This window comes from Puccinia triticina, chromosome 13A (genome assembly GCF_026914185.1).
Source record: "Puccinia triticina chromosome 13A, complete sequence".
Taxonomy (NCBI): Eukaryota; Fungi; Basidiomycota; class Pucciniomycetes; order Pucciniales; family Pucciniaceae; genus Puccinia; species Puccinia triticina.
This window is the reverse complement of record NC_070570.1, coordinates 1,574,182-1,718,360: the sequence shown is the minus strand read 5'-3', so window position 1 is coordinate 1,718,360 and position 144,179 is coordinate 1,574,182. Positions and strand designations below refer to the sequence as shown.

At 46.2% G+C, this 144,179-nt stretch overlaps 11 protein-coding genes across 11 annotated transcripts in view; 5 read left to right on the top strand and 6 right to left on the bottom strand.

The window, feature by feature from the left end:
- Positions 1-29,656: 29,656 nt before the first annotated feature.
- On the bottom strand, positions 29,657-31,805 carry PtA15_13A162 (uncharacterized protein; the record flags this gene model as incomplete). Its single annotated transcript, XM_053162332.1, has 3 exons — positions 29,657-29,720; positions 30,058-30,395; positions 31,524-31,805. 3 exons carry the CDS (start codon positions 31,803-31,805, stop codon positions 29,657-29,659), a joined length of 684 nt encoding a protein of 227 aa, XP_053026318.1.
- Positions 31,806-31,884: 79 nt separating this feature from the next.
- On the bottom strand, positions 31,885-32,564 carry PtA15_13A161 (uncharacterized protein; the record flags this gene model as incomplete). The annotated part of the gene is made up of 2 exons (XM_053162331.1): positions 31,885-32,091; positions 32,160-32,564. 2 exons carry the CDS (start codon positions 32,562-32,564, stop codon positions 31,885-31,887), a joined length of 612 nt encoding a protein of 203 aa, XP_053026317.1.
- Positions 32,565-42,187: 9,623 nt separating this feature from the next.
- On the top strand, positions 42,188-50,139 carry PtA15_13A160 (uncharacterized protein; the record flags this gene model as incomplete). The annotated part of the gene is made up of 10 exons (XM_053162330.1): positions 42,188-42,535; positions 42,596-42,673; positions 42,741-42,931; positions 43,013-43,076; positions 43,132-43,262; positions 43,334-43,414; positions 43,478-46,502; positions 46,573-46,721; positions 46,794-49,854; positions 50,059-50,139. The coding sequence occupies 10 exons, from the start codon at positions 42,188-42,190 to the stop codon at positions 50,137-50,139; spliced, it is 7,209 nt and encodes a 2,402-aa protein (XP_053026316.1).
- Positions 50,140-67,235: 17,096 nt separating this feature from the next.
- On the top strand, positions 67,236-68,269 carry PtA15_13A159 (uncharacterized protein; the record flags this gene model as incomplete). The annotated part of the gene is made up of 5 exons (XM_053162328.1): positions 67,236-67,412; positions 67,506-67,737; positions 67,813-67,920; positions 68,072-68,168; positions 68,242-68,269. 5 exons carry the CDS (start codon positions 67,236-67,238, stop codon positions 68,267-68,269), a joined length of 642 nt encoding a protein of 213 aa, XP_053026315.1.
- A 739-nt stretch (positions 68,270-69,008) lies between these two features.
- PtA15_13A158 (uncharacterized protein) lies at positions 69,009-70,983 on the bottom strand (the record flags this gene model as incomplete). Its single annotated transcript, XM_053162327.1, has 7 exons — positions 69,009-69,178; positions 69,265-69,390; positions 69,521-69,656; positions 69,743-69,829; positions 69,924-70,044; positions 70,117-70,202; positions 70,288-70,983. The coding sequence occupies 7 exons, from the start codon at positions 70,981-70,983 to the stop codon at positions 69,009-69,011; spliced, it is 1,422 nt and encodes a 473-aa protein (XP_053026314.1).
- An 8,281-nt stretch (positions 70,984-79,264) lies between these two features.
- Positions 79,265-80,044, bottom strand: PtA15_13A157 (uncharacterized protein; the record flags this gene model as incomplete). Its single annotated transcript, XM_053162326.1, has 1 exon — positions 79,265-80,044. One exon carries the CDS (start codon positions 80,042-80,044, stop codon positions 79,265-79,267), a length of 780 nt encoding a protein of 259 aa, XP_053026313.1.
- A 1,763-nt stretch (positions 80,045-81,807) lies between these two features.
- On the top strand, positions 81,808-88,427 carry PtA15_13A156 (uncharacterized protein; the record flags this gene model as incomplete). Its single annotated transcript, XM_053162325.1, has 9 exons — positions 81,808-81,892; positions 81,977-82,095; positions 82,164-85,107; positions 85,186-85,337; positions 85,442-87,142; positions 87,221-87,544; positions 87,639-87,743; positions 87,843-88,083; positions 88,186-88,427. The coding sequence occupies 9 exons, from the start codon at positions 81,808-81,810 to the stop codon at positions 88,425-88,427; spliced, it is 5,913 nt and encodes a 1,970-aa protein (XP_053026312.1).
- An 8,189-nt stretch (positions 88,428-96,616) lies between these two features.
- PtA15_13A155 (uncharacterized protein) lies at positions 96,617-97,621 on the bottom strand (the record flags this gene model as incomplete). Its single annotated transcript, XM_053162324.1, has 1 exon — positions 96,617-97,621. One exon carries the CDS (start codon positions 97,619-97,621, stop codon positions 96,617-96,619), a length of 1,005 nt encoding a protein of 334 aa, XP_053026311.1.
- A 5,767-nt stretch (positions 97,622-103,388) lies between these two features.
- PtA15_13A154 (uncharacterized protein) lies at positions 103,389-104,567 on the top strand (the record flags this gene model as incomplete). The annotated part of the gene is made up of 4 exons (XM_053162323.1): positions 103,389-103,657; positions 103,716-104,199; positions 104,282-104,443; positions 104,526-104,567. The coding sequence occupies 4 exons, from the start codon at positions 103,389-103,391 to the stop codon at positions 104,565-104,567; spliced, it is 957 nt and encodes a 318-aa protein (XP_053026310.1).
- Positions 104,568-134,406: 29,839 nt separating this feature from the next.
- Positions 134,407-138,429, bottom strand: PtA15_13A153 (uncharacterized protein; the record flags this gene model as incomplete). Its single annotated transcript, XM_053162322.1, has 10 exons — positions 134,407-134,526; positions 134,686-134,880; positions 134,996-135,448; positions 135,536-135,804; positions 135,871-135,994; positions 136,065-136,655; positions 136,742-136,886; positions 136,978-137,708; positions 137,803-138,303; positions 138,391-138,429. 10 exons carry the CDS (start codon positions 138,427-138,429, stop codon positions 134,407-134,409), a joined length of 3,168 nt encoding a protein of 1,055 aa, XP_053026309.1.
- Positions 138,430-143,664: 5,235 nt separating this feature from the next.
- PtA15_13A152 (uncharacterized protein) overlaps positions 143,665-144,179 on the top strand; it is a gene marked incomplete at both ends in the record, with an annotated part of 748 nt that continues 233 nt past the window's right edge. Inside the window, 2 exons of the mRNA XM_053162321.1 lie at positions 143,665-144,093; positions 144,173-144,179. The exon at positions 144,173-144,179 is cut by the window's right edge and continues 233 nt beyond it. Coding sequence (XP_053026308.1) covers positions 143,665-144,093; positions 144,173-144,179 — 436 coding nt within the window. The remainder of the gene's footprint in view (positions 144,094-144,172) is intronic.

The window sequence follows — 144,179 nt, the reverse complement described above, 5'->3', positions numbered from 1 at the left end:
CATCTCCTTAGGCTTAGATAACGTGGCCAGAAAACTCTCCATCATCCGCCAATAGCCCTCCTGAAACCCAGTATACTCTCCTTGAGCACCAGACGCGCCGACGTATCGAGGATGAATGAGAGGTGCGTCTTCATCGAACTCAGCATCTGGGATGGACTCATCGTCCTCCATCGGTCGTCGAGACAGCCCGTCCGGCATGGTAAAAGATTTACCCGGACGGTGAACGATGTCGAAGGAAAAAAGCTGAATAAAAGCCACCCAGCGCGTCATCGGGGCGTTGGGTAAGCTGGGGGAGTTAATCATCTGGATCAAAGAGATCGCGTCGACTTGGAGCTCAAAATGCTGCCCCCAAAGAACGGTCTGCAGCTTCTTGAGTATCCGCGCTACACCACACAATTCGAGCTTTGGCTGAGAGTAACGCGACTCGACATCCGAAAACAAAAGAGACTCGTAGAGAGCGGGGCGATCAAGGCCATTTGAATCTTGCTGGGTGAGAACTGCACCCGCCGCGTGGAAGCTGGAATCCACCGCCAGTTTGATCTTGCCTGCATCCGGGCCGTATTCGATTTTGACCAGCACAATGTCCTTGCCTACAATCAACTTGAGCTTTTCAAACGCCGCGTCGCACTCCGCCGACCAAATCCAATCCACGTCCTTCCGCGTAAGGCGTCGCAGCGGAAGACATATTTCCGAAAGTGCCGGAATAAAAATGCGAACGTAGACCACAACCCCCAGGAAACCTCGAATTTCCGTTGCGTTAGCCGGAGTTGGCCAAGAGAGAATTTTATTAACTTTAGTCTTCGCCATTCTCCGGCCCTCCTTGCATACTACATGGCCCACGATCTCGAGAGCCGGCACGCAAGCTGCCAATTTAGCCGCAGAAACCGTGAGTCCGCTTTCTTCGATTCGAAAAAGAATCCGTTCAAGGGTTGTCGCGTACTCCCAAATGAAACGCCGAATACCAGAGTGCCAAGTGAGAACTTCATTGTCGTAGTCGGACGCTGGCCCCTTGATGCCGCCGTCGTCGATGAAAATACCAGCATGATCAGGGATCTCCTCTTGGAGGATCCACATCATCTGAGCCTGGTACACGGCCACAGAATTCGTGGCTCCTTGAGGGAGGCGAGTGAGCTGAAAACGCCCCAACGGAGTATCGAAAGTGGTTAAAGGACGAGAGATAGGGTCGAGCGCGCGCTCATCATATCCTCCCATTATGTCTCCCAAACCGTAACAAGCACGGCCGGCGAAGGATTCGACGAAGTCTTCTGTAGCAGGGGGAACTCCGGCATCTTTAATAGTCACCTTGTTTAGCGGCTGAAGGTCGTGAACTATACGCAGTTTACCGTTACTCTTAAGCACGCAGAAGACCGGAGATGAGTAGCTTGAGGTAGACTGCTCGTACAAGCCCGTAGTAACCCGCTCACGGACACGGCTGATGAATTCGTCTAACATAGCGGCCGGGATTGGTATCTTTTTCTTCTGCCACGGCTCGTGTTCGACAATGGGAATGATGTAGGGTAACCCGTATGAATCCTTCAAGAGGCCACGCTCTGACTCGTCAAAGGCTATGGCTAGATTACGTTCGGCTAAGACATTCTTGATAACATTCAACTCATCAGGCCATAGCCACCCGTCCGGTCCGAAATTCACGACTTCAAGCCGGTCTGCAGTGACGCGTCCGCGCGGTACGAAAGAGCCGGCTAGAGAACGCGGGAGGGGCCGATAAGGATCGCGTGATAGAGGAGGTCGACGCAAAGGAGGATTTAGACCTTGAGGCATGGCCTGATTGACCGGCTTAACCTTCCTCGAAACCGGCTTATACTTCGCCGCAAACGTGAGGAACTTGCCCCGCGACCACGCATCCACCAGCGCAAGTTGCTCTTGGAACTTCAAACCGCACTCCATCAGTGTCCACGTGCGGTGTTTGGCGCGATCTTCGAAGGGTGCCTTGTCTGAAAACGAAAAACAAGGCGAATGTCCTTTGCTCACGACTGTGGCACGCGGTAGGGTACAACAACTTGGTATAGCATCACGCTCCGGAGGTGCACTTTGGTTGGAACTTACTTTCAGTCCAAAGTCCCTCCACGGTGCCCCAAATTCCACTTCACCTCCCTCGCAAAATAAAGAAAATCGTAGATTCACCTCATTGCGGAGGATCTTTAGTTTTTCCTTGTTGCGGAGGCTCGGGAGTTTAGACTCATCGCGGAGTCTAGTTTTACCCTCATTGCGGAGGACGCCATAGGACGTATCTAGTTTATTCTCTTCGCAGAGAGGGGATTGAGACGCTAGTTTATTCTCGTCGCGGAGACGGGATTGAGACGCTAGTTTATTCTCGTCGCGGAGACGAGTTTGAGAAGATGGGAAGTCGCCTAAAACGGGAGATAGAGGCGAACAACCGGCGAGGCTCACAGATGTGGCATGTAATGCTAATGACGACGTAGTAGAACCCTGGGAGGTGCATAACTGGGAGGAACTTACTTCCTGTCTCCCAAACCTCCGCGAATTTCCCATATCCTCCATTCCACCCTGCTCCAATAAACCATCGCCGAAAGAAAACGCGCCAAGAGCCGCGCCAGAGAAAGAAAAAAGACCGTGAGAAAGAACGCCAATAGAGCCGGAAAAAAGAAGTGACCTGAGATCTGAAGATATGTTTTTGAGAGGTTTAGTGTTTTCTTCATGTTTTTTCGATTTGATATTTTGATTATTGGACGAGAAAATGGAACAAAGCCGGTGAATCTCTTGATGATGAGTTGATCCAGCGGCGCGTGGGCGAGATCCTAGATTAACACGGCCACTTGACAGATCAACTTTACTCATAAAAAATGACGCCCTTCGACAGGGTCGTCGCGCGCCGTGTTTGAGCGCGTCAGGATCGCCTTCTTCCCATTGCTAGGGAATTCGCGCTCCCACCGTCCCGAATCCGTCGCGCAGAGGGAAACCTCTATCCTCCTCCCATTTGAGTCCGGGAGCAAGATCCTCTCGCCTACTTCTGCCGAAAAGTTGAGAGTGGCGTCGAAATCCATGAGAAAGGGCCGCCCCAAGATCATGGGCCCGGCCATTCGAGTGATCCAGAAGTGACACGTGCCCACGATGGATTTGCCAATGCGGAGCGGAACGTCCTCAGCGACACCAACCAGTTCACAGGCTTGATTGCCAATTCCGTAGACTGCTGAACTAAAGTTGACGCGCGGGCTAATATTGAACTTGTTAGCCATCGCATCCGAGATAAGGTTAAGCTGGGATCCAGAATCCACCAAAGGAGATGCATTACTCTCCTCGTCTCCCACCAAGCACGGCAAATAGCCCAACGGGCACGAGTAGAGCCGCGGCTCAAATCCGTTCGCCTTGAAATCCACGCCCTCAGCCAGAGTACCCGAAGAGACCTTCAGCTCCTCCGCTCCAACCTCTACGCGCTTGCGCGATACCCATCGCTTCATGCCTTCAGCGACAGACGGTGCCACCGCTAAAAGCTCCGAAACCGACAAATCCGGAACCTTGAGACCGGAGATCTTCTTGAGCACGCCTTCGACGGCGTTTGGATGATCCTTGGAGATACCGCGCTCGAAGCGCACCTTGGGCGCAGCGCTAGCAGGCTTGGCTGGCTGCTCGGAAGAAGACTGCTCGGGAGAAGAAGGGCCCGCGGTCGGAGAAGCAGGAACCCTCTCAAACAATTCAGCTTCCATATCTGAGTCATCTACTTCAGAATTGGGAGCACGCGCCGTAGACTTTTTAACCGGCTTCCGCACGGCTGAAGGAGGAACCGCAGGCGCCTTGTAAGGATTTGGAGCCTCGTGCTTCTTTCGCGCAGGATCCGCCTCGTAGGATCCAGAAAAAGACTGCGAAGTGACAGCCGGGGGGTACCAGGGATCGAGGGAGCCACACGTAGCGCGGAATTCCGGCGTGACTACGCTAGCGGTAGGGGGAGGTTGGAAAGAGGCGACCACATGACGAATGGGCCGCGAGGAATCGAAAGGGATAAGTGCCCCGTTGGGCAAGAAGAAATTGTTGCCCTTCTGCTCGACCAGATTGGCTTCTTTGTCTTTCTTGAGCTCGAAACAGCGTCCGGTACCGTGCCCTTCACGGTGACAGTAGTAGCAAACCAAAGGACCGCGCTCCGCCGGCGGTACCTTGCCAGAGGACTGAGGAGGCTGAGCACCGTATTTCTTCTCCAAGCGCTGCTCAAAAGATTGCAGCATCCGGGAGATGTCGTCGATGGTAGCGGGTGGCTTCTCTGACGCGGCGGGAGCTTTAGGGCGACGATCTTGCTCAATCTTCCGCATGACGTCGTTGGCCTGCTGAAAAGGACCTGCGGGAACAGGTGAAGAAGTCCTTGCGTCTTCAAAAGTCAAAGCCGTTTGGCCTTTCATCACCTCCGCGACCGCGGTCTTCAAGATCTCGAAAGCGGGAAGCTTAAATCGGTTATCAAGGGTAGTGATCATAGTGTTAGCCTTGATCAGGTGATCTCTAACGCGCTCCTGAACTCCACTTGACAGCGATCGATAATAGAGAGTCCGAATTTCCTCCACTGAGTCAATATGGGCTTTGCGAAGAAGATAGGATTGTATCGGCTCCCAGACGCGCCGAAAGTCTTGATAATCCACCACAGACGAGACCCCACCCTTAGCAATCCACGATTGAGCCAAGGCCTCTAAATTCGGCAAGGTGAAACGCGCCGTGTCGACCTGGCCCCAGTACGCGAGCATGGCAGCCTTGAGCGAAGTCCAATTCGGCGGGTCGTACCCGTCAAGAGTCTCCAACACGTCCTTGACCTCAACCTTGCGCACAAAGAAACGCACTTGCTGCGCCATATCAAACTCTGACGCGCCGTCCAAGTCCGCGGCCAGCTGGTAATCCGCTAGAAACCGCTCGACATGCGTACCGTCGAAACCCAAGCCTTTGTCCTGAGGCTTGATCTTCACGCGCCTTGCGCCTTCTACTGGGTCGGCCATCGCAAGCGAGGAAAAGAAACCTGATTGGAAAAGAGTATGCGAAAAATTCGAGTGGCTCACAGCGGTGGCTAAAGTAATGCTTTGACTTGTGTAGCAGACGCCCTGGAGGTGCACAAACTGGGAGGACTTACTTCTAAGCTCCTATGCCTCCGCCGCTGAACACTAAAAAAAAGAAAGAAAGAAAGAAAAGAAAGAAGAAAGAGGACCGCCAAGCGTCTCGAGACCGTGAAAAATCGGCGAGACTGTAAATCTTGAGGTCGCTGGTTCGATCCCGGCTCGGGGGACCAAATGTGGAACTCCGTCCGTGCCAGGCGGCGGCAGTTGTTGGAGGGGAAAAGGTTGGGAAATGCCCTCCGGGGATTGGTCGCGGGAAGAAGGGGGGATCTGTAAGCGATGAGGTAGGGGGGTGTTTGATTTACGACGGCGATTGAGCGCGCGTCGGCGGGGTTGTGAGTTGAGAGGAGAAAGGAAAAAAAAAAAAGGAAACCGGGAAGGATGATGAAAGTTTGGGATGTCGCGGTCGTCGAAGTGCGCCGGAAGGCGGGGTCAGGAAGAATGAGGATCGACAAGAAAAAACGCCACGTGCGTGATGAAAGAGTATCCCGATCGTTGGGATGGATAAGGCTCAGAAGGCGCTCCGAGTGCGCTGATAAGGTGATCCGTAAAAATTTTGATAGGAAGATTATGGTTCAGGGTCTTCCCGTGCCGTCCCATTGTCTAAGTTCGAACAGAACTTAGACTCCGGGCGCAGCACGCAGCGGGACCTTCATCATACACCCACGCGCGCAACAAACACAAAAGAGAGGAAACAGACAAAAGGAAACAAAACACAAAACCAAACCAACCCAGCACATAGCACAACCATCCAACACGCGCATATGAGAAATGAAACAACAACTGAGAGCGAAAAAAAATAAAAATAAAAGAAAGCAAGAAAACAAAAGAAAAGATCCAAAAGCAATTGTAGAAAGGGAACCAGCGCGCCAAAGATCCGGAAAGATTGAGTCCTGAAACGGGTTACATCCGGGAAAATTGATCCTCCACGCGTCTTGATGTCTCCCGCGCGCCGTCGCGAGTTCTAAAGTTGACCCCGCGTGTACAAGATTGAACACCACACCGGTCATCGAGGTGAGTCACATCCCTCGATGACCGGTCAGACCGGTCATCAAGGGGAATAACACCTCCTCTGGATGACCGGTGTGTACCAGTCATCAAGGGGAGGTGCTACTCTCAATGACCGGTCATCAAGAGGAGGTGCTGCTCCCCTCGGTGACCGGCACAGACCGGTCATTGAAGGGACTCACACCTCTCAATGCTCCCGATGACCGGTCGGTCATCGAGAGGGCTCACACTGCTCACACCACTCGATGACCGGTCAGACCGGTCATCGAGGGTAATAACACTTGATGACCGGTGATGACCGGTCATCGAGGTGAGTCACATCTCTCAATGACCGGTCTGTGCCGGTCATCGAGGGGAGTAACATCTCCTCTCAATGACCGGTCTGTGCCGGTCATCGAGGGGAGTAACATCTCCTCTCAATGACCGGTCAGACCAACCGGTCATCGAGAGTAGCACCTCCCCTCGATGACTGGTACACACCGGTCATCGAGAGGTTTTATTACCCTGGATGACCGGTCTGACCGGTCATCAAGAAATGCAACTCACCTCGATGACCGGTGATGACCGATCATCGAGAGGTGTGAGTCCTCTCGATGACCGGTCTGTGCCGGTTATCGGGAGGTGTGACTGATGACCGGTCCGCGCCGGTCATCAAGAGGTGTGACTGATGACCGGTCCGCGCCGGTCATCGAGAGGTATGAGTCCTCTGGATGACCGGTCGTGTGAGTCCCCTCAATGACCGGTCCAGACCAGTCATTGAGAGGTGTGATTGCTGTGGGCACTCCAAAAAAAAGGAGACTGGAGTGCACCCCAATGCACTCCATTTGGTATTTGCTAGCTGGAGTGCAAAGCCAAAATCCTTCACTGAAAAGGTGGAGTGCTTGGGCTTGCACTCCATTTTTTTTGGAGTGCATCTAGCTGCACTCCCCTATTTTGGTCAATTTTGGAGTACCCAGTTGTGTACTCCAAGAAACATGGAGTGCCCATCTGGGGACTCCATGTTTTGGGAGTACAAAATCAAGGCACTCCAACTTTTTTGGAGTGCTGGCCCCCCAAAGCCAAAAATGTGGAGTGCATGAAGTAAAAGTTTGGAGTGCATTTAGGCTGACCCTTTATTTCAAATGGAACAAATTCAAACTGTTGCATGAGAGGATATTAATGGTGAAGGATTGTTTAGATTCTTTGCATAAGTCCTGGAAGTAGATCTTGACCATGAACTCTGTGGTTTTCAAACTCATTTTCTGTGTCATATATGTCCAGCTGTAAGAATTTGGGGAATTCCTGTGAAAGTGGAAGCAAACTTCCAATGTTATGGTGAATTGTACCCTTCACCTTGAATGTATGGATACCTTCACCTTGATTGTTGAGTGCATCTCTGGTTGAGGCATCGACTCCAAAAGATTTAAATTTGAAGTTGCTATTTATCAAGCGGATGGATAGAATGAGTTGATTTCCCTCAGGTATATTGGGTTGATATGTAATTTTGAAGATCTGAAGTAATTCAGGGTGGGGGTGGTTTTTATAAAGTGATCCTGCCTTGGTGGCAGCAAAGTTAGGTTGCTTATCCTGTGAAGATTATGGCTTGACACTTCACACAACATCTCACTGCCCTCAAAGTTTCTGGCCTGAACCCAGGAGGCTCAGTCCAACACCATGCATTTGGTCTGTTTACATGATTCTTGGAATATTTCCGAAGGAATGGTTACCTGTGAAATCATGTTCAACCAAATTTCCAGCAGGAGGATCATTTGAAAATCCTGCTCTTGAGATAAACTTGAATCAATTTGTTCCTGAATAAGGCTTAAATCAATTTCAGGTGGGTCATTCCAGTTTGCGGGTATTTGCACAGGGGATAGATTTGAAGAATATTCATAAGTTTGAAATGGACTCTGCATATTTCTTGGTGAAGCACTCTGGGAGTTGAGCAAGTTAAAAATAGACAACCTGGAGGTGTGGTTGCCATGATTGTTATTTCCATGCTGGGATGGAGATTTGTGTGAGTTGTGTTCAGATTGGTTTTGTGGTTGAGGATTGAAATTGTAAGAAGATTCATGATTTAGATGATACTGTGTTTAGATTGGTTTTGTGTTTGACAATTGAAATTGTCAGGAGATTCATGATTTTGATGATACTGTGTATGCGGGGGTCTGTTGTCAATGTTGATGGAAATTTGGGGATGAAGGCCACTCATGATTTGGATTATTTGATTGTTGAGTATGAGGAAAATCTTGAGGCTGATAAATAGAATGTTGGTGCTCCTGCCACAGAGAAAAAGAACATGGGAATGTGAATATTGCTGGTAATGATGGGAGGGCAAGAATTGATGATAATGGGATTGTTGAGAATGAAGAGAGTGTGAAAGTTGATGATGATGGGATTGTCAAGCATATATGATGAGGGGAATTATGTAGGTGTTATGATTGATGAATTCATGCAGATCAATTATCAGTTTAACATTGCTTGAATGGAAATGGTGTCTTTAAAAGTCCGTTTGAGCAATCTGCTTGAACGGGCTGGATTATTGATGTGTGATAAGAGTCCATTCAAGCAATATGGTTGAGCGGACTCGGTGAAATTTGATCACCAAGTCCGCTTGATGAGTCTGCTTGAACAGACTTGACAACATGACTCTGGAGTCTACTTCAATGGATTCACTGGTCTGTTCAAGCAGAAGAGCAAACTCTCTTACCAAATCCTTTCAGAGAGTCGCACCAGGAGTCCGTTCAAGCGGAGTCAATTCAGAGGGAACGGACTCTGCACTACTCTGCATTGAAGGGACGCGGTTAATACAAAAAAGTATCAACACTGGCGTTACTTGCATACCAACGCCGGTGTTACTCGCATGACAGGTATTTGTACTGGTTTGTTTGGCCCCCAGAGGCCATTTCTTTAGTTATATGTAGATAATATTATACACACAGGTACACACTTACATGGACATCAGTAAATATGAAGAATGAGCAGGATGTATGACTTGCAAATAGAAAAAAAATCATGCTTCAAGTAAACATCAAGTGCATTGAAGAAAAAATTAAGACAACAAAACCTCCAAAAATAAATATCATGTTAATAATAAAATAGCAGGTTTGTTTTCCTCATTGGGAAGTGTGATATTAATTTTTCTAAGTAGGGCCATCCTTGTCATGGAATCCCTCTTCATTCTTGATGAAAACCCACTGATCTTCCTCCTTCAACTTATTTGATCAACTCAGGTTTGCCAGAAAGAATCTTGGCCAATCCGTTAGTTGATTTGCCCTTGTTGACGCCTGGACTGCCAATGTTTTTTCCTTGGAAGGATTTCTGTTTGGTATCAATGATATGTTTCATGATGTTGGATAACGTGATCATCTCAACCAGTGCAGCAGTGGGACTCAAAAGAAATGGAACAACTGAGAGTTATATTCCAGTCAGATTCTTGCAACTACAATTGATAACAAACAACAATTGTAAAGCTATCCAAATCTTTACCTGAGAGCAGTCAAAGACTGTGCTATAACTGGGAGTAAAGATTCTGGTTCTGAGCTTATAGATCATGTGAAGAGTGAGAAAGAATGAGAGATAGAGGATGATCAATATTTTAGAATATTGATGCAAGAAAAGCATTAGTGTATCAGCTCATTTTTGACCTGGTAGTATGGCTGAAGAGAAACCTGCCGGGTTTGCTCTCTTTAATTCTGCCTTGGAGCAAGTCCAACAATACCTTGGGACAGAGTTTTTCAGCAAGGTTTCTCCTAGTATTTTGTTTCTTATTCTTCCTAAACCTAGCGCCTTGACCTTATTGGTTCTTGCTTCTTTCATCACAGCTAGATTCAGCCGCGCAAGCTTTTGCCGCGGGTCTAGCTGGTCTGGATTTAACTGTGCAAGCTTTTGCTGCGGACTGAGCAAGTGTGACACTTGTAAGCTGGGGTCTTTGGTTTAGGTCTGGGTCTGGGGGTCTAGACTGTGTAAAGGGCTTACCTTTTGTCACAGCTGGATTTAACCATGCAGGCTTTTGCCGCAGGTCTGGGTGGTCTGGATTTAACCACGCAAGTTTTTGCTTTCATCACAGCTGGATTTAACCGCGCAGAATTTTGCCGCGGGTCTGGGTGGCTTGAATTTGACTGCACAAGCTTTTGCTACAGGTCTAGGTGGTCTAGGTCTTTTTTGGTCTGTATTCCTACTGGACCTTCTGTATGATTTAGATCACACCGTTTTTCATCAGAATCACCCAGTATGTATATGAGAACTTCTAATTTGGTGAAAAGGTGTAGGATGATTTCCCTGGGCATGGTGCATCCGGGCTGGGCCTATACTCAAAAAAGAGCCCAAAGAGGGTGAAATCCGCGTCTGGATTGTTGACCGCCTCTTGGACTGGGCTTGAGACATTGATGAGCCATGTGAGGCGGTGGAGGGAAGGTGGACGGGCATCACTCCCACACTTGTCTTGAGATGGTGGAGCGGAAGACAGGCTTGGAAGGGTGGTGGAGCACCTAGTTGAGCCTGGGGAGAAGAAGCAAGAAATGATTATGAGAAAGGCATCAGATTGCAAAGGTTCAGCCCCAACGCAACACTTGGAAGGTTATTCCAAGTTACTCCAGCTCGATGTTGCTGACTCTGGCTGTAATGGAAATTTCAAATATCTTTTGAAGCATATTTGAAGCTGAGGTGATTTTTTGGGGGGTTGCTCCTTTGACGTTTCAAAATCTTGAAAGTGCGTTTGTGGTTCAACTTACACATGTCCTATGGTGTGTTTAGTACATTCAATTGGTTTACCAAAGTGGTGCTCATAGCGGTCAGGATGAGCAACAGGACTGAAGAGGGAGAGCCAGTTGAGGAAGCATTCGAATAGGCTGACAAAGAAGGAAGGGATGGGCAAGATACTATTGTGCACATAGTTGGGCTGGAGGGATGAACTGATGGCAAAAAAAGTGTCAGGGGATGGCTCATCTGCATCAGATGGCCAGCCCTTGAAGGAGGAGACTTGGCTGAGGGGCTTGGCTTGGAAGCTTAAGCAAGCCAAGCCGACCGGGTTGGCGGCTAGCTGAGTGGTGAGGAGCGAGGCAGCATAAAACCAGGACACAATTGTGACACTAACATACATAAAGATTTTTAGAATTTATGATAAACACATGATAAATCCAAATATATCATTCCTGTGAAAAGCCCCTTTTTTCTGCAAAGTATTTGATATTGCTTTGCAAGGCAGTTTGAAATGTGTTCTCAAATAGTTTCAAGAGTCAAGCAATGGTGAAAGGCTGCGCTGCGCTACCAAAAGCAACCATTTTAGCGCAGCGCAGCGGGTGCCCACTACATACCCGCCCCAAAAAGCTGTAGCGCAGCCTTTAAACGCTGCGCTACGGCTAAATGTAGCTCACTTGCGCTATTTTCCCAGGTGAAAAAGCGCAAGCGCAGTAGGAAAAGCTGCGCTTTTGAGCTAATATAGCGCAGTGCAGCTGAAAAAAGCTTTTTGGCACTAAAGTTGCGCTACATGAGCTTTTCTTCTATGAAAGCGCAATAGCGCAGCAGCTCTGATTTGTTTTGCTGCGGGCAGCATAGCCCACATTTGAGGTCTTGGATATGATGGATCCCAAGACCTGCTGTGCGCTGCAAGAGACTCCGGAGAGGGTGGCCGCTGGCTTTGCAAATACCCTGCTGTGGTTTGGTCCCTCAAGTTCTACTTCTCTCCCCTTCCTCAGTCTGCCACCCCCATCATCTGTAACCCCAAATTTGGTGAGGCCACAAACATGGCAAATCAAGAACATCAAAATAGATTATTGGGATGAATAGCTTTTTTAATATCTCCCCCATTATATGTCCCCCCTCTACAAATTTCTACCTCTTTCTCCATACTACCAAATCAACCATTAAAATAGAATAAAAAAGCTACTTCCTCCCTTCCCCCCAAAAAAAGCACAGCGTTGTGAGAACTCCTTTGGGACGGGTGGCAGTTCTGTGAGGGGGAGATAACAAATATGATATTTGCAGTTAAGCAATATTTATGTTACGGGTGGTTTGAAGGACCTGCCCCTCTATTGTACTACACAAGGATTCTGACAACAAAATTTATTTATTGTTGTGGCAAAACCTTGATAGAGATCACTATGTGTAGTAGTCTCTATCAGACTTAGATCAAACAATGCAGATGATGTGCAATGACACAAGCTATTTAAGAACCTGATTATGATCACAGGTGTTGGGTGAGTGGATTTTTGAGATCACACTGTTAAATGAATGAGTGACTGGTTGGTTGATGGCTGCTATTCAAATGCTGAATTCAAATGAGGGGGTAGGAAGGGCTCCTTATATAGTCTATCTAAAAGGCGGCTGACTTGTGGTTCTAGCCCTAAGTCTAATTGAACATGTATACAAATGTGACCAACTTGTGGTTCTAGCCCTAACTCTAATTGAACATGCACAAAAAATATGACCCAGTTGTGTTTGGCTCTAATACCATAGTATGTACTACCAATGTACTACTATACCATGTACTTATTTTGGATGAAAACCATTTAACCAAAATAACTTTTGACTGAGTGGAGCTATCCTAGTGGTTCAAGTGAGTGACTAGGGGTTAAATGAATTGCAGAATCTAATTATCCAAGTTTATTAAATTCACAAAAACATGGCAAAAAAGATCTAAGTTTTGGCGTGCAGCCACATGATGGCCACTGTTGAAGAGATTACCCCCAAACACTATGTGCCATGGGTAGACCCTCCAGCTTGTGACAGTGCAACAAGAAAAAAAGGTCCAGAATTTTTTTAAATCAAGCAGGGGCCTATCCAAGCAAAGTAGGGGGCCTGCAAGGAGGGGCCAGGACAAAACCGGAACCCCTGGGGGGACAACTGACACCAGCCCCCCCTCCTTAAATACTCAAGCTCGCCCCATCCATAGCTGGTGGTGAGTCAACCTCTCAAAGACTCTAGCCGCATCCAGCGCCATGGCCGCTGTATCCTTGCCAACGCCACGCCACCCAGTCCACCCCAACCAAAACCAAAACAACTGTTGATACACGATGCCCTCTTTGGATTGGATGGCCAGCCAACAGTAGTCAACACATGACGGTGAGACAATGAGAAGGTCAAAAGTTGACGGCTGGGTTCTGTTATGTCACTTTTGCCAAAAAACAACCATCAGTTTCAGCCGTTGATTTTGCAAAGAAAGGCACATTGATCTTTTCAGTCTTGCTTGACGGGTCCATTCAAGCCTTCCAATTGATCTGTGCCCGCATCTTTAAGACGTCCCACCCAGTCAAATTCAAGGCACTTGCTGTCAACCCCTCTGCCGAGTTTGTTGTTGGCGGCGGCGTTGCCAAAGGATTTGAGATTTATGTCTTGTCGGTTCAAACGGTCAGGATATTCAACATCTTAACCGGCCACAATGTCCAACATCCGCCTTAGCGTTCTTTCCACTTGGAGATAAGTTGGTCTGTTTCATCTTGGACATGCGGATCTGGGAGACGTATGGAAGGAAGAACGGGGTCAAGCCACTCCAGTTGGTGTCAGACATATTGACAGTCGTGTTTTGTCCCAACGGTGCGGAGGTAGCAGTCTTGACATCAAATGGTCAAGTCGCCTTTGTCACACTGTTGATGGATTGCAACTCCTGGCTGGAGGCAATATCAAATATGTTTGCCTGTATGATTATTGAGATGCCTTGCTACTCAAAGCTTGGATGGAACCAAAGAATTCCTGGACAATTGGAGGCTCCTACAATCTGGGATATCGGTCAACAAGATCAATGATCCTGCTGAACTGTCTGACTCAGATGATGTCCTGAATAAAATACAAGCAAGAGGTTCGGACAAAATCAGTGAAGTTTTTGCCCACTGGAAGGTCGGGGGGAGCCGCTTTGACAGATGGACTGCTACATACTCTATTCTTTAGACGAAACAATCCACTTTGATCCCTTTGAGCTATCGCTCAAGATCACACATTGCTCCAGCAAACTGTTAAGAAATCAGAATATCTCAAATGCATTCCAAAAGGTGTACATGTAACTCTTGTGATGGCGTTCAGGCCTGTTCAGGCAACAAAGAGTACATCAGCAAGTTCTACTACCAATCAATCCCGCTCAAAGAAATCAAGGTCATCGCCACACAACTCCTACCAACTTCTGTTTCCAAGCTGCTCAAGTCCATCTCCAAAGCCATGGTTGACGGCTCGTCTAATCATCTCCAGTTCAACCTTACTTGGATCAACACTATACTTCTCATGGATGATACCTCAAGAACCATTCCAACAAGGTCGCGCCAACAATGCGCTCTGTCCAAGATGCCCTCCTCAACTCCTATTCTTCCGTATCTAAAATGTAAGTCATATCCTCTCCAGAGACCAAAGGGGTTATCAGGAAGAGAGACATAGATTGCAATGGCTTGTACTAACTTCTTGTTTATGGCCATGGACTTTTTGCTACATAGATTAAACTGAAATACTTATATGCACCGTTACTTGATCAACCAAAGTGTCCTCCAAGTAATCATCTTACGCTTGGCTCAGATCCTGATGGTGATGGTGATGTGCAAATGTCTTGATCCATTTTTTGTTTGTTTGTTGGTCCCACTCATGCTCCCAAAAAGTCATCTTTTTTTGTCTTTTCTTGGGATCCTTTTCCAAGATTGAGTTGTCACATCCTTCATTTACTTTCTGTCTTTTACATGGGGTCTTGATCTCACTCAATTTTCACTTTTGGTCACCTTTGGTTCATTTGTTTTTCCTCTCACAAAAATTAAATCACATGACTAAGACATTCAGCAGTTATTCAAACCCTCAGAGAAATTGTCATGCTTGGAATCAATTGTGGTATTCAAGTGGGTAGTTAGACAATTATTAGCCTGAAAGTCACCAAGATCCCAGGGGGTGGAGGCCAATTATATCCAATCATGTGGTTTTTTCATGGGGACTTGTGGATGCAAGTCAATCACCCCATTGCTGCTATTAATGTTGGCTCAGCTGATTGTTGTTTCTCCCTTTTCTGTAAATGTAATATATCTTTTTTTGGATACTTGATCTTTAGCTCTTGGGTGAATGGTTGATACCCTGAGGTTTGGGGAGGATTGCCTTCAGTTTCAGCCAGCTAGATGGATTGTTGAGAATGGAAATATCAAGCAGTTCACCCTTCAATGTCAGCTTCCTCCATCTCCTTTATGCATTCTGTATAAGTTTGAAATTAAACATTTTCTCATACATTGTGAACCTTGACAGGGTGGCCAAATTGATTGGATATGAACCTTGCGATCTTTCAATGTGACTTGCTGATTGTGAGAGTTTTTCATAAATTTTGAATTGCATTTTCCCCAAACTGGTAGACAATGAATCCACAAATCAATCAAGCAATCAGTATCTAATTCTAGGTCTGTATGCTGAAAATTGTGGGTGATAAAATGTGCTACAACAGGTCAAGAAATTAACCATCATCCAATTTTATTAAAAGTGCACTGTGTGGGCTACTGGTAGGGCCACCTTTGAGTATACATACATGCACTTTAGGAAGAGTCAAGCAAAACAGGCAAGGAGAGCCTTGAGGTTTCTTCCCAGATAACACTTGCTTCTCCAGCACCAATCTCACCCCTGAACTTCTTCATGTTGCTGCCACACACAGAAGTCACTCCCTTGCCAAACCTTCATATTGGCCGTCACAGGCCCCAGCCTGCTCTTGTCAATAGCTCTTCACAGCCTACAATGGCCTTTTTGATCTAACAAGCTATCTCCCCCACTGCTACCATCTATCAAGTTGAAGCATAAAGAGTTTAATTCAAGTTTCTCTTATGTTCCCCTCCTTTCCTTCTTGAAATGAAATCCCTAGCAAAAAGCTCATCCTTTCTTCATTTTTGAATTGTTCTCTGTTATCATGATTCTTATTCCATCAATAAATATCTTATCTTCCAAGAAGCATGGAGGATCCTTACAATTCCAGGGCCACTTTCATCATGATGGCGGCCCTCTGACACTCCTACTCATAGATGAAGCATTGTTTCTTGATTTGATCTATTACAAAGTCTATGTAAAATGTGAAACAGTCTTGAGATTTCTTAGTCTAATCATGGCACTTGATACATCCAGCAGCATGATTGGCCAGATGGGGAAGAATGTGTACCTCAAAAGCTTCAGGAGTGCAGCTGGGTTGGACAAATTTGGCACTGGGCACCTCACAGACATTCAGAACTTGAATTCAAGCAAAAAATGTGAGCTCTGGATGTAAGTTTGATGGGAATGTGCAGAGTGAGGCGCGGCAGAGGGAGGTGGACAAGGCTAAAGAAGATGGTGTCATTCCATGCGTTTTTCCCCAGGCCTGTGTTGAGATATTGGTTTCAGTTGTGTTTTCTCTTCTCTTTCTATGCTTTACACATTTCACCCAGGTTTCACAGATCATTTCACATGCATGTAGTATACCTGAGCTCAGCGGGCGTGGAAGGATTTCTCCCTCATCCTTCCACCACCATTGCCCACTCGACCCGCCTCGTGCCCGCTGGTCTCAGGTATAGTAGCTCTCTCTTTCTTTCTTGTTGTCCTTCTTTGTTCTTCTGCTTCTCTAGTCTGATGTGAAATTATTACTCATCCTTCCACCACCATTGCCCACTCAACCCGCCTCGTGCCCACTGGTCTCAGCCTTTGTTTAGCTTATCAGCCTGGTGGGTTTTGAGTTGAAGCTGGGGATCAGACCCAGGGTCAGGGTGCAGACAATGAGAAGCAAGGGAAGCACAGGCGGAGATGGATTTTGGTCCGGGTATCCTGGAGGGATGGGACAAGTGGGCAGAGCAGGATTATTTTGCTACCTGACAGCTATTGGGGCCTTGCGGGGTTACTGGGCGGGTGAATTGGTAGACCGTCAATCCACCTGGCCTGAAACAATAGCCTTATTGGATTCCATTTTGATGGGGGCAAGGCTTGGTTGGTATAATTGGGAGCTGCGCTGTGATTGGTGCTTTTTTGCAGCGGTGGCGGAGGAGTAAAAGGTGTTAGTGTATGGTTAGGAAATCAGAAAGCCCCAACCAAGCCACCTCATGTAAATTCTGGTGATTCTGGGTTTCAGGCTCACAACAGGTGCCAGGTGCCAGTACAGGTTATGGGATTTTGGGCTAAACAACAGGCAAGTATTTGGTACAATTACTCTCCATACACCTGTGTCCTGCGGTTTATCTTATTTACACCAAATTTTCACTGTTGGATTACCCATAACTAGGGAAGTTGCAGCTCCCAATAGGACCTTGTTTAGATACGTAAAACATAAGGAGGATTTTTTGGGAGAGGCCCAGCAGGGCTTGGATACTTTTTACAAGAGGAAAATTGACCTAAATATTTGTTTTTTCTCTCCAGGCAAACCAAAAAAAATCCAAATCACATTAGGAAAATCTTTAAGAAAAGAAAATGGATAAGTATCTGGTGATTTACATATTTTGAAAAAAAATGTCCCCCGGATAAATGCTACATAAGATGGCTTGGTAGGGGCTCTTGAGGGTCCTGTGTGGTTTTGCCTGAATCAAGGTTTGAAATGTATGGTGTTAGGGTCATTTGGCATGGTGGTGGTGGTGGGCAAGTGGCTTGATACATACCAAGTGGTTGCCTGGTGATTCAAGTTGTGGCTTCCAGTTGAGTAGACTTGGATGGTACAACAAGTTTGGTGATGCAGACCAAGTCAAATACATATAAAGATTGAACCTTATATGTAGCCAAATTCTTTGTTCTTCTGCCAATCCTCTGCGCTTCACCTCCTGCTAGATCAATGTTTTGCTCACGCCCCTCTGCTGTTGCATTGGTGCAGCTTGGGGGGTTATATAAATATTTTTTGGCCCCCCATAGCATAAGTCCCTTGCAGCACGCTGGGGGACATCTACCTACTTTATTTTAACCCCACTAGAAGGAGAGGGATGGTGGGCCCAGTTGCATTGGATCTTGTTTTTGTGGTCTTGGTTTTTGAGTTGGATTTTTTTTTTCTTTCATTATTGTGTTGGTTTCCCTGTTTGAGCTTGTTGGAAAGGGGAAACCCTGGTATTTTTTTTTTTTCAAGTTGGTGAATTTTAGTGGGAACCCTTGATCTTTGATTCTGTTATTCCCAGTAATGGGTGCTTCAAAGATTTTTCACAGTCAAGCTACTTCTTGATTTGAATGTTTATGGGGAGTCAGAAGCAATTTTGGAAAAGCCCCAGATGTGTCGTGAGTAACCAGAGGTCTGATATGAGCAACGGTGGGCCAGCTACGCTAACCGTAGCGTTAGCGTGGCGTAGCGTAGCGGAATTCCGCTAACTTTTAGCGTAGCGTTAGCGGAATTGCGCCTTTCTGCGCTAACGCTACGCGCAAAGGGTGCGCAGCTAATTTAGCTGTTAGCGTAGCGTTAGCGCAGATGCGCGCAATTGCGCTAACGCTACACACGCAGGGCGCAAAAGAGCGCGCGCTACGGTGCGCCACAGTGCTTTTAGCTGAAAAAAAGGCCTTTTTTCCGCTAAAAGCGCTGTATCGCAGCGTAGCGTAGCGTAGTGACTGTAGCGGCGCGCTAACACTAACATACAATTGGCGCGCTGTTAGCGCCGCTGAAACGTAGCGCAGCGTAGCGGCGCTAACAGCGCGCTAACGCTACTCAAAATGAGCGGGCGCTTTTTGCCGCTACGCTAACGCTAAGTGGCCCTGTAGCGTAGTGTAGCGTAGCGGCCCACTGTTGTTATGAGAATCATCAGTGTGGGATTTGGACACCACAGTTGTGTTGGTAGAAACCATCTATTTTCTGCCATGTTTGCTTTGAATTTTCTGGGTGTGCTTTGTACACCTTGTAGAAGATATAATACTTGCATGTGTGATCCTGGTCAAGTACCATTTTGACATTGTATTGTATTGTAAGGTGCTAATATTACCTTGATCTACAGGGTTCTGGAAGAGGGATTCAACACAGGGTGGAGAAACTGAACCATTAACTTGCAGCGGCAAAGCCGCCTTGGCCTCTAGTGCAATAATAAATCCAAGAATATATCTCCTTCTCATGTATTCAACCATCACTTATTTGATACTTGAAACAGATTTGGCACACCACAGCGTGCTGTTTAAAAGCTACTTCCTCCCCTCCCCCAAAAAAAGCGCAAAAAAGCGCTATAAAATAGCGTAGCGCGCTATTTATAGCGGCAGCGTAGCGCTTTTGCACTATTTTATGGCTACAAATAGCGGCTAAAAAACAGAAAAGCTACAAGCTTGCGCCAAAAAGCGCAAGGGTAGCCCAAGAACGCTATGAAACAGCGCAGCGCATCCGGGCCAAAAAGCGCTGCGCTATGCGCTACGCTGCGCTATCTGCAGCGCAGCGCTTTCACCATTGAGTCAAGTTTGGGCTGGTTTTCAATCAAATTCAACCCTTTTTCAGCATTCCTTCAGCTCAATTGAGCATCATCTCAACATGAATTCATCATGAATTCAGTGTGTTTTGAGTTCAATGTCCCAGGATATATCTAACAGGGTTCTTGAACAATATTGTGTGATGGCACTTGCGTGCAAGTGCCAAGAAAACTCCCATGGTGGTTTCTTTTGATCAAGTCAATCATGAAAAGATTCAGCGGGTTAAGGTCTGCTCTCAGCTTGTGCATGCGGTCAAAGCTACAGGTGCAAAGAATCTTGCATACAGTGCTCAGAGCACTCAACGCAGTCGCAAAACAAGCAAAGAAAATCAAAGATAATGATTATTCCAACCTCTAAGGCTTTTGAGTTGAATTGTCTATTCAGTTTCCAAGTCTTCAAGACGCTTTCCATATAGCTTATGACTCTGGGTACTTGAATTATGCTTTGGAATACCACTACAAATATCAGTCAGATCTACCACTCTATTCCATTGATATTAAAGACCATGAGTATATATCTTATGTCTATCAGATGGTCTCCTCTGCAAGCAATCTTTTAAATGTTAGAGTCAAGCTTTACCGCATCATCAAGCTTACCAATCTTCAAAAGAGAGCTCTAGTGGACGTAGCAAACGCCTTTGGATGGAACGTTGGCAAGAGGCATGGAACCAAATGGAATGAACCTAACCCTTGGTGGAAACAAGATGGTAAATAAATTTACTCATCTTATTGAGGTGGCAAACATGTTGAAATTACATTACTTTCATAGTCAAGAGGGAAAAACTTGACATAGAGCTCAATCCATATAGTGTGTGGCAAAATCATTGAGGTGTGATTCCTTGTCCAGAATGTATTAAATCCAAAGTCAAGATACCTCAACCCAAGCTTGGCAATAAGTATCCTCCGGGATCTTTAGTTCAAAAGGGTGGGGTTGGCTACTTGCAATTGATATGCAACTTCTGCAAGTTTGAAATGCCCACTAGCGAGGCAGTGTTATTGATGGAGATGCTCATGGCCACATGTGAGAAATGACTTATATATACACTATTGGAAGTTAAAAACACTAACATATGTCCTCTTAGCCTCTGATGAAAAGGCAAAGGAACAAGGGATAAAGTTGGAAGAAAAGGCAAGAGGAAATGATGCAAAGCCTGAGGGAATACACCAAAGTGGTTAGCAATGTCAGCGGTGGGCAGATACGTTCTCCAAATGGATAGCTCTGAGGGCAATGTAACCTTTACAGTTAAGTTATCTGCTAGTTACAGATATCTAATTTGGAGTTATGAAATCTCCTGCAGGAAATGGGCTCCATTTTATCTAGTTACGTTCCCTGGTTATTTGGAACAAAACCAGTTACGTTACATTTTTTCCCAGATTTGGGTAACTTTGGTGTAAATTTCTGGTAAAGGCCCTGATTTGTCGTTGTTTTTATCAATATGAGCAAGATGTTTGCTTGAGTTGACACTAAACAACCACATATACTCAGTATGCTGCCAGGAAGCCATATTAAAAGTTGTTCAGAGTGAGGGTTGAACCCACAACTTCAAACATCACTAACCTCATAGAGGCAAGCCTTGACCAATAACACCGCCAGCAAACGGGTGACGTAAACCAGATTTCGTTGCGCTGACGTAATCCAAATTCAAATTCAAACTTGCGCCCCGGCTGGGTTGTCACCTGTCATGGATTTTGTCACCTCCGACAGGTCACCCCTGGATTTCGTCACCGGCCTCTCAAATCCCAAACCTCAGCTCCCATTTCTACAACCTCAACACAACACCGCGGCACAAATCACCACAACCACGGCGGCATGGCTCTCCAGGTATGTACATGTCCTGCGTGCATTTGACAAACCATCACATTGTCCAATGGCGAAACAACTCGCGGCTGTTATGTCCACTCATCTACCCGTCAAAGGCATTGGGCACAAGCAACTACCTCTCTGGATGCCCTTCCTGAATTGAAGACAGCACTTCCATCCGTCTCGCCTCCACCTGAATCTTCACCAACCAGTGACTCAGAATCCAAGCAAGCCAAAATAATCATAGAACCTGAATGCATCAGTGAGTCTTCCAATTTTTTCATTGCCATTAGTCTTTTCTGTGCTGGCAAAATCAACCCCTGTCACTCTTTGACAGGATATGTTTATTTTTTTATTGCGTGGCTTGGCGTGATATGTGGTGTAAGTCAAAGCAACTGTTGAATTGCACGAGATTGGATAATCTTCATTATCAGGATCTTTCAAACATTACCTCATGACCAGAACAGATATCAGAAGAGCTTCAAAGACGTGCGGTCAATGACAAAACATCTTGGTTTAGATCCTGAACTCAAGCGGACTCTCTGCTGCCCTAAGTGCTTTAGCCTTTTCAAACCTGAAGATGCACCAACCAACGGCCTTTATCGCAAATCAAAGAAAGAAAAGGTTTGCAATGAAAGTCTTTTCAAGGCCAATTTTGATAAGCTCTTACCTGACTACCAGCCCATCTCACGTGCCAAGCAACCTTCTTCACCTATTTTCAAGCCATTCACTCCCCGCTTGACATACCACACTCAGCAGTTTGATTCTTGGCTGAAGTGGTTCTTGAATGTCCCTGGCATCAAAAATGAGATCTCCTCCTGGCAACAGATGTTGCAATGAACTGGGACAGCAGAACACAGCGCAGATGAGTTCGTGGAAGGATAAGTTCATTGCATCATGATAAAAACAAGAGAAAGAAAGCAAGAAGAAAGAGAGAGAGAGAAGAAAAGAAAAGGCTCACCTGGGACAGCAGAACACAGCGCAGATGAGTTTGTGGAAGGATGAGGAAAAGCCTTCCACGTCTGCTGCCCAGGTGACTAGACTACACTACATGACATGTCACAGAATGTGAGAGAGAGAAATGACAGGTTGGAAGCAGAAAGGAAAACAAGACTACAACACTACACCTCAACACCCCCCCTTGCTGAGAACCTGGAAGAAGACAAACAAAAAAAGGAAGGAAAGGAAGAAAGAAAGAGAAAAAAAAACTAGACTACCCCAAAGCACGTACGATGTTCCTCCAGAAGAACCCGGTTGAGAGGTTTGGTTAACATGTCCGCAAGCATGTCTTTTGTCGAGACATGAAGTACGGTGATCTTCCCGCGTTTCACACATTCACGCGAGAAATGAAACCGAGCATCAATGTGCTTGGTGCGCGCGTGATGTTCAGGATTCTTTGCAAGCGCTTCTGCTCCGGCATTGTCAACATGAAGCGGAATGGCAGAACACGGGCCGAGCTTGAGTTCTGTCAGAATATACCGCAGCCATAGTCCTTCTTTACACGAGTCGGACATGGCTTTATACTCCGCCTCGGTGCTGGAGAGTGACACCGTGGCTTGCTTCCGGGATTTCCAGGAGATAGCGCCGTCGCCAAGACGGAAAGTATATCCAGATGTTGATCTTCTGTCGTGGCGGTCTTCAGCCCAATCCGAATCCAAGAAACCGGAACAGGTCAGGGAACCGCCGAGTCGCAGACGGAGATCTTTGGTGGAGATCAGATAGTAGAGAACCCGAATAGCGGCTTGCCAGTGAGCTTCGGAGGGATCTCGCAGAAACTGAGAGAGTCTGTTGACCGCAAAAGATACATCCGGACGCGTGCATTGAGATGCCCAGAGAAGAGCACCAATCAGCTGGGGATAAGGCCCGGAGGACGGCTTCTCGTCCGCTTTGCGTGGTACTAGATCTTTGAAAACTGAATCGGTAGGGGTACGGACTGAGACCGGGGATCCCACTAGAAATCGTTTCTGCATGTCGGTGATATAGTGTGATTGAGATAGGTAAACTGCCTTGTTGTCGAGATCGCGGTCAATCTTCATTGACAAGAAGTGGTGGAGTTCCTTGTCCGCTCCTATCTTGAAACGTTTACCCAGTGCAGTAATGAGTGGATCTACAAATGATGGTTCTCCCACAATTGCCAGATCGTCAACATGGACCGTGACCGCACCGACTAGATTACCGTTCTTGATGGTGAAGTACAAAGTAGGATCATACCAAGACTGATTCAAACCGGCTTGAAGGAGCCCGTCGTGTAACTCCTTGTTCCACTCGCGCGGGGATTGCTTCAGGCCGTAGATCGAGCGGTGGACTTCGCAGACCCAGTCTGGGTGCTCCGGGTCCTCAAATCCTGGAGGTTGTTCCATATAGACTGGTTCCTCGAGGCGACCGTTAAGGAAGGCAGTTTTGAAGTCGACTTGCCTGCCCTTCCATTTCTTGATCGCCAACAAACTCAGAATCAGGCGGAGAGTTTCTTGTCGGAGAGTGGGCGCGAAAACCTCGTCGTAGTCTACTCCACGGACTTGGGTGTATCCCATCGCAACTAATCTGGCCTTTAGCTTCTGGATTGACTGGTCGGGCCGGCGTTTAATCTTAAAGACCCACTTAGACTTTATAATCTTTCGCTTGGTCGGACGCGGGACCAAAAGCCAGGTGTCCACACCGAGAAGAGAGATGTATTCCTCATCGGCGGCCTTGAGCCACTTAGCCTTGTTGGGAGACCGGAGCAATTGCTTCCAAGTTTTCGGGGTATCCACCTCATCCGCAGCGGCCGCGGACTTTGACCAGGTACCGTAACGATCAGGTGCACGCCGTTGACGGCCGGAACGTCTTGCGGGGGGCGAAGTGTTCCGCGGAGCAACGACCGGAGGCGGACGAGTGGGATCAGAGGGACCGGAGGGTGTGGAACCCTCCTTAGGGGAAGGAGGCGGTGGCGCAGGAGCAGCCGGGAGAGGAGGTGAGGGGGGAGCAGGAGAAGGAGCAGGGGAGCATGGAGAGGAAGGCGGGGCCAAAGGAACCGATGGGGGGGATGACGGCGGAGGAGATTGCTGGGCAGGCACCGCATGAATTGACGCTGTCAGGCGACGATCAAACCTCGGTTGTAGAGGGATGTCGAGGGGTGGTAGATTCTCGCCAACGGGATCAGGCCCCAGGATAGACTGGGGAGGCTCCCGGCGTGGTTCAGCGTGAGGCAATGGATCGGCAGGAGGGGCAGGATCTCGATGATATGGTTGGACAGGAGACAGGGGTCGCTGCGGCCACGGCAGCTCCACCGTTACGGGGCGCGGCTCACTCCTAAGTTCAGCGCCATAGGGAAAGGTAGCATCGTCAAAGAGTACGTCACGAGTTTTGATGACAGACTTCCGTTCCAAGTCCCAAACCCGATAGCCGTTTCCATCACCGAGATAGGACAGGAGCATTGCTGACCGACCTTTCTTGTCGAGCTTTTTCCTGTTTGCCTCCGGCACCTTATACCAAACCAAACATCCAAAGGGGTGCAGAGCCGACAACTTGACCAATGGCTTACGAAGGGCTTCGTTTGGCGGCTTGAAACCAGCCGGAGTGTAACATGGAAACGAATTCAAGGAAAAAGAGATGTGACGGAGGGCGTCGGCCCAGAAGGATTTAGGTAAGCCAGCGCTCAGAAGTGAGCATCGAACTAAATTCCCAATGGTGCGATTAGTCCGCTCGGCTACACCGTTCAACTCGGGGGAGTGCGGAGGCCCGGGTTTGTGAGAAATTCCAGATTGGTCCAGATACGTAGAAAACTCAGCAGACATGTATTCACCGCCATTGTCTGAACGTAGCGCTAGGATTTTGTGTGATCCGTCACGTTCAAAGTGGGCGCGGAAAATTTTGAAGCAGGAAAACACGTCTGACTTTGATTTCATGGGAAAGAGGGAAACAAATTTTGAAAAATCATCGATGAAGGTCACAAAGTACTTGTACCCTTCCCTGGAATGAACCTCGAACGACCCGACGTCTGAGTGTATGAGTTTACCAGGCGTATCTGAGCGGTAGGCGGAACGAGACTTGAAGGATGATTGGTGCATCTTGGATTGTACACATACAGGGCATTGCTGAACGTCGATCTCGTTCATGGTTGATGGCTTGACATTCAGGATCTTCAGAAGGCGCTTTAGAGGCCGAAGGCCTATATGAGAGAGACGCTGATGGTACCCCAGGAGAGAGGTGTCAACAAATGTTAAGGAACGAGTGGAGGCGGTGAAGGATGTCACCTCATCGGAAGGCAGATAGTACAGATTCCCTTTCCTGTAACCCTCTCCGACGGTGTTTCCGAGCACCTCAACAGAGCCGGAGTTGAAGATGTCGCAGCGGTGTTTGTTGAAAACGCAGGTTAGACCGGCATCGCACATGGCTGCGATCGATAGCAGTGGCTCGTGAAGGTCGGGGACTACAAGGGTGGGGACGGAGACTGGTGTGTCGAGTGGGAGCTGAGCAATTCCGCGGTGGGAAGCAGCGACCAGAGAGTGGTCGGCCAAACGGACGGATGTGTTGTCCGGTTTCATCTGAGATACACCCGCAATGTATGGTGTCATGCAGTTTGAGCACCCGGAGTCTAAGTTCGCATCGCGCGGACCTGATGTTTTGGCGGCGTTTGCGATAGTGTCGACTTGGGTAACAGCATTGCTGGCACTGGTCAGATGGCGGGAGTGCGTGTCATCGTCCGATCCAGAATAGTCGTAGTTGTCTTCATCATCACCACCACCCAATTCAACGACAGAAGTCTTCCCCGCTTTCGCATGCGGTCTGCCGCCCGAACGGCCACCTCGTCTGTTGCCAAAGCGGCGATGCCTGTCGTTGGAGCGGGCGGAGTCAGATTGACTACCCTGCTTATGGTCAGCCAAGACACGAGCCGCACTCTCGCAGGAGGAGAGTTCGTGGCCGTTCACGTTACAGAACGTGCAGAACAAAGCAGCGTTGTAGGGAGGACGGGACTTGCGGTCGGTCGAGATGTTCGTCCGAGCCACGGACTCGATCATTTGAGTTTCCTCGACTCGAGTTTGGCGGCGGAGGGATTCTTGGCGGAGAGCGGCGACGATCTTCGTTGGTGGAACTTGACTTTCATTCATGAAAGAGGACACACAGGGGTGCCAGTCGACCGGGATTGAGCTGAAGAGCGAGGTTGCGTGGATGTCATCAGGAGTGAGCGGTTTTTCCGGGGTGACGACTGCGTTCAGACGCTCGGCGTAGGAATGGAGCTGATTGATGTGGGCTTCCATGTCGTCGCCCGTCATTCGGGCGGTGATGAGCTTGCGAAGCCAGTACATGCGTCCACCAGACGTTGTGTCTTGATGGGCATCTTTGAGGGCTTGTCACATACCTCTGGCATCCTTGGCAAAAGTGCGGATGTAACGCAGATTGATCGACTCGACGGTGCGGGAGATGACGGAGCATACTGCCAGGTTGTCTTGTTCAAAAGTTGCTCGTGGAGGATTCCTATCATTGGGATTCGGCGGTTTGATGACATAGGAAACACCGGTGACTCTAAAATGGATTTCGAGGACGAGCGCCCAGTCCAGATAGTTGGAGGCGGGTCCTGGTGCTTTGAGGGCTTCGACGCCCGAGATTTTCAGCGCTGGATGGCTGACAAGCTCCATGTGTGGTGGAGCGGGTTTTGGTGGTTGATCGCTAGTCGACATTCAAAAGAATGGAGCGAAGAGGTTGATCCTTCGAGGAGTTTTACGAACTGATTCTCTGGTATTTAACGTGCTAGAGCTGGAGGCCAATGGGTCTCATAACCTGTTGCAATGAACTGGGACAGCAGAACACAGCGCAGATGAGTTCGTGGAAGGATAAGTTCATTGCATCATGAGAAAAACAAGAGAAAGAAAGCAAGAAGAAAGAGAGAGAGAGAAGAAAAGAAAAGGCTCACCTGGGACAGCAGAACACAGCGCAGATGAGTTCGTGGAAGGATGAGGAAAAGCCTTCCACGTCTGCAGCCCAGGTGACTAGACTACACTACATGACATGTCACAGAATATGAGAGAGAGAAATGACAGGTTGGAAGCAGAAAGGAAAACAAGACTACAACACTACACCTCAACAACAGAAATTCAAATCAACCACAGACAAAAAAATTGTTGATATTCAACAGTCTAAAGCTTGGCGCGGTTTTCAACTCAGGAACAACCGGGTTCCATCTAGCAATGAGCTTTGACTTACTTTCTCCGTATTCATTGATTGGTTTAATCCATTTGGTAATAAGCTTGCCAGATGGCATGCTTCAATGGGTGTCATAGCTCTTACTTTTCTTGATCTTTTGCCACACAGTCAACATAAATACAACAACATATTCATTGCGGGTATGATTCCTGCCCCCAAAGAACCTGACATGACCACAATTTCCCATATTATGGCCCCCCTTGTCAACAAATTGCTTCTACTCAACACTGGCATTTTTGTCAAAACTCCTCAGTTTCCCAAGGGTCACAGACTATTGGTACATCTTGGTGTCTTAGTTGGTGATATAGTTGCTACACACAAGATTGCTGGCTTTGCTTCTCATGCAGCTGCTCTATTTTGCTTGTGGTGCAAGTGTCAAAAGAAGGACATGTTGGATATGCAGTTTGGTCGACCGCGAAATCGGCGAGATACATGATTGCAAGCCATCTGATGGAGAGATAGCAACACCCTTTCTGAAAAAAAGAAGTTGCTAACAAAGTACAGTACTCGCTGGTCTGAACTGAACCACTTACCTTACTGGGATCCTGTCCAAAATGTGGCATTAGGTGTCATGCACAATTGGTACAAGGGTGTCTTGCAGCATCATTGGCGTATCCACTGGGCATTCAAACCAGAACCAACCAAACATATTACTCATGACGACCAGCTCAATGATTGGGAAGATGATCACTCAACCAACTCCAAAACCAGCCTTCATTTTCACAACAACGCACTCACACATATTTGAAAAGCTTTCCCTGATATTTTTGTTCCTGGCGGTGTAACTCCAGTCCCTCATAACTTGGGAGATCCAAAGCACAGAAAACTGAAAGCAAGTGAATGGCATTTGCTTTTTTCAACTTACCTACCTCTCAGCCTCATTAATTTTCTTGTTGACAACCCGGCAAAGTGTGTGACTGGCAACAACCAAAATATGTTGCTCAACTTTTCATTGCTTGTTATCTGTACCAACATTGTTTCCTTGAAGTCAACCACCAATGCCAATTCAAGAAAATTTGAGGAGGCTTATTTGCTCTACACTGAAACATCTAAGCTTGTGTTTAATTCTCCAAAGATTGTCCCGAACCATCACTATGCACTTCACCTCCCCAAACAAATGAGGTGGTGGGGGCCTCTTGGTAATGTGTCCGAGTTTGCTGGCAAAAGGGTCAACGGCATGCTCCAAAAAATGAAGACTAATGGGATAGTTGGTGAGTTAATGCAATATCAAATTGATTAGAAGGAACCAACTCACATTTTTTATCATCAGGCCAAATTGAAGGTACCGTCTTGCGTGAATTCTGTCAAACCCAAAGGCTCAACTCCCAAGCTCAAAATTGGTCATTTGAATTCAATGACCGCAAGTCCAAATCAGAAACTGCGAGATTGGTCAAAGTTCATCCTGAACTGTATGCGGGCATGCTTCAAAAGCTCCAATTCAAAGATTCCACATTGCGACATTATCAAGACCTGCCTCATCCTGATGGCTCTTGTGTCCTGACTCCATATGCAAACAAATGTGACGCATTCAAAAGCAAAAGCGGCCTGTATATCAGTAAGACTAAACAAAACCGACTTGTAGCATATCAGAAGGACGGTTCCACTGGATATGGATGGATTACTCACATCTACAGCTTGCCCAATTCAAATGGTAGAATCCTAATGGCGGTCAAAGTACTTCGGGACGCCTGCATGGGGGATGTGATTGATATTAGTGAGAATTTTATCAAAATGCTCAACAACTTGCAGCTGAAAGTTGTGAAAGAAGATTCTTCCCGTGAACTCTTGGACCCGGGTGAATTGTTAGCTGTCTGTGCTTATAGAAGCCTGCTGGCTTGGAGTTTTAGGTACCATCTTCCTTTGATTGTCTTGAGACAAATGCCACACAATATTTCTCCCCTGTTGTTCCCATTGTCTCCAGGATAAACCTCTTTGGCCCTTTTTTTCAATTTGATATTATTTCCTTCATCATACTTTAACATGGGAAGTGCAACTGTCACGGGCTGGCCTGGCCAAGCCGGATGCGGTCCTGGAAAAGATGGGCAAGCGAGAGTCTTTTGTCCGCCGGTGTTGCTCCCCCAACGCCCCCCCCCCCAAGCAATCATCTGGGCACTTGTGGTGAGCCGGGTCAGCTGCTCACTGGCATCCAATTGACTATCCGTCTCAAAATATCCATCACAATTGGCTGGCCTTCCCGCCATTGTTGTGCTGGGCCGGCTAAGCTCAAATAGGCTGGATTGTCCTAATGAGCTTGTCACCACACTTGCAATGAGGAGGCTTACTATCTCTGTTTTTTCTCTCAACCCAGCCAGTTTCTATTTTTTGGCCTTCAATGCGTGTTTGAGGAATGCTTGGATGTTGAAAGATTTATTGATTTCCCTGAAAAAAAAAGGAACAAGATTGATCCAAAAAAAAAGGGAATGAATCTCTCATACATCCATCAAAGTGAGAAAAAATTCAGACGAAAGGGCAAGAACACATATTGAGATGGGAAGGACCAAGCAAGAGGCAATAGACTTGACAATGAGTAAGGAAGCACGGAGACGATTGAGTGAGAGAAAATAATACATTGAGATGTAGATTGGGTGAGAAGAAAGGACACAAGGTGACATTGAAACAATTTTTTTTCTGTTTTATGTTTTTATACTTTTTAGTGCATTTAGTTGTGTTTGTTTTGGGAGACATCAAAAAAAACGGAAGTGTTTGATCAAAAGACACCGCTGGTCCGAGATCTTTGTCCTCATCAAGCAACATGGCATTGTAACAAACTTCCCGCGCAAGCTCTTCTTCATTGTCCTTGCCCTGGTGTTCTCCGGGATGGGTATTGGTAGTGTCCATCAAGTCATCAACAAAAGCACGATCTTCTTTGTTCTCCTTGGGTTCTTCTTCTTCTTCACTTGACGAGTTTGCCAAATCAATTTCTTCTCCTTTGAAGCTGGAATTGTCATTGTCATTGTCATTGCCATTGGTTTGTTTATTGTCCTCATCATGGTTTTCAATCTCATGAGTGAGATCGTAAGGCTTGGTGAGGGTATCAAAGAACTGGTGAGTGAACTTTCTGTAGAGACTGTAAAATGAAGATGTGTCTGGTGAGAGTTGAACTCACGACCTCAGCTATGCTGAGACACATACTAGAGTGCTGCCTTTACCAACTAGGCTACAGACGCTTGTGACTGCCAGCTGGGTGGTTGGTTGGTAGTGCTCATGGGTCGATCCAACAGCCCTCCATACTGTGGTGATACATCATGGTAGCAGACTAACAGAAAACTCAACACCCCCCCTTGCTACATGATGGGAAGTGGGGATTGACCCCAAGAGAGAGTGGGAATGAGACCCAGAAAAGATGATCAGTGTAGGGATTGAACCCGTGATCTAGATGTAGGCTTATAGGGGTTTGTGTGGTCTTACAATTAAGCATTCACAACTTCATCAAGTCTCTATTGTAAGCGAGTAGCGCTCAGGTAGCTCTGGGCTCATAACCTGTAGAGACTGTAAAATGAAGATGTGTCTGGTGAGAGTCAAACTCACAACCTCAGCTATGCTGAGACACATACTAGAGTGCTGCCTTTACCAACTAGGCTACAGACGCTTGTGACTGCCAGCTGGGTGGTTGGTTGGTAGTGCTCATGGGTCAATCCAACAGCCCTCCATACTGTGGTGATACATCATGGTAGCAGACTAACAGACAACTCAACACTTTCTGTCGGAAAGCTTCTCGAAAGGGACTGTTACCCCCATAAGCAATTGAGAGGCATCAGGCAGAAACGCCACCTCATGAGTGTTGGCGATATCCATCCGTTGTTGACGCAAGAGTTCATTGAACCACTTGGGGTTGTAGAAGTTGAGTGGTTGGCCTTTGGGTGGCTTAGTGAAAATGGATGGGTGGGGATTGGACGGAACTACCCGCTTGCGTCGCTGCACACGCTTACTGTCTAGCTCATTGGATCTCATGATGGCGGAATCAAGTGTCTGACCAACACCGCAATGTCTTGATGATATACACTCTGTTTTGCGGACATTCATTGTCGCTATGGCAGTTGAGATTGGATATGACCTTCTGGTATTGTTTCGGAAGTTGCTGTGCAAGAGCAAACTTCAATCGAGTGTCTCGCAGCTGCACAGAGGAAATGCAATCATCAACAACAGAAACTGAGTACAAAAAGAGACTTTGAAATTACTCACTTGTTCTCTTGCCTTTGATATCACTTTCCGCTCTTTGTCCATTTGGAACTTTCCATCCTTGTTTTTCTCTTGGTTATACCAATTAGCTTGCAGATAGTGCACAAAGTGGGTGTAGGCCGGAATGAGGAGCCCAAGATCCACCGCGTACTTCTTCTGGATGTTCATGTAGGCGAATGCACCACCCACGGCGGCCTGGCGGAAAGATTTCAGGGCTACTTGTCTGCAAGCTTTGTTGTACAGAGAATCTGGCAAATCTTCAAGGTCTGGCGCCCAGACATGCATTCCGAGGCAGGCAAGAAGAGACTGAGTGTAGCTGACAGCAAATTCATCCACGTTTACCAAACCCTTTCAGACCTTTCTTTCACCCGGCCTGGAGCTTCTTGAGTGTAGACACATTGGTGGTGGGGATAATGGAAGCGCCATTCTCATCCTCGGCGGCCTTCTCAATCTGCTTGGCGTTGGAAAAGTGGGAGTTGAATTCCCTCAAAGTGTCTGGGTGAGGAGGGCCTGGGATCGCCTTTTGCTCAAGCAAGTTCCAGATGAGCTTCAAGTGGACGTATAAAGCATCCTAGAACAAAAATAAAGTGAGTACACGGACAGGTGTGTTGTGAAGGAGAATGCTGGGGAAACACGTACTCTGGTGGATGTGAAAGACTCAGGCATGGCCCGCGAGACCATTTGAAAAGGGCAAACTCTTGGCGAACTGCTTTTGGGAGTGACGACACGCTTTGGTTGGCTGCCAGAGGGAGTTCTGTGAGAGGCGGGCTGATTTGACTTAGTTGGTGTGCGAGATTTTGGACTCTTCCTGGCGCTAGTACTGGCTATGGGATTAGCAACTGGAGGCTGGTCTGGTTGGGCTTTCTTCTTCCCTTTGTTGATTTTTGGAGACGGTTTGCTGGAAGTTTCTGCTTCTTTGAGCTCCACCTTCTCCATAAGTTTGGAGATGGCTTCATCCCGAGATGCGAGTTGGGTTTCTAACTGTTGAGCTTGCTGCTGGAGCGCGGCTGTGATTATAATTTGAATGTCTGACGTAGAAGCCATTGCAATGGTTCAAAGAATAAGCGAAGGTGGCTGGGAACTGAAGGTGCAGATGCAAGCTGGCGTCTGGCACACCGTGAAAAATGGTCCTTATATTTATATGCAAGAAATAAGCCCTGTAGTATGAACATGCGTGCGGTCATCTGTTGTCTCAAACTTGGTTGGTGCGTATATGCTGTGTCAATCAAAGGAGCAGACAGGAGCAGACAGGAGCAGACCCGGTCTTCAAGGCGGGTCATTCAGGTACGTCATACATATCCAAACCTTGTGTGGGGGTTTGTTGGTTTGAGGTGGTTCAAGCTGGTTCAAGCTGGTTCAAGGCTTGATTCCTGTCAACACATATTTATGTAAAAGCCTAAAAGGAAAAGCGAGCTGGGTGACCCTAAACAAGGAAGATTTGAACAGGCCAGCATGAATGCAGAATGCTTGGCCGAGTTTAGCAAGAAGCAGGAGCCAAAAGGTTCATCAGCTGACAAAATCCGGGGGTGACCTGTCGGAGGTGACAAAATCCATGACAGGTGACAACCCAGCCGGTGTGGTGAGCGCAATCAACGCGCACAGAGTGCAAAATAGCCAAAAACTTAAAATTTTTAACATAAACAGGTGTAAATATACTTTATATCACTTTCACAAAGATGTTACATAGTTTTCTCATAAATTTAAGCGCTTTAAAAAGGTATTTTCTGGCTATAAATATAAGAAACACTCAATATATGTAATCCTTCTGAAATAGCCACTTATATATACAAAAGTAGTATAGAAAGAGATTTACAGTAATTTTCTTTACACTTCAATCTAGTATTCACTTCTAAGAATTGTTTAACATCTCTGAGCAGTATTCCAGACTAAAAATCATTCATATATAGAAAAGCCAAGGCTCATGTGAAACTACAATTTCATTACATAGTTGTAAATCTTCTAAGATTAAAAGCTAGTCTGACATTGGTTCTTTTGTCTATAAAAGAAGGCCAATATGGATACTCTTTCTCCTCATGCTTGCATTAGATAGTAATATTATAAATTACTAGCATTCATCACACTGATAATTTGAAATTGATAATTTAACTGATAAATCAAAGATAAATTGAAATTGAACCCCCTTGAAAACTTGTAATCCTCAATTCTCTTTGAGCTGCGCCATAAGAGCTCATTGATTAAAAGGTATTCAGAAGTAGCAACACCAAGAAAGTTAAGAAAGTGCCACATCTTTATTTTTCTTCGTGTTACATTCTCCCATGGTTATTCCAGAAGGCAGCTCTTCAAGCATTTTATTCCCTTCCAAGCTCATCTCCCCGCCGTGAGAAGCTCCACACCGGGGCGCAAGTTTGAATTTGAATTTGGATTACGTCAGCGCGACAAAATCTGGTTTACGTCACCCGTTTGCTGGCGGTGTAAGCTAAAGACATGATACCAGCTTGCTCTTTTTTCAATAATCTCAACACACTTTACAAAAAGCCCCATATCAAAAAAGTTGTGTTACCAAAAACATAAAAAAATCAGGTTGAAAAAAAGGTTACTTTACTATACTTTACTGCACAAATTTGGTACGTTACCAAAATGGCCAATTTGGATAATCAAAAAGATGTTAAGTTATCCAATTTCACTGCCGTAACGTAAAGTAATGTATCTGCCCACCGCTGGTGATATGACACACAATTTGAAACAAGGGATGATTGATAAAAATATATATGTGAATTAACTACAGGTTTAGATAATGTTGAATGCAAGGCAAAGGAACAAAGCACCAAGCCGGGAATCAAGAAAGATGATGTAAAGCCAGCAGGAATTGGGAAATACGGTTAGTGGTTCTTCCTTTTAATTATTAAAACATGAAACAAGGGATAAGTAATAAGAATATACATGTGAATTAACTACAAGTTTAGATAATGTTGAATGCAAGGCAAAGGAAAAAAGCACAAAGTCAGACATGAAAAAAGAGGGAATCAAGAAAGATGATGTAAAGCCAGCAAGAATTGTCAAATATGGTTAGTGGTTCTTCTTTTTAATTATTAAGTCAAGTGTTGATTTGAACATGTGTGACTTTAGATGAGGGAAAGATTTTTGGATTGGCAGAAGAATTGCTTCTTTGGGCAAGGGTGAAATAAAGTCTCAAGAGAATTCCTTGTTCCTTGTATCAACAAGGCTCAATGGCTCAAACCGGCAGAAAGAAGCAAATTTGGTTTGAGTGCAAATCTTGTGCAACCAAGCTTGGGGCTTCTCCTGGAGGGCATTGGCAGAGTAAACTCTTGGTTCAACGGGACTCTCTTGATGATTGGAAGCTGGAATAACATGTTCAATTTGAAACAGACAAAGTAAGACCTTGAATTAATGGCTTGACCTTTAGGTGTGCATGTAAAACACAATGACAATTGTTCTATTTCAGCCAATTGATAAGGAAGATCCATTCAAAGCATTCAAAGCTAAGCCAACAAAGTCTGACATAAAGTCAAATGATGTGAATCCTGTAAAAACTAAGGTGAATTTATTGATCATATGGCATGGGGTGACCAAAAGAGAGAGCTAACTTGACTTGACTTTTGTAGACTCTGAAATCCAATACCAAGTCATCTGTGAACAAGCTGAAAGAGGATAGACCACTTAAACATGAGCCAGTGCCTAAGGTAATAATGGTTGGTTTAGATGCAAGTTGAAACATTTAACCGATTTCCTTTGGATGTGTTTTTTCAGAGTTTGAAATCACCCTCAATTGAGCTCTTGAGTGCCACCTCAAATACTTTGATATGATCCAAAGCATGGCCCATATCCTTCAGGTGCAGACTTCTGGTCTTGGGCTCAAGTTGGACTGAATAACTTGTTGGATCGCAGAGAATATCAGTTGAAGGATCTTCCAAAAACGATAAACCCTTATCTGGTTCGGCCAAATGGCCTACTTTGGAATTGGAAAATTTGCAGTAATTTTATATTGTAGCCAAGCCAAGCTGATTAACATGTTGATTTTAGGTGATGATACTTGTCAGTTCTGTGCAATGTCATTTTGGCATCACAGTAATCAAAAGCAGTGGGTTGGAAATAAGAAAACAATACTTAAAGAGTTGCAAGATAATTTCCATAATTATGCTCCTTTCCATTCAGATCTTTCTTGATATCTTGCACAACTACAATCTAATCCCAAAGAGTGGGGATGTGAAGTTACCATTAAAGCTATGTGTAATTGTTATGGTGTGGCTGTTTTAGTTGTCAATTGTTCTCAATCAGGTAGCTCTTCTATTATATATGAACCAGATCCAGACCACCAACCAAACCATAAGATGTATTGTTACACTATTACAATACACAATTAACATTTTGAAATAGTTTACAACAATACAGCTTGATGATTGTTCCTTTTGTTATTTTATGTTGTCACTTTACATACATGCTCATGTTTCTTGTTCTTTACATTTTACCTTTGTCATGTAAGGCTAGTTAGCCAATTTTTCTTGGGTTCATACTTCAGGGCTAGTCTTACAAAAAACAACTTGGTGGGTACTGCTGGTACCCGTCAAAAAGACCCAGGCACTGCTGCCGCTGGTGCCAAGCAAAGAGCTGAAACAACTTCAGGGCACAACAGAGTCTGTTGTGGAACCAAGAGGCCTTTTGGCAAGTGGAACTGCGCCACAGCATGCAAGGGATCCCAAAAAGGATAGGACCCACCATGAAAGCCCCATCAAGCTTTTACCCAGTGAGAAGTTCTCACTTTGATGGGGGTGGCCTGGTGTGGCCTCCACAGTTCCTCCTCCCATAGCCCTTTTCAGGACCTCTTGCATGGTGTGGCCCAGTTTCACTTTCCACAGGGCCTCTTGGAACCACAGCAGTATTCTGTTGCACTCTGGAGCTACTCCCCTGGCTTCTTTGCCTGTGGGAGGGTCAAAGCCTTCAAATAAAGAAAAACTACGAGTGAAAGAAAGGCTTTGTCACATTTTGCTCGGTGGGCCACCAGGCAATCACATGCTTGGCATGTATTGAAAGTCAGGGAGTGCTGACTACCCTTTCATCCCAAATATGATCAAGATGAAGTCCAAGCCATCTACACCAAGCATGTAACTGGTCCTAGCCAAAACCACCACACATAGCATGGGAAAAGGCCACTCTTCCCAGGGCCAGTTACATGCTTGGTGTAGACACCTTGGACCTGATCTTGATCATACTTTGGATAAAACAGAAGCCAATACTCCCTGTTGTTGAAGGCAAAGGCCACTGCCACCATTTGGTCAGATGCACTCCACACCCTCACAGTTCCAAAGACTGTAGTCTAACATAAAGAACTCTAAATAAGTCCAATGTAACAGGACACCCAGTTGCATCAAGTGTTTTCTTGAAAGAACTTGTATTGGGAGGCTCAACTCTACTGTAGTACTGTGCAGCTTTAAATCTGTTTATATGTAGCACTGGCTGAGGGTGCCCAGTTGTGGTGCCCCATAGAGTATGCAGGAGTCAGGATCCAGGCTGGCTGGGGTGGGTGAGTGTCCAGCTGAACTGATTAGCCCAGGTCTGGGAACATGTTGGTGACATGTGTCTGCTGTGCAAAACCTTGATTGTGAGCTCCGGCCCCTCCGCCGGTGGTCTCACTGGGGCCCGAGGCAGGCCGTCTCCGCCAGCCAGACCCTGGGCGCTGCATTGAAGATCCGGGCGCCGGCTTGCGCAGCCTGTATCTGTGCTCGAGTCCGCTGATCAGCCGATCAGTGCTGATTAGAGTTCTGCTTATGTGATCACTCCGCCAGCCATCGCTCCGTGTTAGAGTTGGATATACACTTAGGTGAAAACTGGGTTCTATCTTCTATGTACTTCATCATATGTACATAGTTCATAACCTAGTCGGTGACAGGTATCAACCTTAACTGTCACCGACGCGCACCTACAGTTCCGGTCCTCGCGTGCCCGGGATCCTCTCTCTTTCCTCACCGAGATTGGAGACCCGGGATCGACACGCGAGAGCTGACCCACCGCCGGACTGTATCGTGCAGGTTAGTCAGCTTAGTTAGCAATGCAAAACCGAGATTGGAGACCCGGGATCGACACGCAAGAGCTGACCCACCGCCGGACTGTATCGTGCAGTTTCCATGCCTTTTATAGGTTAAAAGCCGGCTCATCTGAGGTTCGCGTTGTCTAAGGAAAAAGTTTCTCAATCTTCGGGAGGTCGAAGAACAATATCAGGTTCAACATAAGGAAAATATCAGGAATAAAATAAATTAGGTTCTTACAAGGATAACTCACCTGGAAAACCACACACCGACCGTTATGGCAGCAAGTCAAAATGATGTGCTTGCCGATCTGCAACGTCAAATGGCAGACATGACTGCGGAGCTGAACCGCCTCAAAGCAGCCCAACCTCAAGAAGAAGATGCCGTTGCGGCCGCCGTTTGAGCTCAGGAGCATCGCCAAGGAGCTATACTTGCGAGTTTCCTAAAGTCGCCCCTCAAACTCCACAAAGAGGTGAACCCGGACCACGTCGTACTCTCGTTCAACTCGGCGAACTGGGCGCAATGGGAAGAATCGATTGATGGGACCCTTCAGTATGCGTTCTCGTTGACTGAGTCGATGATAAAGAAGTCTAACAACTTCACCGACCTGGCTACCGAGTACAACCATGCGATTTCGAGTCTCATGCGGAACACCATTGAGAAATCCTTGCTTGGTATCATCAAGGCGGCGGGACACAAAACCGCGAAGGCAATCTTTGAAGCTTTGAAATTGAAGTGTGAGAGATTGGACCGCCGACACAAGATCGATCTATTGACTACTCTGTTGGAACTGGCGAATGATGAGGGTTTGGCGAACGAAGTCACCGTGTCGACTTGGGCGAAAGTCAATACCGAACTAGAGCAATCGAAAATCACTGTTGATGAGCTCGTTGGTATCCTGTTGCAGATGACGTACAAGCCAGCAGCTGGGACCGAACTGACCAAATTTGAGTTCACCGTTGATCAAAACCTGAACGAGAAGAAGTCACCGTCTTTTGCCAATGTCGCCACCGTCATTCAATCAGCGTCTGGGAAAGTTAACAAGAAGCAGAATGACCACGTACCAATGGAGATTGATCGGATTAATGCGTTCAACCAGGGGTCAAAAGGGAAATACGTGACTCCCCAGCGACGTAACTCGGTGGATAGATCGTCGAAGCTCAATCATCCTCGGTTTGCCGTCGAGCGAGCGGAGTACTATAAGGGAAAAGGTCAGACGGCAGCTCAAGAGCGTCGATACGGAACGGAGTGCGCTTACTGTGGTGAAGATGGCCATTGGTTCGCCGATTGTTCCGAGTTCTGGCGAGCTGTGGCGATGAAGCAAATCAAACCGCCACCGACAGATTTCGAGTCAAAAGGATCGAAATACGTCCCGGGGAGAAAATCAGAACACCACGTCAGAAAAGTTGCCTTTCCCAATTTAACCGAGGGGGTCCTTCTGGATTCGGGGGCTTCTGCTCATGTGAGTGGGAAGTCAAGCCTTTTCGAACCGACCCGAAAGCTGACGACGCCTCGCACATTCTACCTTGCCGTTACCGATTGCAATGTCACCGTGACCAACGTCGGCAGAGTAACGATTCCAACACCAGCCGGGAAGATCGTGATTGAGGAAGTCTACTTCGTGCCTGGGGTTGATGGAATCATCTTATCTACGGGGAGATTGGTCGCATCTGGTTGGAGATTGGAGTACAAGGGAACGGAGGCAACTTTATTAGATCCATGTAATAACCGCTACCCTACCATCTTTCACAACTACTGTTGGTCCCTGGAGACTGTTCCCGGCTCTGTTAAGATCAATAAAGTCTCGCAACTACCTTCTTTCAACCCGTATATCTGGCATATCCGCCTGGGACATGCTTCCGATGAGGTCGTCAAGCAATATCTGAAGGTCAATTACCCTGACGTAAAGATAAAATGGTCGTCGTTCTTCTGTGACCGGTGTGCAAAATCAAAAAGCACGAACCGAAAGTCCCTCGGCGTTGAGTCACAAATCTGTCGAGACAAACCATTGGACCTTATGGTTTCGGATGTTGCGGGACCGTTTGAGACGGATCTTCACGGGATGAAATACTGCATAACACTCAGAGATCATGCTAGCACGTTTTTGTTTGTTGGTTCCATTGAACGGAAATCGGACGTCCCGGACAAGATCATGTCGTGGCTTGCGCACATCAAGAATTATTTCGGAAAGTACCCCGTCCATGTCCAATGTGACAACGCACCGGAATATGTTCAAAGCCTTCGGAAGCGACTTGATACGATCGGCGTGAAGACTGCTCCTAGTGCCCCGTATACACCACAACAAAATGGTGAGGCCGAACGTTTGAATAGGACGATCGGCGATATGGCCAGGACTATGCTACATGAGAGCGGCCTTCCCCGGCGATTCTGGAGTTACGCGTGGTCGACGGCTGGGCACATACACAACCGGTTGCCGAATTCGAGATCTGGAGGGAAGTGTCCGGTTGAATTGTTCTATGGCATCAGACCGAATCCAGACGTGCTATATCCGTTTGGTGCGAAAGCCATTATCCACATACCCAATGAGCGACGGAAGAAACTGGACGAACGTGCTCAGGATGCTGTTTTGATTGGGTACCCAGACGCTGGTGCTGGATGGTTGTTTTTCTCGCCAAGAGAACATTGTGCAATCCATTCGACTGCGGCGGTATTTCCTGATTTTCAGAATTTGCCGGTAAAGAAGAAAGTGAAGAAGTCAGATCTGGACTTCGTGCTCAACCAAATAATGCTAAAACTGGGTGAGGAGAAGACTGACCTGATCGCGGCGGAAGAAACTAAGCAACTGCGGGATTTGGATATAGGCCCTGAGATCGACTTACCGAAAACCATCAAGATGGCACTTGCGGGTTTGGATGCGGACTCGTGGAGGAAGGCAGCTGGTTACGAAATGGACAAGTTTGATGAGCTGGATGTATGGGAGGCGGTCAATCCATTCAAAGGGATGAAGGTTCTGGGGGCGCGTTGGGTTTTCTCGCTGAAAAGGCGGCCGGACGGTTCGATCGAAAAATTTCGAGCTCAATACGTTGCAAAGGGATTCAATCAACAAATCAGAATTGATTGTAATGAGACCTATGCACCTACCGCCTCACTGAACACTTTACGTCTTTTGATCTCAATGGCGAACAAGTTTGGTTTGTCGACAGCAACATTTGATGTTAGCTCTGCTTACTTATATAGCCCAATTGAAGAAGACGTCTATGTTCAACCACCCGTCGAAATCCTACCGCAATTAAAAGGGAAAGTTATGAAACTCAAGAAAGCCCTCTACGGGACCAAGCAGGCGGCTAGGTGCTGGTGGAAGTTCTTCAAGCAAACAGTCGAGAAATTAGGTTTCGAAGCAAGTGAGATTGAGCCATCACTGTACCTTTTCCGCAAGGATTCGGGTTTTGTTATCATCTGGCTTCACGTCGACGATGGGTTTGCGCTGGCGTCGGAAAAATCGCTTCTTGATCAATTACGAGACGGGATGACAAAAGACCTGGAGATCAAATGGTCCGAGAAGGTTGAGCGCCTTGTCGGGATCAACATCGAACAGAGATCGGATGGTGTTTTCCTTGACCAGCGCCTAATGGCGCAGAAGATTGTCGAGAAATACAAGCGCAACACATACCTGAAGACGAGCCCACTGCCAGATGACATACTTGAGATTTCGACATCGGACCCTGTTGAACCAACTGAATTGAGATCAGTTATTGGATCCCTTATGTACCTTTCTAGTGGGACTCGTCCAGACATTTCTTACTCGGTTAACCTCTTGGCGCGTTTTTGTTCGAATCCTAGCGAACTGCACTGGAAATCTCTCGATTGTTTGATCGGATACGTGAGGCGGACGGTGGGGAAACGGTTGGCGTACAAGGGAACGGGAGAAGGCCTTCAATTGTGGACCGATGCGAATTGGGGAGGCGAACATGAAAGATCGACAACGGGTTATGCAATGACTTACTACGGTGACGTCATAGCATGGGGTTCTCGGCGGCAAACGGTAGTGGCTCTATCGACGTGTGCCGCAGAGTATTTGGCTCTCTCAGAAGGCTCTCAACAACTTGCGCACATGATGAATATCCTTGAAGATATCGAGCAATATCCACAAACTTCAATTCACGTCGACAATGAAGCCGCTATCTTGATTGCGACGGACAATACATCAAAGAAAAAGACGAAGTATCTACAGCGAGCTTTCTATTTTGTTAATGACTTAATCCGAGCAAATGACATCAAGTTAGAATGGACCAGTACAATCAATCAATTAGCGGATGTATTCACGAAAAAGCTTGGCGCGACGAAGATGATAGAGGCGGGGATTAAGCTGGGATTGACCGGGTAGTTTTCACATGCGTGGGAGGGGGTGTTAGAGTTGGATATACACTTAGGTGAAAACTGGGTTCTATCTTCTATGTACTTCATCATATGTACATAGTTCATAACCTAGTCGGTGACAGGTATCAACCTTAACTGTCACCGACGCGCACCTACAGTTCCGGTCCTCGCGTGCCCGGGATCCTCTCTCTTTCCTCACCGAGATTGGAGACCCGGGATCGACACGCGAGAGCTGACCCACCGCCGGACTGTATCGTGCAGTTTCCGTGCCTTTTATACTCCGCCCTCAGCCGCCGACTGGGCTGCAACCCACTCCGGCGCGAAGTGATGCAGATCGAGATCCCGGAGCTCGACGACGAGCCCACCCACACCCCCAGGAGCCAGCCCGCCCTCGGACCAGCACCCAGCCTGCCCGCCTCCCGCCCATTCGGCGGACAGCACCCCCCGCCCCTCTCCCGCAGGCCGAGTGCCGAGCAGCCCCCCACAGTCACCCGGAACCACAGCCTCAGCCAGCACCCCACCCACAGGAAACTCTCCGTCGCCAGCCTGCGCTCCCAAATCTCCTCCAAGCCAGCCCCAGACCACCCCCGCACCACCCAGCGCACCATCAACGACCACCTCCCCCGCACTAGAAATGAGAATCCAGCCCAGCCGGACCACCATGCCCCCCTGGAGGTCTGTCCACACATCAAACAATCCGAGCTCAGTCATTGACAACCTCCACCTTCCCCGCAGGTCGCCATCTTCCTGATCATGGACAGGTTTTTCGAAGAATGCGAGAGCAAGCTTGCCCAGCTCCTCAGCAAGCCGATCGTGAGTTTGTGCCCCCACAACGTGTCCCCGCACGGCTCGAAGAATTGAAGCGTGTGTGTGCGATCAGCCCGCCTCGGCGGAGGACGATGTGTACATACCCTACTGTCTCGGCCACGCCGTCGACCCGGCCTTCGACGCCACATTCGTCTCTCTCGCCCAAGTCTCCAAGAAAAACCCCGCACAGGTCGTCAACTTCGTCATGCGCTGGAAGTCCCGCCAGGGCGAATCGAGCGACGACTATGCCATCCAACGTGCCTTGTGAGCCCCCTCGGATTCTTCCACTCCTCCTCCTGCTGCTGCTGCTGCTCAGTCTCACATCTGCCCGGACGAGCAACCCAGGGTCACCAGCGGCAACTCCCTCAATCCTCGCCGGGTCACGGCTGTCCTCTCCGAGCGCAAAAACGTAAGCTGGCTGGTCATATCTGTCGCCCTCAGCTCTAATCCTTCTCTCCCGGCAGCTGGCGCTGGTCTACATCCTCTGTCGCGCCCTGATCTCCATCGTCCAAGTGGTCACCCGGGAAGCACTCGGAGAAGACCTTGGCACCCGTCTGGAAGAGATCATCTTCAACTCGATCAAGAATGCCGATCCGTAGGTTGAGTCGTTGCTTGTCCATCTGCCCTGTCTCACATTCCTCACCCCCAACGGTTCTTCGTATACAGGCACCTCACCGCCAGGACGCCCAACAAACAGGCCAACATGAACATGTTTGCCTATCTCCTTGGAGCCTTGTCCAACATCAGGTAAGCAGCCATCTCCCTCATTCACAAAAAAGTTCTATGCATAATGCCTGCTATACCCCTCAGATTCACGAGCGTCAGCGACCGTTTTGCCGCCGAAATGGACGCGATGAACCGGGTCGCCCATCTTCGCGACCAGAAGGACGGCGAAGCCAGATTGGGATACCTGGTCCGAGGCGTCCAGTTTCTCAAGCTGAAGGTCTACCCGCTCGAGGCATTCGAGGACACCGCCGACTTCATCGCGACCTTCGCCACCCTCTTCGAGTCCTCCAGAGGCTCATCAGTCAAGACCGCCATGGCCGAAACCCTCGGCCCCTTGCTCGCTCAAGTCGTCCAATCGGCCACCGCCGAAGTCAACCACCCCGTTTGGGGCAAGGCGATCAACCTCATCCTCAGCAAGTCGCACTCCATGTCCGATAAACCCTCGAAATCCAGATACTGGAACTCCACCGTCCCACTGATGTGTGCAGCCGTCGGCGCCGCCCCGCAAGAGCTCCTCTTGCCCAAGTGGACCGAGACCGTAGAATGGTGCACCACCAAGCTGAAGGAGAAAAGCACCCGAGCCGCAATGATGCTGGGGATCGTCCAGCTGACGTGGTCATACTTGCATCGGGTCCGCGAAGGCGCATCGGCCTTGAACAAGCGGCTCGAACCCATCCTCCGAACCGCCTTCCCTCCAGATCGGAAGAACGTCTATCCGTCCGAAGTTTCCCTTGACACCTTCGTCTCCTTGATCCATTTCATCCTGCACTGGCAGCTAGACTATGGCACCGACTTTGTCCTCAGAACCCTTCTCACCTACGCCAATGACGCCAACGAGAACAACCAAGGCTTGGTCGCCCAAACCGGGGCCGAACGGATCATGATCGGAATCACCAGCAGCTTGAGAGCGCTCACCTCACTCGAAAAGGCCCAAGACCCGCCCTACCCAACCCACGACCATCACCAGCACTCGAAAAATTCTTCAAACCCCCACATCATCTATGACCCCAATTACTCCTCCAGGGCTGGGGAATCGCCCAACGACGGCCAGGCGCTCAAACCCGACCTGCTCGAGAAACCCCGGATCAAGGCGTTTGTGGATGCGATCGGGACCAAAGTGCTTCAGATGGCCGCGTACTGCGACCGGACCCTCGCCCCGTTCACCATCAATGAAGACAGGTACCTCACTCCGTGGCACGACAGCGTCGCGGCGAGGGCAGACACGTTCGACGGCCCGACCGTCATCAAACGACACGGCGCTTTTGCAGTCGAATACCCGCGCCACCTCCAGCCCACGTTTGACGTCCTCCAGACCTGCTTACAGGCGTGGCCGCGGATCATCAACTCGCCGGCATCCGAGTCGGCATCGCTTGCAATCTTACTCAGAGGCTTGGTGTCCTTGGACGTGGGCGTGACGATCGAGGCCAAACTGTGCTTGCGGCGCTTCCTACAGGCCGGCAAATCCTTTGCCGTCCTTCAAGCCTACACACGCTTTCTCGTCAAGCCGGACTTGTTGGTCCGGATCAAGCCCCATCTCCAGAAAGGGCTCGACTCCAAAGTGGAGAACCTCGTCAAGTTCTGGGTCGAAGCCCTGACGGCATGGTGCGAACACATCCGCAAGCTGTCTGTCAACGGAGAGGATCCAGACTATGCGTCTTCGCCCTCCTTTGGCGCCGAGGGAACCAAGCTACTCTGCCACATGGAAGCCACCGGCTTGGTGCTCCTGTGCTCCAGGTCGTACTACATCCGTCGCTCAGCCTTGGACGCCTTACGGATCATTGCTACCGCCCGCGGGATCATCCAAGAGGCCAGCTCGGTGACCACCCCACGATCGATGACCTTCAACCCGACCTGCAGCGTCACCACTCTTCTGGCCGAGGCCGAGAAACGGCTGTTCGAGAACCTCAACGACGACGATTTCTCGAGCGTCGAGCGGACCCGGCTGGTCAAGTGGAAGAAACACCGTAAGGCGGCCAACGGCGAGAGCCTGACCCGCTTGCTTGAATCGGACAACCCCGCCGACTACACCCTGCTCTGCTTTGCGCTCTCCTCGATCTTCAGTACCTCGCTCCTCCTCCTCCCCGCCACCGTATCCCATGCCCGAATCCTCCTCTACGGCCAGCTTCAGCGACTCTATCCCTTGGCCTCCGATGCGGCCGGTGTCGGCGGCCGCTCCACCGTCAGCGGCACCGGGCTCAACCCAGGCTGGGACGACCGCAACCTCTACATGTCCTGGTCTTCGCTCCTCATCAGCGTCACCAGCATCACCACCTCGACTGACCCCAAGACCGGCAACCTCAGCCCGACGATCGACACCCTGTCAAACACCTCCCAGAGTGCCTCGGCCCGCGAAAGGCACATCTCTCCCGGGGAGGACCTCATCAAGACCCTCGTGCCCTTCCTGACCTCCGAACAGCCGCCCTTCAGGGAAGCGGCGATCCGGGCCATGAGCTCGATCCACGTCTCGATGTACCCCACCCTGCTCGAAGGCCTCTCGGGCCTCGCCCACCATCTGACGAGTGAGCGCAAGATGATCGAGGCCCAGAAGGACCGCTCCGCCCGGCCTAACGGGACCGTCAAGATCATCAGACTCTTCTCGGCCATCGGCAAGCTCCACGAATCCACCACCAAGCTCTTGTTCCATCCCGACTACCGCATCGCCGACCGCACCGTCGACATCCTGGCCACCTTCTCCCGCGAGACTTGCATCTTTCTCAAGTCTCAGCAGCATCTCGACGACCTCGTCTCCCTCTCCATCCGCAAATCCTTCCTCACCTTCGCCGAACGACTGCTCAGAAAGACCGCCCTCTCGCGCCCGTCTTCCTCGCCCGACCATCCGCATCTCTTCCCGAAGGAGCTGTTCATCGATTTCTACAATCTGGCCGAAGATTGGAGCACCCGCGCGATCAGCTCGTCCTCCTCGCAGCCCCAATCTGCCCACGCCAACCTGAGCTTCGGCCATCCCCCTGGGAACGACCCTCATCCCTCGCGCAGCGGGTCGATGTCCAGCAGGGCTAATGTGCCCCAACGGGGACGGCCGTCGGCGTCCTCGACAACCATCTCGAGCGATCTCCTTCCGGCCTCTGCATCCATGATCGCGACGCTCTGCGTGAGTCTCCCATCTGATCGTGGCCCTGCTTCATCCCTTATATTTCTTTTTTTTTTTTTCTTTTTCGCAGGAGAGTTATCTCGACGTTCGGGTCGCCAGTGGCTCCCAGAATCGGCCCGAAAGTATTGCCGATCGCCCCCGTATTAGTGTCTCGCGACTGCTGAGATGGATCGTGATGCTGTTCGAAAAGAATGATCCGAAGTCTCACGTCCACGCAAGGTGAGTCGTCTCTTGATTCCAAATTATTTTACATATATACATTATTCTAAAAAGCACAATAACTTTCTCTAGACGGGCGTTCATCGGGTCTGTAAGAAATAGCAGCGAATCCGATCGGCTCTTAGAGGCCGCCCTGACGCTTTGCTGGAATGAGTCTTCCAAGGCGATGCCGTTGCTGCAGACTCTGTTTGGGGTCTTGGGGAACGCATTGATATCGGACCCGAGCCTCCAGATCCGCGACTCGGCATTACTCGTGATCTGTCTGGCCCGGCTGACCCATTCTGACCTGACGATGCGGCAGCAAGCCATCGACCTTTTGAAAGCGCGCGGGATGCTAGGCACGCAGCTGGACCTCTTGTCGGACGTCGAAGTCAACCTGGCGAGCGCCTTTGCCGGCCAGCATCTCGCCGCCCAGTTCCGTACCTCGGCCACCGTCTGCAGCTTGCGCAAAGTGGCAGCGGTCGACTTCATCCTCGAGCTGTGCTCCCGGATCATCCAGACTGATCCGCAGAAGGCCAAGCCGCTCGCCCGTCTGATGCCCAGCTGGCTCAACCAGATCCAGCTGCCCCCTTCTATCCCAGATAGTCCGTCCTCTAAGTTCAGAAACCTCATCAATGTCGTCCTGCTCGTCACTTCTAAGATCATCGAGACCCACCCTGATGAGGTCCGCTCGATCTGGACTTCATTGTCCAACGCCTCTCCCCCCAACTCCAAAGCCATCGCCACATATCTCGTCGAACAAACCGCCCGGCGTGGCCTGCCTGGCTTTGTGGGCTTGGTGCGGACGGTGATCTCGTGTATGTCGTATGATGAGGCGACCGATACGATCCATAAGGACTTGCTGAGCCTCGTCGAGCCCGCGAAACTCTTGGCTGCGTCTAGTCCCACTTCTCTGAGCGATCCAGGCTCAGCCGGGTCAGCTGGCTCGAGATCATTCGACCTTGAAGCCTCCTTCCCTGCCCTGTCCTCGCGAGCCGTGTGTTCTCCTATGCAAGCCGTCATCCTCCTCCTGGGTGAAACCATGGTCCTCCGGCCTCTCACCCTCGCTGACCGGCTGCCGCACATCCTGCACGCCTATGTCGTCCAAGTCGACCACACTAACCCCCCGTTCAGAACGCAGATGCAGGAGGGATTGGTCCGCTTTATGGGCATGCTGCGCCGAGCCCAAATGGCCCATCTCCAAAACTCCGCCGGTCCTTCCTCAGAGGAGCTCGCCGACGGCGAGCCATGGAGACTGTTTTGGGAGTTCGACGATCTCGGCGGCTCTCGAAGACACCGCAAGGGCCCTCCAGCCAACATGGAGTCATTGGTCCATCAGATCGCCTCTCTCTCCTTGCATCTGTTCCCCGATTTCAGCCGCAACTGGACCCAAGTGGCTGTCGAATGGGCCACGCAATGTCCCGTCCGCCATATCGCCTGTCGATCGTTGCAAGTGGTCAGGGTCCTCGGCTCACCCGTCGACCCGACCCTGCTCGCCGAGCTCCTCGTCCGTCTCTCCAACACCGCCTCGGACCCTTCCCAGGACATCCAGCTGTTTGCGCTCGAAGTGCTGAGCACATACTCCGAGTGCGCCCGAATCACCGCGGCCAATGCGGCGCTCTATGCCCAGCTGTTTTGGACGGGGGTGTCGTGCCTCGAGACGGCCAACGACACGGAGTTCTTGGAGGCCATCGAGCTGATCCGGGCGGTCGTCAAGGCGATCGAGCCTGGCACTTGCTACGAGATTGCCAACTCGAGACCCAGCCAATGGGAGGCTGACGCCAGCCCGTTCAGACCCCTGTTGACCAAAGGTCTGCGATCATCGCAGCTCTGCTCTGCCTCGTGGAGTCTGGTCAAAGACTTGCTCGAGCTTCCGGACAATTGCGGGGTTATTGATTGGCTCAACGGGGGCCTGGCCATGCTGTATGCCGCCTGTCTGCCGTGGTGCTTCCAGGTCTTGGAGACGGGAGTGATGCAGTATGAGATCGATGAGATCGCGTTGAGCGTTGCCCGTGTAGCCGAATCGTTCAGGATGGACGGCCTCTCGAGAGTAATGGTCTCCTTCGTCAAGAATCGCTTCCGGACTAAGGAAGACTTCCTGCGCCAAGCCGTCAACGGCATCCGCGAATACTTTCTCCCGAAATTCTCCGCAGATATCTTGGTCGTCTATCTCGGCTTGCTGTGTAACCCTCTCGACTGGCTTCGCTTGAAAACCCTGGCCGTCTTGAAGCTGTTCCTCAAGACGATCGAGCCCACGTTCGCATCGTCAGGAATCAACGAGCTGGGCTATGACCTCTTGACGCCCCTGTTGCATCTGCTCCAGACGAATGCATCCCAACAAGCCCTGGACATCTTAGCCGAGCCGATGCCGATCAAGAGTCGGCCGTCGAACGGACGCAAAGGGTTGACGGCTGAGGATGGCGGGTCTTCGTCGACGTCGTCGAAGAGGGTGTTTGGGATGCCGGATGAGACGGGCTGGTGTGTGGCAAATGTGCAGGAAGCGATGGGGCAGACTCGGAGCCGGTTGACGGACGTGATCGAGAGCTTTGCGCGGAGCTTTATGGGCGAGAGTCTGCAGCGCTCGTCGGTGGTCGAGTTCAGCTATGAGTGGGGCCACGAGGCCGAGCAGAGCATCGACAACCAGACCCAGTCGGACTTTGCGGAGACCAACGAGAGCTTCGGGGACATGGTCTCCACCCTGCATGATCTGTCGGACTTCTTCGGGCAGGACGGCAGCCCTGGCGGCGGCCACGGCCACGGCCCGGCTGCCCACGGCTCCTCCTCGCGCATCTCCTCGCCGCTCAACCCGTCCACGGCCCGGGTGGCGGCCATCCTGTCCCGCTCGCTGAGCAAGCGCCGCGCCAACCGGCCGAGCCTGCACGTCCGGCCCTCCGCCGCCGCCGCCGACGAGCACGACCACCACCAGCAACCGCACCCGGCGAGCCGGGAGCCGCCCCTCGCCGCCGCCGGCCCGTCCGCCCGCCCCGGCTTCCCGCCCGCCCCCAGCAGGCCGCTCAGCCTCGTCTCCTCCGACGCCGGCTCCGACCCCCTCCCCAACACCCCCCTCTTCATCGCCCGCCGCTTCCATCAGACCTCGCTCTCCGTCGACTCCAGGGACGACTTCCTCGGCCAGAGCCATCCCCATCTCCATCCCGTCCTCCACGACGACGACGACGACGACCTCCATGATCTCGACGACGACGACGACGACGAGGACGACGACGACGAGGAGGAGGACGAGGATGAAGATGAGGACGAGGATGAGGACGACGACGAGGAGGAGGACCAGCAGCCGTTCCGCCCGCCCCCCAGAATCGCCCCCTCTCGCTTACGGCCCCCGCACACCCGCCCCGCGGAGCCCTCGCGCACCGTCTCGCCCAGCGGCACGTTCTGCACCGACGACAGTCACTCCGTCTACGCCTTCGACCTCGACCATTGACCCCCTCTCTTTTTCTCCTTTTGTACGGTTCTGGGCTGTGCGTTGTTTGTAGAGCGGCTATTTCGTGGTTCTTTTCTGCGCTTCGTCGCTTCTCTCATCTGTATTCTTCTCTCCTTTCTTCGGTCTTTGGGGCAAAGGGGCGCGAGTTGTTTGGCTGCTTGTGTTGGGTCGTTTAGCTGGTGTTGGTGCACACGGTCCGCCGGATTCTGGTGAGAAGGTTTTGGTGTGGCCCGAGGGGTTCTTGCTTGGGCATGTAAGAAGGACGGGTGCCTGTATGGCCGGGGTGGACCTTTTGGACAGCCGTAAACATCCGGTAGGGTGCTGTGATTGGCAGGGGAAGCTGCCTGCGCTGTCTCAGCCGGGGGACTCAAAGCCTCCTGGCCTGTGCATCCATCCTGAGCCCAGCTTTCCCCTCCTTTCCTGGGTGAGACTGGAGAGTGCTTCCGAGTGCTAAGTAAGTTGACTGCAAGACCGGTGCACCCTTGCAACTTCCCAGGGAGAGCCTTGCTGTGGCTGGCGGCAACGCTGCCCGCTCGCTGGGAGCGACTTGTCCACAAGGCCAGAAACTTGCTGCGTAGCTTAACAAAGCCTTGTGAGCACTTGCGGGCGAGCGCCAAGCCCGAAGTGCATCCACGGCTTTTAAACCCACAACAACCGAGATCGCACGTGAGAATCAACGTTTGGAGTGTAAGGCCCCGTTTGGAGCCAATAGAAATTTAGGTGACATAATCATTTGTAAATTCAATAAAAAATACAAAACTCAACATAAAGAATCCAATTTTTTTTTGTAGGAACCCTACAGTACTGGTCTCATCAACTATGAAGTCAGATTTAACTGATTCAGCCATCTTCAGCACCATAATACCATTATATTGCTTTGTTTTGGTCAAAAGCGATATAATGGTACTACAGTACTGAATATGGCTGAATCAGTTGAATCTGACTTCATAATTGAAGAGACCAGTATTGAAGGTTGCCTAGAAAAAATATTTGGAGGCTTTATGTTGAATTTTGTAGTTTTCATTGAATTAACCAATGATTATATCACCTATAATTATATCAGCTCCAAACAAAGCCTAATTCTTTTTTTTTCTTCTTTTTCTTCATTTTAAATTCCCTCTCTCACCAAGCTGCTGGGGATCTTGCGAAGGACTATAAGGGCCCAATTATAAACACTTATTGGAATTTCATTGAAAAAAAATCCAAATTCATTCGAAATTTCTTTTGTCTTATTTTTTTTAGGGGGTTACTAAATGTACCCGGGTATTTCCGCGTTTGTACCCGGTTTTTGCGTACCCCCTTTTCCGCGTACGTACCCGGTTTTTTTCTATTCATTTCTACGCGACGCAAATAGGCTTAAAATTCATCTAAAATCCTGAAAAGAATTATGATACATTCAAAATTCCAAAAAAGCAACTTTAAATGATTTAATTAATTTTTTGCATACCCCCTTTTCCCCAGTGTGTACTAAGGGAATATCTTTTTTGTTACATGTACCAGGGTTCCAAAAAATTGAGGGAACATTTAAACATGCATTAGAAGCTTCCTTTGGAATTTTTGAGAGAAAAAAATAGGTATGTGGTGGGTACATGGTGTGCTTAGTAGAAAAATGACTGATACATGTATAACTTTTTTGTTACACATTTAAAGAGTCTAAAAATTTCAAAAATGTTTCTATGGTGTATATTCTGTGCTCCATTAAATTTATAGCAATGGGGTAAACACCAAACATGAGATATAGGGGGGCCGGGCAGCCTTAATAGGAACAATCTGCCTAATTATTGAACATTTTTTTTGATAAATTTCCCAGAAGTCTAGAGACTTAAGGGGTTACATAATGATGCATATTCTCTGCGCTCTGAAACTTTTGGCAATATTGGTACCTCAGAACATGAAATATAAGAGGTGTGTGGTAGTCATATTGCCTTACTGCGCACCCCTTATATCTGATGTTCTGAGGTACCAATATTGCCAAAAGTTTCAGAGCGCAGAGAATATGCATCATTCTATAACGCCTGCATTCCTTAGACTTCTGGGAAATTTATCCAAAAAGATATTCAATAATTAGCCAGATTGCTCCTATTAAGGCTGCCCGCCCCCCCTATATCTCATGTTTGGTGTTTACCCCATTGCTATAAATTTAATGGCGCACAAAATATACATCATAGAAGCATTTCTGAAACTTTTAGACTCTTTAAATGTGTAACAAAAAAGTTATACATGTAGCAGTCATTTTTCTACTAAGCACACCACGTACCCGCCACGTACCTATTTTTTTCTCTCAAAAATTTCAAAGGAAGCTTCTAATGCATGTTTAAATGTTCCCTCAATTTTTTGGAACCCTGGTACATGTAACAAAAAAGATATTCCCTTATTACACACTTGGGAAAAGGGGGTATTGAAAAAATTAATTAAATCATTTAAAGTGGCTTTTTTGGAATTTTGAATGTATCATAATCCTTTTCAGGATTTTAGACAAATTTTAAGCCTATTTGCGTTGCGTAGAAATGAGTAGAAAAAAACCGGGTACACACGCGGAAAAGGGGGTACGCAAAAACCGGGTACAAACGCGGAAATACCCGGGTACATTTAGTAACCCCCTTTTTTTATGTACAGATTCCAAAATAGCCCAAATGACCTCGAGGAGGTCATTTGGGATCAAAAAATTTCAAATTTTTATTATCGAAACGACTTACAGGCATACAGTACATGTATGCAAGACTGTACCGCACTAATCCAATGGTAGAACTTTAGTTGTACCGTTGGTCAGCAATACACAGCCGCAGGCAGTTGAGATTCGGCAACAGCCCCGCCGCCGGATGCATTTCCAACCAGGATCCATCCTGCCATACCTGCCTGATCCAATCTCAGGGATCCCGAAAATAACATGACAGCGATGAACGCTTCAAACGGCCCACCCTTTGGCCACCAACCAGCTTCCCCAGGGTTACTACCCGCCGACAAACCTTGGGGGTCTCAATCAACTCATACCCAGCCTCGCGACCAACTCGGCCGCGAGTCTCCCTAACCCGCAGGCCCCACTTCCTGCCCTAGCAACACCAGCAGCACCTCCAGCAACTGTGCCAGCTGCGCTTGGCGCCGAACCCAAGAAGGCGGGCACGTGAAGGCGGTCCGGCCTGCGCGTACTTAGATTTGTTCTGGGATTTGCTGGAGTTGCTGCCATTGCCACATGGCAGGTATCCGGTCATCATTCCAAGGCTCCCAGCGATTGGGCCTCTTGAAGGTGGTCCGGCCAGCGCGTACGTAGATTTCTTCTGGGATTTGCTGGAGTCTCTGCCATTGCCACATGGCATACATATGAATAGGAGTGGCGTCAAGGGGAGGAGGGATCATTTGCAGCAATTTGGTTGGGTGAAGCCGTGCGGTTGTGGTTATGGCACTGGTTGGGCGGGGGGGGGGGGGGCGGAACAGGCGGTGTCAGCCAGGAATTTGGAATTCCTGCTGTGTGGCCGCAGGTTTATAATTGTACATAATTATTGAGGCTTTATTGAAACATTTTTGGGCCTGTATTTGCCACAAAAAGTTAAGAGTTTTTTTTTGGAATCAAGTTTGGAATAATTTACAATAAAACTTCGATAACTGTTTATGATTGGGCCCTAAGTGCCGCGGCTTGATTGTCCATCAATCCCTCTGTACTCCAGACCTCTTTTCCCTTCTTTTGGACATGCCCTCTTTCCCTGGTAGTCTTGACTTTCTTGCCCTTTTTGTGTTCCTTTTTTCCCACAAATGTCTCTCTTTTTTAGAAAAAACTTAATAAAAGAAGGGGTGGCTTGCCAAAACCAGCTTTTTATTTTGGGAATGTCTACCCTGGATGGCTGAGTTTGAAGATTGTGTAAATGGAACTCTGGACTTTGGAGGAGGGAAAAAGTATGATAGGAGCAGAATTCAATTGAGCTGCATGAGCTGGTGGATCCAAAGCCAAGAAGCTCAGGAATAGAGGCTCCAAAACACTCTTTGATTGGGCCATGGTAAGTATCTTTCCTGGGGCATGGAAGTTGGTTTACAGCAAAGCCCCTTGATCACCCAAGACACTGCCACTTGGGTGTAAGTCCCTCCTCCCTGCAGTTGAGGGTTGTGTGTCACACCTCAACAAGGTTCTCTTGCTTGCCACAAAGGGACAGGGGACTTGGATAAGTTAGAGAAATTTGGCTGAGACAGAAAGGGCAAATGGCAGGAGGGAAAATAGTAAGCCTTGGCCAGCCTGATGCTTCTGGACCTCAGTGTTCATGTGGCACTGGTCTCATCCCCTCAATCCCAAATGTTCTCCCTGTACTAATCTTTTAAAAAATAAAGAAATAAAATGGAGAAATGTACACAAGGATCTGCAACCATTGTGCCTTGTGGATCTTGGATTCACCAACCTGCAGATATCTGCAGATCCTACCCCTGTAGCCACTCAAGTGTTCCATTTTTTTGCAGATAGGATATCCAATCTTGCATATTATCAGAAAATCTAGAAATGTATCTTCTGAGCAATTTAATATCCTTTAGGATTCCTTTGACCTTCACAACAGATTCCTTCAATCAGTTTGAAAGATATAGCCTCAAAGGATTAGGTGAAGGCACCCATTTTTATTTCCAAGAAAACTGTCTATTCAGATTTCTTTGTACATATTATGTTGATTTTTAATGTATTATTATTATTCATTTTTGTGATTGAAAGTTCTTCCTTTGTCTGCAAGTGTGCAGACATTGTTCATAAGCCTCTCCTACAGAGAGCCCTCCAGGCAGGGCTCCCCAGACCCTCTGTTGGAGAGGCTTACTTGAGCTAGGGTGCACCCTACGCTTGTATATATTCTTTGTTAGGGCTTGGAATCAGCCATACTGCAGCCAAGACACCCAAACTGAACCAAGTCCCTCCTGGGTGCAAATGAAGTTTGCAAGACACCCTTCATGAAGAAAAGATGGTTGGTACTCAAGATGATACTGCCCTTCAGGACATCTTGCCAAGTTCCCACCCCTGCAAACTGGCAGTACATACAGCTACCAGAGAGTATTCACCAGGTCGGTCAAACATGGATATGCACAGATTGGCCAATATGGGAAAGTTGTCAAATGGCAGAAATATGGCTGTAACCAACTTTCACCAAGTTGGTCAAGTAAGCACAAACAAACAATCAGGCATACTCCAATACTGCCCTTCAGATGTAAGTATCAGTGAAGCTGCAAGTAGCTCTGAAAAGCCTTCAATGAAACTGTGGTTTTCACAAGCAGTTTGTCAGCAGGACTTAATCTGTAGGGTTCTTATTGAAAGTCCCTGTGAGGGCAAGGTTCTCATATCCTCCACCACCTTCTTTGCTGCCCCACTCATTCATGCAGTACAGCATCTGTTTCAGTGCTGAAGAATGTGATTTTGTATCTCATAAAGGTGTCTGGTATTGCACACCCACTTTCCCTGACTGTAATTTTTCATTTGCTGAGATGTTGCAAATTCATAACCAGTCTGCTTGGGTCTGTCAGGGTCTTGAGGAAGGCAACATATAAAGCTACCATCCCAGCCTCTGTAATCACATTATCCCCAATCTTAATTATGAATTATTGAGACAGGAAATTTTATGCTTCTTCACCTCACTTCAGTAACCCTGAAAATTAAACTCCACAACTCCACTCTTGAGAAAATGCTTTCTCAACTTATTGTTGCTACCTTATGCACTATCCCAGGCTTGATATCTACACACCTAGATTTTGGTGAAAATGTCATTTCTGCTAGTACAAATCATGTTTCCCAATTGGCAGATACTTCAATGGAAAATTTGGAATGCTCATCCAGTCACCATGGTACTTGGTCTTTTCAAAGTTACATTTCTCAATTCTGTTTAGTAATGACTTATTTTTCAACAAAAAATTCCAGGTTTAGGAGCGGATAATGTGGAAGCAAACACTGTCAAGAAGACCAATTTGGATTCTGCAGAAAAATTCAAACAGGAAGCGGCCTTGGTCCCTGCTATATGGGAACCACAGAGTCCTATGAAGCGCCACAAATGTAAGTCAAGCTGTTCTAATTTTAACTGGAGTCAAATTGATGAGGGGATGGTGGTGATACCAATCTTTCTGTGAAGTTTTGAATATTCATGCTGGATCAGATGAAAGCTTAAGATGTGAGCCAGACTGCCTCTTTGAGCGAGTTGACTTTGACCACCAGAATATCCAACACCATGGTTTATAAATTTGCAGCAAAGTTGATTGAACTGGAAGAGGATTCATCCAAGATCCAGCATTCATTTGAAATGTTTTACTATCCTCTAGAAAAAGCCCAAAACACTGGATCAAAGAGATTTCATCAATATGTTGAAGATTGTCAATTAGCAATCAAGCTTCATAGAAAAATGGGCATTCTTAAGAGATGGAGACTTGATCAACTGGGTGTATTGAAACAAGAAGATTCAAATCACATGATACTGACAGATAATAAATTCACAAAATCTTATCAAGAGCTTGATTTGTCAAATGACAAAGTCAGACAAACATTTGTAAATGAATTGGTTGGAGAAATCAAAGAAGTTATGACTGGTTGTGAATCAGAATTCTACAATCATTACAATGACTACATCAAACACAATTTTTATGAACAGAGGTATATTCTCCAGTATACATTATATTTGATTAATCTTTTATTCAATAATCAATACATCAATGAGGAAAATGTGAGGGAAATCTTTCAAGCAGAAAAGAGTGCATGGATTTTAGGAAATGCAAACCTTTGGCACTTTGTGGCTTTTGCAATCCCACATGCTGAAGAAGGAATGTCAAATCTCACCCGTCAACCTTTTTGGACTTCACAATTCAAATTTCTTGCTGGTGAGTTTCTATTTTTCCTTTTGACATGAAGTTATTTCAGAATTAATATTTGTGTCAAGTCAGAAAATGATGAATGCTATGTTTTGTTTTAAATGAAAAACCACCACAGCCTTCAGCAGAAGTACTCAATTGATGATGGAATTTGATTTGTTAATTGACCATTTGAGGTCTCTTGTTCAAAATTCAGAAGGATTTGGGCAATCAAATGAATGGATTGCCTTTGATGAATACTTTTTCAGCAAAAATTATACTGACATGTTGCGTGATGGAAATGGAAAACCCAAGAATTTGATATCCTTTGGATCAGATGAGACACATCTGTCATTCATAATTGATACCCAAAAACTTAGATACCTCCTACTTGCATCACTTGCCAAAAATAAATTCTCAATTTCAAGAAATATTTGTGAGATGCTATCCTTTATTGAAACTCATGTATTCCCAGGAATAATAGATGAATCTTTTAAACTAGAAATACCAATATATTCCCCCATTCCAACATTTCCTTGGTTCATAGAATCAATTTTGAAAAAAGAACAGGTCAATTTCAAAAATTTATTCATTTTGATGATAAACAAATCCAGGCAATCCTATACACAATATATAGAAAATGCCATGAAAATACATGAAGAAATGGAACAACAAACCATCAGGAAGAATTTCTACCTCCTCAAAGAATCTGTTGAAACTGGGCCCAAAAGGAATATAATCTCAGAAGATCCCAAATTGAACTCAATGAGAGATAATCTCAAACATAATGAAGAATATTACAACTATCTACAATCAATCACAAACTTTATCAATACCCAGGAAGTTAAAATGTCAATGGAAACACTTTTAGACAAAGTTATGAGAAACATCTGATTGATGCAGCTTTTCTGGAGATGTGAAACTGTGTGATATCATAATTGGGCATTCTGAAGACCTTTTTCACCCATGCTTCTCTTGTTTCTTTTCTATTTTTTCATTACTTCCCCCTTTCCTTCCATTTCACCTTTTCAAATACAAATATTCAAACTGTTGGAAAATATTTCACAAATAAAATCTATCATCTCTCAAAACTCAACAAATACATCTTCATCCTATAGCTCTTCTCACTTGACTACAAGAAATACTTTATCAGCTGCCAACAGTTGCTATGCAAGAGACTCCAGAGTTGAAATCCAGTTTCCAATCCTCCAGATTCAAACTTTTGGCAGCTGAGAAGGTAGCAGGGTTTCCTTTGGAATTCTTTTTCTTCTTATCTCATTTAGGCCCCGTTTGGACGCCACTTTATACGTGATAAATGTGTGTATTTATTGCGCGCAACCCCTGGGGGTTCCAAAATTTTGGTGGAGACGGGGGACAAACTTTGGGTTGCGCGTGATGAATTTGCCCATTTATCATGTATAACGCGGCATCCAAATTGGGCCTTAGTCTTACTTCTATCTCTCTTGGATTGATTTAGCAGTTTTAATTGTCTCTCTTTCTTCTTTTTTTGCATCATTTTATCTGTTTCTGTTTTATTCCTTTTTCAGTATGTGGCTCCAAAAATACAGCAATTACTAAACTCAGTGCTGAGCTAGCTGATGCTCAGCTTTGGCATAAATAAACTATAGGGCCAGGCCAAGCACAAGCTAAGCATCAGCTGAGTCAGGCCATGGAAAAAGCTGAGCCAGGCCAGGGAAAAAGCTGAGGCCCCATTTGGTAGCAATGATATTATGTGATGTCATGCACTTAACTAATGTGATACACATCACTCAAGAGCTTCATATATTTTAATATAACTCAAGTGTTTGGCTGCCACTTGAGTCATGTACTTAAAAATCTCAATTTCCAGCACACTGCAAGAAAAACTCTAGAAACTGCTTGCAGTTGAGATTCAGCAAGCTTGAATCAAGCCTCAGCTCAAGCTGGAGTCAAGCACCCAAATTCCATGCTGGTGCACCTTGAGTGTGTACCTTGTTCAGCATCTCAATGCTAAACATGCTGTGGTCCTCATGCAGTAGGCTGAGGCAAATTTTCAACCTTGCAAATGAGCATACCCCTGAGAAACCTTTTATTTGATTTTAGTAAACACTCCATCTGCCATTGAATCCAGCCAGAATAGCATAACAGGGGTATGTACACATGAAAGGGATATCTGCATATGAAAGGAATATGTACACATGAAAGGTGAATGTGATAAGGTGTATTAACACATAAAAGAAACAAATGATTAAAGGGGTATGTACAGTAAGGGGTCTTTGCACATGAAAGGGATATGTAAGCATCACCTGCATGATGAAAGGGGTATTGAAAGGGATGTAAAAAACTCAAAGAGGTCATGTAAACATCAAAGGGTCATGAATGCATGATGAAAAGGGTATGTACACATTGTGAAAGGGATACATGCACATGAAAGGGATACACACACATGAAAGGGATACACACACATGAAAGGGATACACACACATGAAAGGGGTATGTGCACATAAAGGGGTATGTACACATTGTGAAAGGGGTGAATGCATAAAAAAGGGACATGTGCACATGAAAGGGGTATGTTCACATGAAAGGGGAATTTGCACAGGTATCAAATCAGTATTTTGGAGCCTGCATGCACTCAGTTTTTTGTACCCCAGACTCACTCTTGCATAAATTATACAATGTGCATGGAATCAACCAGTACTTGATTCTTGCATGAGGCAAAGCTTGCCTTGAGCTCTTGCATCTCAACTGCAAGCAGTTTCTAGAGTTTTTCTTGCAGTGGTACATACCCGCCATTGGAGTGTGTAATCCTCTCTATGGCTGGCCTTAGAGATGTCAGCAGGTACTCGTTTGCGGGTACCCAGCACCTGTTTGCGGGTACCTGTTTTCAAAGACAGGTACCCGCAAACAGGTGCCGGGTGCGGGTGCGGGTGTCAACTTTTGAGGTGAAAATTTGGCAAGTACTTGGACCAAGTACTTGCCAGCACCCGCCCAATTTTGCCGGTCAAGATATGTATACATATATCTGGACACATGCTTATAGATACAAGCATATTGCTGTGTACCTGACTCAACCCCGTCGCCGGAGAATAGAGATCCGTACTGTCAGTCCCCTCTTCACCAAATCACCATACCACTCAGCCTCCACCATGGGAAGAAGCAGGAAGCGCCACAAGTCAACCGGATCAACATCTTCTTCTATCTCAATCCCGGCCAGAAATCAAGAACCTTCTGAACCATCTGGAAAAAAACGAAGCCGCACAATAGTTGACGTACCCAACGATTCTGATGGAAATGAGAATGTCAATGACTCCGAAACTCCAGCAAGCACTCAGAACGGAAAGGTTAGAGGGCTTTCCGATGAGCAAGAGCTCAGTAAGTCAAGTCAACTTTTACTCAAGATTAACCTAAAAATTAACTTTAGTCTTTATGACTTTGTGACCTTCCAGAAAAAGCACAGAGACTTCACGGAAATCGTCTCAGCTCATGCTATGCTGCTTTTGAAACCCCGCAACTCTCCGATTTACTCGACAAAAACGGTCGGAGGATGATTGCTTACCCTTGTAAAACGTAAGTCAATTTCATCGCCGTTATTGTATTTTTGTCCTACCTGTATCTAATGATGATCAATCATCATCTCTTTGAATTTTTTCAGTTGTGGCAGCAAAATACATCAGCCGATTTACGACACTTCCCCATCAAATTTATCTAAACATGTAGCGAGCTGCTCCAAGAAAGAACGGGAGGCAAGTCATAACCAAAAACTGGCTTCCATGGGGATATCTGGGACAGGTGATATTGATCCGCGAGAAGTGAGCCAATTTTTTCCCTTTCCCTTCCCGAGAATTTCAGCAAGTTGTCACTGAGTCTGAATTGATTTCCAGGTACCCCAGCTGTGTGCCGTTTGGTGTGCTGAAGCTGCCCGACCTTTTTCAGCTCTTGGAGACGAAGCTCATCGACGCTTATTGCACCCGGTGGTCCACAAGAATCTACCGGCACGCAGAACTGTTTCGGAGGACATAGCTCGATTATATACCGCCGTGCAGGAGACAATAATAGAATCACTTTGGGTAAGTTTCCTTAATGGTCTATGTACTTGAATCCTCTCCTCATTAAATACCCACTCTTTTCTTAATCTAGAACCATCACGGTGCAATGTACTTGGGGCTAGATGTGTGGCAGTCCCCGAATGGTTTCGATATACTAGGTACAGTGATATATCGTCTAGTTGAAGAAGACGCTGGTGGATATCACTTGGAGGCAATGCCTCTCGACTTTGTCAAGCTGCAACAAAGCCACACGGGTTTCTATCTGGCTGAAATAGTACAGCTTATCGTTGAGAAATTTGATGTGAAGGATAAGGTCAGATTTTTGATTGATCTCGTTTTTATTCAATTTTGTTTTGCCAATCAATCAGTTATTTTTACGATTAATAGATTTTTGGGATCGTGACCAACAACGCTTCGAACAACCAGACTATGATTGAAGCAATCAAATCTTTCAAATGGCCCAGGATCAAAGGTGAAGGTCAATGGATCCGCTGCTTTGCTCACATCCTGAACTTGATTGCTCAGGTGATCTTGCGACCATTTGGAAGCCACAAAAGCAATCGTACTGCGGCAAGCTCACTTGATGATGAGGACCAAGAATCTGACGATAATGAAGAATATGAAGATCCAGAAGAACAAATAAAACTGTAAGTTTTAATCTGATTATAAGCTCTCTGCGACATTGGTACTGTGACTTATTTTTACACATTTACACTTAGGTTTACTACTGATGAATCAGATCATGACTATGATGACAACCGCGACGAAGGCGAGGACAACCATATCTTGGCCGCTGAGCTCACCGGTGAAGATGAGATTGAACTGGAGGACATCGATGTGATTGAGTTGAGCGACGAGGAGGAGGATGATCGATACACTTCCAAATTGTGCAAGGAGACCTTAGCCAAGGTAAGCAACCATCTCCAACTCATTAATAATTTGATCAATCAATTACTGAAGATAATAAATGAAGTTCCGAGCCATTTCCAGGAAGTTGAATAAGTCTCCAAATTCAAAAACTCTCTTCAAAGAGATCTGTCAGGATTGTGAGTGTTCAACACCACATAATGTTGGGTGTGACATTCGGACCCGGTGGAATGCAACTCTGGAACAATTGAAAGATATACTGCGATGCTCAGCAGCAATGTGAGTCGATTTTTTTTTCCTACTCGCAACCTCAACTGTCAGTGCTGATTGATACTATTCAAATTCAAGCCTTGAGTGGCAGAAAGACAAACGCCACGGTCCAGCGCGACAATATCACATCCACCGGGAGGATCTTGACTTAGCGCGTGACCTCGTTGAGGTTCTTCAACCTTTTTATGACATTACTCTCCAGGTCTCAATGCGTGGAGCTGCTCGAATTGCCGACATTGTTGTCTTCATCGACCAGATTACTAGCCATCTTTCTTCTGCCATCTCAGATAAGCGCGACGATTACCCCCCGGCATTGAGAAATGCCTGCCGTGCTGGACTTCAGCTCACAAATAAATACTATACTCTGACCGACTGATCTCCATTATACCGGGTTTCTATGGGTATGGTTTTGATAATTACTGCGGATCTCTTATTTTACTGATGGTGTTTCTACAGTTCTGCATCCATCGTTCAAAGATGACTACTTCAAGCTCGCTAAGTGGCAACCAGAATGGATCGAAGAATCGATCAGGCTCACTCGTGATATGTGGGAAACCTATTACAAACCTGTATCTCACCAGCCATTGTCTTCACAAACACCAATCTCTTGTCCCAAGGTGAGTACATGGGATAAGTATATCATAATCCATCGATTCCAATTTGATCTAAACTGAATACCTCACTGTAATACAGCCCCAAAAAGGAGTTCTTGCAGGCTTGATTGGTGCCTCCGAAGCTTGAGGAGGTAACGCATCAAGCGATCCGATTCACATGTGGCTCGCTGGAGGGTTAACTTTGACGGCCGATGGTCAGCCGGTGAATCCCCTCAAATGGTGGATGCGACAAAGGCGTGCAGGAAATCATCACGGGGGTCTGCTGCAGATGGCCCTTGATGTCTTAAGCTGTCCTGGTAAGGTTTCCCTCTCCTGGATGTCTGGTTTGCTTCGCCAACAGCCTTACATCTACCGCAGCAACGACCATCGATGTTGAACGATCGTTCAGCTTTGGGAGGGATTATGTTTCCCTCCGAAGGCACCGGCTCAGTCCTTCGTCAGTCACGAAAGGTATGGCCGTGGCTTTTTACTCGAAGAATGGTATAATTAAACTGGGAGTGTTACATAAATGGAAGGCAAATAAGGTGAACGAGGCAAAGCAGCAAAAAGCAAAAGAGTCTATTAGGAAAAGTCAAGGCAAATCGGCAAGAAAATGAAGGGTTAGGATTTATATATATATATGATATTTCTTATTAGCAATGCAAGAGTCTTCAAAAAGCGTCAGCACCCGCGGGTACTTGCAACAAGTACCCGGGTACTTGCCCCTGCCCCCCTGCACAGGTGCGGGTGCGGGTGCGGGTATTGAGATTCTGGGATTTTTGAGCCGGGTACCCACACCTGTTTTGGGTACCCGGGTATCAGCCGCCATCTCTAGCTGGCCTTGGCCTGGGCCCTGCGCTACTGTCATTGAGAGAAGTACAGTACACTCCCATAAATAACTGGTACAGCCCTTGATGACCAATACTGTCAGAATTCATTGTATGATGGCATTTTCCAAAATAGAAAAATCCATCACCATGAAAAATTTGATGTGAATAGGTGTCAGGTGACATTCAGTAAAATATGCTGAAATTCCAGTGGTACTCCAGCATTACTCCCATTGAATAAAAATGGTCCCTTTGTCATCATCATAGGGTTCCACCACTTTTCCATATAAATTGTATGGTTAGGGTTAAGGCTGGAGTTAACTTCACATCACCTACCACCTAGTCCCCTCAGATTTATCATGGTGCATGGTGATTGTAAATGGATGATATACACCCATGGGATTGATAAGCTGAAATTTTATTATTTTATGCTGATTGCAGATTTGGCCGGTCCTGAAATAGAACAACCAATTGGCAAAAGAGCAATGTGCTCTGGAGGTAATGATGTCAGTGTCATTGCGGATTGAGGATCAGAGTTGATGTGAGTTCTTGACCCTATTCCATTCTAGACAAGAAATACAACTGAAGAAAATATTTTTTATTACCTCAAAAACATAACATCTTCATCTCTCAACAAGAACTACACTCAAAAGCTCATCAATTGTATAAGCTCACTAGACAGTGAGCTGTGTACTTTAATGAGAAAACTGAAACCAAGCAAGAAGAAGCTAACAAGTAATCATTAATACTCTAAAGGCAAAGTAAACAAGTCTAGATAAGACCTCTTTATCTTGGGTTTTGATATTGCAATTGCTAGCAAAGTAATGTTCAAGTCCAATAGATTGAAAACTGATAAATGATTAATGCTAACATATATAATCTCTAACCTTTTTAGATTATCTCTGTTAAATCAAGAAAAACAGAGAGATAGAAGATTATCTCTTCAGTAAATCATTAGCTTTACTTTACATTTATCCTCAGATTGCAGTAAGATTCATATCTGCGTTTGGGTACTATTTTCTATCCATTTGTCTTATAAAATTGTACTCAAAATATAGCAGATACTTATCAAAGAAATAAACTTTAGTTGTCTGAATTCTTTCAAATATCACCGGTCATTGGCAATCAAGGGTATACAGTTCCTCTTCAATGACCAACACAATCAGTTGTTGAGGGGAATACAATCCCTACAATGACCAATATTGGTCATCAAATCCCAGATGGCCGACACAGTTGGTGGACAAGTGAAACCATGTGTACCTTTGCTTCAATGGCTGGTATGTCTATCCATCATTGAGATCAGACTCTGATGGTGGGTACAACCAGCCATGGAGGGAGGTGTGTACTCTTGAAGGCCCCCATTGATGACCAGTAAAAAGTCTGTACTGGCAATTGAGGCAAGTAACCAGCCAAATGTGGTGTGGGAGGGTGGGGGTCTGTTGTGTAGGGTGCTGATATGACTCTAAATAAACACCCAAGACTATATGAGAAATGGCTGGAATGATGAGCAGTGATGAGGTAAGTTTTGATGACCCTCATCACTGCTCAAATCTGCGTAATGTGTGACTTGTGTGATACAATATGGGCCTTGGTGAGGCCTGGTTATAGAAAAGCAGTGGTTATTACATAACATCACTGTTGAAAAACGGGGCCTGAGCATTGCAAAATTTGAGCATCAGCTGGGCCAGGTCAGGGCCAAAGCTGAGCATAAGCTTGTTTTGCCATATTTAGTGCTCTGCTGCATTCCTGTGAGTTAGGGTTCCAATCCGGTGCCACGGATCCGGTACCACCTTCCCAAGATCCATACCCGGCGTATCTGTCTCCAACGCTGGGTACCTGCCAGGTATGGCCAAAAATTGAGCTGCTCAGGATCTGACGTGTGATGGTAGGAATCTGTGCTTTCTGATCACCGCCACCACCCAGAAATGGTCCCTAAACACATTGCGGAAGACCCCAAACCAATTGAAATCAATTCAGACTCCAAAAAACCCAGTCAATGCGTGAGGATGGTGCTGAAACCAAAATTTCTAGCATGAAAAATTGGGTTTGGCAGTACTTCAAGACAACAAAAATAGATGGCAATTCTTTCAACATTTGCCAGGTCACACAATTCTTGTAACAATAGCTCAACCTTACCTTGCAGTACCGGCGTCTGGTGCTCCAATAGAAAGGGCATTTTTAGGCTGGTCAATACATTCAAGACTGTACACAAAATTGAATGGAAGTTGAAACCATCAAGTCCCTCATCTGCCTCAAAGACTGGCTTGCTGAGGCCATCATTGATGTCAATAACATCAAAGCACCAATATCTTAGTTTTTCCCGTCTTTCTTGTTGTTCCAGTCCCCCCTCCTTACACAGGATATAAAAGAAGTCCTCATTGAGATATATCCCTGCCACGTTTCAGGGCAGGGAAAAGCTACTCTGAGCAGAGGATTGAAGAAATGAAATGCCTGTCCTCTGCTCCTCTCCTTTGCAGATACTGTAAAGCCCGCCCACACGCGCACTTCACAAACATGTCACAAGACTCAAATCCAGCCTACTTAGTTCCTCCATTCCTCTTTCCTAGCTCAGCAGAGACTTGACCCCGACCTCTCTCTCTCCTGAGCTAGATCCAATAAAGACCCCACATTGGCATCAGAAACCCTCGAGACTGCTGTCTCTCCTGAGTGCCAGCGCCCAGCCCACAGATACCCAACCAGATACCTGGCATCTTGGGACCCATCCCGTGACCCAACTCAACCAGGTATCTGGTTGGGTAGCACCGGATCTTTGGGGTCCGGATCAGAAGCCTACTGTGAGTACTAGACATGCTTGTGGTGCAGAATGTTGAGGGTAATGTGAGTGACACAATAAAGTAAGTGAGAGGAGCCATGAGATGGGCAAGGACATACTCCAAGCACATTGACCACAAAAGCATGATTGTCATTCAGTGAGCAGTGAGTAAATCAGAGAGAGGGAAAATATAAGTGACGACTATACAGGTTGAGTTGTGGGTAAAGAGGATAGAAGCATACACTATGTGTAGAGATACTCTAGTATCTGAACACAGAATTGAAGCATCCTTGGAGCAGTCTTGGAGCTGAAACAAAAGCTGTATCATGTCACTTGCCATCAACACTGTGAAAAAACTCAAGAAACTGCTGCCAGTTGACATGCAATATTACAAAGGCGCTTTGTAATATTGGATGTCAACTGGCAGCAGTTTCTTGATTTTTTTTCACAGTGCAAGTGACTGCTTTTGTTTCCTGGTGAAGTATTCCACTGGATGACTTCCCCAACCCAAAAATTGAGCTTTGTTTTTGCAGAAGTCTACTCCCTGACCATCATTCAGAGGAGCTCAGGGATTAGATTTAGCCTTGGGCCTCATCTGACACCTGTGAAGCCTAAGTGTGGAGTAAACATGAAGGATATGGGAACTGCAAGGATCTACAACAATTGTTTTTGAAGGTGTCCAGGGTTCTTGGAAAACACAATACAAAAAAAGGCATCATTGGTGAGCCTCGGTGGGGGGACGGGTCAGGGTGTCCCAAATGTGCGCTGTGGATGCGCCCCGGCCGGGGACGTATCCTCCCGAAGATGCCCCCAAGGTCGCCATCCAAACGTCCCGATCACCCCGTTGCCCCGCATCTGCATACATACACCACAACTTCCAGCGCTGCATGTTGCAACATTTACGGCCGCCAAGTCTCTTCATCATCAATCGGCTTTTCGAATCATCACCATGAATCTCTACAATCAACGCACCCTGCGTCCATCGTGGATCAAGCTCACCAGGAACTCACGGACAGCATTATTTCTCTGGTCTCTTCTACTATCGGCAACCGTCCTCACTCATACAATCGATATCCCGTCGGGTCAAGTTTCCTGCTTTTTCGAAGACCTCCATGTTGACGACAAAGTGAGTCGAAATTTTCGCGATCCCCTTTCCCTAATAACTCGGCGATGACGTTGACACAAGTCCCGTTTTTCGTTCAAAAATCTGCGTGATTAGATGACAATAACCTTTCAAGTGGCCGGGGGAGGACATCTGGATATCGACTTTTGGCTGAATGACCCTCAAGGCAACCATCTTTGGAACGTAATCAAGCGAGACACGGGCACATTCACTTTTACAGCGACTCAGGGTGGAAAGCATGAGTACTGTTTTAGCAATGCGATGAGTACGGTTTCAAGCAAGACGGTCAGCTTCAACGTGCATGGAGTTATGTATGTTGCAGAAGATGGTAGGCTCAGTTCATCTTCTCGGCCCGATCTGATCTCGATCATTTGACTGACTTGCTCTCCTCCAAACTCATAAGCGAATATGGCACCTATCGAACTTGAAATCAAACATCTGGCCAGCGCTCTGGAGGCGGTTAAGGAGGAACAACAATATATTGTAGTCCGAGAAAAACTGCACCGGAATAGTAAGCATGAGCTTCTAGAGCATTTCATAGCCTCTCTCTCTCTCTCTCTCCCTGAAAAGGATATCTGCTCCATCACGATCAGTCTACCATACATCTTATCAGCCGTTGTTGCCTGTTTGATGAGATATTAATTTTTGGGTTGTTTGTGTAGCTGCCGAATCGACGAACGATCGAGTGAAGTGGTGGTCATTGATCCAGACAGCAATGGTCTTGGGAGTCACAGCGTGGCAAGTCTTTTATCTCAAAAGGTTTGTGTTTCCCTTGCTACGCGCATTATTCTCCAAATCCAACGAGGCACAAGGCTGACACGTATTTGCTTAGGTTCTTCGAAGTCAAAAGAGTAAGCTGAAATTCACTTGTTCCATCAGATGGCATTACTATTCTTCACAAGTTATATCTTCATTGTTAACAAATTTGTAAACAGACAATTTAAACCTGCGCGTCAGGGTCGCAAACTCGATCTGCTCGTTCACTCTTCTCGATGGACTGGGTGCTATGGAATGGCCCTCCGAAACAGTGACTACAATATAAGAGAAGGAAATCGCGTCAGTTTCGGGGATATGAAGGGCAGTACAACACTAATACAGATGCCTGCGTTTAGGAATTGATGCATATTTAGGTCTTGGCATTCAATTTCTGACAAATACATGCTACAGTTTGATAGTAAATAGTTATTACCTTTCCAATAAGACAATGTCAACTTCAGCTCATGTTTGGAGAAGAACAACCACCGCCTGAAAGACCCATCTTATTCACAGCTGAGGGCCGACATGTATGCAGTCAGGGCAAAGCTCACCTACAAATTATCTTAAGATAAGGGCAACTGACGCCAAACGATCTATTTCACTCTAAGTTTTGGTGCGAGTTCATTTCAAGAGATAATTAAACAAATACTGATCTAGAAAGAAAAAATATATGTGGGGGGGTGTTAAGAGGAAGAAAATGCCTGAGGCTTAATGGAGAGTTAAGTTATTATTTCATCCACAAAAAAAGGTATTATGTATTTCCAAGAAGCAAGGACGGATCCTCCTGAACGAAAGGGTTACGAGGATCAGGACATGATGTAAGATTACGAGGGGGTATAACGGTCAAGAGAGGAAGCCGATGCCGAGGCCAACTTGGAGGCCTCGGCGAGCACCATCGCCTTTCTGTGCAACCAACGGCATCCCAACGTTAGCTTCCGCACGCACGTCTTGGATGCTACCGACCAGGCCGAGGCCGATGCCTATCGAGGGTTTCTGGGACTTGATTGTTTGCCCTGGGGTGATGGGACCGGTGGAGATGGTGAGTGGCCTTTCACAAATGGAGTGAGTCAGTGTAAGTAAGAGCAGGGAGAGGACTCACAGTCGTTGAACAGGCTGCCGGCGTTGATAAAGCCGTGTAGTTTGAGAGGCCACTGCGCCTTGCCTGGTACAGGGGCCAACACACTCAGCCCAGCGGCCCAATACTTCTCACCTCCCAAATAGTCATCTGATAGTGAGTGGGAAACAACAAGCCCAATCAGTGTGTGGATTGTAAGCTTAGTGTGATATACCACTAGATAGGAATGATGGGTGGGAGGGAGTGACGAAGGAGGTGAAAGGAAAGGAAACACAACTGCGATCTTTGGGTCCTAGGCTATTCATCTGAAACATCCGCACATTTGTTGGGCCTCCTAACTGGAATCGGTCGTTAAACGGAATCGCTCTTCCTCCGAGCGGGTGCATCAAACCACATTGGAAGCCCAGAGAAACAATCTAGCCACGTGCCCACACACCACATGGAAGAGCATCAAGACCCCGATGTTTCTGAAGGGTGTCGCTAATGGTTCAGGGGTACGCACAGTGGGGGTATTAAAAAGAGGACGAGAAATTGCGGATTCGACTGTCGATTTCATGTAGTTGGCCTGCCCAAAGAGACCGGCGTACTCCTTCCCGTGTAGATTCGGCGATAAAAAATTCACATGTGATCGGGTTCAGTGCCTGTTTCCAAACTTTGAAAAACAAGTGCTCCAAGAGGCGTACCTGTACTACTTTGAGCAGAGACCCTTGTGTAGGAAACACCGACCGGTCTCGTGTATCTCGGAACCAAGATAACGAGACGGCTGACTTCAGATTAGGGCCAGCAGCCGCTGCCTGTCGAATGCTAGGCGTACGAGAATATGGAATCAGCCTACCGAGCTTTTTCTGTGATGATGGCCGAATTGGTCTGACTAACCTATCAGATGCACCCGGGAGTAGACTGCCGATTGCGCGTGTGGTCAACTCATAGCTCAGTTCATGAGCCCCATAGCCGGTCTCAGTCTAAAAGATCCAAAACCAAGATTACAATAAGTATTCTTGCAAGGGGGCAGAGGGGGTGACTGTTTGAATGAGCCGTGTAACTTACCTTCAGTTTGGCAGCTACTCCCTTGATTGTTTCGTTGCAGCTCGCGAATCCACTGTGGTCACGTTCGCAAGCGTTGACGGCCAGTTCGGCACGTGCCCTGGCGGCCAGAAGCGGAGCCTCGGCCCGGACCTGGCCGCTAGCCCGAGTTTTGTTTCCCAGGCCGACGGTAGCCTCGAAGACTTCGGCGCGGCCGAAGACGTTCCTGGCGCGGGCGAGGCCGGTCAGGGCGCCCTCGCCATTGCCGACATCGGTTGAGGTCTTGAGAAAGAACCGGCCACGCTCGACGACATTGACGAGGGCCTCGATCCCGCGTGGGTCGTCCTTGGAGGCCGCTAGAGATACTTGGAGGTGGGAGAAGATGCCGAGCTTGGCTAGTTTGTCATGCAGCTCGTCCGAACGTCGGAAGATCTCTGGCAGCGTCCGTTCCTGTCCATCGCCGAGGAGCGGCCCGAACAGCTCGGACAAGAACTCGGGGCGGGTGTGGTGGCCTCCGACGACTCGGACGGCGCTGAGCTGGTAGAGATCGGAGCGGTGGAATCGGGCAAGGTCCGCGACGATCCGTCTCTGGTGTGCGTCGAGGCGCGATTGGAGTCGGTTCTGGTGCCAGGCTAGTTGTCGCTCGACGTCTCCCTCGTCGAAGAGGATCTGCGGGGGTGATGGAGGTGGGCTCGAGCCTGCAGGCGGAGAAGACGACATCGAAGTCCGAATACGCGAGAAGGCCGGCCAAGATGTAACTGGTTTTCCCGGCACTCGACTGGCAGCCAAAGGTTAGGTTCATGTATGCATGGGGAAACCTTGCTGCTGGCTATGAATTCGAAGTGGTGCTTCCCCGGCGACGGTTGTCCCTCCCTCCGTCGGCGGCTGGCAAGACTATCTCCACGGCAATCATGCGTCCATGAGTCCCCCGGCGAGTTGAGGGTATCCCACAGGCAACCCTCTTTGTCAGAGAAGGTTGACTCTGACCAAGCTTTATTGAGGGGATGTGGATAAGAGCCAGCAAATCTCCACTGACCAGTGCTATCACCTATGGCGCCTCAGGCAAGATGGGAATGGAATACACCCCATTCAATCTTTATCCACAGCCATCTTGGCTGACCTGGGCCCACTTGGGAGGTTGTGTGAGGTTGGGTACCATATCATCATCAGTTTTTGGTCCATTACAAAGTCACAAGGGAGACTTTCCTATCTTGATCTGGGAGCTCCCAGAAGTGATCTAGAGCCCAAAAAGCTAGATTTCCCTGCAAGGATTTACTCTTTTTGGGTCTATATCCACAACAGCCAGGGTCCGGGATGTGACAGGAAGCCTCCATGGAGGACTTCCCATCAATCTGGGAAACCCTTCCAGACTTAAATCTGAGCCAAATTCCACAGGTCCTCCCAGATTGCTCCCAGATTGGGGGGGGGGGGGGGGTCAAAGTTGACTCCTGCACTGGAGGACTTCCTGTTGATCTGAGCCGCCAGATGTCAGATTTTGCAGGGAAATGGAGGACTTCCCGTCAATCTGGGAACCCAGATTTTTCCAGATTTTGCGGGGAAATCTGGGCTCGATCTTCCCAAATCATAGATCTGCCTAGATTTCCCTGCGAAATCTGGGAAAATCTGGCTTTCCAGATTGGCAGGAAGTCCTCCAATCTAGGTCCCCAAAGATCCCCAAAGTGATCCAGAGTTCCAGATTCAAGATTTCCCTGTGAAATCTGAATTTCCAGATTTATTCAAAGTTCACGGGCCTCCACTGTTTCAGGAGCTAATTTAGGAAACAAAAAGTCCAAGCCAAAAACCTCCAGAACTTCCTGCAACTTTGGATCCCCCAAAATCCCATGTTGTTGCAATCCATTCAGGACCCACATGAGCAGTCAAAAAGGTAAGTCCAAAACTTGCCCATCTCATCATGACCTGATGGCCAGCCCAGAGTCCACACCAGCCATCAATTGCATTCAATGGCCGGTCAACATCGTCAAAACATTGTACATACACCTAGGCATGGCTATTCATGGGCGGGCCAGCCCAAGTTGGGCCGCAATATTATTGGGCGGGTCGGGCCAGGCAAATTTTCCTCAAATAGTTGCCGGACCCAAACCTGTTTAGCTGCCGGGCCGCCCACGGGCTCCAGCAAAAAAATTGAAAAAACATTTTTTTTGATAATTGAGCATGTCATGTAGATTTTTGAGCCCATCAAATACTCCCTCCATTATTATGGAGGGAGTGGCCGAGTCACTCCTGTATTGGAGGACTTCCCGTCGCAATCTGGGAGCAATCTGAGAGCCTCCCAGAGTCTCAAAGCCTAAATTTCCCTGCGAAATTTGGCTCAGATCTGGGTCTGGAAGGGGTTCCCAGATTGACGGGAAGTCCTCCATTATTGGTGACGGACCCAGTTGTAGTATCTTGCAAATCAGATTGAGGAATCACAGTGATGTTGTTTTGCTCAGCATCAGAAGCTGCCATGTCAACTGAAGGGTGGCCGGCCGCTGACTGATGTTTGTGAATTGGGAATCCGGGATCGTTGACTTTGATGATGACCAGTTCTGCCCAGCCAGTCGGTAGTTCTAAGTTACTAACCGTATGGGCACTGGTCACCATTGGGGGGCCTCCCGGGGAAGGACAGGGAAGCCTGCGCCTGCCTGAGTTATGCTGCAGGTCTGACGGGCCGGGCTAACATTGAAAATTTCCCCAGAAAGGCGGCCCAAACCCAGGCAGGAATGGGTGTCCTGTTGGCAAGCCTGCCCAATAGCCATCCCTACATACACCCAACTTGATAAGGATGGCTATAGGGCAGGCTGCCCAATGGGCCGCCCAAACCCGGCCGGGTTTGGGCCGGATTATCCAAAGGATTAGAAGGTTTGGCCCAGCCCACCAGACCCGCTTGCTAAACAGGCCACCCATGGGCCACCCAAGGGGATTGGGGACTTGGAGTCCGGAAACTGAATGAGGAATCTTCAGAATTAGTCACAAATCAACAAACACAATCAGTGAAAGTCTAAAGACTCCAAGCCTCCAACCTCCGAGCTACACAAACCAGTGGACCCAGTTCAGCTTCAAGTTTTGTTGGATTCAACCCATGGTCAACTGTTCTTCCCACTTCCCCTACACCAAATGGCAAATTCTAAGAAGAAGACAAACCCCAAGTTGTCTGAACAGTCCAATGATGAAGGTGAAAGGAATGGCATTTGGGTCCCCAACAGATTTGAACCAGAAACCCCAACTCCCGGCCACGGCCCTCAAGCTCATTGGCAGCTGCCTACCACCAAGAGCTCAGGCTCACAAACAACAGGCGCCGCCAACAGCATGAATGGATCTCAAGATCTTGAGGGGAGCTCAGTCAAGAGGTGTAAGCTCACCAGCGGGGTGTGAAAGCACCTCAGGAAGGTTGACAATGGTCAGTACTGGACTTTCTCACCCAAAGGTTCTGCAGCTATTGATATGAGACTGACTATTTTACATTGTTATTGATCTTATTTAGGAGGTGTACCAAGGGCTATATGCAATTATTGCCACAAAAAAATTTCAGCAGCACCATCGTCAGGAACAACCCATCTACAACGACATTCCAATCGATGTATTGCAGACAATGAAGCGGTCTTTCAACCCAGGCTTGTCAGCTTCAAAGGCTCGACTAGCAACCGGGCTTGGGTATTTTCTCAAGATAAAACTCGAGAGAAGTTTGCAAAGGCAATTATTGAACACAAATATCCCTTTGCAATGGCCGACCACAAGGGATTCCAAGAGTTCATGCAATCGGCCCAGCCCAATTTTGTCATTCCCTGATGCAAGGCCGTCCAAACTGATTGCATTAGCATTTACAATGAAATGAAGCAAGCTGAAATGGCAAATATGGCCCAGGCCAAGGTGATCTCACTAACAACTGACATGTGGAATGCTTTGGATCTCACCGGTTATATGGTAATAACTGCCCACTTCATCACCAAGAAGTGGGAAATAACCAAGCAAATCATCAGCTTTTGGCCTCTCCCGCCTCCGCACTCTGGCCACGCAATCTCTGAGCAACTCTTCCATGTTCTGAATGAGTGGAAATGCTTGAACAAGCTTGGTTTTGTAACTCTTGATAATGCGGCAAATAATACCTCCGCTCTGATCTGATTGCAGCAATTGGTTAAAGATTGCTCCACAACTAGATCAACTCCTGCTACAAAATCACCCTAATTCCATGTTTTTTGCTTGGCCCACGTTATTAACCTTGTGGTCAAGGATGGGCTCAAGGCTGTAGGTACTGCAGTCCAGCTACTCCGCACAAGTGTGCATTGCATCCATGGATTGTCATCCCGGATGGATGCTTTTGACAAGGCCCTTGTTTTGTTTAATCTTGATGAATCAATGAATCACCCTTCAAAAGATGCTCCAACGAGATGGAATGCAACCTATTTAATGATTGGGTCCTTGATGCCATGCAAGTCAGCCTTCCAGCAACTTGAACTTGAAAATGAAAAGTTTGAATCTTGCCCAAGTGAGATTCAATGGGAAGAACTGAAGGAAATCCAGCTATTCCTTGAGCCATTCTACCAAGGAAAGCCTCAATGTTTTTTTAGAGTTCTACCAAATTTTTTACTGACACATCTTGTTCTCAATTTCTCTCTCACTTGCAGCAACTGTTGTACTGAGTGGGACCCATTATCCAACCATCAATCATGGATACCGGGCTATGAAAGCCATTGAGAAGCAGCTTATCTACTAATCAGAACCTTGCACCAACCCCAGTGATGACTCTGCAAAATGATGAAGCTCATGAAGGAAAAGTTTGACAAATACTGGGGTCCAGCAAAGAAACTTACAGCTATCGGACTTGTTCTAGACCCTCAATATCAGATTTGATATCTCTGCTACAGCCTTGAGCAACAGTCACTTGTGCCGTCTGAGGTGGACTCTTTCTTGGGAGAAGTTAGGTCCACAATCTTATCACTCTGGAAACAATTTGTTCCGCCTGAATCACCTGCCTCCGAGCCAGCCACACAAGCCACATCAACTGTGATGGTTAAGAAGATCAATGAAGATCTCTCCGGGTTCAACCAATACATAGCAGGCATGATTGGCGGATATAAAGTCAATGCTCCCAGGGCTGAATTAGATTTGTACCTTGAAGAACGTAACATCTTGTGCGACCCCAAGTGCGAGGAAGAGAAGTTCAGTGTTCTTTGCTGGTGGGAAGGGAATTCCTCTCGATTTCCATCATTATCTCAATTTGCAAGAATCATGCTCATGATTCCTATGTCATCCGTTGCCTCCGAGTCGGCTTTCTCTACTAGTGGACGCGTGCTGGATGATTATTGGATGTGTCTTAACAAAAAGACAGTTGACGCCTTGTTGTGTACTCAAGATTGAATAAAAGCGGCTTGGAACATAAATTCTCAAGACTTTATTTTATGTTTTGTTCTTGTGGAACAAATCCCCCCCCCCTCCCCTCCCCATCCTTCTCCGCCAAAAAAATGTAATTGTAAAATTAATCTACCAAGCTGGGATTCCTGAAATTCAGGCCCATGGGCAGCCCGGATTCCCAGAGCCCATGGGCCGGCCCAGTGCCCATCTGTCCTGTCCACTCAGCCCGCGGGCCGCAATGGGCCAGCCCATGGGCTGCCCGGACCCGCCCTACAGCCATCCTTACAACTTGATGACCCGTTTGGGTCATCAATTCACAAGTGAGTAACATCCAATACCTGTCAGCCTTAGAGCCAGCACAGCTGGCCTAAAGTCTGCCTTTTCTACTCTTTTATCCCTAAAGTACTTTCTTTTTCACCTTAAGAGTTATCCTTGTTTTGACTTCATATTCTGTTTCCTCATGCAATTGTGACCGCAGTTACAACTCACTGCTTCTTTGTAACTCTAATCCTTCCCTGAGTTCTTCAGTTATGGCGCGCATGCTCAGTTGTGACGTGGCAGCACTACCAGGTGTGCCAACCACTTGTACATATGTAATTATTTAATCAAACTGTGAAAATCTTCAAAGTCAGGATCCCCCTTGCCTGAGGAGGATCTACAGACTTCAGAACACCAGAACCACACCCAGAGACACCCCAGGATCACTAAACAGAGGCCACTTAACTCCCAGTATCACCACAGGATATTGACACAGTAAGTACCCTCTTTCACTGACCTTGTTTATCTCAGAGTGAAACTCTGTTGCTCCAGACTCTTCTTCACCTGTTTCTTCCAGCTCTTCCAATCTTCAAAGATCAAAAGGTTATCTCTGGTCAAGACCTATAAAACCAGAGCAGAGTAGTAACCCTACTTCTGAATCCCACCAAGGTTTCCTTGTTGTTAGTGGAGGCTGTTGCACTCTCTTGGCCTGGTAGAGCTGGCATCCAAATTTTCCAGGTTGAGAATAGCCCAGATCATTTATTAAAGACTTAAATTCTAGGCCTGATCTTCTTCTATTTCTCTCTCTCTATCTCTCTATCTCTCTCTCTCTTTATCTCTCTCTCTCTCTCTCTCTCTCTCTCTCTCTCTCTCTCTCTCTCTCTTTTTTTTTTCTTGTGTCCAGCTGTCACATAAGAGACTCAGGCTCACAATACCCCACCACTCAATGATCCAACCCGGTCATTGAATGGATACAAAACCCAGTCAATGGCAGGGGGAGCATTGGATTTGAAGCAGGACGTCCAGTCAACTTTGAATAAATCTGATATTTGGAAATCTGGATTACTTTGGGAATCTTTGGGGACCTAGATCTACCTGTAAAATCTGAAATAAGTTGGCTCAGATCTGAATTTCCAGATTAATCTTGTAACTCAAAATTTTCCAGATTTCACAGGGAAATCTAGGTTCCACTTTCATAAAGCTTATATCTTCCCAGATTTCCCCGCAAAATCTGAGAAAATCTGGGAACTATCAGATTTTTCCAGATTTTTCAGGGAAATCTGAGCTCTAGGACCTTGATCTGCCTAGATTTCCCTGTGAAATCTTGGAAAAACTGGGTTTCTAGATCAAAGGGAAGTCCTCCATTGGAGGACTTCCCTCCACATCTGAGACCCTCTCAGTTGTGGATATAGACCCAAAAAGTGTAGATTTTTGCAGGTAAAGCTTGCTTATTGGGTGACTGGATGAATTCCTGTCACATCTAGGACCCTTGCAGTTGTGCATATAGACCCAACAAGTCTAGATTTTTGTAGGGAAATCTAGCTTTTGGGGTTCCAGTCTCCAGATCACTTCTAGTGGGAGGCCCTCACATTTTGACAGGAAGTCGCCTGTCAAGACATGAGGGTCTCCCAGAAGTGATCAGGAGCACCAAAAGCTAGGTTTCCCTGCAAAAATCTGGAGTTTTTGGGTGTATATTCAAAACTGCAAATGTGATGGGAAGTCATCCATTGGAGGAGTTCTCATCACAATCTGCAAGCAATCTTGGAGGATATCAGAGTCCCAAAGCCTAGCTTTCCCTGTGAAATGTTGCTCAGATCTGGGTCTGCAGAGGGTTCCCAGATTGGCAGGAAGTCCATCATTTTTTTCTTCATTTAATTAATCACTCCTGAATGAATTTGATAACCAGAGAGGATTTTTAATTGCCAAATTATCTCACTCATTTCATGAAACTCTTTTGAAGCAAATTCAGAAGTATTATTTGTTTAGTGGAGGTCTTCCTGCATCCTGTAGAGAATGGACCAGTGGACCCAGGGCAGGTACCCGGCACCGGTTGGCAGGTACCACCTGAACCTGCTGGGCACTGCCAGGTGCCTGTTTCTTGGGAAAAATTTGTGTGTTACCTGGGTACCTGCCCAGGTGGAAGGTACTGCCCCAGCACCAGCTGCTCAACCCCCTTGCTGCTTCTGAAGGACAACCTTCTCCAGCAGATTAAGGTCCAGAATTCAAAACTGGTGGAGTTACTCAGCACCCACAAGGTCTTTGTCCAGATCCTTGGCTATTATCCGGAGTGATCTTTGACAACAAGGAGGAAGACTGACTGATAAAGATCTCAGAGACAACCCTCACCTGGATCTTGTCAGCCCATCCAGCACTATCACAGATATCCAAGCCATTGGCTGTGGCCCGTAGCCAAGCCCCATCCTACACAAGCCTCCTCAGCCATCATGGGCTGTAGTGGTGGTCTTCTGGAGTGCAGCCTTCTGATTTGAGAGCATCCATGAGCATAATATTTATGTGTGGTAAATTTATTCCATAAAGGAGCTGCCTACCAAAACCTTGTTGCTTTCTCAGGTTAAGTGAAAGCACCAGGTAATAATTTTTTAAAATTTATTACAAAATCTGCCTTAAGTGAACCTTCTCAGCTTCCACCAGTTGAAATATGGAAGATTGGAAACTGGGGTTATGCTGAAGTCTCAGGAAGGTTGGATTCAAGATTCAGATATCTGAAGATGTCAGGAGTGGAGCATAGGTGAAAAAGGTCTTTGGAAGACCCAATTAAGATGGCACACAGCTCATTTCTCCCAAAGTACTGCATCAATCAGATGTTTTGGCCAACTCTTGTGAGTTTTTTTTCCAAGCCTCAAAACTGAAAGTGAAATAGATTGCTATGTAAATCAGTTTCTAGTTCCCTCACGTAACATCATTTGTTCGTGAGCTTTTCCCCACATGTGAGCCTCATATATGAATAAGATGGGTCTTACAGGTGGTGGTTGTTCTTGCAGTCCAATACTGCATGATGTTTTAATAATAATACAGAACCTTACATATAGGGATTGGTTCATGGAATTAGGTGTTGACATTCATTTTCAGACAAATATATGTTCCGGTTTGATATAATTAGGACCTTTCCAATAAAACCATGTCAACTTACTCCATGTTGATGTTTGGAAGGAAAACATCATCCACCACTTCATCTATGAAGTCTAGTATTGTCAAAGTAACAAAATAATATACTGGAAACAAAAAAACCATGACCTGTAAAAGAGTCTCTCTTGGCCTTTTCAACATAAGAAATGAAGGAAGTATCAATCTAAAATAAATCAATTTCTTGAATCTTCTGTTTGAGATAGTGATGATAAACCAGCGTGTTTTGAGGCAACCTCCTGCACCACTTTCAAATTCTGCAAAACGTTTTGTTGATCAAGATGGCCACTTCAGGATCAACCAGATAATGGGAAAGGTATGCATTCCTATTGGAATCAAAACCAGAAAAGTTTTTCCATGTGTTTGACTTTTGTTGAAGATCCACTGGAATCGCCACAAGATCTCTTTTGGTCACCGACTTGTTGTTGTTACCGTTAAGCTTGGCAAAGTACTTGATAAGTTTGATCGATTTGCTGCCTTCTGGAGATCCCTCAAGGCTTTCAATTGCTGCTGTTAATGGTATCCAATCAGTCAAGTATCCTCCGGTACCGGGTAGTCCAGTGCTGTAATCGATCCAAATTCTACCGTTTATGGGCAATATTCTCATGCAGCGAATGCCATCGGCGATGTGTTTGCTGAACTCCTTGTTGATGAAAACGCGTATGTCATCTTCCGATTTGTAAGAGTAATAAACCTGGCCAATGCCTTTCCATTCCCAAAATGTCCAAAACTTCTCCCACTTGGGGGATTTGTCCACAATAGCCACGTGAGCTAATTGATTGAATTGATCCGTTTTCAATTTCTTGAGATCTTTCCAAGCTAATTGACCCACTGCCGATTTTCCAAAGCTGTCACTTATCGTTTCAACCGATACTCGAATGCTCTGGTATCCATCGGCAAATTCATTCGTGGTGGAGTAATCCACGCCGAACATTCCATCCCGGAGGCGAGTTATCCTCATGTGCAGCATCTCGAGCCCAAAGGTCATACGTATGATGTGGCACATCAGAATGAAAAATTGAAGAGACATGGCAAAGCAGTGGGAGACAAATGTTTTCTTGTGGACCTATTATATATGACCTAGCTGTGAATCTGGATGATTAATTTTTTTGGATTATTATAAGGCAAATAAGTCGACTGCAAGTTCACCAGCGAGAGGGATAGCGATTTAGAGCACCCGGCTCTCCTTGAACCGTCACATCAACGTTTTTAACTCTCCAAGCTTCTCAAATGTCCCGGACACCAAGATATCAGATTCTGCCATCAGATTCCATCGGATTCGAACTGATCGAAGTAGGTTCAGATCGATGATATTTATACCCATTTCAAGACTCCATCTACAAAACATGTAACACCGTTAATCCACCTTAACTTCAGGACAAGAGGTGGGGGGCTACACTTTTAAGGTTTCAATCGACCAAAGGCAAGAATACATCGAGCTCCTGTCGGATCAGGAACACACAAACAAAACAGAAGAACTCAAAAACTGAAACTAGTCCCGTCTAGCCGACAAGCAACAAGCAAAGAGGTCAAGTCAAACCTCAACTGAGAATTTGCTCGCAAATACATTTCAGGTCAGGTGGTTGGCACAATTTGCAAACACCCCTTTCATGAGCCCTGATGGATGTAAGCTACCCATGCATGCCAAGCTGAATTTGAGTTCAACACCAGTTCGGCCTCTGGGAGTTTAAAATTATACCTTGAGTTGAGTTCTGAAATGATAGTCTGTTGAGTTCTGAAATGATAGTCTGTACCATTTGGCTAAGGTTTAATATTCCATAGCCAATCAAAGATATGAAGTTCTTAAAGCAAAAGATGAGTGTTGAGTTTCGATTGGGTGAGGCAGGTGATAAGGGTCAGTTTTAGTCTATTTATGTGCTGAAATGCTTCAGTTCGAGCGTCCCTGCGCCGGGCTGCGCGACCGCGTCCCTCCGGAGTCCGGAGTCGGGAGATTGAAGGACTTCAATCAAGTTGATTGAGTTGTAGCAAGTTTTGAACTTACCCCAAATTCCCTTCGACTTGCTTGCGCATCCCTTCGGTGGTCGAGACCCGCGTGCTTCATGATACATTGGTCATCGATTCGGTTCCTTCTTCGTAGTTGAATAAATTTCAGTGGATTGGCTGTTGAAATCCATAAAGCTTTTTTTTTTGGCGGCAGTGGTTAATACATAAATACAAGAAAAAAAGAAGAAAGAGGGAGGAAAGTTAACAAGTTTCTGTGCAAAGAGGCCATAAAGCCAAAAAAGCCACAGCTCTCAGGTCACAGCTGGAACTGTGCCAGAAAGCATGAGAGACCTCACGCTCTCCAGTTTCTTCTGCCATGCTCATTTCAACCTTGAGACCACCTACAGATCAGGTCCCGTCCATCCATCAATTTCCAACCTAAACATTGTGAGGCTCTTGACGCGGAGTGAAATATTATGTACCTTCCATTTTAAACTTGAAAGAATACATACCTTTGAGTTTTCCACTAAATATTTACAGAACAGTACAAACCTAGATCTGATTATTGAGACGCTGCTATAGATCTACACCCAAACACACGTAAATATGTAAATATGTTGCGCAAAAATAGAAACTTCTTTGACCCACCCTGACTCACCCCTTGTAAGTTGCATGCGGCGCGCATGCAGTATCGAAGTGTATGCAATATTAGGCTGGGTGCATAGAATTTTGAAACTCGGCCATCTTCGCGGGGTTATAACCACTACGTGATAATTGGCGAGTCGGGTTCAAGGGCACAAGGATCAAGAATAAGAAAATATCCAGTACGCTCCCCATCAAACGCTCACCATGTCTCAAGCATCTCAATCATTTAATTCTGGCGCGCAAGTCATCGCTCTATTGAAAGCTCAGGACCCCGTAAAGATTGGTGCAGGTGAGTTTAGTGCAGCTTTGTGGAATTATTTTCTCTGGTTGGTTGAGCAGATAGAACTGATTAATTAATGCTTTGGCTTTTTAGCACTTATTCAATTACGGCAACTGTGTTCAACCAAGCCTTTTCCGGCCGTCGTGATAGATTATCTCCAGTTAGAACCTGCCGCCGATTCGATCTTCCAGGTCCTCAATGTTGCTCGTGAGGTACTTGATCACTTGTTTATCTCAAGACGCTATTGATTCCATTGGCTAAAACAGATTTTTCCAACTAGGCAAATTCGATCCATTTACTTGCGAATTCCTTGTATACCTTATCCTATCTCATTTCACGAGCACCTTCATCACCTTTTGAGACCCGACAGGTCGTAGACGGATCACGAATTATCAACCATCTAATTCAGAATCATTCGAAATCTATCCATCGGTGCTTTGCTCCTGGGAGGACCGAGGCCACATTGGCGTGTCTGACTTTACTTGTAGCTTGCGTTTGTTGGAGCGAAGGAGCATGCGCCAAGATCGTAATTGGCGACTTGAGATGGGATCACAAGACCGTCACACGCCTGCTACAGACTCGGCAAACGGTTACTGCCCCCGAAGGAACCACTACACGAACCCAGAAAGGAAACCGGCCCGCTCCTAAATCATCAAAGCTGAAAGGCCAGCTACACAAAACCGACATCCGCACCCTCATGCTCCGATTCATCTTTAGTGTAATCTCTAGCGCCGAATTACGCTCATCTTCCAAACAGGATCTATGGAAGACCAAAGGTCTCGCGGAGGGCGTCCTGAAAGGCTTACAAGCAGATCCTTATGAAACCGTAGCATTTGTACTCGGAAATCTATGGGAGGATGTAACGAAGCGCCATATTGGGAATCCGGGAAATCACAATCGTAATGCTTCCGTCCACCACCCAGGATGTGAAATGTTTGATCAGAACGCGATTGACCTGTTGGTTCAACTACTCGAGCGTGACGATAGCGTCAAGGATATCCAACACACCAAGCTTGATGCAGCCGAGACAGTTGCTCAAATGGTAGAAAGGTTCCTGAAAAACTTAACTATTTACCTTGCCAATTCGATGTCAACAAATATTTTTCAGCATCAAGCAAACTCCAGATTACCGCCGTACCGTATCATGCTGAATTTAGTCAAATCTCTATCACCTACGAAATCCATGAGGCGCTGGCGACTCGCTCTTCATATCTTAGAATCAGTTCCCTCATTATGCTTCTCTCTTTGGCGTACCGCATCTCCTCCTAGCGAGCCCTCGTCAAGCGTTGCATGGATTTCGTCTGTTGGCTTCGCAACCAAGGTGGCCGCAATGCCTTTTGGATTATCTTTTCAAGCCGAAACAATCTCTCTGATACCTGACAACATGAACAGCCTGACAAGCCTTGCCAAAAATTTACTTGCTCAATGTATTCCAACACCCTTGAACCGAACCTGGTTCACCAAGGCATTGCAATTCCCGGACGCGCTCGTCTCGTTTAGCTCTCTTGCTCTCCTCCTGACCGGATTGAAAAAAGCTCGAAATGTCTCTCATCAACTTCAGCGTGTCATCCAATCGACAACAGTTGGCCATCCGCCAGTCACCTCGGAACTTTGGTCTAAGCTGCTCATAAATTTTGAACAGTCCTTACAAGCAGTGTTGCCTGATCCACAGGTACTCATCGCAGTTCTACAAACCGCTTCTCGCCGGGCAAATGAACGAAAAAGTGCTCCTGTGGGCTCTCCCGTACAAGTGAATGATAAATCACAGCCTAGCGCAGCTGTCACGCCTCAGCAAGATAACGACACTGACGGAGACATTGTAACATTTAGTGCACTAGCTGTCCTGCTTTTGTATCATCAACTGATGCCCCAAACGATGTGCAATCTCAATTTCGATTACACCAAACTGATAACCACCTTCTTCACGTTGAACGCAAAGGACGAATCTGAAGATCCACATTCCAGCTCTTTATTGGCTCTGCATAGGCTACAGTCTCCCATAGCATACCTCTGTCAATCGCGGACTCTGCTTCTTATTGGACATTCCGCCCGGACCAACCCAACCCAACCCTCTCCTGCATTGGTCAAAGTTCTATTATTACTTTCTTCCTTTCCCATGTCAAACAAGCTCGAAGATTCCGAAGTTGGTGCTCACACGCCGCTCTTGATCAAAATCATCGCTCAAGAAACTCTACAAGCAATCTGTAAATCAATAGTACCACATCTAAGAGACGAGAACGAATATCAAGAACTGTGTATTTGGCTCAGTGCATTATCAGAATTGAGAAGAGTGGGTGACTGCGCCACGCTGTTGGTTCTCTTCTTAGAAGATTGCATCCGTGCATGCCTAAGACAGCCATTAAAATATCTTCAAATCAGCGAGGAGCGCCGAAATCTTTCACCCCAATCGGGCCAGTCGGGGAGCAATGCGAGACCTCCGACACTGATATCCGCCTTACTAGTCAAAGTAAACGCGATCACCAAGGGCTCCTCCACGTCTTCAACTAATCCAAGCAAAGTCGCGTTGATAACATTGGTCATCAAATTTCTCAATCTTTACGTTCTCAACGCTTTATCGACTTCACATCAAACGCGTCCAATTACTGTGGTACATGATATCTCATCTCAGCTCAGCCAGATCTTCAGCACTACACTTGGTAGCTCAGCGGATGGAAACTCAGCGTATCCCGATTACTTGGGCGATGTCATAATTGATACTTTACGATCAGCAACTCAACTATCAACTGCTCAACGCGAAATAATCTCCTGGCCCGTATACATCGCCCAAAGTATCTTTTCTAGTCAAATATCCGCTCTTGATTTGATGCATCAGTCGTTTTCTTCCACAAACAAAAACACCAAGCCTTCGAAAACTAAAAAGGCCGTAGCTTTCATGGAATTAGGTCCTGCAACGGTTTCCGCAAGTTCGATGGAAAATGGAATCCAATGCAGAAATCAACAGTTAGGATTCATCTGGTTTATGTCTCGCGCCGTTGAGGTGGAAAAGTTTAAAGTTGAGGATTTCAGCCGCCAAACAGCTCAAGAAAATTCTGCCGATAGCGACCAGCTTGACTATAAAACAAAAGCCGCGAACATCAAAACACTAGTCAAGATCATTTCAAAATCATTAAATGATGACACGGCCGTGATCGAATGCTTTCTTGAACAGATGTGGCACATTTCACAAATTGTTGTGAAAAAGACAGATTTTGAAGTGTTGTTGGGTGAGTTCTTTTGTCTTTCTTTTTTGATGAAATTCATTAACTATTCCTCAAGCGCTCACTACCTTCGCGCATTACCAGATATCATTCGGGTTTCATGCCCTGCTCTAGAAAATACGAAACAACAAAACATCAAGATACTCACCCGCTATGCCGATCTGATAATTGAAACCTCCTCCTCAAACCTTAACTCGCATATCAAGAAAGGAAAATCTACTGCCAAGAAGAATGCTGTTAGCCATTTTTGTTTAAATGCTCCTTCCCTCTTTCTTTAATAGGCTGACCGCCTTTTTTGTGCTGGTATTTTTTAACTTCTAACTCAAACCGTCAAGGACAGTTGATACAATGCGCTTGTTATCTGCTCCCACTGCTCGACGGAACGTATCAAATTAAGGTTCTCGTCGGACTGCTTTCTTCAATGAACCCTGGACTTCTCAGTGATGCGAACTGTGTCAGCTCAATCATGAAGTTAGTGAACCTCACCTCAGGAACTCCGCCGCAAGAGAGGCAATCGTTTCTACACCAGCTATCGGTCGATCCAGTCATCAAGACATTATGCGTTTTGTCTAACACCAGCAACAGTAAAGTGGCCACCGATGTGCTATTGGAAATAATCCAGCTATCATTTGATCCATCGAAGCACTCTGATGAAATAGCCCAGGCTTGGTCGACGTATGGTTTGGAAGTTTTAGAATCAGGTTCAGCGGAACAACCCGATTGTGGTACCAAAATCCGCATAGCTTCTTACTTGGTCCCGAAAAATAAAAGGATCGCTTCTGCAGCAATCGCATGGATGAGGGAAACTCAGATCGATCAGCTGAAGCTCGCATGGGATGGAACTTTGAGCTTGCTTGTTGCTTGCCTTCAGGCTTTATCGACAGCCGAAGAACGATATGACTCCTGTCTCTTACCGTTAGGGCAGGGCCGGTTAGATGAGTTAATCATGAATATCGCATCGTGCTTATTCTCCGTCCACCCTGAAGCTTCCGCCTCAGCTCTACCGAATGGAAAACAGATCCGGGTCTTGGCTTCCAAAGCTCTCAAGTTGATTTATTCTTGTGCAGAGTCACGGGTGGGATCGTTACTAGCTGATCAACTCACCCAAGACGGTCTTATTCCTGCGTACTCCGAATCTCTCGATGTATTGTCGTTGTGTCAATCGAATCATCTAGATGTTTACATTGATCGGTGCCTGCGCTGGCTTGTCAGAAGATTTGCCGAGGACGAAACCTGTGCCGAGGATACAATCGAACTAGTTGAAGCACTGTACAACATTTTGAGCCGAAAACCTGCCGAATACACATTGTCAACGCATCTTGTAAATCCGGTCTTGACGGCTGCTCTGGGTCGGCTTCTAGATTCCGGATGTGTAATGAAACTGATGGATTCGTTCATCCGTCACACCCGGCTAGAAGAAGCTGACGTCGTCAAACACCTGCGCGCGACGGTTGAAAGCCGCAACTTTCGTTCATTGATGAGGTCTTGTCATCAGAATCAAGACGAGCAGGATGCGTTAGTTATGTCAGTCATCAACCAGCTGGTAATCTCTTACCCCGCTGTTACTATCCAGACTAGTCTATCGAAGACTCTGATCCCGTTCTACGGCGGCACCATGTCTCTCAAAGATCGACTCATCTTCCAAGTGTTTCGTATTGAAGATTTAAGGAGTGAAACCCCGGGGATCACCGACGTGTTCTTGGCCTGGAAACCCAACATAGGAAACAGGGCCGTGAATAACAAACCTCTGGATGTGATAGCGGTGCTTGATTCAGAGAAGGTCGAAGCATCGTCAGCGTGGGTCTTGGACAGACGGGAACCAAATAGTTTACCTAGCCTTCCCGAATACTACGATCCCAGCTTTCTTCTCGCTTTTTTCCTCAACCTGATCAAACAAGAAGAACCACTGACAATCTCGATGTGGCAATCAATCGCCCGCAAGGGCATGCTAGGGTTGGCTATGTGTGCCTTATCATCTGACAAGTCGGCTTGGAGGTTCCTCGGAGATAGATGTTTGGCGAAATCCTACGAACAATTGAAGGTTATACTGTTTTCATCTTCATATCAAGGGAAATTTATGTGTATAGCTGATTTTGTTTTCCAATTCATTCTTGAATAGGCGCTAAACCATACCGATGCATCTGAAATTCTACTACCGATGGAACATTTCCGAAACCTTCATGTCGCAAGCGAAGAAACTGGGAAAATTGCGGATGTCCCTCCTTTGATCACTTTGTTTCTTTCTCGCTGTTTGAGTTTGTTCTGCACCGCGCCCGAGTCAGCCTTACATCAGCCTCTATCAAGATTCCTACTCCAAAGAGCCGTGATCGATGCAAAAGATGTGCCAATGTTATATTCTCTATTGTATTCGTCAGATGATATGCCCTCGGAGGGTCATGTCTGGCTCATGCAAATTTTACACGATGGACTTTGTACAACAATAGTAAGTCCAAGCTTGATCCTGATGCATCTATCTGATCTTGAATTCATCATCTGTTTTGATCGATTGTTTTTTTCTTTGATTTTGGCCCGCTTAGGATTGGAAAATCATGAATCATCGACAAACTTTTGAAATCTTGATCACTCTCGTCCACTCATCTTCACACCGCACCGCTCCAAAGCTTCGGCACTTGTTACTGAAGGTATGCATTCTATGATCTCCCTACAAAGTTTACAAATAATTGCACGTATTGACAAGTGAAATATTTTATCCTGTTTATTGTTGTGCTCTCTGGTAAAAGTTGCTGATAAAAGCCGTCTCTCATAACCAAGCTTGCATAAAACTCATCAGTAAACCAGGATTACTTAAAGTCTTAGAACAGTTCAAACCTTATTCAAAGAGGGAATGGAAGGATGTAATGAGTATTCTGCAAGAAGTCGCTAGTCGAATCCCGTTGTTGCATAGAGCGATTTCAAGGGAAACTGTGGAGAACATTATCAAGCTTCTAACCCACTTCAGCCAAACAAAATACTGTTCGAGTTGTAAGTTCACCCTACGAGTTCCTGAGATTGACCGAAACGTACTTTGGGAGTTTGAGGGCTCGAAATAATTGTTCTTGCTGATAATCTTCGTATTTTTTCCAGCATCATTGTTGGTCAACTCATTGATCATTGTTAGGTCGTTGTTAATTTGTTCTTCGTTTTGGATTGTGGAAAATTCTCCTCAAATCATCATCGGTCGGAACGAAACGCGCCTCATTCTATTGAAGTGCAATCATCTTTCTCAATCATTATCTCTTGCGATGGATGCACAGCCCCTCCTTGATCGCCACAAAAAATTAATTAGTGAAATCCGAGCTAGAATATATTATCTATCTCAGCTCTAATCATCGCTTATCTTGTTATGTTTAAGTGCTGGAATATAATCCAAGTTTTGTTCATAAACTCGAGTTCAGGGTCATTTTTGATAAATGATCCCAAGAACTTCAAATTCATCCGCATTCTAAATGCTATTTCTTCAAAAATCATCTTCTGGTCACTGCAACTGGTCAACCACCTTTTGAGGTGTTCCTGCTTTTGAGGAATTGCGTGCGAAGTGCACTGGTCTCCTCAATCTCCCAAACTTAACTTAGTTCAACCGATGGTCCTTGTGCCGTATCAGTGATTTGGGACTGAGGGCAATGGCCAAAAACACCTTTTCGCAGGAATCTTGCCAGAGCTCGAACTGGACACAAGCGTATTCTCCTCGGGGGAGCGTAGCTGAGCTTAACAAAGCCTTAGAGGAGGGCCCCGCAGCTAACTTAACACAAGTCCCCCCTGGTGGGTGGCGCTGTGGCTGGCCGCGAAGCGGCCCCTCCCGCAGCCCTCCGGGCGGGGCCCCCCGGACCCTCCATTCAACAGGCTTAGTTAAGCTAGGCCCCGCAGGGTCTCTGTCTCACAGAGGCTTGCCCCCAAGCGTTGAGTTTTGTTTGCAGGGGAGCGAGTGAGGAACGAACAGTTCCCCCCTGTCCATGGAGGCGGCATGAGCGGGCAAGGACCTGGGCGTACCAAGCGCGAGGCTGGACACCAAGTCATGCGCATATGTGGTGCACAGCCTCGCGGGTCATATAAATATGACCCTCGGTGCTGATGGTTCGACTCCCTCAGCGCTCCTCTTCCCCATCATCGCCCAGGTCCAGCTCATCTAGAGCCGCTCCCTTTTCTCACATTCGACAACAGTTCTCAAAAAAAAACGTGACCTTTTTTTTTCTCTTCCTTGCTTCGCTTTAGGATTCTATTCTTTCGCGAGTTTCCGCATTTCTCTTCCTTGCTTCGCTTTCGGTTTTTATTCTTTCGCTTTCCGCATATCGACCCACTGTTTCACACCCATATCGAGATTATCGGAATATAGCTACTGTCCTTCAGTTCTCATCAGAATCACAGGTAAGGGTCTCGTTTGCTGGTCAATCTATTCCGAGTATACTTCCTCATTAGCGTGAACCAAGCCGTCCAGCGCTCCAAACCGCACATAGTAGTCAAATCTTAAAATATCCTGAGTCGCGTGAACCAAGCCGTCCCGAGCTCCAATCCGTTTAGATTAGTCAAACTCTTCCGTTTGATATCTCCTCAGTTTAAGTCTCCTCATTCGCGTGAACCAAGCCGTTTTAAGCTCCAAACCGCGTATATTCATCCGCACGATTCGTGACATTCAAATCATTATGCCGAAGGCTCTATATTCATCCGCGAGATTCATGCGAAGATTTAGACATCTATAGCTCAAGCGCAGGCCATAATCCACCCGAGATGTTGATGTGATCCTTTTAGCGAGTATCAAGCCAAGTAGTGCTCCAAACCGCTCGGTATTCATTTGTTTTACGGTTTTTACCGCATGTCTGTTCTTCAATTTGGATGTTTCGACTTGGTCGTTCATCAGTCCAACTTTCACTCCGTGATACTGTCATCATCTCTACATGCTTAACGCGTTACTCGAATTTTTCAAGTTGACCGACGTGTTTCCATCTTTCTGGACACAGTTTAATTGATCGACTTAACGGGACCGCGAGAATCTTGCGTGATAAAGCCGAAGTACACCTCAATCCGCTCGTTGGTTTTTGTTCCTATCGAGATGGAATCCTTTCAGTAGTAAAATTAAAGAAAGAGAACTCGTTGATTTTTCTCGTTATCTGGCGAAAATCGTCATCTTGTCACCGGACACATAAAATTTCATACAAAACATCAAACCCGGATTCTCGGTGTGATTCTTCAAACTATTGTTCGTCTACACATTTGTCACGTTCTTCACCCTTGCAGAGATCCGTAATAGTTCCTAACAAGTGTCCGAATTTATGTAGGTCATGGCAATCTTTAACATTGAATGGAAGAAACGCGCCATAAGAGCTCACATAAACTTACGTCAAGCGCGTCCCGGTGAAAACAAAAAGGCCTATAAGGTGCTCGCCTACCCGTCCGAGTGGTCTCAGACCCACTCCGAATGGACAAAAAATCATAGAAATTTTTATCTGACTCTGCGAGACGTTTATGACAAGGGTCTCTTCGCAGCAAAACTTTTGCTGCACGAGGAAAATTGTGACGCGATCGCGAGTAGCGGGCACGGATTCATGACGGCGTTCAGGTACGTTTAACATTGAATGGAAGAAACGCGCCATAAGAGCTCACATAAACTTACGTCAAGCGCGTCCCGATGAAAACAAAAAGGCCTATAAGGGGCTCGCCTCTAACTTAACTAAGTCCGAAGTTGGAGGCGCGAAGCGCCTCCACCGGAGGGACTTATGCGGTATCGGTGATTTAGGGCTGAGAGCAACGGCCAAAAACCAACTCCCCAACAAATGTTGCTATAGCTCCATAACCCCCGGTGTTTCCACCAAAGTTTTTGGATAATCTGAAAGCCATACATCTTGGCTAATTTTTGATGCACTTCATGTCACATTTCTACCTGCCCCACCTCTTAAAAAAAACATCAAAAACTCAGCTGTCTTAGCTGTCATGGGGTTTTTTCAATTCTACATTGACCACATTGTACGATTGGGCACCAGCAAGAGCCACCAGAAAAGGGTATGATATACCCAGCCTTCTGATGATTCTAAGTCTGAATGTAGAGGGTGATTACACAAAAACAGAACCACCCAGAGGCCCTGAATGTTGATGTACCTCTCAGGCCAAAATCACCTGTAAGGCTTAAGTCCCTCCCAGAGGGAGGCCTTCGGCCTCCCTCGGGAGGGACTTAGTTAAGTTAGGGCTCGCCTACCCGTCCGAGTGGTCTCAGACCCACTCCGAATGGACGAAAAATCATAGAAATTTTTATCTGACTCTGCGAGACGTTTATGACAAGGGTCTCTTCGCAGCAAAACTTTTGCTGCACAAGGAAAATTGTGACGCGATCGCGAGTAGCGGTCACGGATTCATGACGGCGTTCAGGTACGACATGGCGGTCAGAGAGACCGCTTTTGCTCATCGCATCGCATCCGAAGACGGATCCGCAATTCAAGATATTTCAGTTCATCAGACTCTTCTCATGCAGTCGTGTTACACGACGGCTATGTCCTTCGGCGAAGTAACATGGACGGAGAACAATTACGCGCCGGGCCAAGAATTCTCTCACATTGATCCTGAGATCAGAGTGACTGCAAGCGCAGCTGCACACGCGCATGAGTTTCCTTTCGCCCCCCTTGATAATCACGGTCGTCGCCATCAAGCTATGTATGGGGCGACTCAACATTATCAACACAACCCTAGTTTCTTTTACTCTTCGCCACAATATCCGGCCACTCCGTCTGGCTACTCTGGTCCTAGACGACAACCATCCTATCCGGCGCCTAGAAACTCTTTTGGCGACGGCAATAGGTTCTTTGGTGGCGGCGGCGGGTATCAAGGCCCTGTTGACGCGAGGAAGCGCGTACGCGGCTATCATGGGTCTAATTTCGTGGAAGGCTTCGTTGACAGGCGTCAACCCAAGGGTGGCCCGCCGGCTCACCAAGGAGGGCTGTCGTTGCAAGGGAAGAAGTAGGCCTTCTATCTACTGCAACGCTCTCATATCCTATTCCTTCCATCTCAAGGCTTGTTTTTTCTCTGCATTTTTACACTACTCTGCGCGCATGTTTTGCAGGCGCAGCCCATTCTTATAGATTACACCTGTTGTGTTGAGATTGTCCGTTTTCGGCGCGATCTTTTGACCTGTCCTACTCATCTTATGTGATCATAGACACTTGCCTTTCATCTTTTCCATTTCTCTTTATCGTGTCAAGTTGTTTTGGATGTGCGCCTGATTTGATATTTGTTTCAAATTGAATCTTTTAGCCTTTGGCCGTCAGAGTTGAAGTGCGAAATGAACATACACCTCTGGGAAGAGGCGCTGCGGAGCGCAGGATTGCTTCCAGAGTTGCAAGACATTATTGTGGGTTTTAAATCAGGTTTTGACCAAGGAATCCCGCCTCATCGTATTAGAGACTTGAAATGGTTCACCCCGGACAACCATAGCTCGGCCGTCGCGGCGGAGGAGAAGATCCAAAAATCGATTGCCGACGAAGTCATCGCCGGCCGGATGATTGGCCCATTCTCACACGATTACCTGTCAACGTTTCTCCCGTTTTTCCGAACTAGCCCGCTTGGCTCTGTAGTGAATGCGGAAGGCAAGATGAGGCCTATCAACGACCTATCTTTCCCTCGGAATGACCCCCTGACTCCATCCGTGAACTCTTTCGTGGACAAATCGGAATTCAAGACTACGTGGGACGATTTCCGGACGGTTGCCCAGTTTTTCAAAGAAAACCCAGGACCTTTTAAGCTAGCACTTTTCGACTGGGAAAAGGCCTATAGACAGGTTCCGACGCTCCCGGCGCAATGGCCTTATCTGATGGTAAAAGACTTGAAAGGAGACTTGTTTTTAGATACACGCATAACCTTCGGAGGTGTCGCGGGTTGTGGCTCCTTTGGCCGACCAGCCGACGCCTGGAAACGCCTCATGCAGCACGAATTCGACGTTGTGACCATCTTCAGATGGGTTGACGACAATCTGTTCGTCAAGAGGCCAGATTCGGCTTGCACCATTACCGACGTCGTCAATCGCTCGCTAGGTCTGGGCGTCCTCACCAACATGGAGAAATGCTCCGATTTTGCGGACGTACAGAAGTACATCGGCTTTGTGTGGAACGGGAGCAACACCACCGTCCAACTCCCGGAGAAGAAGAGACTTGAGCGTATTGAACAAATAGAGGTTTTCCTGGTTACCGGGGCGTCATTCAAGTTCAGCGCTGTCGAGGTTCTAGCGGGGCGCCTCAACCACGCATCATACGTTTTGCCGCAACTGCGCTGTTATCTTCAGGGTTTGTACGCATGGATGGCGCGCTGGAAAAACTTCTGGTCGTTCCAAGAGCTTCCCAAGGACGTGAGGGTTGACCTGGAATTTAGGCAGGCCACGCTACAAAAGTACGATTGCACTCGCCTTATTCCGACCCCGGAAGAGCGAGAGATTGCGTGGGTAGGAGACGCCTCCACAAGTTTCGGCATTGGTGTCCTTGTTGGGGACAGGTGGTCTCAGCTACGCCTCAAGGAGGGCTGGGAAGGCTCCGAGAAGCCTTTCCGTAATATTGCGTGGCTCGAAACGGTAGCTGTCCGGATCGGCATCCTCATGCTAGGGGAACTCGCGTGGGTGCGGAAGGGTTCGAACTTCGTGGTCTGGACGGATAACACAACCACCGGCAGTGTTCTATTGGCGCGTAAATCGCGCGATGTGCACGTCAACGGAGAATGGAAAATGATCCAGGCCTTATTGGTCGACATCCAACTAGACGTGACTCCCAAGAGGGTGGTCTCGAAGGACAACATCGCCGACGCCTTGTCTAGGGGCATCCGCGGGGCCCATTTACCCGCGAACAGAGTCTGGTTCTGCATTCCGGACGACTTGTCCCCCTTCCTTTTTCACGCCTAGCGCTTTAGTGAAGGTTCCGGCCCGCCTAGCCTCGGCTCACGGCCAGCAGCGCTTCTCCGACACGCGACGTCGCCGCCAGGCCGGTCTTTTTCCTTGTTGTAAGCCCTCGGGCATCCTTTTCGGGCAATGAAATGCCGGAGTATCGCGATTCTGCTTCCTTGTTTTATGCGGGTTTGGTGGCGCGCTGCATCCATAGAGGGGAGCGCGCACCAGGGTCGAGGTCGCTGCCTCTCTGTGCCCTTTGTTTTTCATTGAGGTTTGGGTGTTCGCGTGTGGCTCAGGCTCCCTAAAAAACCTGAGTCATGGGTTTACACCCAAATCCCCGAAACCTTGATGTTCTTTGGCATAGAGATGAGGTGCAGGCGCATCCTCTTCTCCTGGTCAAGGTTAGGAAGGGACATTGGCCCTTCCTACCTTTACACCCGCACTTGATGCGGCTCAATGGCGGCGCCAACGAGCCGCAGCAAGTACCGGGCAAAGAGCGGCCGCCGCAGTGGATGTGAATCCTGACGGGCCTTAGGCTTGGCCAACCGCCAAATTTCACTAAAGCTCTTATTACAACATCAACCACTGCCCGGTGAGTGGCACGGCCTTGAAGCCTAGCTTCTTGCGCAGGCAACCATCCGCACATCAACCATAAAATCCACCATGTATCTCTGTTGGTGCCTACCTAGCAACTGACCATATGATGAAACTTTGATATTCCATGTGCTGTGAAATTTTGGGACCCTTTGGGTCACTTTGGCTAAGGTTTTGGTGGTGTTCCTTAGTAGGAAACCTGCCAAAATGGGTGCACAGTAGCACACCCCTTTCCCGAGATGATAATGCTACAAATCTCAAAATATTGTATTCAGAGCTTATTCTGTGAGCTGTAAAATTTTGGGACCCTTTAGGGCACTGTGGCTAAGGTTTGTGTGGTGTTCCTTAGTAGGACACCTGCCAAAAATGGGCGCAAAGTAGCACAACCCATTCCTGGGGTGAGATAATGTCATTCATTTCACCATATGATCTTGAGAGGGTTTCTGACCTTTGTAAAACTTCAGTGGGACTTGGGTGCCGCAGTGAGAAGTTATGATTTTTTCTTTAATTTTTGGCATTTTTGCAAAAATTAAATTTCCAACTCCCAAACAATATTTATACGGATTTACTTTGCAAACAGAGGGAAACTTGTTGCGCATGGGAATTTCTGGTGACTCAACGTCACTTGATGTGGGGCCTCCCTCCGTGCGCGCCGCCAGCTCCCTCCAAGAAACTATCCGCACACAGGGGTGCCGTGTGGTGACAGGCGGCCAGGTTGAGACACTCTGGCCATCCAATGACCGGTACAGACCAGTCATTGAGAGGCCACATCCCTCTTGATGACCGGAATAGATTGGTCATCAAAACTAAAGGATACATCCCTCTTGATGACCGGAATAGACCGGTTGTCAAGAGGATACAAAGTAAATATGTATTTATAAATTTGACTTCCAACTCCCAAAATGCGCACAGGTCAATTTTTATTGGGCACAACCCAGGTGAAATTTTGAGAAGCGGTCCTCCCAACATATACACTGTTTGGGATTTGGAAGTCAATTAATCAAGACCCCATGTTTATTGTCTCAATTTTCCTGTATCAATATCATCAACAATTATTGTGATGTACATTTCATTATTTATACTGACATTACACTCTTGAGTTGAGACCCCCATATTGCCTCTGACAGGCCAATAGTTGCCACTATAAATCAGCCTAAACTTAATCCTAGCTTAGCTCAATCCCCTTTTTTCAGGGGCCAGAGGACTCAGCGCGCCAATGGCACATGGCAAAGCAAGCCTCTGAAAGAGGATTTGGTGAGAAAAGTCCCAGAGGTAGCCCAAGAGCTGTGGCTTTTTCTTTCTTTTTTGGTCTCTTTGAAACTCAGGCACTTGTAACTCTCAAACCTTCAGGCAAATTGATATGCCATGAATTTTGAAATGAAGTCCAGCATCTTGGGTTTGTGGCCTTTTTTTGACAAATTTTGAGCAAATAACATACATTCCCTTGCATTTTGGCAATCTGGTAGGAACCTTTTTCAATTGGCAGCAGGGCCATAGAAGTCACAGATCCATACAGCTACTTGGGTAATACAAAAACAGACAAAAAAGTGTTCAACCCCTGGCCATCTGGCTAGTGCAGAAGGATGAAGGAAAATCAGGCCTTTCGGCCAGTTCATTTTGCTGAACAGATTTCCTCGAGGAAGATGGGGGAAATAGGAGGGCAAGTTGTTCCCTTCCAAAAGCTCTCAGTTCAGTAGGAAATCATCCAATGACTTGCTTAATCCTATTCACAATGAAGCTTGCCCACAAAATTGGCCCCTTATTGGATAATCCTGGATCTATGAATACCATTTGTTAATCCAACATGGGCTGATCCTTGTAGTGCAGATTTTTTTTCAAAAAAATTAAGTGGCAATTTAGAAGGGAACAGATGATCAGAATGGTTTCAAATTATACTAGAACAGTATATGCAATTCATAACAAAATATATCCGCCTAAAGGCTAATAAAACACTAGCGTCCAAGACCAACAGGGTAAATAAAACAGACTGGTAGAAAGCAAATCCAAGACACATGTGTTTATTTTTTCATGAGGATAGGTAACAGGAAAGTGGTTTGTCAGAAAGATAGTTAATCAGCAGTTTTGGTACCTGAATTGATTGAAAGTCTGATGCCACTCGAGGGACCATACATCGGAATGTTGAGGGTTATGAAAATTGAGCGGATAACATCTGCTGGCAGGAGGGGAAGAATAATTTGAAGAGTTTGACGAGAACGGCGATGATGAGAGCGCTGTCGTGGGGGAGACGGGTGAATTAGGATAGTAGCCATAGTTAGATGTTGATGAGGAAGAATGCGATAGCTGAGCATGCGGAAAGTCGGAGTGTTCGGGAGTCGGGCATTGGCAGTAGGACCCCTTGGAGTCTACTGACATGGCTGGTGGGAAACTTGCAAAACTTGATGAAAAGGGGGATATATTAAGAGATTCCTCAGCCATGGGATGATTGTCGTAAAACCCCGTGCTTTGACTGGTGGGGGAGGTCGAAGGAGTAGGATAGGCCGAAATTTGACATGTCGTGTATCGCGGTGGCGGTGGAAATTCGTAGGCGTCCTTTTCTGCCGTCCGGGGTCGCTTGGTGGGCATGGGTGGGGTGAGCATTGAGGGGCAAGCCGAGGACAAATAGCCATGCCTTCCGCGTTTCGCAGCTTTGGTGCCGTGAGGTGGTGGGGTCAGGAGGTGTGAAGCCGTGGAAGGGCTTGTTTGAGGAGGAAAGCCCAGCTGTTCAGAAGGATATTGCTCAATTTTGTTGAACGGGCCCCACAGCACCAAGCGCGGAGAGACAGACGGCCGAGAAGGAAAATTCCATTGTGAAAGCTGGCTATGGATGTCTCCAGTCGATTGCGTGTCCGTGGATGGAAAAGTGGTCTGTTGGCGTCCGAAAGACGAATGTGGCGCAAATAGTTGGAGTTCGGACCAATCCAAAGAACGTCGGTTGAATGACATATCAAGGATGCCCGAAGGCAGCGCGCTCGAATTCGGGATGCTCAGTCTCGGTCGGGTTTGAGGAGTTGACTGCAGCTGACAAGAGTTTCGGGGCACCTCCTGGAACATGTGATCGTCGATGAATGATGAAAACATGTTTGTCCAAGGGAAACTTGTTCCTGAAGCTGTCTGAGGTAACTCCTCCGTCAGATCAAAAATAAAGATGATGGTAGACTGATAATCTGGTGCCTCACTGAGTTCAATGCGGGATACTGGCCTAGGATCTTCGCTCAACGGTGTTCAAAAGCTTCTAGGGAAGACTCGGTGCAGTAAGATGAAAGGTTGGAGAAGGATGAATAGTGAATGTCCGAATCAAGGTGGCGAGTGACTCAGGGGATATGGGGGCCAAGGCCGAGTGAAACATCTTCTTTATTATATTTACGTGCTTGACAATGAATCTGAGTTTTAGTGAGACTTGACTCTCATCAACCCACCACATTGATGTCGAAGAAGTGACGAGTGGAGGCTGTACGATATCGCAAAAGCTCGTCTGTACATAAGATTATGTATAACATTTAACCGAAAGTGCATATTTGTTCAATTTATTCAAATAAATACAATAAATCTGCGGTTTTAAGCTGCCGTTTTTGTTTTATGACATGTCTGCTATGTATTTATGTAGCTGTAAATGCATGCATGATATCATCATGACAATTCGAATTCAATTTTAAAAACGGCCAGGTCTGGCCAGGTCGACTCGTCGAGCAAGCTTCGGGGATATTGGATCCTGGGGCGGTTTACTACTGGTCACTGATGGCTATGTTGTACATACTCATCTCGTCCCTATAATAGAAGTCTACGGCGAGACTCCAGGGCCTAGCGCGCAGTCACACAGTCACCGCCTTGCGCAAAAACAAGATACCCTTCTTGAGCTATGTATTGATGTATGCATTTGTATATCGGAGTTTTAAAACCTGATCGGTTCCATGGTCTCGTGGGCGACGCTATTGATGTATTTATGTACTGCATAGGAGAAGCAGCGCGATTAATGCTCGATGGCTCCAGAAAAACTCGGGGCACAATCAGCACAGTACATGTGTGTTTTAAATTTGGCACAGCGATGAGCTGGCCGGGCCAATCCTCCAACGGCACTGCGTGACGTCAATCAGATGAGATGAGGCGGGCTTTTATCTTTTTTCTTATTGTGATCCCTGTCACTGTGGAGTGCGTATTCGTGGTGATGCTACCAAGTTCCCCACACAAGAATTTGTGGTGTGTTAGAGCATCCGCATCGGTTGCGGATTAAGGGAGGATTAGCGTAACTAATCCTCCTTGGCAACCGCATCGGGTCCGATTTAATCGGACTAAACTCCTCCCGGGAGTACGATTTGGAGTAAGCGGGAGTAAAGTTACTCCTCGCTAATCCTGGGAGTAAGCGCTGCGTGCATATTCCCATGCATGCAGACACTGCTCCCCACCCCAAAGTATGCACCAAACACAGCTTACATAAGCTGTAGGTGCATACCACGTACTTACACAGCTTTTTATCCCGCACCAATGCGGTTGCCGGCCGGGACTAGCGCTAATCCGGGAGTAAGCAGATCTGTTACTCCTTGAGTTACACCCGCACCGATGCGGATGCTCTTACATATATTTGCTGCCGCGGCAAGCATAATTTGCTTGTGTGTGAGTACAGCACCATGGAACTCTCCAAGTGCTTTGCCACCCTGAGATGTACACAGCTTCTAACTTAAGAAGAGCATTCACATTTGTCGGGTCAAGTTGACAATTTTGGGGAACTTAACCCGGCCAGCAACTGCATTGGTCCAAGCTAACCCCGGATCAACAAACCTCAGGCTTGATTTCAGGTTTAGGCTTGCTGAATTTAGCTAGCCTAAACCTGAGATTTAGCCTTGCTAAATTTAGCTAGCCTAAACCTGAGATTTAGCCTTGCTAAATTTAGCTAGCCTAAACCTGAGATTTAGCCTCAGGCTAGGGCATTTCTGATGTCAGTTAGACCATTCACATTGGTTCTGTTAAAATTCAGGTTAGCAAACCTGGGTTAGAAGTTTGGGTTAGCTAACCTACTAGCGTCGAATGTATTCATCCAAGTTAACTTCCGGGTTAACAAACCCAAGAGGGCTATTGGCCCACAAGAGGTCCGATTTCAGGTTAGCAGTAGCTAAGTTTAGCAACCACTAACCTGAAATCAAACCTTTGGTTTGTTAACCTGATGCTAAACCAGCACCAATGCCAGTGGCCAATCAGGCTTGGTTGGGTTAACCTGCCTTAACCCAGCAATTTAGCCCAGCCAATGTGAATGCTCTTAGCCAGAAATTGACCCAACAAATGTGCATGTTTGCCCAAGATATGCTTGGTCAGCCAACCTGCCCGCAAACCCAGGCTTACTTGACCTGAAAATATAGCAAACAAATGTGAATGCTCTAATCCCTCCTGAGGGAGGCCAAATGTCTCCCTCTGGGAGGGGCTTAGGCCTTACAGGTGATCTACACTACGGCTCTAGTTGTACAGCAGTGCACACTTGTTTTTGCCCTGGCGTCAGATTATGGTCAGGCCAACCGGGCGTGACATCGGACATGCCCAAGGGTCAGCCTGACCTGTCCAACTGGGTTAAATTGATGTCAAAGTGCCTTTCCCAACGGGAAGGGCAGTCCAACCATGCCAACGCGCAGGGTCAGCCCGGTGCATGGATTGAGCCAACAGTCCCTGCGGGTGGGGCATGAGCGTTGGCTTGCCTGAAAGGTTGTCATACAGTCGGCTGTCTGGATCATTGGGAGGACAATGTTCCACGAGGTCCAAAGTGGTGTTGCCAATAGGTAACGGAGGTTTGTGGCAAATGATGCTTCACCCTCTAATTGAAAAGGTGGAGCTTTTGGGTAGGTTGGTTGCTGGCATAGGTCAAGGTGAAAGCTTTGTAGCCCATCGGGTCAAACTCAACTAAGTACATACCTCCTTGCGAACCGTGCAGGGTTTGGCTGGTTGCAAAGCAACCCTAACCGGAGGGAGGGACTTCAGCATTTGCATTTGTTGGGTTAAATTGCTGATTTTTGGCAACTTAACCCAACTGGTGATCACATGGGTTTGGGCAAAATCCTGGGTCAACAAGCCCAGGCTTAAATTCAAACTTAGCAAGTCCCTTGATTGGAGGCGCGGGAGCGCTGTTGCAAAGCAACCCTCAAAAGGAGGTACTTATGCCCTACAGTACCTTGCAAAACAGTAGGCAGCAGAAATCCCATTTGGCTGGGGAAAACTTTCAAAATTTTCAACTCGCTCAGCTATAGGCTATCAAAATTCTGAATCAACAGCTTTGTCCACCTACATCAGCACTTGCACCTGCCAGGTTTTGGGAGGGCGTTGTTCAAACAGGCCTTGGTCAAAGCCATACTTTTGACACCTGTCAAAACTTAGCAGCTCTTATTGTTTTTAAAAAAAAATCAAGTTCACGTGTTACAGATAAAAGAAAGATACCAGCAGAGAGCCATGATTCTTGGATATCTCTTGAAGCAGCTGAATTGGCCCCAGCTGTACTTGTGTAGCCTCAACAGAGGGACAAGCAAAAAAGGCTGAAAACAGACGTCTGCTGCCTACTCTTTTGCAAGGTAGGACATAAGTCCTTCCTTTGGAGGGTTGCTTTGCAACAGCGCTCCTGCGCCTCTGATCAAGGGACTTAGCTAATTTTGGCTTTCTGTATTTAGCAAGCCTCAGCCTGAAATTTGACCTGAGGATACGGCATTTCCCATGTCAGCTACCCTGCAGCTGACCCAACAAATGTGTCTGCCCGCTTGAAATAGCCTCAGTCAGCTAAACTGCCCACAAACCCAGGCTTACTTAACCCAAGAATTTAGAGAACAAATTCAAATTCTCTTACAAACTAAAACACTTTTCTGGCGTGAGCCAGATCCAAGGGTTGGCTGGAAGAAGTCTTTTCTGTGTCACCATGCCTTCACTACTCTCTAGTTTCTTTCTACATTTCTGTTGAAACTTGACTTACTTCCCACAGCTTCAATGCGTGAAATAGCATTGACATCTCAAACTGCGGCATGCACATCTCAAGTATTGCTCCATGTGCATCTCAAGTATCAATCAAGCTCAAACTAATTGATCAACCGGTCATCCTTGACTTCTCCGCTCATCAAATATCCTCAGATCCATTCTCTCCATCATGCCAAAAAAAAACTCTTTCCCCTTTCTTTTCTTCCATTCCAAAAATCACAAGCCCTTCTTTCTCATCACTCAAAAAAAACCAACTCATCTTCTCAACACCAATCTCTCACATCAAACTCAACTTCTCATCTTGCTGCAAATAAATTTGCATCTTCAATCAAATCAAGCTCAAGCTTCTTCTGTGTGGACGTCTTGTCCCTTTCTCAACTTGGTGAGACCTTAGAAGTGAACCAGCAAACCTCTCGGCTCTTCCTCTTCTCTTATTGTTGTCCTTTCTTTTACTAACTTTGTCTTTCACCTTTAGTCCTTGTGTCTCAGTCCTGTCCTTATCTCTACTCTATTCTAGTTGTGTGTCTGCATATTCAAGCATCTTCCTGGGTAGGATCTCTTCTTTGTAGGATCTCTTCTTCAACAGTGTTGTGTTCCTTTTCTTTTTTCTGATATCTTGTTGTCATTAGATCTGGTTTGGTTTTATTAGCAATCAAGTTTTTAGGCTCTTTAGTTTCAGTACATCATACATCTGCATAATCTTGATTTTTCAGTGCAAAATCTTGAATGCTTCTACTGGAATAAATTTATTGAATTTCAAGATTTCAAATTTTGATTCTTGTGCCTCATATGACAAGGACTGAAAAGAACTGAGTGAGGTCACTCTACAAGGATAAATATGCTTAAAATTGATGAATGCCATGAAACTACCAAGAAGCTCACATCACTTGGTAACTCTGCAAATCCACATATATCACCCTCCCCTTTGCCTCCATCCACGGCGACCCCAAATAAATCCCCAAAAAAAGCTCAAGTAAGATGCTGGGGCCCCCCAATCTCATCCAAGAGTGGGATGCGCGCACCCCCCCCCCCCCCCTTTTTTTGTCCAAAAGTGCGCGCCCGGTGCGCGGGTGCAAGGCGCCCACACATTGGCGCACACCTAGTGTGAGGCCCGGCCTACTATTCAGTTAGCTATGTATAGGCCTAACTTAACACAAGTCCCCCCTGGTGGGAGGCTTGCTGTGGCTGGCCGTGAAGCGGCCCCTCCCGCAGGGAGGGACTTGCGCGTAATGTCAAAATTTTGGCTGGGAAAGAAATCACAAATGGCTGGAGGGAAAATATTAAGCCTCAGCCAGCCTCACCCTCAGGTCCTGTGGACATGCCCCAGAGACAAAAGATACTTCTGGACCTCAGCTTTCATTTGGCACCGGTCTCATCTCCTTAATCCCAACCATTTGCACTGTACTAATGTTTTAAAAATAAAAAAACATGTAAACTAAGCATGCGCAGCCATCATGTCTGGTGGATCCTGGATCCGCAAACCCGCAGATCCTACACACGTAGTGTTGCATTTTGTTGCAGATAGGAAATTCAATTGTGCATATTATCAGAAAATCCCAAAATGGATCTTCAGAGCAATGGAATATCCTTCAGGATTCCTTTGACCTTCAAAACGGATTCCTCCAGTCAGTTTTGGGGTTTAGGCCTCAAAAAGATAGGGAAGGGTGCGCATCAGTACTACCAAAAAAACTGTCTATTCAGTTTTTCTTGCACATATTTTGTTGATTTTTAAATAATTGTGTAGTACTTTTGCTTGAAAATCACTAGTGCAGACCTTCTTCATAAGCCTCTCCTGCGGAGAGCCCTCCGGGCGGGGTCCCCCGGACACCCGTTCGAGAGGCTTAGTTAAGCTAGGGCCACCCAGACTTGGTCAAGCACGCAGACTCGCTCTCTTTCGAATCAGACCTTGATGATTTCTACCACCGAGGCGGCTTTCTTTTCGGATTCGCTATCCTCGACTGCAAATCCTTCCATCCGAGGGGATGGTCGAACTCCGTTCAGCTATCGACCGATCAACCTGATCGATCATGTTTCATTACAGTCCAACGGTAGTGCACGCTGCCAACTCAAAACTTCTTCCGAAAATATCGTTACCGATGTAATCGTAGGCTGTAAGCTGGAAGTAGAACAGAGAGATTTCGATACTCATGGAGCTAAAATAGAATGTTCAGTGGACTTGTCAGTTGATTTTTTTTTTGACGGTTTGCTTTCCAAGTTTACTGATCCCGGTACTCAGTCCACCTGCAGCTTTGATCGCCTTACCTTATGATCCGGCACAATTATACACAAGCCATCTGAATATGATATACGGCCCCCTGGCATTCTCCAAACAACTCCGGATTTCGTCTACCCATAGTTGGGTCATCTATATTGACGCAGTCGTGATATCTGCCTCGGCAGGAAATGCGATGGATGTAATATGCATGGCGGTTCACAGGGCACTTTGCAATCTGAAGTTACCCAAAACGGCAGAAGTTGGTTATCAACGAACCAAGAGTCCAGACGTTGCGCCCTCAATCGAGATCGAAACTTCAAGTTCAATACTAAACGATAACATGGTCGAAGAAACTGGCATTCAGGGACTTCTTCGGCGTAATCGTTCTTCGAAAGGCAAATCATCAACCCAAGCATTTGACTTCGAATTGAAAGACACTGACGCCGAACATGGTGATCAACTATCAATCAAGAGCTTCATACCAATTGTCATCACAATCAATCTCGTGCGTAAAAATAACCTCAAATTCCCCCCTTGGTCCTGCGTGATATTTGCAGCCTCTTACGAGAAGCAATTTTCAATTACAGATTGATCAAAAAATGTTTCTTGATGCAACGTTAGACGAAGAAAGTATAAGCTCTAACAGGCTTATACTCGCTTATACCGAAGGGGGTAAGAAAATTGCTAATGTGATCCAAACTGGGGTCAAGAGCGAGATAGGTTTTGATTTACTCCGATCGGTCATTCGCGTCAGTCTTTTTAACTCTTGCGCAAAAGCATTTTGAAATCACCATTCATTTGACTGATGAGCAATACTTTTTTGAATTACAGGAAGGTGCCACAATTGCTGGAGACCTATCCAAACAACTTTAGTTAAAATTACACTTGCGCCCCCTCTAAATCTCTCTAGTTGTCTTTCTAGTTTCCTTGATTCCATTCTTTCTACGTATGAGAAAGTAGAACAGAAAACATTACTCACCAAACAGGGGTTGTGGCGCTCTTAGCGCTCTGCAGCACCCAGGCAGAATTTTTCTCAGCCTGTGTCAATTGCCCATCCACCAATCATTACCCGCTTTGTGACCTCTTTCTGCTCCAGCTCCCACCACGGAATTCAGTGTTGGCTATTGAGAACCAGAATACTTGGTGTTTGAGCTGGTACCCAAGCTTGTTCACTGGCAGTGAATAAGTGGTACAGTGGCTTTGCCTGATTTGACTGCATTGAAATGAAAACTGACCTGCCTCATTCATTTCTGGTTCTATTCTTTTTGTTGATGGTATTTTGTGAAATCTATGGGATATCAACTAGCTTAACACAAGTCCCCCTGGTGGGAGGCTCACTGTGGCTGGCTACAAAGCAGCCCCTCCCGCAGGGAGGGACTTGCATATTACAGTGAAACCCGTGAAAGGGAATACTTTTTTTTTTAAGTGCAGATTTGGTTTAACATTGCGCACTAATGGACATGCTTGTGAAACTGCATAACCTCCCATACCACATAGGGCTTTCATTCCACCATAGTTGGTGCGGGCCAAATTTGGGCTTTTTGGGGCCATACCACATACCTGTTTTGGCACAAAAACAAGGAACAATTTTGCTATAACCACATACTTTTCCACCAAAATCATCAATGTTTTCCTCTTTGATCCCAATCTACACCTCTCAAAACAAAATCATGATTTTGGAGACAAATCCAATGTAAATATATGGGTCTGCTAAGGAAGTATCCCTGAACTCAATGATATACACGTGTTTTGTAGGTTTTCATCAACAGTTTTTATTAGGAAATACCCCTGAAGCCAAATATTATTTATGCGGTTCTGGGGGTATCTCTAACCACACACGTATGTGGTTATAGAGAAAACCTTTTGTACCGCATAAACTCCCAAACCGCATGCCAAATTCATTCCACCAAGGGGTATGCGGTTTCAAGGGTTTGACTGTATCCCCCAATTTCATAGGGGAGTGGAACATACAAAATGTCTGTAAGGTTTTTAACTTTTTAATAGCTCCACCCCCAGCACCTCCAAATTTCTGAACCACAGCTTTCTGACCCTTTGGATCTCCTCTACAAATCTGTCTCCTCAGAAATTTTTCATCACCATTGTTATATTTTTAAGGCCTGTTTGGACACCTGGTGTGATATGATGAATTGCAAAATAATGTACATAACACCCAATGTGAAATCCAACTACCTTAAATTAAATCAAACAATTATCAAATTTATGATATGTCTGTTTGGCACATGCCTCCAGAATCATTTTGGAGCCCCTTCATCAGCAGACCAGTGTCATATGTGTACACACAACACACTCCTAAGAGTGCACAACCTCTGGATGACCTGTTTGACCAGCCATCCAGAGGACTTCACTTTCTCAATGACCGGTTGACTGGTAATCAAGGGGGACCCCTCTTAGTGACTGGTCAACCAGTCATCAAGAGCACAAAACTCCTCAATGATGGGTCTACCAGCCATCAAGGAGGACACTACCTCTGGATGAACAATTTGACCAGCCATCCAGAGGACTTCACCCTCTCAATGACTGGTTGAATGGTAATCAAGGGGTACTTCACCCTCTCAATGACCAGTCAACCAGTCATCAAAGAGGAGATAACCTCTCAATGACCGGTTGATTGGTCATCAAAGAGGACAAAACACCTTGATTACTGGTCAACCTAAAGAGCAACACTGGGTCAATAAGATACCAGTGCCGGTAACGTATTGATGTTGTATTGATTTTTGGTGCGTTATTGTTACCGTTACCAGTAACGGCAGCGTGTTACCAATATTCAGTTTGAATTTTGGATTTTTTTTCAAGCCGTTACAATATTGCCGCTGATATGAATTCAATTTTGCCGCGGTATCAAGATTTTTTTGGCTCTAATACTGCCGTTACCACGTTATCTGCGTTACCATAACAGTAATGGTATGGTAACGCAGATAACGTTTCAATACGCGCAGCGCGCAAACGAACTTTTTACTGCTAACAGTAATGGTCCAATTAGGTAACGGGGATTGATTCGATACAGAATTTGGCCCAATATTGTATTGAATTGTATTGACCCAGTGTTGCAAAGAGGATACAACCTCTCAATGACTGGTCAGCCGGTTATCAAGGTGGGTACCACCTCTGGATGACCAGTTTGACTTGTCATCCAGAGGACTCTCAATGACTGGTCAACCAGTCATTGAAGTGGGCACAACCTCTGGATCACCGGTCACTGGTAATTTACAGGGTTTCACCCTTTCAATGACTGTTTGGTCATCAAGGTGGGAAAAATCTCTGGATGACCGGTGACCAGTCATTGAGTCGGTGAAGTCCTCTGGATGAGTGGTGAATGGTCAGCAAGAGGGTCAAGTACTCTGACCCTCTCAATGACTGGTCAACCGTTCATCAAACTGGGCACAACTTCTGGATGACTGTCAGCTGCCAGCTAGCTCAGTAGCAGTAGCAACTGACAGAACCGCTCAAGAGAGCAGGCCAAGAAGCCCCGCAACAGTAAGTACCTGTGTGCAGCTAAGCAGCTGTTGACAGACAACCGCAATTCACCTAAAGAACCTGTCACAGATTGACAGATCAGCAAGTAATATAAGTGATGAGAAGAACTCTGACTTGGAGTCCTTCTTCAGATTAGATATACCACACCCTCCAACATTGTAGTCTTTGACACACCTCAAACACTGCAATTGGGGCTTTCAATCAAATATATTTTCTTATTTTCTATTTCAACATTTGGCCATCCAACTCAACCTTGCCAATACCGGGTAAGCTTGAGTCTCTCTATTCTCTCTTTCATCATATATTCCTCTAAGGAGTGCCGCTAGCCTCTTGTTTACTGGAGTAAACAGTCCCTCCCTTAGGAGGCGTGGTTATAACCTATATCCTCCCGCAGAGGCGGTAAAGGAGAGCTCCAACCACCTTGCCGTAACTGCTATATCCCTTGATTCATTAAGAGCTCTATCACAGAAGCAACAATGGGCCTATACTATACTCTACTATAACTGGGCCTTTCTGTTATTGTACAGGTCTGGTTGTACCAACTCATACTAATAAATGTACTAGTATTGGCCCTTGCTGCAAGTGGCCCGTATAGTATTCTGTGGTTTTTCTCTGGAACAAAAAATACAGCTATAGTAACTTTTTTTGCCCCTGGTTACCGCAATAACACACTTAACCAGGTGTAAACATAAGGAAATGAAATTTGGGCTCCTGATGACTGTACAGGCAAACCATGAAACCTACCTGGTCCTTGTGGTAATAGCAAGGGTTTATTTAGGAACACCGGTGTGGTGCTCCATTCCAAACCATAAGTAGTATTTTATTGCTTTTCTTTACATATATTCATCATTACATTGCCCATTTCCCTATAAACCTTCACAAATACCTCATTATTATTGCATATTCAGATTCTACGCCAAATTTCACCTATAGTCACTCATACATAGTATCCCCTTATCTTCAATGGTTCAGTAGTTATAGAGGATATAAGACTTACGGAAAACCTACAGTCTTCATTAGTTACAATACTCATTTCATTAAGTAAATTACTTGAATCTTTTCATTACATTCCTTTTACATATATATTCTCACATACTAAACCCTTTACATACATTTCTCATTATGTACTAAACCTATTGTAGACATTACATCATTGGATCTGTGCTTACCTCTTTCAGTAGTGCTCATCATTACAAGTTGTTACTATGTTCTCATCACTCTTCCCCATTAGTATATTCTTTTATTCCCATAACCAGCATTTCCCTTTCAGCATTGCTCATCATTACATACTGTTACTATGTTCACATCACTCTTCCCCATTTGTACATTCCTTTATTCCCATAGCCAGAATGCCTCCACTGTCTGTGCTCATCCCTCCTTACTATAAGAACTGTCTTTCCCTCATCACTTGTAACTTATGCAGAATTCTAGATACAGAAATTATAATTAGAAAATACTCATCACCCATTGATATCATTACAGTTGCTCCTGAACCCATTGCTATTGAACCTTGCCATTGCATTCCCCCCTTCAACCATTGCTCCAACCCTCACACCCTCAGTAGTCAGTAGTCAGCTCATAGTACTAGCTCCTAAGATCAAGTAGAAATCAGCCACACCTTTTCTTCTTTTTCTTAGTGTTACTCTCATCCCCTCAGCATTAGTCAGGAAGGCAGCCTCATCAGCACCCTTGCATAGCTTACATGATTACTAGTGTTGCTGTCCATTTCCCTTCCAAGCTCTATTCTCCCCTTTGAGTAGTTCCACAAGTGGTGTCCCAACAGTGGCTTTTCTATACTTCAGATATCTTCAGCCTTAGTAACACTCTTACCATCAGCTACATACTACTTCACCTACACTCCTCATATTCCTCCTTTTATAAATTAACCTCCTGCTTTTTTTAGAATCAACTTCAATCAATAGTAACACTATCAGCACATCCATTATCAACCTTCAACACCCTTCAGATTTAAATTCAACTTACTTGCTTCAACCATGTCTGACCAAGGATCTCCCAACAACAATGTTGCTCCCAGTCTTTACCCTCCAGTGGATCCTTCCAGTACTGCTGCAGTTCAGGACTCCACAACTTCCAATGCTGGTCAGGCTCAGGCTTCTCCCACTGGTCCAGGTCACCAACCTTCTTCTACTGGTCCAGGTCTTCAGGCTCCTTCCAATGCTCCAGGTCCACAGGGTTCTTCTATTCCACAGGCCAACTCCAGTTCTTGCAGACCTCCTCCTAGACCTCAGAATTCCAGTGCTCCTAGATTTACTGGATACAGTGACAATAATCAGCCATCAGAGGATTCAGAGGATCTAGGTATTCCACCCCGCTTCCCCAGATATCAGCGCCAAAGGGACCACTCAACACACTCCACCAGGTCCAACACTCACTTTTTAAATAGGGAACCAGCTATGCCTAGGTACCAGGATCCTGTCAGCAGAGGAGTAAAGATCAAACCCATGGACAAGGAGCTCTTCTTTGATGGAACCAACATGCCTGTGGAGAAATTCATTAAATTAGAAGGTATGAAAGTGCTGGAAGAGATGATGGTTCTAACTCTAGGGAACTGGCTGGACAAATCATTGCTTTTATCAAAGAATTGGACCTTAAGGATGAAGTGGAAGACATGTCAGGCCATGAAAACTTGGATTGGGAAACCCTGAAGAAACAGCTACTCACCAGGTTTGGAACTTCTCAGCCATTAGTCAGATATACCAGGGAGGATCTCAGGAAACTAGTCTACAAATCTGCCCAGGATGGAGGAATCAGCACCTTGGAAACCTTCAACACATTCAGAAACAAGTTTGAAACCATCACTCACTATTTGGTAAGAATGGGGTACAGTACCAGCCTGGAGGAATTCAGACACCTTCTCTTGGAAACTCTTCAAAAGGATCTGGATCAAAGGGTTACTAGGAGTTTGATGAAGGACAATCAAATGCTAGCCTCAAAGGATGGAGGTGATATCTTGCCAGACACTGAAACCCTTCTTACCTACATTCACCAGGAGGTTTACTCAAGATCAGTGGTCAACAGACAGAAAGAATGGAGGGCAGAAGAGAAATTCACTTTGGACAACTCACCTAGGATCTCCAAGCCCACACCTGTTGCTCAGGGAACTGCTCCAGCTGCTTCTACTTCTTTGGACAAACAAGTGGAACTCCTTACCAAACAGTTTGCATCCCTCACTGCTGGAAACGGACTACCTCCCCACATGGACAAACCTGCTATTAGGACCTGGCCTTTCAAATGTTATTACTTTCACCAGGAAAACCATGGAACCAACAGCTGCTCCCAACTAGCCCAGGATGTGTCTAGCGGTGCTGTTATCAGGGATGGAAGGGACTACAGAATTCCAGAAAAATCAGTTATTCCTTGGATTCCAAGCAGGCCAATCAGAACCCCAGTGGAGGAGTACTCTAAGACCAAGCTTACATCTTCCTTTGGCCAACTAGAGGAGGACCCAACCTATTATCAATCCCACAGTTATGAAGCAGACCTTGGAAAGAGGACCAGAAACAACTCTAAGGACCAGGATGAAGAGGAACCAGCCAAGTCAGACAAAAGGATCAGAAAGGAAAAACAGGACCTAATGGACATGGACACAGAGGACCTACTTCACATGGCCCAGCCCCCCACTCCTAGTGCTTCCAAAACTCCTGCTTCTAAAGGCTCCCCTCAAGTCAGATTCCAGGATAAGGATAAGGAATCAACCACTGCACCTAAGGACAAACCAGTTAAGAAGACCTACTTGGAGAAGACTCTGGCCAAGGAATACCCAGGAATTGAAGAAGAAGTGGCTAGTAGGATGTTGACTGCAGGAAAGATGGAGTTGGCCTTTGGAGAAATCTTTGCTATATCACCAGGAGTTACTGACTGTATCAGGAAGAAGATAACCAACAGAAGGGTCCCATTGGATGGTGTCAAATCAGCAAACTTCACAGACATGGAGGATGAAGAAGAACCAGCACAGGAGCCACCCACTACTCACTATTCCTGCCCCCTTGGATACATCACCATCACTATTGGAGGAGAGAAAAATCAAGCACTCTTGGATACTGGCTCTATGGTCAACATTATTCCTGAAACTCTTGCACACAAACTTGGATTAGTACTCACTGCTAAATCTATGAAGCTCAAAGGGATTGGAGGCCACCTTACTGATATTCCTGGGATTGCTGAAGATGTGGAGGTAACCATTGGGAAAGTAGTCAGGACTGTTCATTTCTGGGTAGCCAAAGGACCAGTTCAGATGATTATTGGAAAGCTTTTCCTGATGGATGTCTCAGCCAACATCAACTACAATGGAGCCAGAGGAGAAGCACTTTCAATCATGGATTCAGCTGGTCAGACTTTCTTGGTACCAATCATCCTCCCTAGCAATCAGAGGTGGGAAACCAGCATACCTTCCAATTCGGGTCTTGTAATTTTTTTAGATTGAGACCAGGTTTTCAGTTCCCCTCTCTTACAACTGCAACCCTGGAAAACAACCAAAAGCAACAAACTGTGGTCACTCATTCAGCAAAATATAAATCAACTCTAAAAAAGATAAAACCAGTAAACCAACCAATGCCATTATCTCTCAACCCCCCATTATCAAGGCCACCACTCTCTAGGGATCCTTACCTCACTCCTTTAAACCTTATATCATTCCAGTCATTCCCCATGAACCTTAACAGCAGAAACCAATTCCAATCCCTGCACCCATCAAAGATCAGGTTATAGAATTGGTAAGGGAAAGACTCAGCACTGGCCTCTATGAACAATCCTTTTCCAGTTATTCCAGCCCTATATTTTGTGTAAAGAAGCAGGATGGAAAGCTCAGAATTGTACATGACCTTCAGAAACTCAACAAAGTCACCATTAAGGACGCTGGATTACCACCAAAGACAGAGGAACTCATTGAATCATTCACTGGAAGGGCTTGCTATGGACTAGGTGATATTATGGGAGGATATGATGAAAGGGAATTAGCTCCAGAATCCAGACCTTTGACCACCTTTGAAACACCCCTTGGAAGATTTCAACTTACCAGATTACCCCAGGGAGCCACCAATTCAGTTGCAGTTTACCAGGCCCAAATTATGTGGATACTCCAGGATAAATTACCTCAACATATGGGAATCTTTGTGGATGATGGAGGTATAAAAGGACCAACCTCTGACTACAATGAAGAAACTCTAAAGGACAACCCTCAGATCAGAAAATTTATATATGAATATGCCATTACACTGGAAAGGATTCTTTTCAGGATTGAAGAAGCTGGACTCACCATCTCTGGAAAGAAATTTGCTTGTTGTGTTCCTGCTTTGGATCTGGTTGGCCATGTGGTTTGTAAAGAAGGAAGAAGAATATCCACCAAGAAGCTCAACAAAATTGAAACCTGGCCAACTCCCACCACTCCTTCAGATGTCAGAGGATTCCTAGGTATCTGTGTATATGTCAGAATGTTTATTAAAAATTACTCAGCCATCACTGCCCCTCTCAGAAAGCTCACCAGGAAGGACTCCTCTTGGGATTGGACTGAAGATTGCCAGGATGCCTTTGAAGACCTCAAGAGGATTGTTGGAACTGACATCACCCTGAAGAAGCTGGACTATGGACCTGATGCTGGCTTAATCAAACTTTCAGTGGACTCCAGTGTTATTGCTGCAGGTGCTGTACTTACCCAACAGGATTCTGATGGACTGGATAGGCCTGTGTTATATGAGTCAGTAGTCTTTTCACCCAGGGAATCAAAGTACTCACAATCCAAATTAGAACTTTGTGGTGCTGCCAAGATCCTCAAGAAACTTCAAACCAAACTTTGGGGCCAACATTTTCAACTCAGAGTGGATGCCCAGTGCCTTATTGGAATGATCAACAACCCTCCACTTCCCAATGCCCCTATGAACAGATGGATTGGATTTATTCAGTTATTCTCCTATGACCTTGTTCACACTCCTGGAAAAACTTTCACCTTACCTGATGGACTTTCAAGAAGGCCCCCTGATTCTGATGAAGATGATTGTCCTAGCTTTGATGAAGATGAAACCTGGATCAAAACTCACCCTGGATTTGGAATTAAACACTCTTCTTTTGGCCTGCTTCTGGAGACATCAGCTCAGTTGGGGGAGGGGGTAAGCAACTTGCAGCAAGGAATTTGGAAGCACCTCCAGGAATACCTTTCAACCATGAACAAACCTCCAGGATGCAGCAGCCTGGAATTAAAGCAAATTTTGCACAAATCAGCCAACTTTTTCCTTTCCAATGGAGTCTTGCACAGGATCAACAAACCATTCTCCCAGATAGTAGTCACCTCCCCTTCAGCTCAGAATTCCATCCTCAATTCCCTTCATGAATCCTTAGGCCACAGAGGTATTGTTGAAACCTACAGAAGAATTAAACTCAGATTTTGGTGGCCAGGTCTCAAGAGAGGTGTTACCAAGTGGGTCCAGTCTTGTGAAGCTTGCCAGAAGAGGAGTTCAAAATTTCCAATGGAACCCAAGAAACCTACAGGAGCAGCAACCATCTTTGGAAGAGTCAGTTTGGATACAGTTCACATCAAAGCTGGCAAATGGAAATACCTGGTAATTGCAAGAGATGACCTTTCTGGATGGGTAGAAGCAGTTGGACTAGAAAAGATTCAGGCAAAGAAAATCTCTCAGTGGTTCTTGGACAACTGGATCTACAGATATGGAGCTCCTTGGTCAGTCACAGTGGATGGAGGCTCTGAATTTGGACAGCAATTTCAAAAATCCCTTCTGGAATCTGGAATCAAAATCAAAGTCACCACTCCTTATTATCCTGAAGCAAATGGTATGGTAGAAAGAGGACATCAGGCAATTAAGGATACTTTGGTCAAGCTCTGTGGAAAAGAAGGCAAGAAGTGGAGGAATTATTTACCTTTGGTTTTATTTGCAGACAGAATTTCCACCAAAAGATCAACTGGTTACTCACCTTATGAACTAGTTCTTGGACATCCCCCCATCTTACCCATTGATTTGGAATTGGAAACCTTCTTTGGAGTGGATCGGTCAAAAGTAGAATCAACTCAGGATCTTTTATTGGCCAGGACTCAGCAGCTTGAAAACAGGGATACCATCTTGCAGCAAGCACACCAGCAGCTTATGGACTCCAGGAAGAACTCTGTGGACTATTGGAACAAGAAGAAAACATCAAGGCAGCCACTAAAGAAAGGTCAATTAGTAGTAGTATATAATAAATCTTTGGACTCTCAGTTTGGCAAGCTCTTTGAAAATAAATGGAATGGACCTTACAGAATCAAAGCTCAAAACCCAGGAGGATCTTACATCTTGGAAGAATTGGATGGCACAGAATTATCCAGAAGGTTTGCTGCAACTCATGTCAAGGAATACCACCCCAGGTAAAAATAATAAATGAGGAATAATCAATTCATTTCTCTTCTCTTTTCTCTTTCTCATCTTCTTACACAAAAAACATAAAAACAAAATAAAAATCAAATCTATAAATAAATCAGAAACAAATCAATATAAATCAGCTTCAAATACTCTCAAATAGAAGTAGCTAAAATAAAATAAGCTCACCTCTTCTTCTTTTATCACTACATCATCTTCTTCCATTTCTCCTTCCTCTCCCTCTTTCTATTTCTCTTTTCCCTTCTCCTTATCTGAAAATATAAATCAAAAGACATAAAAAGAAAATTAAAGCATAGCATTAGTAAAAATCCTAAATAAAGAATAAAAAAATAGAACTTACCATCAGCCCTTATCCTCTCCATTTCTGCTTCTACTCTCCAACCATCTTCCTCTTCTTCCACCTGGTCCCTCATCCTTAATAATTCCAGGGCATTCCTCTCCTCAGTTTCCTCTATCATGGCATCTATTATGGAATGAGTATCCATCTAAAAATCAAAATAGAAACAGGGATAGAAATATTAGTATTATAAGCAACTCTCTCTTCTAAATTTTCATCATATACATACAGAATCCAGTCAACATACATGTGCAAAAGCGTCGTGGAACCGGCTATACAACTTAAGGCGTGCGTTTCGTGCGGCAACCGGGTCGTCCAGGTCCTCACGAGCGAAGGCGAGGAGTCCTTGTTGGATATAGTGGCGCAAGGCATCAATATCTTCGGGCTTAAAGCTATCCCTTGTGAAAGCGTTGTACGTGGGGACGTTGTTGACAAACAAATGCGCTCTTCGGATAGAAAACGGGAATTTGTGCGCAGGTCTAATAGCGGCCTCCTCGTCGAGCTGCAAAGAGGATATGGACGTATTGGACAAATAATCTATTGTCTTTCGGCGATGAGGGTGTGGAAGTGGCGCTGGAGGAAAACATTACGTATATCGAATGCGATAACGGAACTTTTCCGTTGGCCGATGACCTGGACCTTATAAGGCACTCTTTCTTCTTCATTTTATGACGTCACTATGGACGCCTCCACCTTTCAGAATCGTTTGGCGCGGTGTTTCTTTCATTTCCTTAATATTGACTCTGGTGTTTGACCCAGTTTAATCTACCCTTTTTGATCTCTCCTGGCGCATAAATACCGCAATCATTTCATTTAAAACTCTTTTCAGGCGATTGGCCAGCCTCAGGAGTCACTTTGGACAGTCCCTAGGCGGTACCTTCAAGTTAATTCATTGTGTTTTCCTTTAAATTCGACTCCTTTGCGGCGGAAACCGCGGAAAATCACAATGAAACTTTAAATCATTCCAAAAACGGTTCGGCCGGCTTCAAAATTATTCTTACACTTTTCAGGCTTCATCTTTCCGATCTTGGATTTCATTTGAACCCGGTTTTAGCCGATTCTATCGAGCGGTTTTGGAGTTATAAGCGCTCAAAGCTTTGTTAGGATTTACGCCGCCTCATTTATGGTTTTCATTCATCGTTCACGGCTGCCCATCGGCCGAATTAATCTCTCATATTGATCGGTTGTCATTTCATCTCCTCCTTCTTGCATTTCTAATGAACTCAAGATCAGAACTTTTCATCAACAGACCTCCAAGTTATACCCGAAAACATCTTGTCTTCTATTTACGCGGTGTTACTACTACGCGCGCCCGCGGATTTCGCTTGTATCTTTAATCGGCCGTACATAATCGAAACTCAACCCTCGAAAATGAGTAGTATATACCATTCTAATCTATGAAATCGGCTCTTTCGAATGAGTTCGGTTTCAAGAAAATCCGTCGAGCCGTTCCGAAGTTACAGGCTGACCATTTCCTTTCTTTTTTTCCGACGTTCCGCAAGCTTGGAGCCCCCGCTCAGACAACAGGACCCCTCTTTCGACCGCACACGCGCATGGACACAGGTTCCATTCCCCATCTGGACAAAAATGAAGGCTTTTTTGTCGAAATGGTGAATTCAAAAGTGACCAGTGCTGAACATGAACCAGGAGGCATTGGATTCATATCCCCTAGGATCATCAATTTGGAACTCCTTTGAGGTTATGGATCCATCCATCCATTCTTCATTCATTCCATCATCATCCCTCATCATTCTTTCTGGGGAAATCACTATTCATTCATTCCTGAAACACGAATCACACTTCATCATCATCATCACCACCATCATCAATCATTCAAATTTTTCTAAATCATTCTTCTCCACCATTATGGTTACTTCCACCACTGACTCCATTCCTGGGATTCAGCCTTATCCAAACCTCTCTCAACACAGGAAGTATAGATGTTTATATTGCTTTCAGAGTGGTCACACCATCAGGAGGTGCCAGCTAATTACTTATGATGCACACAGAGGATTAATTAGGCAAACTAGCAGTACTGGCGTATGGCTTTTAGATAATTCATTCATCCCTTTTGATTTAATCCAGGCCTGTTAAGAGTTTAGTTGAACTTCTAGCTACTGCTGGGACAATTTCAGAAACCACCCCATTGGATCAATAACATTCCTTGGACAGCTTATCAACCTCCCTGGACTTCAAATTCTCTTCAAAGGACTCTACATTATATATTCAGACACTCAGAAACTCAGTTATTCAACCTCAAATCATTCACAAACCTTCAGAAACTACAATTATCAACCCCATCAATCATCACCATTGCTTTGCTCTTCCTTAGCCTCAGTTAGGCGGGAAAATTATTGTATTCATCAGAGTGGAATTTAGTCTAATATGTGTCTGTCTCAAGGATATTGCCTTCAGCAGAGTTAGATCTTCTTATACATTCACCCCCCTCATTGATAATTGGACCTTCTTTTGGATACTGGACTCTTTGGATTGGATACTGGACTATGGATACTCTGGATACATAGGATTATTGGACTTTGGATTGGACTTGGATACCTTGGACTCAGATATACTGGACTTGGATTATACTTGGATTCTATTTGGCTTTGGACACTGGACTCTTTCTCCTTGGCTTTGGACACTGGACTCTAGATTTGGACTACTACTCAGGGCTTTGGATTTCACCTTTTGGAGGAAGAACACTGGACTCTGGATTTGGACTACTACTCAGGACTTTGGATTTCACCTTTTGGAGGAAGAACACTGGACTTTGGACTTTGGACTCTTGGACTCAACATTCTTCAACTCTTTCTGGATCACCCTTCTCTTTGGTGCATTGCCTGGGGACAGACAATAAGCTGGGGGAGGATGTGGTGCTCCATTCCAAACCATAAGTAGTATTTTATTGCTTTTCTTTACATATATTCATCATTACATTGCCCATTTCCCTATAACCCTTCACAAATACCTCATTATTATTGCATATTCAGATTCTACGCCAAATTTCACCTATAGTCACTCATACATAGTATCCCCTTATCTTCAATGGTTCAGTAGTTATAGAGGATATAAGACTTACGGAAAACCTACAGTCTTCATTAGTTACAATACTCATTTCATTAAGTAACTTACTTGAATCTTTTCATTACATTCCTTTTACATATATATTCTCACATACTAAACCCTTTACGTACATTTCTCATTATGTACTAAACCTATTAAAGGATTTGTGAAAGATAATTGATTGCCTAAATGAAACCGACACACTTAAAAGAAGAGCAGTTAGAAAGACAAGAACAATCAAAGAAGATAGAAAGATTTCAAGAACCAACATTGGGATCAACAGAGACGTGCGGTGGACAGGAACAGATGGTGGACTTGAGAGGAAGATGAGGAAAATGAGGAAGAGGACAAAGGCTGAGAAAGTGGATCAGTTTGAGTGTCGAAGATGGTCTTGAAAGAGGTGGAATCTCACCAGACAAAAAGAAGGAGATGAGTGGGAATGAAAATGGAGAAGAAGGTTGAAGAAGGAAGAATTGAGGAGAGAAAGGTGAAGAAGTTGTTGAGTTGGAGTTGTTGATTGTTGAGGGGTTTTAGTTGAGTCAAGGTTTGAGGTTGAATGTTTGGAGAGTGAGGAGAAGAAAGAAACGGATGTGGAGAATAAAGAGCAGAAGAGAGGAAAACTAGAGATGTCACAAGTGTGAAAGAAGCGTGATTTTTACACCTATTGTTGACATTACATCATTGGATCTGTGCTTACCTCTTTCAGTAGTGCTCATCATTACAAGTTGTTACTATGTTCTCATCACTCTTCCCCATTAGTATATTCTTTTATTCCCATAACCAGCATTTCCCTTTCAGCATTGCTCATCATTACATACTGTTACTATGTTCACATCACTCTTCCCCATTTGTACATTCCTTTATTCCCATAGCCAGAATGCCTCCACTGTCTGTGCTCATCCCTCCTTACTATAAGAACTGTCTTTCCCTCATCACTTGTAACTTATGCAGAATTCTAGATACAGAAATTATAATTAGAAAATACTCATCACCCATTGATATCATTACAGTTGCTCCTGAACCCATTGCTATTGAACCTTGCCATTGCATTCCCCCCTTCAACCATTGCTCCAACCCTCACACCCTCAGTAGTCAGTAGTCAGCTCATAGTACTAGCTCCTAAGATCAAGTAGAAATCAGCCACACCTTTTCTTCTTTTTCTTAGTGTTACTCTCATCCCCTCAGCATTAGTCAGGAAGGCAGCCTCATCAGCACCCTTGCATAGCTTACATTATTACTAGTGTTGCTATCCATTTCCCTTCCAAGCTCTATTCTCCCCTTTGAGTAGTTCCACACCGGGTAGGTCTTGTTCTGTTGAGAGATTGTTCTCTGTTGCTGCAGATGTGTGTGGCTACAGACGTGGTTGTCTGTTCCCTTCAACTGCTTCAAAATCCTTCAGAAGCCTCATGTGGCTTTGTGAGAATTTTCCCCTCTCAGGTACTTTGCTGAGGCCTTAAAGGCTTTGGGTGCTCTGATCCCCAAGCCCAAGAAATAGATAAATTTTTATCCCTACTGAGTATTGGTACTGGCCACATCTGGCCAGTATAGTATTGAGATTTTCTTTATTTCTTCCTTCATTTGGATATAGTATTTTCAAAAAAAAAAAAAAAAACCTCATGTAATTGGATATAGTATTAAAAATTCATTACGGAAAATGGAAATAACAGTACTGTTATTGGAGCAAAAAAAAATACAATAACTATACTATACCAATATCTGTATAGTAAAGGCCCATTGTTGACAGAACAGACGCGCCCTGAAAATGACCAAAGGCGTCACCCTCTGGATGACCAAGGGCTTCACCCTCTCTATGACCAACCCAATGACTTTTTGGTCATCAAAGTGGGCACAACCTCTGGATGACCGGTGACCGGTCATCAAGGTGGGCACAACCTCTGGATGAACGGTGACCGGTCATCAAGAGGTTGTGTACAACTCATTGAGAGGGTGAGCTACAACCCCTCTTGATGACTAGTACAGGCTGGTCATTGAGAGGAGTTACTACTCCCCTCAAAGACCGGTTTTACCAGTCATTGAGAGGAATTCTACACAACAACCAGCTCAGACAGGTCATCAAGAATAGTTGTTACTCCCCTTCATGACCAGTTGGCAGTACTGATTGGCCATCAAAGGGAGTCAAAAAAGCTCAATAACCAACTTGTATCAATCATCTGAAGGTGGAACTCCCCTCAATAGCCAGTCAGTTCTGTTCATCAAGGGTAGTTACACCTCCCAATAGCTTTTAAAAACCAGTCATTACTCCGCTTGATGACCGCCTGTACCTCTCATCAAGGGGAGTAACACCTCCACCCAAAGACTAGAAGTGTTGCAGACCAGCCATCAGGAGGAGTTTTCACTACCCTCAATGACCCCCTGTACCAGCTATCAAGATTTTTAAAAACTCCTTGCAATCACTGGTACAGACTGCTTCCAGACTATTTGTTAGTCCCTTCAAAAACCAGTACAGTACAATCATTGGTAGGAGCTGTTGTTTACCAGTAGCATTTTTCATGTGCCTCAGACTACTGCACTTCACAAAAATCTTGCTTTGAGGGAGGGGAAAACTCCAAGTCTCTTATTTTTTTGCATCACCATCACTGCAAGAAAAACTCTAGAAACTGCTTGCAGTTGAGATGCAGCAAGCTTGAATCAAGCCTCAGCTCAAGCTGGAGTCAAGCACCCAAATTCCATGCTGGTGCAACTTGAGTGTGTACCTTGTTCAGCATCTCAATGCTGAACATGCCGTAGTGCTCATGCAGTAGGCTGAGGCAAATGTTCAAAAATGAGCATACCCCTGAGCAACCTTTTATTTACTTTTAGGAAACACTCCATCTGCCATTGAATCCAGCCAGAATAGCATAACAGGGGTATGTACACATGAAAGGGATATCTACATATGAAAGGAATATGTATGCATGAAAGGGGAATGTGATAAGGTGTATTAACACATAAAAGACACAAATGGTTAAAGGGGTATGTATGCATGAAAGGGGTCTTTGCACATGAAAGGGATATGTAAACATCACCTGAATGATGAAAGGGGTATTGAAAGGGATGTAAAAACCTGAAAGGGGGCATGTAAACATCAAAGGGTCATGAATGCATGATGAAAAGGGGTACACATTGTGAAAGGGATACATGCACATGAAAGGGATACACACACATGAAAGGGGTATGTGCACATAAAGGGGTATGTACACATTATGAAAGGGGTGAATGCATAAAAAGGGACATGTGCACATGAAAGGGGTATGTGCACATGAAAGGGGAATTTTCACATGAAAGGGGAATTTGCACAGGTATTAACTCAGTATTTTGGAGCCTGTACTCAGTTTTTTGTACCTCAGACTCACTCTTGCATAAATTATACAATGTGCATGGAATCAACCAGTGCTTGATTCTTGCATGAGGCACAGCTTGCCTTGAGCTCTTGCATCTCAACTGCAAGCAGTTTCTAGAGTTTTTCTTGCAGTGCATCTTTTATGCCTCATTGTCATGTATTCAACTTGTTATGGCTACAGCCATGACGGGGAAACATTGTAACTTCTGAAAATTTTATAATCACAGCTTGAGAGCTGGAACATTGGACTCCTCTCATTTTTTAGGTTCCAGTGGGCTTATCACAGGAGTAGCCCAGTGCACTCAGCCTCAGAGTGGGCAGGTCACACTTGCTTGGAGCTTTCCAGAAGCCATTTCACATCATGTACAGCCATATGTACAGTGAATGTATGCAATTCATCATGATGTGGTGGCATAAAATGATTCTTGGAAATGTGAGCGGTCCCAGAAATCAAGCTTGCTTGAAAGTGCTTTACACATGGACTTTGAAGCAACATTGTTGAAGGAAGCCAAACCTCCCAGAAAAAGGAAGAGAAGAAAATATCAGAAGCCTCCATACAGCTGTATATACACTTCATCATTAAACAACTTGGATGAGTGATAACCATATTGTGCTACATGCACAACATACCCATCTGAACATATTTATTACAGATGCTCTCTGTTGAAATAACAACATCAATGCTTATGGAGAGGGAACTGAACATCAGTTATTGACATTTCCTGGCAAATCACAACATGAAAGTTAAGGAATAATACAACCTTATGAGTAAGATAGACTCAAGTTGAACATCAATTCATGAGGACTCAGGAGTTACTGATGAGTTGAGAATCCTCAACACATGGAATCATCATAATCTTGTACAATAGTTGTCAATGAGTTCACAAAAACAGTTGAACACAATTTACCCATTGACATTGAACTGACTTCAGAGTCCAGACCATTTCAAAGATAAAGTTACGGTCTGGCACTCTCTACAGAGTGCCACACTCTCTCCCCTGGTGTTACGTGTTATTTTTCATGGTTTTATTGGTTTTGTCATTTTCCATATTGAATGTTCTTTTGGCTTTCATTTTGGTTAGATAGGGTTATGCATTGAAATTTTCACAGACATGTTCCAACTCTGGAGTTTAAATTCTGTTTGGAATCAAGCAATCAAATCTGGGTTGCTACACTAAACTAATGGCAGCATGTGCTATCCGCTATTTTAGCCTTGTTTAATTTTGTGGCACAATTCCATAGTGGTAGTGCTGGCTACGGCCTGCTATGCTATGCTAACGGTGTGAGAATGAAAGCTGGTAAGTCAGTGGAAATGTCCACTAACCGCCTCCTTCAAGAATATTAGTGTCCGGGCTGTGTGATTGTTGGTAACTTGGCTCCGCACTGCTACTATCCACTAGCCTTCAGCGCTCCTCTCTGAGCCCGATCTATAGCATAATAATCTGCAAGTGAATAAAGCTCCGCACTCCGTAAGCACAGAATCCGCAAGTACTCCTGAAAGTAAAGATAAGGTCACAAATAATCTCCTAATAACTCTAGTACGTCCGTTTGTGTAAGTACAATAATGAGTAATCTGTAGTAATGATAATGCTAGGATAATAGGATGATTCTTCCGAGAAATCTCTCCGCCCCCTTTTCCCGTCCTTCCCTCCTTGCACATCGCCGTTCCCACCCGATCCCGCACATCTGACACTTTCCCGCACTAGTTCCCCCATCTCCGCCCGCTATTCCGCACATCACTTTCCCAGACTCCGCTCTTCTCTGACGCTTGATCTCTCACCGTCCTCTGTCTAGCCCCCGCCAGTCGGTCTCTCGTCACTGCCTCCACCCCTGTTCCACTCGCTGGTGGAACCCGCTTTGGCTGTCATGGCTCACCCGCTGACACGCCGCTGCTACCAGTCCACGTGTGTAATCCGCTGCAGTCCAGCCCCGTCTTTTCCGCTCCAATCCGAATACCCAATCCAAAATCCGCAATCCGCAATCTGTGCATTCTGGTCCGCGTGTGACTTTCTGTAAGCTTTTCTTAGCGCGCTTTCCTGACATCATCCTCAGTGCTCATGTCACCGGAATGCACTCTGCCTGAGCCGCTCTGTGCATTCCTGCCCGCGCTATCCCTGAGTAGACATTCTACCACGCTTGCCTATATAAATCACCACAACGGGTGCTAACAGCACTATTTGCAATTCTAGCGGGTAAATTTCAGTGATAGAATTGCTTATTTTTCCTGTGAGGCCTGATAGCGGTGGCAATCACAGACTACTAACAGAAACCCCTGTCAACGGTAGTGTAGCTTGGCTAAGCCATGCTAAAATACTAAGTAAAAGTAGTTTAGCGGCCCACAATTCAAACAACAATGGGAAGTTACTTAGATTACGTTATCCAATGGGATTTTTGTAACGTAAGTTCCCACCGTTATCAGATAACGCGTTATTGCTATCTGGTAAAATTTGCTTGCGCACGTTTGGATAACGTAACAGAGGGTGATTTCCCCCTCAATACCGCGAAAAATAACACCAGTAACGCGCTAACTGCGTTGATTGAAACAATGGAGAATAATGGAGGTATTCTGATCCAAGAAGCCTATCAATTTTCTTTTTGAAACACTGGGTAGTTACAATAAAATACAATATTAGGCAATTGTTTGTATTGTGAATATTCCTGTTACTGAGGATGGTTATTACTTGCAGGGCATCAAGAAGGGAACAGACAAGTTCTCCCTTGTCCATGGAGGCCACTAAGGAAGTTAGGCACCTGAGTGATCAGACCAAGGCCTTGTTTCATGGCATCATGTGCACACCTCATCGGCCTTGCAGTGAGAGGTTTCATATAGGACCACCCTTGAGAGGAGAGGGATTCACCAGCACTTTGCTGAAGATTCCTCCCCCCTCCTCAGATCACCAGTGCCACTTGCTTCAGAGTTGCAACCATTTTCAGACACCACCCAACCGCCCATCAGAATGTGGGCTTGCAGGCTTACACCTGAAACCCCACATTCTGGTGTTTGCCGAGAATATAAACCTATATGCTTCCTTTCTCTTCCCTGATACAGGTTAGTAAAGGAATCCTCCTTACTGCCTCTCTTTCTGCAGCAAGTGCAGGGAACTGTACCTCAGTATCCCGCAGCAATTACCAGGTGTGAATCAACAGCCGGAGTCAATGTTGTGGTAGTTTTTATGTACAACACGGTGTTTGAAATTGGTTAAAAAGATCTGTATGCGGATGTAAAGCGCATTATGGAGCTCCTACAGTGTCAGAGCGTAGGCAGCGCGGTGATGAGGAAGTGCTCTACAGCTTCCCTTGTGGTGGTCCATAAAATATTGAGCGGACAAGGGTCAAAAAAATGATAGCGGGGTAAGGGTGGATTCTTTGAGAAGACGGAGGGAGTGGATACCCTTGGCGGAGATGTGGGAATGAGAATCAAAGGAATAAGGGCCAAAAAATGGTTTCAGAGAGGCAGAGAAGGATACACAAGGTTCAAAAACTATGAAAATGGCAGGATTGGACATTGATGAGGCGGAAAGGGATCAGGGAATTACTCAAAGGCACAGCAGAACTCAGAAAGAATCAGGATCAATAATGCTCAGAAAGTGATGGTATCCTCCTTGGATCAGGATGGAAATAGCATAGGGGACTCTTCCAAGCTTGGGAGGAGCTTGAACTATAGCCTAGGATGAGTGGTGTGCACTTGACCCTTGTGCAATTTGGGTCTGACACTGGTGCAGGACCAGAAGTGTGGGTGGAGAAATAGTTGCAACAGGACTGCAGCAAGGCAGAGGTGTGGACTTCTTTAGTAGTGTCACAACACCAGGTCAGCTGGGGCAGCTGAAACAGGTTCCACCAACAGGTGTAGCTGGGGTGGAGGCTCCAGTGAGAGAATGAGTGTCATAGACTAATCAGATGATGTGAGAGGACAGGTGTTGTTTATTGAGGGGCCACCACTGCCCTGCAGTTGGTATACACCCGGCTGAAGGTCTGCAGGGTTTCAGCGTGTCAGCCCAGGGCCACTGAACAAGTTTATTGAAACTCATACAAGAAAAACTTAAACCAAAGAAGTGAAAAAGTCCTTCTCAAGTGAAGTATATGTTGATCTTGTATCAGATTCATTTTCACCACTTTTTATTTGTGAATGTTGCCAATCAGGAAGTGGGAGCCCTCCTGATCCTTATCCGGATGTGTTTCAAACTTAAGAAATTCCCTCTGCTGCAGGGTGTGTGATCTTGCAAAGTAATCCTCTGACAGCCCTTGGCAGGAGGTACTTTAGTTAAGTGAGTTCGGATGCGTTTCCAGTCGTGTTTTTCAAATTTCAAAGCTTTTTCATTAGTTTTTAGGAAATGCACCCGTTATCCTACTTTTGGAAATGTGTTGTCCGTTTACATAGCTTGAAACCAGATACATTATTAGAATTGGCTAAATGCCAACAACAAAGCAAGATTTAGAGCATCTCCACTGCGGGGGACTATCTGAGGGACTAAATCCCAGGCTCGCGCGACTGCGGCGCACTTTTAGCTTCCCGACCGAGGTCTCTTTCACACCGCAAGGTTCCCAAAGTAGCACCTCCAGGTTGTGAAACCGGCTAGCCCCGACTCCCCGATGACTGGTCAGCACAAGAGGTGCATACCAATGTCCGGTCAATATATGGCAGCGTCTTCTCAATGGCCGGTCAGTACCGGCCATCAACGTGCAGTCCTCTCGATGCAGCGCCGGCCATCGAGATGTAGTCCTCTCGATGGCCGGTCAGTACCGGCCATCGAGATGTAGTCCTCTCAATGGCCGGTCAGTACCGGCCATCGAGATATAGTCCTCTCAATAGCCGGTCAGTACTGGCCATCGAGATATAGTCCTCTCGATGGCCGGTCAGTACTGGCCATTGAGATGTAGTCCTCTTGATGGCCGGTCAGTACCGGCCATCGACATGTAGCTGTGTGAGTCACTTGATGACCGGTCAATCCGGTCATCGAGAGGAGATGTGAGTCCTCTTGATAACCGGTACAGCCCGGTCATCGAGAGTTGTGCGTCCTCCCAAGGACCGATCTGTGCCGGTCATCGAGAGGTGGTGACTCCCCTCAATGACCGGTCAATCCGGTCATTGAGAGGAGACGTGAGTCCCATTGATGACCGGTATATACTGGTCATCGAGAGCTGTGCATCCTCCCGATGACCGGTCTGTGCCGGTCATCGAGAGGTGGTGAGTCCCCTCAATGACCAGTGATCGGTCATCGAGAGCTGTGAGTCCCCTCGATGACTGGCACAGACCGGTCATCGAGAGGAGGGTACTGTACTGCTGATCCCCTCAATGTCCGGTACCGGCCATTGATGATTGGACACACATTTATTATGCCTGTGATTTTTTTGTGTACAATAGTCGGGCCGGCCGGGACGGCCGTCGATACCGTACATATGTATGTCCGTGGATGTCTGGGGTTGGGGACATCGGGGGTTGTGTGCGGGAAGGAGCGGAGTATCACAGGCCTCCGGCTGTGTGATATGTGAGCCAGAGGAGCTATGTGGGGAGCTATAGTGTCCTAAATCTGGTCTTGGTTTAGCTCCCCGGATGGGTTTTCCTACTTTAGGGTAGCCTTTAGCGCCTCCGGTGGAGGAGCTAAATCAGATCTGGGGAGCTAAATTTGGTTTAGTCCCTCGATTTAGCTCCCGCGGTGGAGATGCTCTTAAGGTGTAGTTGGTTTGCATAATTTTATGCATGCATAAATCATAAAATCATGTAATATTTTTTGCAGGGGCTATGACTGTCTGATTATGTAATACAGAATTTCCTCACCAAAATATTTTTATGATGTTATGATTTATGCATGCATAAAATTATGCAAACCAACTTTGAACACCATAATTGTTAAACATTTGACTTATTTTCAGAAAATTTTACAAGCTCATTTCAACTTAAACACCTGTTTTCATCTCGCCTAATGTGGATTGACATTTCTCCCGGACAGCTGCGCCTCTGACACTTGTCCTTGAAACATGGACAATCTTGACACTAAACGAAATAGAAAATCAACGCGCCCTTGGAAGCAAGTGCTTTATCAAAATAAGAGGAATGTTAAAAATAAGCATTCTGACCTAAGATCTATACCTATTAGAGTATTTGTCGACCAAACTTAAAGCTTTTCCAACCCGTTCCGACTCTCTCTGGAAATGCACGCATTCCAAAAAGCGCACCTGGATGGTGCTGAGGAGCTCAGCTGTGACAACAAAGTGCTGAAGGTATATAAAGCATTGAGTTGGTGGTCCTCCTCGCGGACAGTTCCAACACCATCATCTCATTAGACCGTACTTTGACAGCACACAGCTTTACGAACAGACATGGATCAAAATATCAACCCTGGAGACTTGGAACATGTCGAAGATCTCCCTGGATCAAGCCCTGGCGGCTTGGGGCCTGCTGAAGAGCCTTCCCATGGCGGTCAAGTTTTTACCCGGAGACCCCGCGCGGCGATCATTTTTCAGCAAGTGTCTCAGCGTCTATCAAATGACAATCGACTGATCTTTGAAAATTTCTATCACGGCCACACTAGAGCTCTGTTTGAACTTGCTAACAACCCAACCCGTGCAGGCCTCTCCGCTCAAGAGCTCCAAACTTACGTTGGGAGCTACAGAGAGCTCAACCACGCGATCGACATGTTGGATGACCAAACCAGCTTACTCCTTTATCAATTGTTCAGTGTTGCGGCCCAAGAGCTTGAGGAAGTTACTAACATTCCCGGCCGCCCCGCCAGACTACCAAGGGAAGTAGCAGATGACGTAGTGGATACAATGACTAACACAAACCTTTCATCCCTAGCATCTGATCCTTGTGAAACGGACTCCTTGCATTGCGCCGTATGTTTGATGCACTATTAAAGAACCTAAGATTTGATTGCTAAAGAAACTAAGACCAGATCTAAGGACAAAAGTAATTAGAAAAGAGAAAAAGAACAACACATGATTTTTGAAGAAGAATTCATACCCGGCAAAGTGCTTAGAATAGCGGACAGACAACTAGACAGAGAGAGAGAGTGGACAAGAACGGAGAAGCAGGGACTAAAGACAAGAGAAGAGATTAGTAATGATTAGATGATTGTGAAAGAGGACTGGTTCCAAGATTTGACTGTTCACTTCTCACCAAGTTGAGAAAGGGACGAGACGTCCAGAAGAAGTGTTGATGAGCTGAGAGTTGAGTCAAGTTTTGTGGTCGGTGATTGAATTGAGAGTTTGAGGTCGGTGATTTGAGGGAAAGGAAAGGAAAAGGGAAAAGAGAAAGGAAAAGGAAGGGGAGTAGTGTTTGTCGGCGGATCGGAGAAGTGAGGGATGACTGAGAGCGGAGATCCGACCAGAAGAGTGATATTGGTTGACTGGAGATCTTGAGAGCAATTAGGTTTTGGGTGATGATAGTCATGCTTTCGACAGGCGGTACTTGCTGGTCATGTGCCGCAGTTTCAACTGTTGCTGACCGTTCACAGACAGTGGCCGCGGAAGTAGCGAGATGTTACGTCGAGTTTCAACACCCCCCGCAACTTGATGAGTAGTGAACCAAAAAACAGGTTTCTTTGAGGCGGTTGAGAGAGCTGGTATTGCTGGCTTTGGTCAGTGGATCGGCTATCATATCTTCAGACGGAATTAGAGTAACTGTAATTTCATTTTTATTTTTCAGTTCTCGTAGCCATTTGATCTTGATGTCTAGGTGTTTTGTCTTGGAGTTAGAGCCAAAATGATTGATTTTTTCAATGAGTCCTTGATTGTCAACGTGAAAATTTGATGGCTTGAGGTCTTCATTCCAGAGTTCTTCGGCAAGAAATTTTATCCATTGATTTTCTTGCACCCCGTCCGAAAGTGCGTTGAGTTCAGCTTCAGTCAATGAGAGAGTGATATTTTTTTGTTTCTTGCTGTTCCACGCCACAGGGCAAGATTTCCAGAAGCATATGGAGCCGCTGCGCGAGAGACGTGTCTCTAGGTCATCAGCCCAAGTGGCATCGGTATAGTGTTGAATTGCTTGAGATTTATCGTTGAGATTTGGTCGAAGAGTTAGATGCAAGTGTCTTGTGCCTTTCACATAGCGCCAAAAATGAATCACCTGTTTCCAGTGAGAGATTCCAGGGTTGTTGTTGAAGCTCGATAATATGGAAACAGCAGGCGCCAGGTCTGGTCTGGTTCGGCAAGAGAGGTAGTTCAATATTCCCGTGAATGTCCGATAGTTGATCTTGAGCTTCTTGAATTCAAGAGATTCTTCTTGAGTGGCTGGTTTCAATTGAACCGCAACTGATAGCGGCATTGTAACTGAGCAACAGTCGGAGAGTCCCAGCATGTCTAGTCCTTTGTCGATGAGTTTTTCTTGCGACAGAGTAATGGCGTCTTCTGTCCGTTCCACGTCCATCCCCAGAAGTGTGTCTGGTTCATGTGCGGATGAGTTGGGAAAGCGATGGAGAAACAGACTTTCGAATACCTCAACATTGCCTACAACAACCAAGTCGTCTACATGAAAAAAAATGAACGAGTTCTTGTCTTCATGAATATAGAGACACGGATCGGCGGTAGATTGATGGAAGTTGATGTCATTGAACCATGATGTCAGAGTTTCAAACCAATTCGCCGGTGCTTGTTTGAGGCCGTACAGAGATTTTTTGAGGCGGAGAAAAGGTGCTTTTCGAGAGGAGCCTTCCGGAGTTTTTATGTACAGTTCTTCTTTTAAGGGAGCGTACAGGAAAGCACTTTTTACATCAAATTGGCGCATGGGTAGTTTCTTGTCGACCGCGTACATGAGGAGCATCAGCATTGTGGTGAATTTGCCAGTCGGAGCAAAAGTGTTGCCGTAGTCTTGACCTTCGATTTGCTTGAATCCTTGTATGCACAGCCTAGCCTTTTTTCTTTCGTCAGACGAGAGAGTAGCTGGCTTTGTTTTGAAAATCCACAGAGTGTGTAGAAAAGATTCCGGAGTGCTGAACATATCCTCCCACACATCGTGGTGCTCAATGTTGTTGAGTTCCTCGTTCGCTGCCTTCTTCCAGCCTTTCTTCTCCTTTGATGCCATTGCCTTTTTGAAGGAAGTCGGGTCGGTTGTCAAGTGAGTATATTTGGTTGGTTTGACTTGAGACGTTCTTTCTCTGAGAACTCTGCCGATCGGTGCTTCATTGTCGAGATTGGGAACTAGACCTGACGCCACTTCATCCTCACTGTCTTCATCCGTTGATAGAGTGTTCTCTTCAGATTTGTTTGATTCTGTTGGATCTGATCCGGACTGCTTGGTTTCTGAGGTTGGTTCGTCTTCAATCTCAAATTCCCAGTCTACCTTTTTCTTGTTTGGTGGAGAGTAGTCCAGAAATCGAACATTTTTAGTTTCAACAATTTTTCCGGAGTCAGACAGAATTCGATATGAACGCAATTCATCGGTATATCCAATCAGAATTCCCAATTCTCCTTTGGGTTTGAGCTTGGAGAAGGACCGAGTGGGTTGGATCAGAAAGGACACGCGATTGCCGATTGGATGGAAGTAATTCAGCGGAATGGAACGATTTTTGAACAATTCAAACGGCGACTTTTTTGAGCGATGAGCAGGGATCTGATTCAGCGTAAGTGAACTGACTCTAGCAATTTCGTCCCAGTAGTGTTGATGTACGCCAGAGTCTTCAATTATTGTTCTCATTGATTCGAGAATTGTTCTGTTGAACCGCTCAGCAAGTCCATTCTGTTGAGGGGTGTACGGATCTGAGCATCGCTGTTTGATCAGATGCTTCTGACAGTAGTCTTCAAGGCTTGAGTTGAGGAATTCGGTGCCTCTGTCTGAGTGAAGAGTGGTTGGATAATACCCAAAACGTTTGGCTTCGACGTCAATCAGATAAGACAATGTTTCAGGTACATCGCTTTTTAGTTTAATTGGAATAGCAGCGCAAAATCTGGTGCAACTGTCGACTATCGTGAGAATGAAACGATGTCCTGTTTTTGACGACGGCCAAATGGGACCAACAAGATCTAGATGGAGTTCTTCGAAAGGACGCGAAGCAGCTGAATGAACAGAGTTGAATGAAGCCTTTGTGACCTTCGCAACAGCACACGATTCGCAGTCCTGAGTGATTTTCAGTGGAATTCCCAGTTTCTTGCGTAGTCGGTGATAGCTCACATGACCCAGTGACTTATGCAGATACTCAGCACTGGACAGATTACTGGAATGCACAACATTTTCGAACTCAAGACTCGGTAGATTTGAAATGTAATTGCCAGTCATTTTAATTTCATTGTTTTTTGAGATTTCAAAGCTATTTTTATAGAAATGAACAAGATAGTCTTCAAGCGCCAGACAACGAACTGAGAGAAGGTTTACAACGAGATCTGGTATGAAGAGGACTTGATTAAGAAACAACTCTCCTTGATCGTTCTTCAGTCTGATGGATCCGATGCCTTTGATACGTAGATCATCGCGACCCGAGCTAGTCTGAACAGATCCTAGTTCTTTGTGTTCTAGAGTATGAAATAGATGAGAGTTTGAAACCATGTGAGCTGATGAACCCGAATCAAGAATGAATAGGTGTGGTGATTTAGAGAGAGATGAGTGGAAACTACTGACAGTAGTCTCAGTCTTCGGATTGACTTCTCGTTGATATTGAGGTGGTCGAAGTTTAGGGTATAGCATCCAGCAGTTGGATTCCGCGTGAGGAGCTAGAGTATTGTGCATCGCAGGCGAGTTTTGAGTTTTACGGCGACATTTGGTGGATTTGTCAGTGTACAAGGTGATGGGATCAGACCTGGTACCACTTCCGCTAGCTCGCAACTCTTGATTGTCAGCATGCAATCTGAGATGATCTAAGACCGTATCGAGAGTGATCTCGGAAGCTGAGTGAGTCATCGCATCGGCTATGTGGTGCATATTGGCGGGGAATTTTTCGATAACCAGATGACCGATAGCGTCCGTCGGAAGTTCCCAGCCCACTTCAATGAGTTGAGTCTCATACGTCTTCATGGAGGTTATGAAGCCGGGAATATCAGTCGGAGTATAAGGAGCTCAAACAAAAGACCTGAAAACTCTGGCCTTGTTTGAGGATTGATTTGAAGCGAAGAAGTTGGTGATTGACGCCCAAATGAGTCTGGCGCTGTCTTCGTTTACCACATTGATGACATTGGCTTGAACAGCAGAGTTGAGCTTCGCTATGAAGATGGATTTGACGAGCTTGTTGTTCGCCTCCGAGATGGTGCCCTTTTGAGAGACGACAGTGTCCTTGAGATCGATTAGATCCAAAAGATTGAGAACACATCGCTTCCAGTCCGTGTAGTTGTCCATAGAGAGGAGGGGAATTCCCTCGATCGACGATTTGATCACGGCATCTTTCAGTTTGTCAGCCATGACAGTCGATTTGTCGGTCGTAGTTGTCGTAGAGTGAATCTGGTCTTTAGAATCCTTGGGTTGATTGTTGGTTGACATGAACGGGTTTTAGCGCTTTCGACTGTTAATCGTAAAGAACCTAAGATTTGATTGCTAAAGAAACTAAGACCAGATCTAAGGACAAAAGTAATTAGAAAAGAGAAAAAGAACAACACATGATTTTTGAAGAAGAATTCATACCCGGCAAAGTACTTAGAATAGCGGACAGACAACTAGACAGAGAGAGAGAGTGGACAAGAACGGAGAAGCAGGGACTAAAGACAAGAGAAGAGATTAGTAATGATTAGATGATTGTGAAAGAGGACTGGTTCCAAGATTTGACTGTTCACTTCTCACCAAGTTGAGAAAGGGACGAGACGTCCAGAAGAAGTGTTGATGAGCTGAGAGTTGAGTCGAGTTTTGTGGTCGGTGATTGAATTGAGAGTTTGAGGTCGGTGATTTGAGGGAAAGGAAAGGAAAAGGGAAAAGAGAAAGGAAAAGGAAGGGGAGTAGTGTTTGTCGGCGGATCGGAGAAGTGAGGGATGACTGAGAGCGGAGATCCGACCAGAAGAGTGATATCGGTTGACTGGAGATCTTGAGAGCAATTAGGTTTTGGGTGATGATAGTCATGCTTTCGACAGGCGGTACTTGCTGGTCATGTGCCGCAGTTTCAACTGTTGCTGACCGTTCACAGACAGTGGCCGCGGAAGTAGCGAGATGTTACGTCGAGTTTCAACAACTATATTGACAGTGATGCCATTGTTGTACTGCCATGTCATACGTCGCATCACTTTCACCGGGGCTGCATTACAGTGAGCATTTCTGGATGAGTATACTTATCTTGTCTTTCTCGCTGACCCTGTCCCTACCCCTGTAGGACTGGTTTGCGGCCCTGATACCTGAACCATTTACTTGTTCAAGCTGCAGAGCTGAGGTTGAGTACGGTTACCCGCCCATCGTTTACTAACTCTTTTCGTTTACGCTTTGAGCGGTTTGAAACCCAGCTTCTGATTCTCATTGACCCAGTTGACAGTTTTCATGCACATTGTAGATCGTAGAATGACCAAATCATGTTTTGCAATTAAGCGATGTTGGTAAGACAAAAGATGCTTGCCATGTACCTGCTTTTCTTGATTCACATATGTAGTGCCCTTGCTCTGAGCTGCCGAGGTGCAGTATAGAGGATACTGCTGCCAAGCTGACAACAAAGGGTGTCGTTCAATGCCGAGCTTTCTGACGACTGAATCCCCAACCCCATATCTATAACATCTGCAGAGAACTCAATCAAGATGTTATGTAAATGTTCAGAAAGGACTCATCGGATATTGACACGCTTCCACAATGGTTGGTCCACGGCTTGGGGAAGGTATCCCGCCTTTCAGCAAAAAACAAGGCCGGCCCTGAGGAATTTGTCGTGCGTGAACTGTTTTTCACAGTGTCAGTGCGCCATGTTTATCCAATATGTATTATTCAAGGGTATTTTGATGTCTAAATGTTGGAAGTCTTTCGGTGATAAAAACACCATGAATGACCCCGGGTCATAAGTAGGATACAAGACGTTTCGAAGAAGGAACGCACTGGAGACTTGAACATGTTCTCCTTCTTTGTGGTCTGGATGGTACCTCAAAAGTCAGTCTAAGAAAAAAAAAAGAGATTTAGAAGCAAAAATGAAGTACAAGATAACAGCTAGCAAATAAGAATGTTGACTTCCTTCGCATGATGGAAAGGAAACAGAAAAGGTGATGAAATAAATTTTAATGTAAATAAGCTTGTAATCGACTAAGTTGCGAGTAGGTTTCAGGGGATAACCGGTATCGCAACATCCCAGCAAAAGTAGTAATGGCTCGGGCTTTAGTTTTGATCTCGGCCATTTTCTAGCAGAACGAAGATAGCGTGATAAAAATTCACGATAATCAGTAACCGGGGAGCAAAACATCAGTATCCAGAGAGAGTTGATTGAGGTATAGCCAAGTCGGCCAGAAGAAGACTATCACTTCCCCAAGAGAAAAAAAATGGGGTGTGAAACAACTTACAGCTTGGCGGCTAGCATCACCATAGGGACTATCTTTGAAGCTACTGAACACCTGGAAAAGGATGTTCATCCCACTCAAGACAATCACATCCAAGTTCTTGACAATCGTATCGTCCAAATCTTTGACTTGTTCAGACTTCCTTATGATCTGAACTAGATCGTTTCCGGTCGGCAGGAGATCGATCGAATCCAGCATCTACACATCGCCCACCGGGGGAAAAAAAGGAAGGATAGAGTTGGTTATAATGTTCTTCGTGATATTCCATCAAAGCACAAGAATATTACAGAAGAAGCGGCGTGCGGATACTTACAGACAATGCTTGCTCATTTTTGCCCTGTTCATGCAAATCCAAGACGGCTTTTAATCTCAACAACAACGCACAGGTTTCGCGGTTCTTGCGGGTGATGCGACTTGAGATAGTGGAAGTGCGATCGTAATGGGCCAAGACGTTGTTAGCGACGGCGACGATGTCCTCGGAAGCAGTGAGGGAGACGGTAGCGCCTTTGGGCCCGGCGCCGTCCATCTCGTCGCCGATCCGACCCGAGGCCGGCTTGCTCCCCGGCTGGAATAACGAATTGCCGAGCTCGATGTTTATCACTGCGATCACTCGGTCGTACTCTTCTGCTATGTTGAACAGTCGGATCGCATCCCGTAATCGTCGCTCCCGGAAAGCTCGCTCTGCTGCTTGCTTGACGATTGTTTCCAGATACTCGCGCTGATTAGATAACTTGATCAGACTCAAATCCCTTTCAATCATTCCCGGCTACAAAACCACCACGAGAATATGTGTATCAAAAAAAGTCAGAAAACAATTTAGAAAATCACGTTGAATGAAAATATCTGAACTGACTATCCGTGTACCATCGTTGCGCACATCACCCAGGATTTCTTCCCGTGATGCGGTTTCAACAGCGAGGTCGCCAATATAAGTGTGACAGAGCGTGATTTGATTTTGGCCGAGTGAAGCCGGCGGAGCATCGGCATTCAGACAGATCAAATATAGGTACTGCACGGCTACTTCAGGCGCGCTCTTGGCAAAAAGACGGGTGTACCGATAGATCAAGCGCGCGAAGTTCACCGACGGGAGGCTTATACTAGATGATCTGCCCTTAGGAGAGGCTAGAAATCACGAAGGCCTTCATCAGTCAAACATACATACAGCATCAATGATAAGCTTCAGCTTACAAGCTGGACCCTCGGACGAGGGAGCGTTGTCACATATACGCAGTAAGCCGTAGTATGATAGGGCTATGGCAAAATGTACCGCGTCGACTTGATAATGTGGCTTTTGTTGAAGGAACAAACACGCCTAAAGAGAGAAGAAATTCGGTTGATTGATGCTTTCCTCGAACATCTGGGCTGTTTACAAGTTCACATACCTTTTCGAATTGGCCGCTCATCAAAAGCACTCTGAAATACATTAGGGGTCGATTACCATTGGGGTCGAAGTGATTCTCGCCGTATTTAGCGATTACCTGAGCAAACTCCTCCAAGCCGTAGCGATCCTGGGCGGATGAGATAGAGTTGTTGTTACTGGATACAGGATGATCGAGTGCTGGGTCAGTTTCCTTGACGAGGACCAACTGCAGCCAGACCCAATCTTCCATACTGGCGATAGCCACCGGAACATTCTTGCGTTGAATTTCGATTCTTCCGATGATTTTATAGACAGCATGTTTGAATGGATCCACGTTGGCGGTGGTCGCATGACTGGTACCGGAGCCAAATCCTCCCTCGGCTCCACTAACCTCTCGGGTCCTTTGGTTGTATTCGGCTAAGAATCTGTCCCGCAAGGTTTTGGATAAGCGCCGATCGGAACTCGAAGCCCACGAGGAAAAATAGGACAAGAAGTTGGGCTCGGTTTTCCGAATATGCTGTTCAAAGCTTTTGGTGAATTTCAAGGCTTCAGAAACTTGCCCGATCCGCAGCAGGTAGAATATTCTGGCCCAAACAGGCGTATTGTTGATGATCTTTTAAAATTAAACCACCATTTGAAAGCCGAATCAAAAAATCGATCAGCTTGAAATACTTTTTTTAGTAGAGACTAAGGACTGACTTCTAGCCGTTTATCTGTCCAGGCTCCATTTTTACAAAATTTTAGATCGACGTAAGCTCTGACTTTGTTGGCTGTCGATGGGTCCCCACCGAGAGCAGCCTCTTGTGGATGGGCGGCGATTTGCATGCTGATATGGGTGATAAATCTGGCCAATTATATCGCAAGGAAGTCTTGGTTAGTGACATGAGGGAGGGCGTATTTGAGGGGTATGAAGAGGAATTAATGAGATGACTGACTGCTGTTCTAAATGTGCTTTGGCGCCATCCGCCAACTGCTTGCGGACGTTTTTGGCTTCAAGACTTTGAGGATCGCCCAGGTAATGTTTAGCATATTTACGCTCGGCTGAAATGGTAGTCAACCTGATTCCACCGATCATCTCGTTGTCTTGATCGGACAGACCAGTGTTTTTCTCCTGGACGAGCTGAGCCAGAAGATTCCATGTGTCGGTTAGGGGTGCATTTTGGGAGGACCCGGCGTTATCATCGGTGATTGACAAGCTAGCGTCTTTGAATGCATGAACGATTGGAAAGTATGCATTCTGAAGACGTCGTTCGTTGAGCTTAGAGACCGCCTGGTCGTATTTCATCATTTTGCCGTGCAAGTCAGTCTGATTGGAGCCGGTGCGATGACTGACGCTTTGAATGCCACTGAAGTTCGTGCTTTCCGAAAATGGGAGTTTCGACTGGGACCTGCGAGATGATTGGTCTGGTGAGCCAGTTGGCGAGTTGGCAATTTCGGATAGATTGTTAAGGGAAGAGTGGGTCGAAAACATTGACAGCATATTTCCACCTTCACTTGAGGACTGGGGTTGATGGCGCGCCAGTTCTTCGAAAAGAAGCTCCTTCTGCTCTTCCCAATTGCGTCTCATTGATCGATCTAAGATTTGATAGAAGTCTTGAACGGTCTGCCTCCTACCCTCTTCAATCGACGCGATGATAGATTGCTCGTGTTCGTGTTTGAGGTAACCCTGCCGATTGTTGGTCGAGGAAAATTGGGTCAATAATACTGAAAATTTTAGAACAGTTTGAGTGTGAGCAATATCCGAGATAGGAGGTACCAACCTCAACATCGGTATCTTGTAAGGGCTGCAGAGGTTCGAATGTGCCCCGTAGATCGACACCATCGATTGTCTTTCCAAGCTCCTCGGCATTGACCCCAGCACCAGCCAGAAGATAGTGCGCTTTGGAGCTGGTACCCTGGCCATTCAGAGCAGTAAGACTTCGAGCATCTCTAGCAGAACCGGCTGGGCCGCCCCCAAACAGAGACAGGGACGCGTCAAGAGTGTCATTTTTCCGGATCTTCGAAACAAGTCTCCTTGATTGGGCCTCGATCTGATCGAGACCAAGCTGGACGGTGGGAAGGGTGCCCGTAAGGTGACCAGACGAGTTGGGCGCGCCTGAGAATTGGTTGAAGCCAGAGTTTGCGTTGAGACTCGAGGCACTGGCTATCCCAGCATGGAGCTGTCGAGATTGATCGAGAAGTTGCTTGAGCGATTCTGAAACTGACGAGGCTGGTGGCTTTGCGGAAGGGGTTGTGAGTCTGAATGAGCCTGGAAATGGCGACTGGGATGTCATGGTTGTTGTTGTTGGTGGTGGTGCTGTGCTGGTGTGGTGCTGATTATCCTGGCGGCGACTTTTCCATCCCCTGACCCCCCGGGACAGCCGGGTTAAGCTGGCTGCATGCTGCATGCTGCGCCGGGGTCCGAAATTGGTACTTCAGTTTAACCCCCGACGCCTCCTTTCCCCCTGGACGCTTTTTGTTGTTTACTCTTGCCCTTTTCTGTGTCCCTTCCAGCGCGTCCATCGCTTCCTTGGCAAAGTCCGTTTTGAGGGCATCTCCAGCAAACCGGAGACCACGTAGGGCTTTGTCACATTCTTCATGTTGCCCAGTAATTTGAGGGTCCAAAACCGCGGGCCAAATATGAGTACGTCTTTTGGCAAAGGTTCTTTTTGGGTCAGCCTAAATGCACCCCAAACATTTACTTCATGTACACCAAAAAGGGGTACTGCTGAAATGTACCCCAAACCAATTGGGATGTACTTTTGCGCACCCCTGTGAAGATGAGGTACAGCACCTCATACCCCATGTAATTTGGGGTGAGCAATTGTGAGAGCCCCTCTACTACTCTTACTTCTCAAGCGGTTATGAATATTCTCAAGAGAGAATATCACCAATCTTTCAGATGTAGTAAAGGTAGTTTATCTTCGAACAAAGAATAAACTCTTGAAGGGATTTATATTTAAGGATTTCTTTATAAGGGTTTTGGATAATGATGATAATGAACAAAGATATTGGGATGAGGAAAAAGGAAAAAGAGCGAGAAAGAGAAACAAGGAAAGGAGAATATAACATGCAATCAGACAACAACAACAAAACCCACAAAACCATAAAATCTAAGAATGTTGATTAAAATCTGATAGCGGTTCCGAACCGCACAACTAGTAATATTATAAAATAGCTAGCCATCTAAATGAAAAGATTAGTCATCACACGAAAACGTTACAAATTAGCCTCACCTTGTACCTCCAAACCTCCCGTAGATTTATCCACCAAATTAGCCTTCTTCACCTTTTTATTCCCAAAAATTTTCCCGTGAAGTAATTTGAATGAATCCAAAGAACGCCTTACCGATTCTGAGATATGCTCTTTGGCCACCCACGTGTTGTCTCCCACCGTAGAACCCTTCCAAGAAATCAAGTACTCAAACTTACCTTTCTTGAAAGACCGTACATCCAGAATTGCCCTCATTAAAGACCAGTCAACAACCTCTTTATCACTATAATATTTCTCTTTTATCCCGTTTACTACACCGCGATTCAAAATGCTGTTAGGATGAATATACTTCACAATCAGTGAAACATTAAAAACCGGATGCAGCTTTGGATATTCCTTCTCCACATCCAACTCAACGGCATTAGAACCTACCATCCTTTTCACGCGAAAAGGCCCGATAAACCTGTAATCTAATTTGGAATTCAGACGCCTCGACTGAATGAATTTCAGCAGAAGTAAAACAAAATCTCCTTCATTATATACCGGCGCCGGCTTCTTACCTTCATTGTAATACAAGGCTTGTTTCTTCCGTGCCAACGACAAACATTCCATTGCTTTCTCCTGCGTTAATTGCAAATCAAGAATAAATTCGTCTAAATCCTTGCGCCCAAAAGATTCAGTCATAATATTGAACTTTGGATGATGACCGTAAGAAAAAAAGAAAGGAGAAACACCAAGACTTGCCGAATCTAAATTGTTTATGGAGAACTCCGCCATATTCAAACATTTATCCCAGTTGTCCTGATAATATGAACAAAAATGACGTAAATAATCTTCTAAAACCTGATTCATCCGCTCAGTTTGCCCATCCGTCTGGGGATGATAAGCTGTAGACAACCCCGATTTGATATGCAAAGAAACCATTAGTGATTTCCAAAATTCACTCACAAAAATAGGCCCACGATCCAAAACAATCTTATCTGGCAAGCCATGCAATCTAAATATATGCTTCCTGAATAAATTTGCCAAAACTGCTGACGACGACGCCTCCTTACAAGGAATAAAATGTGTCAGCTTACTTAACAAGTCGATTACTACTAGGATGGAATCAAACCCCGCCGAACTCGGCAATTTTGTGATCATATCCATACCAATAGTGCTCCACAGTTTGGGTCCCGGCACCAGTGGAACCAATTCTCCATCCTTCGCTTGTCTACGCGCCTTCACCCGCTGACAAGAATCGCAAGACTTGACGTAATCCGTAACTATTTGCGCCACCCCCGGCCAGGAAAACGTGCGCGTCAGAATAGACAATGTACAAGCCACACCCGTATTTCCTACCTTAGGGGAGTTGTGATACATCGCAATAAATTCCAACCTTAAAGATTTGGGAACTAAAATCCTGTCTCGATGAAACAACAACCCGTCAACCTTTTTAACATCCCTGCCCAAAGAATCCTGATCCGTATAATGCCGCAAGAAATAATCAATCAATAACTGATTTGGCCGCTGAAATGCTAAGTCATGAATACCATGAAACCCTACCACTTCACTCAGCGACAATTCCTCAAGTTGCTCCATAAGGACCATCTTGTCCACAATCAATTTAGCCTCAGGAATATCTGTTTGCAATCCTACAAAATCTTCCTGTCTGCTAGGACCATTGGCCGGATTCAACTTACCAGGAATATGATAAATTAACATATTAAAATTATCCAATGTCAAATCCAAAAGACTGCAATAACTTAGTAAATAATAATAATTATTAAATTATGATTGCAGAATCAGATTCCTCATCATAAATTAAGGGGGGTCACCCACTTAAAGTACCCCCTTATTCCTATTCCTTCATGTACTAATTGTATAAATAAGAATTGGCCCCAGAAAGCGCCCAAAAATAATATTACATACATAAATTTAGTAAAACAAACAATGTACATAAAATTAAAATGTCGTACATTAATGAGTAATATTACTTGTGTAAAAATACCCTGTGAAAGTATTATGTATGTAGACTTCTACTGAAGCTCTTTCACATGACAATTGGTTATAAACATGTCATGTGACAGAGTCAGGGAAATTAGTCTATTACAATACAATTAAATTACCCACAGCCAAGCCCTTTTCACAGCTACACCCCTGGATACTCCCATAGGGAGAAAAGGACTCAGTGTTTACGCCCACTGAAGTCCCCTCTATAAATAGAGGCCTATTTGGCTCTCAGGAAAAGATCCCCTAGACCATTCACCGCCCATAAACTGTAAGTTTGCCTTGGATATTCTCCCCTGCTACTATTGTAGCCCCTTTTCCCTTTAAAACCATCCCCTGCACGTAAAATCCACTGGATTAAACCTTTAAAATATCAAAAATCCCTTATTAGTATATTTACAAGCTTTATCCTTATAAGTAGTTGCCGTAAGACCCCCGCCTCTGACAATTAGCCACTCAGTTTAAGTGCTTACCACCTACTTTTTACGCCAAATTGATTCCCTGTAATTAACAATTATATATTATTAATAACATAATAAAATCCTCCTCTTTTTAAAAGAGTGTTTAAAACCCTTGTAGTGGTCTTATTTACCACGTAACAAGTTTAGTAATTTACATTACTAGTGTTTAAATCAGCACAGTTATAGTGCTAGGGCCCAAAACCCTTAATTTTGACGGATTTTTGCCCTAAGCTTCATAAACAGAGCTGTCACTTACATAAGAGAGAAAACCCTTGTAGTGGCTAATCACCACGTAAAAATTTTGGTATTATATTACCAGTGTTTTATTTCAGCACAGTTACAGTGCAAGGGCCTACAAACCCTAATTACATACATATAAAATTACGGTTTTAGACCCTTAGCTTCATAAATAGAGCTGTCAGCACCTCAATGACCGGCACAGACCGGTCATTGATTCCTCCCCTTGATGACCAATCTGTGCCGGCCATTGTGGGGAGGTGCTACTCCCCTCAATGAACGATTGTGCCGGTCATTGAGGGGAGTAGCACCCCCCTTGATGACTGGTCTGTGTTGGTCATTGAGGGGAGGTGCTACTCCCCTCAATGAGCAATTGTGTCAGTCATTGAGGGGAGTAGCACCCTTGATGACCGGTCTGTGTTGGCCATCAAGGGGTGCTACTCCCCTTGATTACCAATTGTGCCGGCCATCAGGGGAGTAGCACCCTTGATGACCAGTCTCTGTTGGTCATTGAGGGGAGTACATAGCACCCTTGATGACCGGTCTGTGTTGGTCATTGAGGGGTGCTACTCCCCTTGATGACCAATGTGTGCAGGGCTAACAAGTAAAAAAAGAGCATAACTAGGGACTATCAAACAAACGATGGGTTGTTGCACCGTGACACGGTTGTGGTGATCCAGGAAGCCGCTGAGTCTGTTCCAGACGCTGGTGTCTTGCAAATTGGGGAGGCAGTTGCGCTGTTGCTAACTGACGGTATGAGCAATCCCATCGCCAGCCGGGCTGTGAGCTATCTTGCGAGCTGGCTTGCTTGCTGGTGCCCCCAGAAAGACCTCGATATCTGTGCTAGCGACTCAGAGCCCGGGTTCAGCCGGTCTGCAAGGCTACGTTGCGACTATGCAGTGGACATGTTCTTGGGCTTAATTGAGCACGCTGACGAGTAGCCGGATTCAAGAAAAATAAAAGAATAGCCGGGGTTGGCCCAAATTTAGCACAAGTCCCTCGCCTGCCGGGGGGACGCGGCGCGAAGCGCCTCGCACTAAAGTGCGACCTCCCGTCCTCTGTGAGACAGAGACCCTGCGGGGCTGCCTCACTATCTCACTAGGAGACTTTGTTAAGCTCGGGGTGGGCCAGAACTTCGGGCCGAACCGTACTATAGGGTTGGTCACGGCCACTCACCGCTTGTAATACATTCAAATTGGCTATCGTTATTCGTCGTCAGGCGTCCATCTATCTACAGACGCAGTTGGTCCGTGATAAACCAGTGATTAGTTTGGCCACGGGCCTGGGGCCGTTTAAAATCAAGGAAATGGCAACCAATGATGATGTGCTAACTGTCGACTGAACTTGCAGATATGACCGGACGAAAATCGCCAGACTAAGAACCTGCCAAGTGACCGTCAGTATAGTCAAACATCAGTGTTGAAAGGAGCGATGCTCTTGGAGTTTGACGAGCCCTCTCTCTATCTTGCTTTGGAGTGTCGGGTATAAAGACCAATCCCCTGTGCGCACTTTTGGGGATTCCCCTTCAGTCACCCCACAAGTAACTCACTTCCATTTCTTGAGCCAGACTCCCTCAGCATCCTGTCTATTTACTCGTTTAATTATAATAATCCTTCCGGTCACCTGAATATATCTTTTTCCGCTTTCACTCAGACCATTCCATATCCTATTTTCATCCAGACATCGAAGAACCAAAAAAAAACCTTCTCATCCTTTCGCTTTCCAATAATACTGCCCTCCATAATGTTCTCAACACAGCTCTCGACGATGATCACAGTAGCAGCCCTGAGCGTCACATCCCTAACCAACGCCGCCCCGACGCCGCAACTCGGCGGACTCTCGAGCTTCAACAACGGCGGCCGCTTCGGTAGCTCGCAACTCGGGGCCAACGGCTACGGGCTGAACGGATACAACAGCGGCTACAACGGCGGCCTGGCATCCAACGGCGGCCAATCGAGCTCGAACTCGTTCCAACAGTCATCCGGCACATCCACTCAGTCATCTGGAGGCGCACTCAACGCCTATGGCTCCGGAGGCGCTAACGGCTACGGTGCCAACGGCTACGGCATGAACGGGATGAACAATTACGGCTCCGGGTACGGTAGCGGCTTATCCCTACTCGGCGGTGGAATAGGTTACGGCGGCGGACTAGGCGGTGGCTATGGAGGAGGCGTAAGTTCTTTTTTCTTTCTTTGTGGTCTTATGACTTTGGTCTAATCAAATCCTAATCGTGAAATGTTCCATTCTCCAGATGGGCT